The 144,179-nt window shown below is 41.2% G+C and overlaps 1 protein-coding gene across 2 annotated transcripts; it reads right to left on the minus strand.

Moving 5' to 3' along the window:
* Window positions 1-12,173: 12,173 nt before the first annotated feature.
* Window positions 12,174-92,141, minus strand: LOC124721533. Of its 2 annotated transcripts, XM_047246556.1 has the most exons (8): window positions 91,917-92,141; window positions 91,404-91,775; window positions 75,523-75,798; window positions 48,765-48,853; window positions 48,516-48,672; window positions 35,706-35,773; window positions 23,004-23,073; window positions 12,174-12,626 (listed from the first exon to the last, which is right to left on the minus strand). In XM_047246556.1, the coding sequence occupies exons 1-8, from the start codon at window positions 91,992-91,994 to the stop codon at window positions 12,558-12,560; spliced, it is 1,179 nt and encodes a 392-aa protein (XP_047102512.1). In that variant the 5' UTR covers window positions 91,995-92,141; the 3' UTR covers window positions 12,174-12,557. The 2 variants fall into 2 exon arrangements, with proteins under 2 accessions (XP_047102512.1, XP_047102513.1); XM_047246557.1 differs by lacking the exon at window positions 23,004-23,073.
* Between the last annotated feature and the right edge of the window lie 52,038 nt (window positions 92,142-144,179).

The raw sequence follows: 144,179 nt of genomic DNA on the forward strand, positions 1-144,179 counted from the left end.
GATTGGGGGGAAGAAATGAAAGAGGAAGCCGCCTTGTAGAATTTTGCACAGAGCATAACTTAATCATAGCTAACACTTGGTTCAAGAATCATGAAAGAAGGTTGTATACCTGGAAGAATCCTGGAGATACTAAAAGGTATCAGATAGATTATATAATGATAAGACAGAGATTTATGAACCAGGTTTTAAATTGCAAGAAATTTCCTGGGGCAGATGTGGATTCTGACCACAATCTATTGGTTATGAACTGCAGATTGAAACTGAAGAAACTGCAAAAAGGCGGGAATTTAAGGAGATGGGACCTGGATAAACTGAAAGAACCAGAGGTTGTAGAGAGTTTCAGGGAGAGCATAAGGGAACAATTGACAGGAATGGGGGAAAGAAATACAGTAGAAGAAGAATGGGTAGCTCTGAGGGATGAAGTAGTGAAGGGAGCAGAGGATCAAGTAGGTAAAAAGACGAGGGCTAGTAGAAATCCTTGGGTAACAGAAGAAATATTGAATTTAATTGATGAAAGGAGAAAATATAAAAATGCAGTAAATGAAGCAGGCAAAAAGGAATACAAACGTCTCAAAAATGAGATCGACAGGAAGTGCAAAATGGCTAAGCAGGGATGGCTAGAGGACAAATGTAAGGATGTAGAGGCTTATGTCGCTAGAGGTAAAATAGATACTGCCTACAGGAAAATTAAAGAGACATTTGGAGAAAAGAGAACCACTTGTATGAATATCAAGAGCTCAGATGGAAACCCAGTCCTAAGCAAAGAAGGGAAGGCAGAAAGGTGGAAGGAGTATATAGAGGGTTTATACAAGGGCGATATACTTGAGGACAATATTATGGAAATGGTAGAGGATGTAGATGAAGATGAAATGGGAGATAAGATACTGCGTGAAGAGTTTGACAGAGCACTGAAAGACCTGAGTCGAAACAAGGCCCTGGGAGTAGACAACATTCCATTAGAACTACTGATGGCCTTGGGAGAGCCAGTCCTGACAAAACTCTACCATTTGGTGAGCAAGATGTATGAGACAGGCGAAATACCCACAGACTTAAAGAAGAATATAATAATTCCAATCCCAAAGAAAGCAGGTGTTGACAGATGTGAAAATTACCGAACTATCAGTTTAATAAGTCACAGCTGCAAAATACTAACACAAATTCTTTACAGACGAATGGAAAAACTGGTAGAAGCGGACCTCGGGGAAGATAAGTTTGGATTCCGTAGAAATGTTGGAACATGTGAGGCAATACTAACCTTACGACTTATCTCAGAAGAAAGATTAAGAAAAGGCAAACCTACGTTTCTAGCATTTGTAGACTTAGAGAAAGCTTTTGACAACGTTAACTGGAATACTCTCTTTCAAATTCTGAAGGTGGCAGGGGTAAAATACAGGGAGCGAAAGGCTAATTACAATTTGTACAGAAACCAGATGGCGGTTATAAGAGTCGAGGGGCATGAAAGGGAAGCAGTGGTTGGGAAAGGAGTGAGACAGGGTTGCAGCCTGTCCCCGATGTTATTCAATCTGTATATTGAGCAAGCAGTAAAGGAAACAAACGAAAAATTCGGAGTAGGTATTAAAATTCATGGAGAAGAAGTAAAAACTTTGAGGTTCGCCGATGACATTGTAATTCTGTCAGAGACAGCAAAGGACTTGGAAGAGCAGTTGAACGGAATGGACAGTGTCTTGAAAGGAGGATATAAGATGAACATCAACAAAAGCAAAACGAGGATAATGGAATGTAGTCAAATTAAATCGGGTGATGCTGAGGGGATTAGATTAGGAAATGAGACACTTAAAGTAGTAAAGGAGTTTTGCCATTTAGGGAGTAAAATAACTGATGATGGTCGAAGTAGAGAGGATATAAAATGTAGACTGGCAACGGCAAGGAAATCGTTCCTGAAGAAGAGAAATTTGTTAACATCGAGTATAGATTTAAGTGTCAGGAAGTCGTTTCTGAAAGTATTTGTATGGAGTGTAGCCATGTATGGAAGTGAAACATGGACGATAACCAGTTTCGACAAGAAGAGAATAGAAGCTTTCGAAATGTGGTGCTACAGGAGAATGCTGAAGATAAGGTGGGTAGATCACTTAGCTAATGAGGAGGTATTGAATAGGATTGGGGAGAAGAGAAGTTTGTGGCACAACTTGACTAGAAGAAGGGATCGGTTGGTAGGACATGTTTTGAGGCATCAAGGGATCACAAATTTAGCATTGGAGGGCAGCGTGGAGGGTAAAAATCGTAGAGGGAGACCAAGAGATGAATACACTAAGCAGATTCAGAAGGATGTAGGTTGCAGTAGGTACTGGGAGATGAAGAAGCTTGCACAGGATAGAGTAGCATGGAGAGCTGCATCAAACCAGTCTCAGGACTGAAGACCACAACAACAACTCTGATGAATTGATATCAGGTTTGATTATAGTATTTCCTACATCTTCAACAGATTTAATAAAGAAATAATTGAGCTTTTGGGGACTTGTATTAATTTTTTTCCTTCTTACATCTTTAGCAACACCATTTATTAATTTCCATGCAGCTTTGCACTTATTTGTGGAATTATCAATGGTATTGAAATTATGTGCTTTTTTGGCTTGCACTATGGCTTTTTCATACTCATTCCTGCATTTTATATAGGCTAATCTGGTATGTTCTGTTTTCTGATTGCTACATATATTGTGCAACACCATAACTTGGTTTTTTATATTTAATAATTGTTTAGTGAACCATGAATTTTGTCTGTCTGTAGCCCTGTTTGTAAAGCCTTTGTCAGTTAATTTGCATTTCTTTATGGGGATAGTGTCATTAAATTGTGTCAGAAATGTTTTAAAAAATCTCTGAAATAATAGTTTCCCTGACGAATCAGCACTAAGACTATAACTTGTGTCACCATGACATTGGTTGAACCAGTCTCTCTCAGCGAGGGACTTACAGAGCTGAACAATTTTGTCATCTGTGACAGGTCTGGTGATTATAACTTTTGGGACAGGCTTAGGAATATTACTATTATCAATACAGAACCTACTTGTATAGTTTAAAGATACAGTCATGTTCTGAAAATGGAAACGCTGTAACATCACATGATTCTTCTGTAGTTTTAAAGTTGACAAAAATATTGTCAAGACATGCTTTATCTCTTGTGGTCCTGTTATTGATTGACTGCAAATCACACTGTCTTAGGTTTTTCAACTCAGTCACAGTATGTTTATGTGTTGTTATATCAAACTCTGCATTCAGATCTCCACCAATTACTATGTCATAATGCAACCATCTGGTCCCTCTTGGTACATCTAACAACATGTCCAATTTTTCTAGAAATACATTGATGATACCCTCAGGTGACCTGTAAAGGGATACTATTAAACTTAAGACTGTCCATAACTATACCAGTGGCTTCAAAGTTCTGTTCCTCACATAAATAATCTATGTCCAACTTAACAATGGAACAGCTGAATGACTGATTAATATATATTGCCACAGCACCTCTTATATGCAATTTTCTACAGTAACTATTTGCTACGTTATAGTTATCAAGTTTGACAACTGGACGTACACTCTCAGTAACCCAATGTTCACTCAGACAGAAAATATCAAATTTGTTATCTAGTCCAAAACTGTTTACAATAAATTCTTTATCTATTAGTCCTTGAACATTCAGATAGCAAATTTTAAGATCATAATTGTTTTTTTTATTTTAGATTGAACGTTTTGGTGAGGTGTTATGAAATTTGTTACACTACTTACCTCGTGGGCTTCTTCATCTTGCTGCCTTTCACTAAAAAATCATTTAGACGGACAGGTGGTGCTGTTTTCCGTCTACCCGTAACACTTGATGCTGCTTCTCCTGCTGCAATTCTCATTTCTCCTTTTAGAGGCACTGTAGTTACTGTTGCTGGTGAAACTGCTGCTACTAATAATGCCACTGGTGACTGTGACGCTTTACATGTTTGCACAGTTGTAATTTTTTCATCGTAGAGTGTATCTGCAGATGTTTCTTCCTCATATGCTGTTGGAGCACTTTTCTTTTCTGTTGTCATTGGCAGGAAACCTGTTGCAGGTAGTGCTATTTTTACATAGGCATCCACTCCTGCTGTCTTTATCACCTGGAGAATTTCTTTGGCCAGTTATCGACCCAAGATTCAAAACGTTACCATTTACGAATCCTATTCATTCAAAACATGCCGTTGCAAGCCTAATTGCAGAGTGCACAAACGTGGTAGAGACCGTACGATCTACTCATTCGGCTACTAACGACACTAACCACGAGTACCATCTCGTACAAAACGCCAGTAATTCCTTATGGGCCTCTTTCGATGAAGAGGTTTCCAATACAAATCTAATGAAAAGCTGTTGTGATAGCATAGACCTGGAAGTACAACGATATTTGAAAGAACCGTACCTACAACGAACGGATAATCCTTTACACTACTGGAAAAAAAGTGAAAACAGTTACCCAGGTCTAGCTGTCGTGGCAAAAAAATCTTGCAATATCTGCAACTTCTGTTCCCAGTGAAAGAATATTTTCGAAAACAGGACTACTTATAAACAAACAAACGAAGAAGCTGACTAAAAGGCCAATTGGTTAATAAAATCATATTTCTAAACAAAAATCGACGGCAGTGCAGCAATGGGATGTAAAAATGCCTTCTGCTGAACAACTTTTGTTGCTTTTCTTTCTTCAGTAAGTAAACGCATGTACGCAGTTTCTGTATATAAAAGGCTATAGCACTTTTACGTTTAAGCATGCATGCGTACATGCAGAATGTACAAGGTAATTTATTTTGTAAGAATAAAGCTTCTGTTTTATGCGAATTCTGTGCTTTTTTTTTTAATTCTATGATTTTTATCTTATGGGACATATGCTAATACTTCAGTACACATTAGTAACGGTAGTACAGTTGATATCAATCATAGAATTTCAAAGTTTTCCGTGCACGTACTACGACGAGTACGACCACTGCGGCTCAGTGCTTCGTGTACTGAAGGTTTGCGCAATTTCTCAGAGAGCGCAGCACTGTCAACTTCTCGAGCGTACCCGAGACATTCTCGAGAAATTGCCATCTCGAGCGCGATCATAGCCCATCCCTAATTCGAAATCCCGTAAAAATCGTTTTCCAACAGACCACTGACTTTTTAAGTTCATCTTCGTCCCATATGTCGCATTATACTCTCAAGTTTAGATCAAAATTTTGACTCCATATTTATATAGCATGATTAAATTCACATCTTTGGAGACTTGAAACCACCACAAAGCACATAGTAGCAAAATACACAGAGTTTCAAATAAGCAGGAAACGCAAAATTTTCGACCATTTTTCCTAAAATTTAGTGAGGGAAGAATCTGAGTTTAACAACTAAACTCTTCGTATCTATTAAAAAAAAAAATAAAATAAAATTCATCTTCTAATTTTAAATAAGAATTTGTGAATATTGCACCTATTTAATGTACTTGAAATTCAATTTCCTGTGTACTATAGAATTTTAACTAAGAGTAAATACACATTGACTGTCAATTTTATCAGTAAATTGTCAAAGTATTCATAAGGAAGTTCCCGAATTTACTGCCCTCCAGTAAATTTGTGATGCTCAAATTATTCTCAGAACTGAGAGCTGGCTTGGAGCCCTTTAACCTACTGAGTATACACTGGGGCATCTATGAATTCGTTGCAGTGGATATGCACAGGTCTTCTTGTGAAGTACTTTTGAACAAGTTTTCGAAAAACTTGTCTTGAGCAGCTAATTCAACATTCCACAAACAGTGGAAATGTTTCAGACCTTGTAACTACAAACAGGCTGGACCTTATCAATGGTGCCAGTATAGAGACAAGAATGAGTGATCATGATATCATAGCGACAATGGTTACTATGTTAATAAATTAATCAAGAAGACTAGGAAAGTAGTTTTGCTAGAAAGGGCAGATAAGCATGTTGCTAGCATCCCACTTAGACAATGAATGGCAAACATTTAGTTTCAATATGATTGAGTTAGAGGAATTGTGGACAAAGTTTAATCACATCGCAAATCGTGCTTGGGAGTAAGTGAATTAAGGATGTGAAATTCCTATAATGGTTTAATAACAAAATCTGGAAAGTGCTGAGAAAGCAAAGACTACTGCACCATCAGTTCAAAAGAGAATGAGCAAATTACTACAGCCAAAAGTTAGTAAAGATTCGTGCGTCTGTAAAAAGACTGATGCGCGAAGCATACAGCAACAACCACGATCGTACCTTAGCGAAGGATCTAACCAAAAACCAAAGAAAATTCTGGTCCTAAGTGAAATTGCTAAGAAAATCAAAGATTTCCATCCAGTCACTCATTGATCAATCTAGTGTGGCAATTGAAGATAGTAAAGTAATTGTTCACGCAGGAGGATCATACAAACTTATTGTCATTTGACCATCACACACACTCCCATATGCCGGCCGGTGTAGCCGTGCCGTCTGGGCGCTTCAGTCTGAAACCGCGTGACCGCTCCGGTCACAGGTTCGAATCCTGCCTCGGGCATGGATGTGTGTGATGTCCTTAGGTTAGTTAGGTTTAAGTAGTTCTAAGTTCTAGGGGACTGATGACCACAGAAGTTAAGTCCCATAGTGCTCAGAGCCAAGACTCCCATATGGAGGGTATGGTGGTAGGCATCTGAAACAGTTGAAAACAAATGAAGCACCAGTCACCAGGTCTCGATGGAATCCAAATTCAGTTTTACAAAGAGTATTGGCTCCTTAGCCTGCATTTATTGCAGATCCCTCACCCAGTGCAGTCCCAATGGACCGTGGGGAAAAAAAAGTGCAGGTGTCTCCAGCACATAAGAAGGGTGAAAGAATGGACCCGCAAAATTACAGACCAATATCCTTAACATCAGTTTACTGCAGAATTCTTGAACATATTCTCAGTTAAAAGATGAAGGGCAACAAGCAGATCCCTAGATTTTTGAAAAGCATTTGATATGGTGCCTCACTGCAGACTGTCGATGAAGATATGAGCGTACGGAATAGACTTCCAGATATGTGAATGGCTTGAAGAATTCTTAAGTAATCAGACCTACTACATTGTCCTCTCAATGTTGAGTGTTCATCAGAGACAAGGATATTGTCAGGAGCACCCCAGGGAAGTGTGATAGGCCCACTATTATTGTCTATATACATAAATGATCTGACAGACAGGGTGAGTAGCAACCTGCAGCTGTTTGCTGATGATCCTGTAGTGTACAGGATGGTGGTGTCCTTGAATGACTAGGATGATACAAGATAACTTACAAGAAGAGGCCATGATGTTCGGATCACAAATTTACTTCAAACTTTGTACACTTTCAGTAGTTCATTAGGAAAACGCGCGCGAGTAGTAAGGTGTAGTGCTTAGGCAACTTCTAGAAAATCACAAAAGAAGTTTTACACATAAGTGATGTATCGATGTGTTGTGGACCCTGAGCATGAGGTGGCGGCAATTGTGTGGTTAGGACATGTCCGAAAGAACAGGTACCATCTTCGTATCAATAAATAATGGTGTAAATAACTTTATTCAATAAGACAATGAGTTACAATATGCCAGAATATTAGGGCAATGTTCGATTGTCAGATGTGCTTTTGACATTAAAAGTCACAGGATGACTTGTTCATACATAATTGGAAAACAAATTAAAATGGCATCTACTACACCGAAGAATTCACTTTTGTTCAGTTTCTAAGGAAAAACAAAGCTTGTTGACATTTTGGAAAATTTCTCTTTCTTCCGAAAATTTGGATGCAAATCATGCATAACGCAATATTTTCGCAGATATCGGTGCCGCAAATTGGTGATGTATGACTGAACATTTTAGTAGCATCTTCACGAGAAACAATTTCTTGTTCGCTGTCAATCAAATAAGAACAAGTTTGAAGGACCTTGATAATATTTTGAATTTTACTGTCCAAATAAGTCACATAATATTTGTTATAATAATAAAAATTAGTGAACAATCTATTAACATTGGAAATTTAATTAAGTCCAGGCAAATACACACCTTTTCATCGTATCACTGCTCAGATGTAATATGTACAAAATTATACGAAAAGTTTTTTTTTAAAAAAAAGGGGGAAAAAAGAATACGAGTTGGACCCGATCCAACCATTCACCTATTACAGAGCTTTAACACTAACCATATTACCACTGCCATCTCTAGCTTAGGGTTGCAATGCGCCAGTATATCACTGACACGTAAAACGTCTCTTGCAATTTTCTCGAAATTCTCTAAGCAGTATGCCTTACTACTTGCACATTATGTTTTTCTAAGGAACTATTAAAAGTGTGCAAATTTTGAGGTAAATCCATTATCCAAACATCGTGGCCACACCTTGTTAAACAAAATTACTAGTTGGTGTGATGAATGGCAGCTAACTCTAAACAAAAACAAAAAAAAAAAAAAAACAAAAAAAATGCAGATGCGTACCAATAACAGTCCCATAATGTTTGAATACAGTTTTCGTATTGTGCAACTTGACCAAGTCAGGTTGATTAACCCTTGATCAGGCATGCCTATGTATAAATTGTGGAAAACTGTTTTCCACCATTCCATTGTTGTTTCACAACTGCGAGCCCATACCTATTCCTTCATTATTGCTTCCACTAACACAGCAATAAATTCTGTTGTCATACACCCAACTAAGCAGTAGTAATTGAAATAGACAGTGAGCTAGGTCAGAAAAAAATTATGATCCATACAAGAAAGTGACCCACATTATGAACTAGAAGCACAATCCCACAATGAGGCAGTTATCTACGAGATGAGTATTGAATATGGAGCTGGCTGGGGTCTGATGCTACTGCGCTGTTTGATGCTTTGAGTGGGTCATTACTATGGGGTAACATCTGTCTGTGGAAACAGAATAGTGTAATGAAAGTTTATTTCATTGTTGTTTTATTAAACAGGGCTTTAGCTCATTATGTAAGTTTATTTTATCATTGTTTCATTAAACTAAGATTAAACTATGATTTTGCTCTTACATGTTTATCTTGGTAACATAAAGACAGCTATTGTTTATACATGTACAAAGTATGCCATGCATCCACTTACGTTATGACAATCGGCGCACCTGCTCAAGGGTTAAATATCCAGGCGTAACACTACAAAGCAATCTGAAATGGAACAAGCATGTAAGGATTATAGAGTGGAAGACAAATGGTCTACTTTGGTTTATTGAGATAACTTTAGGGGTTGGGGTTGGGTTGTTTGGGGAAGACCAGACAGCGAGGTCATCGGTCTCATCGGATTGGGGAAGGACGGGGAAGGAAGTCGGCCGTGCCCTTTCAAAGGAACCATCCCGGCATTTGCCTGGAGCGTTTTAGGGAAATCACGGAAAACCTAAATCAGGATGGCCAGATGCGATAACTTTAGGAAAGTGCCCTTGCCGTGCTTCATTTCTGACTGTATCACTATTCAGCATAATAATACGAATACAAACATGACATGATATGTATATTCTTCCGCGTTTGCTGCTGTCTCACTCTAGTTTCGTAGTTTATAAGGCAGACAGGATTTAAATGTGATAATAGCAAACAGGAAAGAATACATGGCATAATGTTTACATTCGTATTATTCTTATGGTGAAGAAAATTATGAATCGTGAATCACATGCAGTATTAGCAAGCATCTCTTGCAACAGGTAGGAAAAAATTCAGAACATAGAGTTAGCCATATTGACATAAATCCCAAACAGTCTTGCCAGTCGGATTTTTGTAGCAGATTTTTAGTGATGAGTTCAAATGCTGAGTGTGTTGTTGTTGTCGTCGTCAGTCCGTAGACTGGTTTGATGCAGCTCTCCACGCTTTTCTATCCTGTGCAGATTGCAAGACTTATAAAATAAGAATGAAAATAACTTAGAAATTAAACGCTGAAATTTAAAACAAAATTTTATTAGATTTGTAATACATCTTATACGAAATGTTTAAAATGTCAGTCATGATTCTGAATCACAATCACTCTATTCTTTGTTGCTCATTTCTTCATATAGAGCGTACAATCTAGTGCATTGGATATTGAACATTTTTTAAATGCTTGTTGCACAGTCTGATTTGGAACACACTTCTATGCATCATAAATCCATTGTCACACTTGCGACAAATTTGCGCATTTTACATGTCCTGTTGGTGTCAGTTGTCTGTCGCTTTTCGAAAGCCAGTCTGTGTCCATGCGTTTAAGCTTGTCCTTAAATGGTTTTTTCAGACAAACTTAAAGTGGTTGCAGAATTGACGTCATCCCGCCTGGAATTACTGCCAAGTCCGTTATGCTTTCCTTTAATTTTCGTTTTACTGCAGGTGTTGTATGGTCTGCGTACGCATCTAAGACCAACAGACTGCGAAAAACCAAGCATTGCGTCAGGACGACGATTCCGCACACACCCAATCCATTCCAGCACCATGTCCTCCGAAAACCACCCAGTTTCGTTTGCTCGTACAATTACAATTTTTAGAAACACTTCCGATTTCGGTAAAGTCTTTTGCTTGAAAACTATGAATGTCGGTAATTTATGTCCATCTGCTGTGCAAGCAAGCATGATGGGCATCCGCTGTTTTTCACCCGCTGATGTAAGAACACTTATGTCTTTCTTTCCTTTGGTGTCAACCGCATAATTTGACGGCATGTCAAAATATACGGGAGTTTGGTCAGCATTTCCTATCTGACCAAGAAGATATTGCTTTTCTGTGCGCCGCCTAATTATGAAGCGCTGAAATTCCTCAAATTTTTCGGCAGCTTCTGTGCAACTTAAATTCGCCTCCAAAGTGAAAAACTCCAGCGCTTCACAAACAGATCAGCCCAGCTGCCACTAGCCTTAAAATTTTCGATTTTTTTTTATCTCTAGCAATTTCATGTGCCTTAATTTTTAAAATTTCGCCATTCACAGGCAGGAATTTCTGACGAGGTTCCTTAACAAATTCATTTAAAATCACTTCTAGTGCATGATATCGGCCACACTTTGGCCCACTAAATGCTTTCCTGCCATCGCCTGACGTTGCTCTCATCAATCCCGTATCGCAAACAAGACGAGCCTCTTCATATGACCACACAGTATACTATCATACTTTTGCCATACCTAATGAAAACTATGACTGGAGACATGTAACATTTAGTGACAAACCTGGACTGCTTGTGTATAGACCTTGGGAGAGTTCGTGAGCCATTTTACACACCAACCTTTGCAAGAGATGCCATTTCTGTCCCTGCAGGGGAGGTCGATAACATTCTGAAAGTATTTGCAATGCCTATCTGTGTTCTCATACAATCGAAGATGTAATGTTACCCAGTGTAGGATGCTCCCCTGTCCACATCAGTAATTGAGGCATACTCTGATTTTCTGAGCAGGCTGAAATCTAAACCCTTCTTCTGTCCGCAAACGCACATCTTCAACAATTCACTAGATACAAGTAGGCACACGTTAAGTCACAGAGGCTATATGGGACTGTGTATTTTGGGAGGTGTCAGTTGCTAACTTCAATGTCATCAGTGGTAAAACGCGTACAATTATTGTGGCTGGATCAAATAGTAGTCCATGGCCCAAGTCATCCTTCTTGATGGTTTATAATACTAACTAAAGCACAGCACAGCAGAACTGTTATTATATAAGATACACCAATAGAATGAAGCAATCTTTTTGATATGGTCTCAGCATCCTCTACTGCATTAAGAAAGGTAGGCAGGTGTGTGTGTGTGTGTGTGTGTGTGTGTGTGTGTGTGTGTGTGTGTTTGTTTGTAAGTAAATTGCAACAAATGGTATTTATCATTTATAATCAAAATGGCAAATGAGAGAGAAATCTAACAACAGTACTGATTATGTAATGTTTTAGTGAATGTGTGTGTTTGAGGGGGCAAAACAGTCATGTTGGGGATTTACAAGAAATTTTCTTTTCCCAATTTCTTTGCTTCTGGGCATTCCACATCCCTTAAACATTCAAATGTAGCTTCTGCATTTCTTTGAGAGTTTACTTATTTACACTGAGTGAATTCAGTTTAGCTGCAACTGACACTGAACATAGTTTACTAGAGAGCAAATGTGGAATACTTCCAAAATTGTGTACTACAGAATGAAAAATCTTTCATGGAACTTGAGCAATTCATAATTCGAGGTTTACAATACTAAAAACATCACACTGATCAATAATGACAGCAGATACAAGGAGAAAGGATTACACATTAAACTCAAAAAGCTTGCAAATGAGCCATATATTTTCACAAACTTAATATGAAATTTTGAACAAGACATCTATCTGTGCCATTAATAATGAAACAAAACTTTCATATTTTGTTTAATAAATAACTTTCACATGCCTCGTTCAACAGGCATTCAAATTATGATGGTGATAAATGCTTGGGCTTCATTCCATTTGAGAAGGACATGAAAGTGTGGCAAACATTTATAGAACCATAATCTGTAACAACACACAATGGAGCATGTAGAAACTGACAATTTATAATTTGTATCACAGCTAGCTCATATGTACACATTTGTCTAACAACTCATCACAAAATGCACAAAATGCTCGTGTCTTGAAGACTGCATGCGGCTGATTACTCATATGAAACTAGTTACGTTCAGCTGTTTGTTGCCAAGGGTGATGGATTCTGAATATTAGCAGGACAAGTGTCCTCATCTGGCATTACCTGGAAAATACAATGGGGAAATTTTTATATTTTTTCATGTTATACTTTAAATGTAACAAAGGCATGCTATATTCTGCACTGCAATACACTGGTACAGAACGTTACTGCAAAGGTATCACTGTCTTTAATATTTACAGTATAAAGAAAGAGTGAATTACAAAAAGTTGGCACATTTAACAAATAATTATGAAAATATTGTTAAAATTATTGTGAAATTTGTGCCAGAGTTAGTAAAGAGGTAGTGCAAGATTGGAGAAGTGGTGTGTAAATAATAAAGTGAGACACCAGTTTTAGTTCATCCAGGACCAAGTTTATAAATATTGGGTTGGTGCATAAGTTCATACAGTTTTTCCATAAGTTTAATAAACACAACAGAAACACATAACAGAGACTTTAGTCGTCAATGGTAGAGTAACTTCTTGATTCCGTGACTGTAGAAATTACATGGTTTTGAGGTGAGAAACTTCTCGAGTCATGTTTGGAGTCATTTTCATCTGGAAAGGAAGTTCCTTGAAGGTTGTTCGATAGAGCGTGCAAAAGGTGAAAACCTGACCATTCAGGTGAATAAGGTGGGTATGGAATGACTTCCCAACTAAATTCCTGTATAGTATTTTTTGAAAGTCTAGCAGAATGGGGGTGGGTGCAGTAACGTCACTTCATGCAGTCTTTCTGGTCATTGTTCTTGGATTGCATCTACATGCTGTCTCAGTTGTTGACCAATAAATATCAGCAGTGATTTTTAGATCTTGGGGAAGCAATTCATATTACACCACATCATTGCTGTTCCACCAGATGCATAACATTATCTTTTGTGGATGTGTGCAGGTCTTTGTACGAGGAGTTGCTGCTTTGATGGGGCTCAACAATTCCCTTCTTTTCCTTATGTTAGCATAAAGACACCATTTCTCATCACCAGTAATGATACAGGATAGGAATGTTCAGTGTTGTTCACAAGCCAATTAATGATTAGCAAGCAGAGATGCACATTTGGCTGCCTGCTGAGTTTTGTGATTTTGGTTTAGAGCATGCAGTACCCATACACCCAATTTTTGAACCTTCCCCACTGCACTCAAATGTTGCACAATGGTGGAACGATCACAGTTCAATTCGCTTGCCAGTTCTCGAGTACAGTGACATGGATCATTGTGGATTAATGCATTTAACCAATCTCCATCAAACCCTGAAGATCTTCCTGACCATGAAGAGTCACTAACAAAACTATCCTATCCTCCTTAAAATAAGAAAACCATTTTCTTGCCATGCTCTGTCCTATGGTGTTATCCTCATACACAACTCAAATGTCTCTGGTTGTCCCCGCTGCTGTCACCACTCTGTTGCACTCAGACAGAGGAATAACTCCTAAATGTTCAGATTTCTCCATGGCTCCCCTCACTATCTTCAAATGACAAAATCACAATTTGTGAACTCAAACAGCAACAGTGAACTACAAATAAAAATGACAATTGATAAATAAACCCACAGCACCCAGAACACTAACATTCAAAACAAAAATGGAACAAACTTATGCACCAACCTAATAATTTAACATTCTACAGCCCACTTACATGTTCATTTCACAGGTTTCTACATGTATAGAAATTCTAACATTTGCATTCCACTTCCTTGGAGACACATTTCAGCCTAAGGTAACTAAGATGATTTCATTTTTTTGTTTGCAAAATGGAAACAAATAATACTAAGATAAAAAAAGTAACAAACCAGAAATGTGCCTCATCCCCTCTCCCTCACCACTATTTCACTGAAGACTCACTCTATTTGCCTCCTCAAAGGTTTATGCCTGATAGTATTCTTACAAAAAAAAAAAAAAAGAAAGAAAAAAATTAGCTTCATGACATTTCCTGTTTCGTATGATATGAAGGGCTTTAAAAGCGGTTCATGTTAGATACTTAACCTAGTCTGTCAGTCCTTTCACAACTTTATCAATAAGGGAGAGAGAAACATAAGTGCCAGAGAAAGCTACAGAGGAGCTTACTGCATGTTTGACAGAGAATCTCAGTGACACACATGTGTGTCTCCTCTATATGGTGAGTAGCAATGTACCCTTTTCATAATATTGTTATTCCATCCTGGGCTTTCCATTGTTTGAACAACAGAACATACATCCAAGGAGGAAACAACAAACATTTGTAGCTGGGTAGTAAATAAGGCTAAAATGGATGTAAGTATTGACTGAATGGTGCCCAAGAAATAAAAAGTTGAACGCAGAATGACCTCAAACCAGGTGGTCAGACAGACATCTTAGGCAGGCTGTGGGATCACTATGGATCAGAGAAGCAAAATAAATGGAACTGGAGAAAAATGTATAAGTCCTTACAAGGTACATTTCTTATAGTTATTGTGTCACAGGTATCTTCTTTCAGTTAATTTAATTCAGACATGAATTACTGAGACGTATGACAGATTGCCAACAACGGAGACGGACGGAAGGAAGGAAGGAAGGAAGGAGACTCATATTCTTGTCTACTTAAATGTATAATAAAGTGATGAACTAGTTCATACATGTGACTGTTTAAACATTATTTGAGGTTAAGAACACAAATGAGATATGTACAGTATTACAAATTAAAATCCTGCTAGTCCAGAAACACAATGGAGAAAGAAGTTGTCATGTATGTGGCAGAGACCCATGTCACTATGTGTAGCAAACATGTAGAGAAAACCATTATTTAATTTTCTTATTTTGTATAATTTGTGGTGCTATACAATGCTACACCTTAATTACTCGCTATTCTGTTCAAAATATTTTACGTGGTATGGCATTCATATCTGTAGTGAAGAGAAGTTGGTGCACACTGCAATTTCCTCCACCAAAAACTAAGGAACGTTTCAAATGGCACAATTTGCATAAAAATTCATCCATCCATTCCAGTGCCCTACATAAAGCTATTGCCAGGCCAAGTCAGATATTATACTTCTTCAGTTCTGTGGAGAACCATTATTACAATGGTGTCACCACTCTCAAAGGCATTTTAAAAGCTACTGCTAACCTCCTATACAGTTGCTTGGCTCTACAATGTTCTGATTTAATTTGCCTATGAAATGCACATACTGATTAATCATTATTATAATTGTGACCAACATTTTCATTTTCCCTCTTTTGCCTTCAGCTGTTTCCTTCATGATGGACCTTATCATTTGAACTAAAATGTCTACCAAAATGTGAAGCATACAGAAGGGGAAATGAAAATTCATGTGTTGAGAGTCTATGTGATATTATTTCAGTGGTTACAACATCGAGTCAAATTTACTTGGCAGAATGAGCCCACTTATCAGTGAGGTATTACATCCCCTCTGTCCTGGATGCATGCACTGATTTGTTGTATGCTCTCCTGAAGTAAGCTGGTCCACAACTGCTGTAACTGGTCCTTGATATTCCAGATACTGGCATGGGGATAAAGTTGACACCCTGAGCGTGTTCCACACACACTTGATCAGGGACCAATTGGGCGTCCTACTGGCTACAGGATTAACTCACTATCACACTGACAGCTAATACACACACATGCCACGAGCATATGAGCATTGTCCTGTTGAAAAGTGCCATGAGGATAATGTCACACAAGAGGTAACACGTGAGGACACAAGTTGTACTGTTGTGCCATCAAAGTTCCCCCAATCACTACCACTCATGATGAAACTGTAGCTGACAGATCTTCACATCATGACGCCAGGAGTAATACCACTGTGATTCTCCAAAACACTGGAAGGATGGGACATGTGGTGTCACCGCCAGACACCACACTTGCTAGGTGGTAGCCTTTAAATCGGCCGCGGTCCGGTAGTATACGTCGGACCCACGTGTCGCCACTAACAGTGATTGCAGACCGAGCGCCGCCACATGGCAGGTCTAGAGAGACTTCCTAGCACTCGCCCCAGTTGTACAGCCGACTTTGCTAGCGATGGTTCACTGCCTACTTACGTTCTCATTTGCCGAGACGATAGTTTAGCATAGCCTTCAGCTACATCATTTGCTACGACCTAGCAAGGCACCATTATCAGTTACTATTGATATTGTGAATCCTGTACCATCAAGAACAACGTTCATCATTAATGGATTAAAGTTAAGTATTCCACCAGCTACGTCCGTTTTTCTAAATTCTAATTTCCTTGTTCTGTTCCAGACCTCACGCCAGCCTGCATGAGCTAAAACGTGTGCCTTTCGGCCTCCTCTAGTAACACGGTGTTGGCTCTCCTGCCAACCACAACAGGACCTATGCACAGGTCACCACCATACTCACCAACAATGGTCACCAGGGTAAATGCAGAACCGAGATTCATTGCCAAACAAAATGTACATCCATTCGTGAGCAGTCCATGCTTCCTGGTCAAAGTACCACTCCAAATGCAGCTATCTGTGGTGTTGTGTTAATGGCAACTTACGCACGAAATGGCAATTCCCTAGTTCAACAGCCACTTCTCTGACCAATGGAGCAGGATGACACACAATGTTGCAGGGAATCCATGAAATGTTCTCAAATGGCATGAACAGGTGTGAAGAGGTAACAATGTGCTTAGTGCACAATATGCTGATCCTCCCTTGTGGCGATGAGACGTGACCAATTGGAACCTTGACACCAATTACGCCTGCTCCAATTCCCATGCAGTCCAACATCATACCACTATCACATCTGAATGCCCCACAAATCTGGATATTGCAGGATCCGACCAGCTGGCCAAATGGAGACTCACAATGAGGCCTACTCCAGGCTGTATCAGGTGCTGATGATGGTCCCACACAAGTACACAGCACCTCCATGTCCTTCACTATGATCACTCACCATCAGACAGTGATCATGCCCTTTACACTCCCTACCAATACTGGTAATAACACTAAACATGAACAACCGCCGCACGGTTTGAGGTGCTAAGTCATGAATTGCGCGCCCCCTCCCTCCGGGAGTTCAAGTGCTCCCTCGGGCATGGCTGTGTGTGTTCTTAGCATAAATTAGTTTAAGTAGTGTGTAAGACAAGGGACCGATGACAGCAGTTTGGTCCCTTAGGAATTCACACACATCTGAACAACCCTAATGCACTCTGGTGACTGTTCTCTCTGTCAGAGAGAATGGTAATTCTAATTGTCTAGTTCAAATGGTATGGTTCATCATGAAGGAAACAAAGATACATTGACATCTGATCATGTCTTCTGGCTACTTCATTTTTTTTTAGGCAGTGTATGTTCCAATTTACTTATTTTGTCACACGCGTTGCGTCGCGGACGATCGACCGATATAGGCGAAGTAGGACGGTTCGATCCGCTCCCCACGACATACCACTGAGAACACGGAGGACATTTAGAGAACGGGTACAACGGGCAGCCAAATATGACATGTGGAGACCAGCTAAGTTTCCTGTCAAATGTAAGACCTAAAAATTTTATTGTCTCGACGAATGCGAGAGCAACGGGACCGAGCCGTAAGGACGGTGGGAGAAACTCTTTGTAGCATCAGAAGTTAATACAGACCGTCTTCTCGGCAGAAAAACGGAAGCCATTGGCGACACTCCAGGAGTAAAGACGGTCAAGAGAACGCTGAAGACAGCGCTCCAGGAAACATGTACGCTGCGCGCTGCAATAGATGGTAAAATCGTCCACGAAAAGGGAGCCTGATACATCAGCTGGGAGGCAATCCATTATTGGATTGATCGCTATGGCGAAGAGAGCGACGCTCAAAACTGAGCCCTGTGGCACCCCATTGTCCTGGCGAAAGGTGTCTGACAGGACAGAACCCACACGTACCCTGAACTGTTGATCCATTAAAAAGGAACGAATAAAAAGAGGGAGGCGACCGCGAAGGCCCCATGTATGCATGGCGCAGAGAATGGCCGCCCTCCAACAGGTGTCGTAAGCCTTCTCCAAATCAAAGAACACAGCCGCGGTCGGGGGCTTCCGCAAGAAGTTATTCATAATGAAGGTCGACAAGGTAACCAGATGGTCAACAGCAGAGCGGTGCCTACGAAATCCACATTGTACATTGGTAAGTAGGCGTCGAGACTCGAGCAGCCAAACAAAACGAGAGTTAACCATTCGCTCCATCACTTTACAGACACAGCTGGTAAGCGAGATGGGTCGATAACTGGAAGGCAAGTGCTTGTCCTTCCCCGGCTTAGGGATTGGGACAACAATAGACTCGCAACAGGCATGAGGGAACATGTCCCTCAATCCAGATGCGATTGTAAGTACGAAGAAGAAAACCTCTACCCGCAGGAGAAAGGTTCTTCAGCATCTGAATATGAATAGAATCAGGCCCTGGAGCGGAGGACCGTGACTGGCCAAGTGCGTTTTCGAGTTCCCGCATGGTGAATGGGGCATTATAACTTTCACGATTCGAGGAGCGGAAGTTAGGTGGCCTAGCCTCCTCTGCCTGTTTGCGGGGGAGGAAGGCAGGGTGGTAATGAGCGGAGCTCGAAACCTCTGCGAAAAAGCGGCCGAAGGCATTGGAGACATCCTCAGGGGCCACAAGGACGTCATTCGCGACCGTCAAGCCAGAAACTGGTGAGTGGACCTTAGTGCCAGATAGCCGGCGCAGGCTACCCCAGACAACAGAAGAAGGAGTAAAACTGTTGAAGGTGCTTGTGAAAGCAGCCCAGCTGGCTTTCTTGCTTTCTTTAATAATACGACGACACTGTGCACGTAATCGTTTATAATTGATACAATTCGCCACTGTAGGGTGGCGTTTAAAGGTGCGTAAAGCACGTCGACGAGCACGTAAAGCGTCTCTACATGCTGCGGTCCACCAGGGGACCGGTACGTGACGTGGAGAAGAAGTAGGGTGAGGGATGGAATATTCAGCAGCAGTGAGAATGACTTCCGTGAGGTATGTGACCTGACGATCGCAGCTTGTGAAGGTTTGATCCTGAAAGGTCGCCCTGGAAGAGAAGAGCCCCCAGTCTGCTTTGGAGATGGTCCAACTAGATGAGCACGGAGAGGGGGTAAGCTGCAGGAGATGGATAACACACGGGAAGTGGTCGCTCGAATATGTATCAGAAAGTGCATACCACTCAAACCGGCGTGCAAGTTGGGTAGTACATATAGAGAGGTCTAAATGGGAATAGGTGTGAGATGTGTCCGAAAGAAAAGTAGGGTCGCCAGTATTGAGGCAGACAAGACTGAGCTGGTTGAAAAGGTCTGCTAACAGGGAGCCCCTCGGGCAGGATGCTGGAGAGCCCCAAAGGGGATGGTGGGCATTGAAGTCTCCAGTTAACAAAAATGGTGCAGGTAGCTGAGCAATAATTTGCATCATGTCTGCCCTGGTAACGGCAGACGACGATGGAGTGTAAACGGTACAAATGGAAAATGTAAAAGTGGGGAGAGTAATTCGTATGGCAACTGCCTGCAGGCCGGTGTGCAATGTGATGGGATCGTAGTAAATATCATCCCGGACCAGCAACATAACCCCTCCATGAGCCGTGATACCTACCACAGAGGGTAGGTCAAAACGTACAAGGCAATTTGATCGCATGGGCGTAGCTTCGTTTCCTGGAGGGCTACGACGAGTGGACGGTGCAAGTGGAGCAGCAACTTCAAGTCCTCTCGGTTGGAGCGAATGCTGCGAATATTCCAGTGAATAAGTGCTATCGTAAGAAGAAAAGGAAGATGAAAGAAGGGGTCACCTCGAAGGCCGCTGAGGGCCTGGCTTCGAGCGAGCACTGCCGCCGCTATCAGTAGGTGGACAGTCATCGTCCATTGGTTCTATAGGTTCATCAGCCATCTTGGTAAGATGGCCGGGAGGGGGAGCTTCCTCCGCCGGTGAACGGCCAGATGTTCGGCTACCAGTGGTGCGGCCAGGCGAAACGGATGACAGCCTGGGGCGGCAACCGCTGGGTGGCGCAGAAGAAATGCGCCGTGGCGGAGAAGGAGAACTGTGCTTCCTATGAGCCTTCTTGGAAGGTCGTTTGGTGGAAGTACCGGTCGATGGCTGGGAGGTCGAGGTACGTAGGAAGTCTGCACGGGACGGTTCCTTCTTGAAGGCCCGTGCATCTGACTTCTGGGTCTTCGTCTTAGCAGAAGCTGATGAAGGGGCTGGTGTCTGTGGGGTGATGGGAGGAAGAAGAGACGTCGACCGCGCGATCTTAGCACTGGCCGAATGGACGACCGTGCTGCTGAAGGTCAGATCGCATGCCTGGGTTGCCACCTCCCTGGTAGTCCGAGGAGAGGCGAGGACAGTACTGTATTTCCCCGCTGGGAGCAATGTGGGCCTCCTACTAGCCAATAGCTTGCGAGCAGCCGAGGTGGACACTTTCTCTTTGACCCAAATTTTTTGGATACAGCGTTCTTCCTTATAGACGGGACAGTCGCAGGAGGATGCTGCATGGTCACCCTGACAGTTCACACAACGAGGAGACGGAGGTGGACAGTCACCCTCATGGGCATCCCTGCCACAAGTGACACTTTTAGCTGCATTGGAACAAGACTGTCGAGTGTGATTGAAACGCTGACACTGGTAGCAGTGCGTAGGTGTCGGGACATAGGGGCGAACAGAAATAACCTCGTAGCCCGCTTTGATGCGGCAGCTTAACACTATCAAAGGTCAAGAAAAGTGTCCGGGTCGGTACAAGGTCATTGTTGACCTTTTTCATGACCCTATGGATAGCCGTCACGCCCTGCTCAGCGAGGAAAGACTGAATCTCCTCATCAGTCAATCCGTCGAGGGATCTAGTATAGACCACACCACGAGACGAATTCAAAGTTCGGTGAGCCTCCACCCGGACAGGGAACGTGTACAGGAGTGTGGCTCGAAGCAGTTTCTGTGCCTGAAAGGCGCTCTCAGTTTCGAGTAACAAGGTACCATTACGCAACCTCGTACAAGACTTAACAGTACCGGCTATGGCATCTACGCCCTTCTGGATAACGAAAGGGTTGACAGAGGAAAAATCCTTTCCGTCCTCAGATCGAGAAATGACGAGGAACTGTGGGGTAGGCGGTAGTACTTTTGTCACTGGGGGCTGGTCATGTTTCCGTTTGTGGGCAGAAATCGAGAGAGAAGAAGAGAAATCCATTGCGGAGGAATCCCTCATGATTGCCAGTGTCTCCGATGGCGCGCTCCTTCCTTATGGGGACCCTCTCAGAGGGCACTCCCGCCTTACGTGAATGTTTACACCTCAGGTCACACCTCCCGAGAAACAGACGGAGGGACCAATCGGCATGGTCAGAAGGTATCAGCTCAGGCAATCACCACCTCCTGGGCCTGGCCTTTACCAGGGGGTACGTGCGTGCCTTACTTGTCTACCCAGGGCGGGGAATTACGCGTTACCCCGTCACCGGCTACGCATGCGAACGCGTGGGTCGACCTTCAGGCGCGCACAGGGAGGAAGGAAGGAGAGGAAAAGGAAGAGAGAGGGGACAGACTGACTCAAACACCGAAGCGGAGACCAGAGAAGGCAAGGGAAAGAAGGCAAGGGAAAGAAGGCAAGGGAAAGAAGGCAAGGGAAAGAAGGCAAGGGAAAGAAGGCAAGGGAAAGAAGGCAAGGGAAAGAAGGCAAGGGAAAGAAGGCAAGGGAAAGAAGGCAAGGGAAAGAAGGCAAGGGAAAGAAGGCAAGGGAAAGAAGGCAAGGGAAAGAAGGCAAGGGAAAGAAGGCAAGGGAAAGAAGGCAAGGGAAAGAAGGCAAGGGAAAGAAGGCAAGGGAAAGAAGGCAAGGGAAAGAAGGCAAGGGAAAGAAGGCAAGGGAAAGGGAAAGAGCAAGGAAGACAGTAAGATGGAGAAGAACAAAGAAAGGAACCAACCAAAGAAGGAAGAAATGAGAAGTAGAAAACCAAAAAGACCACAAATATAGGTCGTGGGACCGTCCGTCTCCGGATGCAGGCGCTAACTACCCCCTTGAGGGGGATGGACTCCTTTTAGTCGCCTCTTACGACAGGCAGGAAGACCTCGGGCCTATTCTAACCCCCGGACCCGCAGGGGGTGTTGATTTCATCTGAATGGATGAACAACAAGGTCATATGAGAAGCCTGACACTTGAGTGAGAGTGATCTGGTGATGATGCAGTTTACCAACACACACACACACACACACACACACACACACACACACACACACACACACAATCAATAAAGTAAGGTGTACTTTTATCCTGAAAAGAGTCCCATTTTTGTCAAGTTTACAATCAATTTGTTTAAGTTTTAGCCAACTAACAAAATGTATAATGATCAATTTGTTAAAACATTTCAAACTATATTCAGTGCCAGCTACATGAACACATTGTGAATAAATTTTTGTAGGAAACCTATGATCACTCTTTTTCATGCTATTCTAGTTTTCTCCTCTTCTATAACATGCTACACAATTTAATGTTGCTAGTTACCAGACGAGATAGTAATCACAAAAGTTGTTGATAAACAACACTAGACTACTTTGTACATACCTTATCAACAATATGTTTTATTACTCTTCCATCCTCACCAATACAATAAATGGAAAACCCATCATACCACCTAAAAAGGAATCATTAATTATTGAACTACCCATACTACAGTTGATTACAATTTTACAATCAAAAGAGTATCATGCTATGAGCATAACTACAGAATGGAAACTGGTAATATATTTCAAAACATTATCACTACTTATCTGCCATTAAAAGCTCATGCGACTGGAAATGGGAGAATAAAACACAGACTGAAACCCAACAGGAAATGTTAATTTCAACATACAACAGCATGAGAAGTTATACAGTCTGCCCCAGAAAAGCACTGGTTAACAACAGCTAAAAGTGTGTAAAATAGTTCATATCAAAATCTATAAAAATGACATGAGTAAATTTTGTTACAGTTTCTAACTGCTAAAACAATGACACACGCATTGTCATAAGAAGTTTGTGGAATGAATGTAGCAGTTGCTAGAATAGTAACTCATTGTTGTATATAGTGACATTTTTACATCTAGTTGTACAGCGTTCAAAAGTGGCAAAATAGGTTGTCCACCACTGTAGGCATCCTTTCTGTGATCATTCCTTACCTACACAGTTTTAGTGTTCCATGTGTAGAAGCTAAGTGGTAGGAAATCAAAATTTTTCTGAATAGTTGCATAACCATTTTGCCCGACAGTACAAAATACCAAGCTCAGATGTTCATTCTAACAGTTCTATACAATCATATCAACGATGCCTGTGAAGAAAATCATGTAGCCATAAGATACCTTCAAAAGAGATTGAATCACATCTAAAGAATGAATGCTCTGCCATCAAAGCAAAAGAGAACCATTACTTGTATCTTCCTTTTTAACAACTGACACAACTAAAACAGTCAAAACTCATTAACGTAGATTAAACTGTCCATGACAGGGCATGATGTCACTCGCATGACTACAGATATCATCACTGCATTATTACTTGGGGGCAAGAGATTTTTCATCAGTCCCTTACAACATGCACATTTTATCTGCTTTTAAGTGTAGCCTAACAAAATCCCTACAAAGATAAACTGAACTGCCCATCCAATTATGGACCCAATGCCAAAGGCCAGCAAATACACACTGTGTGGTCAGCTATTTCAGTACTCAAGAACAAATTAAATATATTTATTTTATGTTTCCAGGAACATCATGGAAATTAAACTGTCCTAATTAAGTGATGATGAGGTCACTGGAGATGGAGCACGAGCTTGGAAGGGGAAGTAATCAGCTACATCCTTTTGAAAAGGACCATCCTGGAACTTGTTTCAAGTGATTTAGGTGAACTACAGAAAAACAATTTGGAAATTGATTTTAAGCACTGTCCTGATTATGGGTCCAGTGTCTTACTCCTGTACTATTGGGCTTGATAAACACAGGAGATCGAAGCACATTGCCCAAACTGTGTAATGTTAATGAAACTAATATTATATTAGAGTTTCTAATTTTGATAAACACACAATCAGCACTTGCTCTAATACTACAACGAAGTTTTTCTATTCATTAAAATTATTCACACCTCTTAAATAATTTTTAAATTGAAAGGGAAGTGAGGACAATTTACCTTATTTGTCTTAAAAGGTTATGAGCACCTGGCACTATCAAGGGTAGAGTTTTAACGGAGATTATTAATACTCACAAATGTGTACCCAAACTCTAACATACCAACCTATTCTACAAATCCCACTAAAAACTGCAAAACAATGCTACTTTCTCCCACGATGACATTCTACAATATCTAGAACTTCACTGCACTTTAACAAATTTTGTATATTTTAAACTGACCTGATCCCCTATTTCTTCTGCAAGTTATTAACTTCTTTGTTGTTGGAGTTACGAATGCAATAAGACCATAACTGCAAGCAACTAAAAAGGGCCTTTCTGTCCCAACATTTCCATGGAGATTTTACAGAGGATAATCCATGTCTAGAAAGGATGGACTGAAAATGAGAGTGCATATCTCAGGATGTTCAAAACTTCTCTATGCATTTCTCTCTGTGAATACATGAGGTGCCACATAAGTGACTGCATTTTTGTTTTCAGCTCAAACTGATGCACCCAGGTTTCTTTAGCTGTTTCTTTAGCTCTGATAGAAATGCGTCTCCACCGGCCTCAAACTGCTCTAACATTTCAGATGAAATGTCTTTTCTTTGAATCTTGTGGTCTGCCGTAAGCATTTGTGGAACCCATCTTCAGTACACAGCCCAAGAGTCTCGATTACTGCACATGCAGGTGCAATGCTCACTGATAGCTGTAGAGCCAATTGTTGAGTTGCAATGTGCTTGTCTGCATAAATAATGGCACTCATACAATTCACCATGTCGGGAGCAGTGTCTGTAACAGGATGACACAAATTTGGCCAATCATGGAGCTCAATTTCTGCATGTACTGATGCTTTGACTCTCGTTACCCACTGCCCAACAACACTCCTATCAACTACATCAGTACCACATACTACACACAAACATTAATGGATGTTCACCACAGTTTCATTTTCCTCAACCAAGAATTCAATTACAGTGTTGCCTGTAACGGGAGCCTTATGTGGACAACTTTTACAGTTCATTACAGCTCTGGCAGCTGTCAGAATTGTTCGAAATTTTGGACACGTGGGCGAGAAACATAAAATTTTAGGCATCAGAAGAATGTTTTCCTATGTACATTAATGGCTGTAAAAAGCATTTGGGGCATTATTTATTGAATGGTCCTTGTAGGTTACCAGTGCAGGTACAACAAATAATGACAGTATTTTATTTTCTTCAGTTGAAGTTTTTTTTTTTGTTTTTTTATGTATGCAACCTTTTGCTTACATCACTTTAAATACGGTATAGTACTCACTAGACTGGTTTTCCTTGCAATATTCTTATCTAATTATTTCCTTATTTACCTACCTCTGCTATAACTTCATGTACATTAAATGACAAATGAATTTAAGAGACCAGTCCCTGTGTTAACAACAACACACACACTGCAGAATATATATTATGTAGTAGTAAAACCTCGTTTTTATGTTCCCGCATTTTATGTTTTCCCGCTTTTTACAGTCGTTTTTATCAGTCCCAACATAAGTCCTGTTCTCTCAATACAATACTTTCCTATCATTAACGATTCCACATTAAAACATTTCCCGCATCTTAAGTTCTCTTTAACATTAGCAAGACCTTTAACATTGATTTTCATACTGATTTCTGCAGAAAGTGCATCAGATTCCTAATCAAAGTAAACCTTGGAACAAAGCAAAAAAATGCAGACTTTACGCAATGTTATTGATCATGTAACACAGCGTTAGTGCTGTAAGCAAGGCTTTCATTGTTTGTATGTTGGTGCATGGCCACCTGTATTATAGGTTCGCTGTGTTTGAAAGGGTGGGAAAGTATGCTGAGTCACTGCCTTAATGTTAATCATTATCTAGCAACAGTGACTAGTAGCAACCTTCTTAGTGCTCATTGCACTGTATTAAAACAGTTTTAATTCAATTTCAGTGTCACTTATAGAAATAAACATCAATTTTGAAGACAGCCATTTCTACAATGGGCTTTAATGAATTATTGTTACTTCTGTGCGAAATACACAAATCTGTACTAGGCGTGCAGTTTTATGTTGGTCTGCCCTGACATCAGATGTAAACAGTCCTCTTCAAGATGCTATGTAACATGACGACAATATCCCAATTTCCTCTCTCTCTCTCTCTCTCTCTCTCTCTCTCTCTCTCTCTTTCTCTCTCACCCAGGATGTCCTTAAACAGAGCAACTTACTAGTTGTAAATAAACTGTAGATTTAATGCCTATTATTCTCATTTTCAAAGTTTGCCAACTTTAGTGTTTAAACCAATATTGTGCTACAACTTTTATTTACTATAATTTTACTGCGATTATCAATTATAAGTCTCACATTAGAACATGAATATCTTTCCAGTGTGGTTTCATGAAAGACTAAATCCACACACAAAAGAGAGAAATAAAGCCAATTCCTGTTAGAGAGAAACAAAAATAATTAATTATTTTACAAGGTGTACACCTTTGCTTCCACCATTTTCTCCCCAACATTTGAGACTTTAATGAATCATTCAACGTATTTTCCATAGCTGGCCACTACTTTCTCCCATCTTTCAGGCAGTTTACAAATCCCGCATCACAACAAATTTTTCACCTTTTGAAGCAATCCACAAATCGATCCAATTTGTAACTTCTTCATGAGATCGGAAGTGTTGGTCAGCCAGGCCATACGCCATTGATCTAAACAGGTGATAGTCAGATGAGCAATGTCTGGAGAATATGGTGGCTGGGGTAGGACTTCCCATTTTAACATTTCCAAGTACGTTTTTACCTCTTTTGCAAAGTGGGGTCAAGCGTTGTCATGCTGCAAAATCACTTTATCGTGCTTCTTGCTGTATTGCGGCTGTTTGTCTTTTAATGCTCTGCTCAAACGCATTAATTGCGTTCAATAGATAGATAGGGACCAGACTACAAAGGCCATCAGTCCCTTGTTCCACGATCATGAAAACCCACAAGGAATAAAAACAAGCAACGGAGGTAACAAGGGACGACACAGAACAAGAAAGACACAGACAAAGACCAGAAAACAAGGAATTAAAAGCACACACAGTTGTACAGTGGTTGGCCGACCATGGAAACAAAAAAAGGAAAAGCCAACCCCCAAGAGACACACTAAAAAACCCAATCTAAAACCATAGGCCACAGGCCAGACGCAACACACAAAAGGGACAAACCCTCAGATTGAGCCATAAAAGCCCCCTGCTTGAATAAAACTCAAAACTAAGCCTATCATTGCAGCGTCATCCTTTAAAAGTGCAGGGAGCATATCAGGAAGTGCAAACGTCTGCCTGAGTGCAGTTAAAAGCGGACAGTTCAACAAAATGTGGACCACTGTCAACACCGAACCACAGCGACAGATAGGTGGGTCCTCGCGGCGCAATAAATAATGTGCATCAGCCAGGTGTGGCCAATGCGTAGCTGGCAGAGTACAACGGAGTCCTTGCGAGAGGCCTGCAAGGAGGAGCGCCACACACTGGTAGTCTCCTTGATGACCCGAAGTTTGTTGTGTGAAGGCAGAGTGCGCCATTCATCACTCCAGGTACCAAGGACCTTCTGCCGCAAAGCTGACTGGAGATCACACTCTGAAAGACCAATCTCCAGGGCCAGTGCATCAACAATCTGTTTGGCCAGCATGTCAACCCATTCATTACTCGGGATGCCAACATGACCCGTGTCCACACAAAGACGATGGAGAGGCCGGAACGGTCAAGAGTATGGAGGGACTCCTGGATAGCCATGACCAGACGAGAGTGAGGAAAACACTGGTCGATAGCTCATAAGCCGCTCAGGGAGTCACTACAGATAACGAAGGACTCACCTGAGCAGGAGCGGATATACCCTAGGGCGTGAAGGATGGCGATGAGCTCTGCAGTGGGAACACTGCAGCCATCTGGCAATGAGCATTGTTCAGATTGTTCCCCAAGAGTAAAAGCATACCCAACTCTACCAGCAACCATCGAACCATTGGTATACTCTACAGCAGAGCCGGGAAACATGGCAAGGATGGAAAGAAAGCATCGGCGGAGGGACTGAGTCTTTCAGGCCTTGTGCCAAATCCAGCTGAAGGCAAGGGCGGGGCACACACCACGAGGGTAGGCATAGATAGTCCCAGCAAAGAGGTGGGAGAGGGGAAAACTCAAGCCCAGAGGGAAGAGCCCGGATGCGAACCGCAATTGTACACCCTAACTGGGGCGGTCGTTCTGGAAAATGGACGACTGAGTTGGGGAACGAGAGATGGTAATTTGGATGCCCGAGCAAGTTACAAACATGTCCAGCATAACTGGCTAGTGTTCGTTGACATCGGATCCGCAATGGAGCGACACCAAGCTCCACAAGGACGCTGTTTACAGGGCTTGTACGGAAAGCGCCGGTTGCGAGTCAGATCCCGCAGTGAAGTATGGGGTCAAGCAACTGCAATGCGGAAAGTGATGCCGAGCCGTAAGCCAGGCTCCCATAATTGAGACAGGACTGAATCAACGCCTGATAAAGTCGTAGGAGGGTAGACCGATCGGCACCCAGCTGGTGTGACCCAAGCAACGTAGAGCATTAAGATGCCACCAGCATGTTTGTTTAAGCTTCCAAATATGAGGGAGCCAAGTCAGCTGGGCATCAAAAAGCAATCCCAAAAACCAATGTGTCTCCACCACAGCAAAAGGTTCGCTGTCAAGATAAAGCCATGGCTCAGGGCGAACAGCGCGACACCAGCAGAACTGCACGACAAGTCTGGGTGGCCAGAAACTGGAAGCTGCATGATATCTGCCATTCAGCAACCACAATGCCAGTGGAACTATAGTACAGGTAAAAGTCACCAGCATACAAAGAAGCCAATACGGACATTCCCACAGCTGCAGCAAGCCCATTCATAGCAACTAAAAAGAGGCTGACACTCAAGACAGAGCCTTGCAGGACCCCATTCTCCTGGACTTGGGAGGAACTATGGGAGGGACCAACTTGCATGCGGAAGAATTGGAGCAACAGAAAATTTTGAATAAAAACTGTAAGCCAGCCCCTAAGACCCCACTCATGAAGTGTGGTGAGGATACAATGTTGCCATGTTGTATCATATGCCTTCCGCATGTCAAAAAAGATGGCAACCAGATGCTGACAGCAGGCAAGGGCCGTACGGATAGCAGACTCCAGGCACACCAGACTATCGGTGGCAGAGCGGCCCTTAAGGAACCCACCCTGGGACAGTGCCAGAAGGCCCCGAGACTCAAGTAGCCAACTCAGTCTCTGGCTCACCATGCATTCGAGCAACTTGCAGTGATCTCTGGTGACCACCAAGGCACAGTCCTCCGCCGAGGGGACCCACAAGAATGGGGAATTTCAGATTCCGCTGCAAAAATGATGCCAGTGGTGACTCTGTGAACCACCACATCAATGGTGGCATGAGAAAGAGGCTCAATAGTGACAATGGAGGTGAACGAGTCCCAATCAGCCTTATTCAAAGCCCATCTTGGGAGGCACCTAGAAGAGTGACACTGTGGCAGTGACAGAAAGATCGGAAAGTGGTCACTACCACACAAGTTGTCATGCACATGCCAGTGGACGAATGGTAGAATGCCAGGGCTGCAGACCAAAAGGTCGATGGCTGAGTGTGCCATGAGCCACACTGAAATGTGTGGAGGCACCGTTATTTAAGAGAGAAAGGTCGAGCTGTGCCAGCACTTGCTCAACGACAGTGCCTCGGCCTGTTGCCACCAGTCCACCCCACAAAGGATTATGGGCATTGAAGTCACCCAGTAACAGAAAAGGTGGCAGCAGTTGGGCTATCAGCACAGCCAATACATGCTGTGGGACATCCCATCTGGTGGAAGATAGAGACTGCAGGCAGTAACAGCCCAAGGCGTCCACACCCTAACAGTGACAGCCTCTAAAGGTGTTTGAAGAGGGACACACATGCTGTAAAAAGAGTTAAGGACGTAGATGCAGACTCCACCAGATACCCTCTCATAAGCTGCTTGATTCATATAACAACCCCGATATCCACGGAGGGCGGGGGTTCACATCGCCAGAAACCAAGTTTCCTGCAGAGCAATGCAGAAGAAAGGGTGAAGGCTGATAATTTGTCGGAGCACAGCAAGGTGGTGGAAAAAACTACCGCAATTCCACTGGAGAATAATAGGATCGTGAGGCTGTGAAAGCACTGAACATTCAATGAGGCAGTTTATGCCTCAGGGTCACCTGCTGCCACCGACTTATTGCCTGAGCAGTTTCTATCTATTGCGTCTGAGGGTCCAGAGAGATCTAGGTCCTCAGTGGACACCAGAATCTCCACCTCATCCTCAGAGACAGAGCTTGTAGGTAGCAGTGATGTGGGTGCCACCGCAGTGCCTCGGCTCTTGGGGGTCTTTTGAATTTTTTGTTTCTCTCACTGCCCCTTAGGTTTGTCCCGCTGAGAGGGCTTCACTGATTCAGTCTCAGGGACTGAGGAGGACTGTGAAGCCCTACTACCAGCTACCAGTGGTTGCTTCAGTCACTGGTGGGTGCCAGCTGTAACACTTGGAAGAACCTGGGAAGGGAGTGACCCAAGGGACCCCTTCCTAGCGAGAGGAGCCGAAGAAGAAGTACGCTTCTCCGGCTCAGAAGTGGGACAGACATCCCCGATTGTTGGTTGGGGGGTGGGGGGTGCTCCCGAAGTAGGTGGTGCAGGAACAACAGGGAGGGTAGTGCCCCCATGGTAAGAGGAAGTCATTCGCACAGGACGGAGTCATTCAAATTTCCTCTTAGCCTCAGTGTAGGTCAGTCGGTCCAGGGTCTTGTACTCCATGACTTTTCTTTCTTTTTGTAAAATCCTGCAGTCTGGCGAGCAAGGTGAATGATGCTCTCCGCAGGTGACACAGATGGGAGGCAGGGCACATGGAGTATTGGGATGTGATGGGTGTCTGCAATCTCAACATGTGAGGCTGGAAATACAGCGAGAAGACATATGGCCAAACTTAAAGCACTGCATTGGGAGAGGGATATAGGGCTTGATGTCGCAGCCTTGACCTTCTCAGGCAATGTATCACCCTCAGAGGCCAAGATGAAGGCACTGGTAGCAACCTGATTATCCCTCGGACCCCGATGAAGGCACCAGACGAAATGAACACCTCACCGCTCCAAATTGGCACGCAGCTCTTCATCAGACTGCAAAAGAAGGTCCCCCTGGACCATATTTAAGCTCTTATGTGGCGTGATGGTAACAGAAACATCCCCCAACCTGTCACAAGTGAGTAATGTCCGTGACTGGGAGGAGGATGCTGTTTTTATCAAAACTGCCCCAGGGCACATTTTGGACAAGACTTCCACCTCCCCAAACTTGTCCTCTAAATGCTTCACAAAGAACTGAGGCTTCATTGTCATGAAAGACTCCTCATCAGCTCTCGTATAAACCGGTGCCAGGGTGAGTAAGTCTCGCTGCCATCCTTAGCCTTTCGCTCATCCCATGGTGTGGCCAGGGAGGGGGACAATTTGGGGTTGTACTTCTGTGTGTTGAATTGAGCCCTGGAACACTTAGAGACTGCTGGTGGCTGGCCACCAGCAAGAGATGATGTGCCACGCTTCATTGCAGGTCATCCGCCCTGATGCCACCCACTTCGATCAAGAGCCCTCCCCACAGGTGCCACCCAGTCTCAGCAAGGGCCACGTAGCAGGATGGCCATTGCCAGGAATCCCGATGCCCCAGGGAGATAGGCCTCTATTTCTTGGCATATGTGGGGAGTACAACCAACAGGGTACATGGTGGCCTCACCACAACAGACTGGCTATCGTGCTGGATGTCAGGTGTAAAGGAGTCCAGGGTCGTCGTCGGTGCAGAAAGCAACACTGCACAGCGCATGGGGGGAAACTGCAGCCAGGAAGGTATCCCCACTCAAGAGATGGAGAATGAGCAGGGCTGCAATGCAACAATGAGAAAGGGCACTAAAGATCTCAACGCACTATAGACACTGTAAGGCACCCTTCCCCAATTGGCTCGCTCTTCAGAAAAATTTTGAAGAATGGAAGTCAAACCCTACAGGGGACCAACACAAAGGCCAAAACATGTGAGACTCCTTTTAGTCGCCTCTTACGACAGGCAGGAATACCGCAGGCCTATTCTAACCCGTGGACCCGCAGGGGGGACTTGTGATTGTTTCACTTGGTTTTAACACCTCATAGTATATGACGCCAAGCTGGTCCCACCAATTGCAGAGTATGAGCTTGGAGCCATGAATATTCGGTTTGGCCGTCGAAGTAGAAGCATGGCCAAGATATCCCCATGATTTTTTGCATTTAGGGTTATTGTAATGAACCCATTTTTCATCCCCGGTCACAATGCAATGCACAAATACCTTTAATTTTTGCCTCTGAACCAACTGTTCACATACACACAAATGCTGTTCAACATCTCTTGGTTTCAGCTCACACGGGATCCAAGTTCCTTCTTTCTGAATCATGCCCATAGCCTTGAGACGTTTCGAAATGGCTTGCTGTGTCACTCCCACTAATTGTGCCAATTCTTCTCAAGTTTGACAAGAGTCTTCACTTGGCAATGTCTCCAGTTCTGCAGCTTCGAAAACAGTCTCTCTTCCACCACTATGCCAGCTACGACGTTAAAATCACCATTCCTGAAGCGTTGAAACCACTCACGACACGTTCTTTCACTAATAGTGTCCTTACCATACATACTTGAGAGCATTCGATGAGAACCAGCTGCTGTTTCCTTCATATTGAAACAAAACAGTAACACCTCCTGCAAATAACAAGAATTAGGCTCATAAACCGACATTCTCAATCAAGAACAACTTTATGATGCAGACACAAATCGACTAATGTTTGAATGAGGTTATGTTGACCGAGGTCCAAGCTAACTGCCTGATGTCTGCGATCTGTTTCTTTCGACTGCTACTTACCACTGTCGCCACCTATTGGCAAACGGCGGAAGCAAAGTTGTACACGTTGTAGATTTTATTGAATAGGCAAAATTTTAATTATTTTAATTTCATATTTTGAACAATACAAAGAGAATGACAGTAAGTGTAATTTATTTATTTTTGCTTGTTGTGTTTCCTATGCTTTTCCGTATTTTACACTCTTCTGCATTTGACACTTTTTTGGGGTCAGTCTGCTGTGGAGAGTAGTTGGTATATACTGACGTGATGCAACCCATCTCCCTAGTGCATCCCAGCCATGCTCTATGGGATTCAAATTGGGAGAGTGAGCAAGCCGTGCCATATGTGCAATGCCTTCTGTTTCCAAGAAAATATCAGCCACCCGTGCTCTATGATGTCTAGCATTACTGTCCATCAGTACAAAGTCTGGGCCCACAGCACCTTGCAACAGCCGCACACAAGGTCCAAAGATCTGTTCATGATACCTGACAGTAGTTAAATCTTGGCAATCCACCCATACAATCTCATGAAGAGGTGTTCGAGTGTTCAATATAATCCCTGCCCACACCATTAGGGATCCTCCTAGATACTGGTCTCCTTCCCAAATGTTTGGGTCTCGAAATCTTGTTCCACATTCCCACCAGATATGAATCCGTTGAGAATCACTCTCCCAACCAAATCAGGACTTGTCTGTGAAAAGAACATTGGGCCATTGTTTGACCGGCTTGGTGACTGCATCTAGAAACTCAAAAAAGAGTTCTGCAGTTTGCCAATGGTTGTTTGGGGGTAAATTACTATGACAATATTAACACACCAAGATTTCTTCCAATGTCTTTAAATGAAGAGTACAACTTCAACATCTCAAGTTATTCTACAGCAGCCTTGCACTGTTCAAATACACTGTAATAATCCTAATGGACTGTGTAGAGCCCTTTCAATTCTTCCTAGACATTGAATTGACATCCTGTTACAGAAATCTGCCATTTCTTCCCCACTCACCACCACATTTATATTGCACAAGTGTACTTACTACCAACGGAAACAAAATTTGAATTCTGGGAATGCCATGAAGTACTTTTTGACAATGACTGTGTACATATGGACAATAACCATGGCCTACACACATTTAACTTCCCACTGATAATCATTTCAAATAACTGAGTAAACCTTAATAAGGGGTACACCCCTAGTATATTTGTAATACTCCATGATGGTCCAAGTTCACATTGTTCAAGAACCTTCAACATGTATGTCATCCCAACTGGTTTAGTTAATGGGATGTTCAGTTTACCAATGTTCAATGACATAACTTGCATTTTGTTTGTTTATTCCTTCACTACTACTCAACGATGCATTCTTTTACATGTACTATTTTCCTAAATAATGTTCGTCATGTTTGGTCTTACACTGGGATAAAAGCTGTTGTCCTGTGTTCACAGACACCTGGCCCACCAATTTTAAAAACCAAGTAATTTTAACATTTTCTCAATTTAAAGAAATTCATTGAAATGGAATGAACAAATGAAGTCAATTAGGATGCAATCGATGAATCTGAAATGAATAAATTGTGACAAATAATATTGACCAGCATAAGAGCTTTTGGGTTCAAACCCACGTCTTATACAAATTTTTGTGTTATGAAATATTCAAAATATTTCTCCATTCAAATGGGCAGGCTCCTCTAGCCCCATCAAACTGAGGTAAGTTTTCCTCTGTGGCTAAAAAAAAGGGCCAATCTTTGCATGAAATTCGAAAGTGAAATATAAAGATGATGTAAACAGTAGAGAAAATAAGTTAAAAATAAAGCAGTGTGCCTTGGCTGACAGTTGTCTTTGGGCTGATCATTGTCACCAAAGTAGTATTGTAAACATTACACAAGAAGTACTATTTCAACATGTTGTCATTATTCAAGACTCGCTGTATCTCATTTTGTTACTGATTTTCCCATTGATAGTTTCATCTTAATGTTTGTGTCTCACCCTTAGATAATTCATGGTATGAGCTAATTTCTAGGTGTGTATATATACTGATTTTGAGGAACAATATTCTTGCAAAACAAAAAGCTTCATTGTGCCCAAAAGACAAGAAATATGCCCAACTTTTCACTTGAGAATATGTGCAATGTGATATCACTGTTCTACATAACACGTGAAAGGCAGTTCATTTCCCAATGTTTCTTGTGTGTCTTATTTATTAATTTTTTTAAGTAAAATATTTTCTTTGCATTGTCCTGGAAGAAGTACATATAAAGTTATTGTTGTCACTTACGTTTCTTGGAACTCCTCCATAACACCATCCATATTCCATATTTTGTACTTCCAAAAATACAAAAACACCTGAAAAACAACATAAGCTCTTATTACTAGAAACAAAATATTTAAAAAATCCTGTAAAATATAATACAGGACAACGTAAGCGATGAAACAAATCTATCACATGCAATAAATACACGTTGTAGAATGTATGAACACTGCACAGGGAGGAAAGCAATGGCATACCATCATTTTACTTTTATTCATCTATCTTCATACAAGGACCATCTCACAATTATATAGGATTTGTCTAGGTAATACAATGCAAATAATAGATCAAAATATACAACACACAGCAAACATAACATGCTTTAGGAGAATAGGACAGGCAGTCTCACTATCAAAAAGGTAAGTTACATTATGCACAACTGTCACACAACTCTTCTCCATACCATCTAATCAATCCAAAACCAGTGTTCAAATACATCATCGTTTGGTCACCTCATAATAATTGCTACATTCACTGGATGTATATATTAGTTATGTTCTCCAGATGATATACTGATAATCCCACATAGCAAACAAATTAAGTTTCCTTTATCGGCCAGCACTCCGAAGCCACCGTGCAAATCCTGTCACATGATTCCTTGCATGATTTAGATTGAGCCAGGCCTGATGAAGGTAAATACAAAGGTGGTCCTTAGAAAATCAAAGGGGTGACATTCGTAGTATCAAAACAGTTTGCTGGTAGTAAACATCATCTGTCGCTAGAGGGCAGGAAAAGTTGCAGCTGTATCCATAACATGGTTTAATTGGTCCAGTTGATTGAAGCAACAAGCTTACGTTTATTTCATAGCACCAAAAACAGTGCGTTTTGAGTAGCAACTAAAAACATCTGTTTAAAAGGGGGGAAAGGGGGGGGGAGAGAGAGGGGGGGGGGAGAGAGAGGGGGGGGGAGAGAGAGAGAGAGAGAGAGAGAGAGAGAGAGAGAGAGAGAGAGAGAGAAAGGGGGGGGAGGATGGCACCACGAAGGAATTATGTCAATGGGACAGAAATCGCTAAATGTGATGTATGTGTACAAACAAATTATTACACTTTCAAAAAACAATTGGGTGATTTATTCAAGAGAAAGAACTTCACTAATTGAACAAGTCAGTAATTTGTTGATCCACCTCTGGCCCTTACGTAAGCAGTTATCAAACTTGGGATTGATAGGAATAGTTGTTGGGTGTCCTCCCAAGGGATAACATGCCAGTTTCTGTCCTACTTACATGTTAGATTGTCTAAATCCGCAGCTGGCTGGAGGGCCCTGCCCTTAATGCTCCAAATGTTCTCGGATGGGGAGAGATGGTTGGCTGGTTGATCAGTTGGTGGGAGAGGGACCACACAGTGAGGTCATTGGTCCTATGATCTAAGGTGGCAAAAACCAAGGGAGGAACACCACAAACAACAACACAGTCCGGAAGGGGGGGGGGGGGGGGAGCGAGAGCTGGGATGCCCCAGAGATGCTACATGTGTTGGGGCGCCTGCAATGCTGCCAATCACAAAACGATACGGTCAACACCAGGGGAAGGATGCGAAAAACTGCACAAAAGACCAGACAAAATGTACGGTAAAAGGGGAGGGAGAACCTGGCCAGTGTGGAGGCAAGCGCAAGGCCTCCATAACCAATGCCAACATTAACTAAAGGACTCCAATTCCAGAGGGAAATGCAAAGACTTAAGCCTGGGAGGACAAACGAAGAAAGCAGAGGACAGACGTAACCATGTGATGGTGCGCTAGCACCTGGGACAAGGAAGATGGGAGGGCGTATTTATTGGTATGGGACAAAAGATGGGGGCAGTCCATCAAAATATGGATCACCATGAAGGAGCCCCCACAACTGCAAAAAAAGGGGGTGGGGCAGCAGCTCAGTGTGGAGTAAAAACCATGAGTCAAAATAGTATGGCCGACACAAAGACAGACGAGGATAGTAGTCCTGCCAGGAGAGGCACAGGGAAGAACACCACCTGGTGAGAGTCTCCTTGATTGTGCAAAGTTCATTACATGTGGATAGCCTCATAAGAGTCAGCCCACGACTGAGCAGAAAGGGATTTTCCTTGACGCCACAAATCTACCCTTGGAGGGGTCATGGAGAATGGGATGAAGCTAGCGCCCCCCCCCCCCCCCCCCCCCACCACACACACACACACACACACAGAGCCAATCAGCATGTTCATTATCCGGGAACACAAAGGAAGTAAACCAAACAAGCAGCATCGTCAAGAGCAGCGAGGTCATCGATGGCCGACACTACGTGGGTTGTGGAAAAAACACCGAGCGATAGCCTGAAGGCCACTCTGAGTCCATACATAATAGAAGTTGGGTGAGGGAGGACCATTTAATAATAGCAGACAGCCTGACAAATGGTCATCAATTAAGCAGTAAACACCCCACACCCCCACAACTGGCAGGCAAGAGATTGTGTTCCATGCCAAAAGAAGACATGAAGGCGTACACCAAGTGATTGACGGATTTACAGTCTTTGGTACAAAAAACAATGGCGTCCTGAAACTCCTGTAAGAGTGTTCAGAACAAACAATGGAACACCACTGCATCAATGTGGGTTTTCGGACCCCGGAAGACATCCATCTGAATTCGGGCCAAGGAACTAACAAGGAGGGGGTGGTCAGGAGAGAACATGGGGCAGAGGACAAGGAGGAGAGATGGAAATCACCACGGAGAGAAGTGAGGTGAAACCCTACCAGAAAAACCACTCAAAGGCAGGAAGCGGGTTGGTGATGTTCTAAAGCCTTGAAAAGAATAGACTAAGAGGTGTGAGTAAGGAAAAAGCAGGTAATGATGGCGTAGCAAACCAGGAGCTGGGACCACCAAACCAAAGAGGTGGCATCCAGACACTTAACAGGGCCAGTGTGAAAGGCACCAATGGCTAAATGGATACCATGATAGTGAACCGGGTCCATGGGGAGCGGTGTAGAAGGGGCAGCTGATCCATAAACTTGACAAACATAGTCCAGATGAGACAGAACTAATGCCCAATAACTGTAGAGAAGGGTCGAGCAATCTATGCCCCAAGAGGTGGGAGCAATGAAGCGGAGGACATTGAGTTTATGAAAAAAGTCAACCTTCAGATGACGGAATGGGGCAACCAAGTAAGCTTGTCGTAAAAAAGAAGACCCACAAATGGAACTGGGGGAACTTGGTCAGGCATTGAGCATCAACGTAGAGCTCTGGATCAGTATAAACCACAGTAAGGCAACGGAAATGCACCACCCTCAATGCCATATGAGGGTGTCCACGCGGAAGCACGCAGGATGGCACCCTGGAGCTGTTGTTCTGCAGTGGCCACCGAGTGGGAGTAGCCCAAATACCGAAATCATCCACATGCAGAGCAAGAGCGACCAACAGCTTGACAGAGGCCATTAACAGTGATGAGACAAAGAAGGACAATTAATACAGAGACCTGTGGAATGCCACTCTCCTGTGTCTGCAGAGAGTTGAGAACAGTGCCAACACGAACTCTGAACGACCAGTGGAACAGGAACTGACTGATAAAAATCAGGAGGGGGCCTTGAAGACCCCACTTACAAGGCATAAGTAGGATGTGATGGCACCAAGCTGTGTCATAGGCCTTACCAAGATTGAAGAAAACTGCGAAAAGATAGCAACACTGAGATAAGACCAGCTTAACTGCAGTTTCCAATTGATGCAGATGATCTATCGGAGACCATCCATCCTGAAATCCACACTGGTATGAAGATAAAAGATCCTGAGAGTCGAGGACCCAACTATACCGACAAGCAACCATATGTTCAAGTAACTTGCAGGGGACTCTGGTCATGCTGACTAGCTGGTGACTATCAAGAGACTATAGACCCTTGCTGGCTTAAGAACAGGAACCACAATCCTGTCTCTCCATTCTCCATTGAAGGGGGAAAATGCTTTGGAGCCAAATATGGTTAAACAAGTGGAGGAGATACTGTCATTGTGGAGGACTGAGATTTTGAAGCAATTAGTTATGGATGGAATCAGGGCCATGGGCTGAATCATAGGAAGAAGAGAGGGTCAGCAGAAGCTCCCTTTCAATACAAGTTTCACTGTAGGAGTCTGCCTGATAAGAGGTAAAACAGAAATGGGAGGCTTCAGCCTGCTGTTTCTAAAGCAGGAAGGCAGCTGGATAGGACGCTGATGTCGACACCATCGCAAAATGAGTCATGAGGTATTCCACTAGAACTGATGGACCTGTACAGAGGCCATGTGGAAGGGCAAGGTCCAGAATGGAAGACTGGTGCTGACAACAATGGAAAGTGCGAAGCATAGCCCACACCCGTGATGAAGGGACAAAAGAACCAAGGGAGGAGACAAAGTATGTGACGAAGCAATCTGGGATATTTTTACTTCCCCTCGTTTTGCCATCTGCCTCCTTAAATTCATTTTTTCACTTTTAACTAACTACCATTAACATACGTGAACATAATTCCCATTTTCATTAAAGAGAAAGGTTAGGCCTCAGTTTTAAAGAACATGCCACCAGATCTAATTTTGTGCATAGTTTTATGTATGTAATTGATTTTCTAATTTATTTAGACTATTCCTAGTTAGTATCTTTTGTTATAGTGTGAAATCAATAATTGTTTCGTAACAAATTCTATTGTTGACTTATAAACAAATAAAAATTCTGTAATAACTGTAAACTTTTGGAAGACGAAATGCTAGTAATTTTAAAGTATCTAGTTGGCTCTCTTCGAAAACATGCTAGCAAAGCCAGCCTTTAATTAATTCCAAAGTAATTAACAGTTTTGTCAAAAGTATTGTTTACATAACTATATTTATTAATTTCATAGTTTTAACAAATTATTCGGCTTAACCCTTGTTGTAGAAGAAACTGTTAAAGAGAACAAATTTTTCAATGTATTTAGTTAAATTAATGAGTTAAGTTTTAATTGTAATTTCTGTACATTTAACTTCGAACAATGTGTAGTTTCAGCACTTATTATTGTGACAATATAAAAGGGCCCAATTTTTGGTTGCGAGATAGTCAGTCCACGGCAGAGTTTCAGACAAGGAAGCTGTGTTGATTAGAACAACAACAATGCTTCAACTTGACTGTGGAATAAGTGTTAAAACAATTAGGCCGTGTGTAAAAACCATGACAATGTCTGCTCCATATGTACCTGATTATTCTTCAAGAACTGTGAACTTTCAGGTTGGGTTTTACTGCTCGTAACAGAAAACTATTGTAGCAGTATGTGGAGGTTTGCCTGCAAGCTATTAATGAGGCTTATCGAAAGTTTAACAATAGCGCACTGGCCATATACAACTGTGTATTATTGGGGGGTTGTGAAAAGTGAAATTGACTGAGAAACACAACTGAGCATCTGTTGGCTGAATTACAAGTTTTTAAAACTCAAGACTGCTTTTTCAGATGGGAGAAAGTTAGGAGGAATGATAGAAAGAAGCAGGCAACATGTTAAATGCAAACAGATGTAACAGATGAAATGTTAATTTCATAGCTTATAGTAATGAGTTTCACAGGAATTACTCCAGAGAGACACTTGAGGACTAGCCACAAGTGTAAATATGTGTAATAGAAGGAAGGAAACAGCAGACGAACAAAATGAAAGAGAGAAAAAAAAATAAATAAAAGATGTACCACAAAAAGAAAGCTTCGCTCCTTTTGACGACAGACATTAGCTAGTCTTTCAAATAATGATATACGTACTTTCCTTCATAGGAGGCAAAATGTTAAATAATGCCAATACACATACATTCAGAACTATTTGTTGCTTCCTCAGGGAGGAAATATTAATTTTGAAAATTAGTATAGAGTGTGTCATTTTGTTTCGAGACTATTGGCAGCACTGAATTTTTACCTCATTGTGCTAAGCACTGACCTGCAATTCTGTCTCCGTGTTCTTATAATTTTCTCATGTATATTTTCCATTTGATATAATTTCATAAGTTTTTCAATCCTGAAACAGACTATGCATGAGAACAATTAGTTGCGGAATGTACTTTCGAGCATCAGCAGGTGAACTACAGTTCACACAGAGACCACATGTCAGTAGCTTCTCGTTTCATCTGTAGATAATCGCCTTTTCATTTCTTTTTTCAATTCAGTACAAAGGATGTAAGAAGTACTCCTTTTTAGCTTTTCTGAGGCCCAGTGGCCACACTTACTCTCATTAAAACTGTAGAGTCACCTCAAGTCACATGCAACCCTTCCCCTATTTTACACATCTCAATCTTAAGGTCTTGAGTTCATTCTTCACCTGGAGCACCACATGTAGCAGTTCACCTACTTTTATTTTCTTCGTTTGTTGTCCTCAGTGCCAATATACTGGCTGAAAAATGGGGTGTGGAAGTCAAATACTGTCTACTTTAAATGATGTAGCTGACAGATGCTCAGTTGCATCTCACAGTCTTTTAATTTCACTTTTCACCCCCCCCCCCCCCTCCTCCTCCTCACCCCACAATAATACACAGTTATATATAGCCAGGGCACTATTGTTAAACTTTGGATAAGCCTCATTAATAGCTTGCAGGCAAACCTCCACATACTGCTACAATAGTTTTCTGTTGAACATCTACGAGCAGTAAAACCTAACCACGAAGTTCACAGTTTTTGAAGAATAATCAGGTACATATGGAGCAGACACTGTCATTGTTTGTACACATGGCCTAATTGTTTAACACTTATTCCACGGTTAAGTTGAAGCATTATTGTTGTTCTAATCAACATAGGTTTCTCATCTGAAACTCTGCCATGTACTGACTGACTTGTGACCAAAAATCGGGCCCTTATATATCATCACAATAATAGGTGCTGAAACTACACATTGTTCGAAGTTAAATGTACAGAAATTACAATTAAAACTTAACTCATTAATTTAACTAAATACATCAAAACATTTGTTCTCTTTAACAGTTTCTTCTACAACAAGGGTTAAGCCGAATTATTTGTTTAAATCGTAAAATTAACAAATATAGTTACGAAAACAATAATATACAGAATTTATATTTGTTTATAAGACAACAATAGAATTTAAGTTATGAAACAATTACTGATTTCACACTATAACAAAAGATATTAAGTAGAAATAGTCTAGATAAATTAGAAAATCAATTACATACATAAAACTAAGCACAAAATTAGATCTGTTATGTTCTTTAAAACTGAAGGCCAACCTTTCTCTTTTATGAAAAAGCGAATTATGCTCATGTATGTTAATGGTGCTTAGTTAAAAGAGAAAAAATGAATTTAAGGAGGCAGATGGCAAAACAAGAGGAGAAGTAAAAATATCCCAGCTTGCTTCATCACAAATACACCTACTTGCTCTGTTTTACTAAGCAACGGGCTTTGGCATGAAGACGTTTCAATTGAAAGTAATAAGACCGGTGGAGGACGGGTGCCACCTTAGACATTGCAAGGTGCAACAATGATCACAGACATCCGTGACAATGACTGTGCTTCAGCACTGAACTGGCTGAAGGCAAACAGGGCCCTTCGAGTGGGGAATGGCAATGTCAGCAGCATGAATTATCTTATTGGACATATCATGAATGACTTCATCAATAAAACCTAATAAAGAAGGTGTAAACACAACCTGGCTGGTATATAGAGGCCAATCAGCATGACAGAAAGCCCAGAGGGGTTACCTGGCCATCGGGAGGCAGGAAGTGCATGAGAGGATCAATGGAAAGTGGTTACTATCACATGGGATATTGTGTGATGAACAGTGTAAGGAAGGTGGAAGGTGAGGGGGAGTGAGCGAAGTATCAATGGCACAGAAAGTGCCATATGCAGCACTAAAATGAGTAGGGGAACATTACTATGAAGGCACAGGTCATGGTCCACAAGAAATTGGTCAACTCCACTGGAAGCCCTCTAACCGCCAAACCAGTTCCAACAGAAGGCACTGAACCAACGAAGGTTAAATGAGATTCTTGGAGAAAGACACACCATTACTGTTCCATTGAATAAGCATGGAACAGGGATGCAAATGGGAGGTGAACGAGCTGGAGCCAATCACGCAACCGGGTCACCATTCGTCAACAACGAGGATGGGGTGACATCCATAAATAACAAGTGAGACTCAGGTTGTGAAAGCAGTGTAAGCACCTCTGCGGGCACCGGAGCGTCCTTGTGATGGGATTTATGTTTCTTCTTCTTGTCTTTCATAGGTCAAGGACAACAGGGCATGGAGGGAGAGCAGGCTTCTGCAAGATTCGGAACTGAAAGAGGTGCCTTGGGGCCCAAAGACTGTGTGTGTGTGTGTGTGTGTGTGTGTGTGTGTGTGTGTGTGTGTGTGTCTCGCAGACAAGTTGTGGTAAGGAGGAGGGGGGAAAAAACGTAACAGAGGCGAAGTTAGAAATCTTCGACACAGGGTGAAGTCGGTCATATTTCAAATGTGCCCCACGGTAGGATCAATGATTAAGGGACTTTTGAGTGTAAGTCCCTTGTATTTTCTTTTCCTTCTTATAAACTGGGCAATCTGGTGAGTGAGAGAGTGACGGTCATGACAATTAACACACACAGGCAGTGGCATACAGGCGCTCCCGTCATGGAGTGGGTGTCCACGTCACCCCACAGAGATTCCGCTGTACAGTGTCTGGCATGGAAGCACCAAACATCACATGGGTGGCGGGATGTACGGTTTTACATCACACCGATTACACATAACCTTGACCACCTCTGAGAGGGTATCTTTATCAAATGCCAGAATAAATGTGTCAGTATCGGTGTGATTGTACTTACGACATTTCTGAACACACCAAACAAAATGAACACCCTGGTGTTTCAGAATGGCCCAGAGTTCCTCTTCAGTTTGAAGGACGAGGTCCCGATGAAAAACGACTCCTTGAACCATATTCAAAGACTGGTATACAGGCATGTAGCCACGGTGGTCATAAACACAAAGGGCTGTGGACTGGATGGCAGAAATTTTGATCAACAGCGAACCCGACCGCATCTTATTGTGTGACACCACTTCACCAAATTTGTCTTTTTTATCTTCCACAAAAGATAATGACTTGATAGTGGGTAACATGTCCTCATCAGTCTGAGTGCAGACCAAGTAGTGGGAAAAGTGTATTAGCAGAAGCTGGTGAGCCTGGTTCTCCTTCCAGGGTGTAGCCAGGGAATGGATTGTCACAGGATCAAAAGCAGCAGCATTAAATTATTTATAGACATAGAACAGCCAGTTTTTTGCAGCTTGATACATTTCATACGCAAAGCATCTGCTCCGATATCACCCACTACAATCACAGCCTCTCCTGTGGGCATCACCCAGCCACAGCAATGGAAGTTTGGCACGGCAGTCGTTGCCAGAAGTCCCAATGCACCAGAAAGACAAGCAACCATTCCTTGATTCCTTGGCACACATGGGAGAGGGGACAGGGACGGGGGGGGGGGGGGGGGGGGGGGCAGCTCAGGTATTAGAAGTATGATCCCTGTGTTGTTGGGGCTCAGCCAGATGGGTACATAAAAGCCTAACCACACAGACTGGGTACATATGCTGGTGACCCAGCAGGGTGGAGTGGGGCTACAGTGGGAAAGGAAGACGGAAAGAGAGATACCCATGCCGTAGATGCTAGGGAGGGAGTTGTTACTCAAATAGCTCACACTATGAAGATAAAATTTAGAAGAGGTGGTCAGACACCAAAGGAGGACCAAAAGTGCCAAATAGGAAGGACGAAAACGGGAACAAAAACCGGAAGGAATACGAAAACTCAGGTGGATAGCCAGGTCGACATAAGTAAGAACACACAGGGGTGAAGGAACAAGAACAGGGAGGCAGGGGCACTGGAAACGAAATGCAGCCTGGGAAGGAAGATTGGGCCAAATTACCTCGAGGCACCAAGTGGGGGGGTGTCAAGTCAGGACAAATCTGGCAACCTTTCTGTCCACATAGGGTTTGGCAATCATTACAAGCTTTCTCTCTGTGCATGCAGGCATCATTATGTTGAAATGTAAGCCCAAGATGGCTTGCCATGAAGGACAAGAAAATGGGGCACAGAATATCGACAATGTTCCACTGTGCTGTAAGGGTGACATGGACGACAACCAAAGGAGTCATCTACTATGAAATGAAATGGTGTCCCTGGCAGCCGACAGTCAGGTTCCACCATTGTCTGAGGCATTTCCAGACATGTCTCCACTAGTCATTGAGGCTCATTTCGAAGCAGGAGTCATGACTGGAGACAGTTCTACTCCAGTCAATGATATTTCAAACTGACTGTGCCTGACGCCACTGCGAATGGGGTTCCTGGTGTACAGAGGTAAATGGTAGTCATACAAGGGGCACCGTGAGCTCAGCCCCCTTTGTGCGAGGTGCCTATTAATGGTTCTTGTGGTCACTGAAGCACCAGCTGCATATTGGACCAATGATAATGATAAATCTGAGGCTCCGAGTGCCTCTCTGATGATTGCTCAGTCCTAACCTGTTGTCTCTCTAGGTCAACCACTTCCTTCCTGATGCTGTTCCACGGTTCAGCCACTTCTGCCAACATAATCAGATAGTGACATTGCTCCCATTCAACTGCCAAGGAATTTGCCGATTACTCCAACCAGCTTCTTTGAGCCCAACTACATGTCATCTTTCAGATGCTGCCATTTGCATATATTGTTCAAGCTCCTGTCTGTGAGACATAGTTACTGTCCAACTGAGTACACGGAATGAAATTCACAAAGGTTTTATGCCCTGGTAGCGACATATCCCATGTTTACTAACCTTGTCAGCTACGTGTTGAAACTCTGCTGCAGCATCACACATTCATCTGTCGGCCATCACAAATTTACAATTTTGCATTTTCCATCAACACCTGTATAAATATCAATTTGGGACAAATCTGCCCTTTGTGGTGCATCCTTTTTTGTCTGAGTGTGAGTGAGGCTGCAGGCTTGTCACAAGGTACAGTGTTTTCAATTCTGCATGGAAAATTGGGTGTGGGTAAAAAATCAAAGCAATATGGGTGCTGAATTTGCTCTCAGTGAGAAATAGCAACCATGTGGTTGACACTCAGGCAATTTTGGCACTTTCTGCCAAAATCCTATTGGGTTTCTGAACAAATACATAAATGCGGATGAAACATGGATACACTGTTACACTCCAGAGACATGTGAACAACCAAAACAGTGTGTTTTTGAAGGCAAACAGGCTCCGAAGGAGGCAAAGGTGGTGAAATATGCCAGAAAGCTGATTGCCACTGGTTTTTGGAATGCATGCAGAATCATCTATGTTGATCACATGAAAAAGGGGCAAACAACAACTGGAGACTATTATGCATAGTCACTAAACCAGTTGATTGAAGAAATCAAGCAAAAATCTTCATATGAAGGTGCAAACCTGTGCAGTTTCAATGGCCAAAATTATGGAATTAAAGACGGAATTACTGCAACATCCGTCATATTCACTGGATTTGGCCCCCAGTGATTTTTATTCCAAACTTGAAAAAATTGTTCAACAAATGACGGTTCACACTGAATGAGTATGTCATCACCGAAACAAATGCCTACTTTGCATAACTTCTGAAATCCTAGTTTTTAGATAGCTCAAAAGAGTTAGAGCAACATTTGGAGAAGTCCACAGAGTTAACAGGGAATTATGTTTATTTTTTTTGGGCAGGGCATGGGGGGGGGGGGGCTGAAATAATTTGTTTTTCTAATGATTTACTGAATGATCCTCATTATAAGGTAACAAATTTCTTTTCAGATATGTATTTTTCTCAGAAAAGTACATCAAGCTACTATAGTATAAGAATGTGTGTTCTGTTTAAAATTTTCTGTATCTGAAGCACAAATGTTACAGACTTCTTCAAATCAAACAGAAACCACTGTGAAACAATCTTGTCATGTAAGACATCTGACACTTTTTACCTTGTGGGATGCTCACCATATGAAGATCACAGAACTCTTTGCAAATGAACACAACTTCCCCAAGGCAAACACACAAGCAAATGATCAGTTGCAGCTAAGTGACAAAGATGTGCCAGTGGCAGTACGAATGAAGCCATGTGAAACCTGCCAATAATAGGCACCTGTTTGGTAGTCCCTTCATATTATGATGACACCTTAACAACAGCTGTGGCAGAAATGATACTGTGGAAGCAGTGTGTGCTTAAAGCCAGGGACCAAGCCAGATTAACACAAAGGCTTCTCACTGGCAATTACAAATGAAGATTAATGCAAAAACTAAAACTAAACTCTGGCCGAACAGGCCATGAAGGCCCAACACTACCAACTGGCCGCCATGTCATCCTCAGCCCACAGGCATCACCAGATGCGGATATGGAGGGGCACTTGGTCAGCACACAGCTCTCTTGGCCGTATGGCAATTTCCGAGACCAGAGCCACTACTTCTCAATCAAGTAGCTCCCCAGTTTGCCTCACAAGGGCTGAGTGCACCCCACTTGCCAACAACGCTCGGCAGACCGGATGGTCACCCATCCAAGTGCTAGCCAGCCCGACAGTGCTTAACTTCGGTGATCTGACAGGAACTGGTGTTACCATTGTGGCAAGGCTGTTGGCCCAAGTTGAAGGCAAGGAGAACGGATTTTTCTCCTTCCAGCTGTCAGTCTCACTGCTCCTGAGAGCAGTGCCAGTCTGTGTATGAATACCTCTGCCAACTCTACAGAAGACTGTTAGATTTTTCTGATCACACGCCTTTCACTTGATGTTCTTAGACTTTGGTTTACCTCTAGCTATCACCTTCCCCTTCTATGGTCTTCAGAGGTGGAGGGGTGGGGAGGATATGGGTAGCTGGTAATATATGAAATTTCTAATTTGAGAACTACAATTTTTTTTATCAAATCTTGAGTCACTTACCTTCGACCCAGAAATTCCTCTAATCCTCCAGCGAACTTTTACCATTTTTTCTTTAACGTGGAGTGTTATCTTCAACACATCCATTTTAACGAATGCAAATTTGAGGTGCCCAACTACTCTTACAGCAGCTATCTGACAAACATATGGCACAATCCCTCTGAAAATTCATAAAGTTGTACTCATGATCTGACAAATAAAATAACTTAATAAAATACTTTTGGCCAATGTGAAATTTGAACAGTTACTCACTGAGTTATTGTTCCTCTTATGTTGTTTTCGAAGATTATCTCTGGATGGTAAATACTATAGTCCATTGGCTGAACAAACAGTTTTGGGAGCTGCAATTCAGGTAGAATTAACTTGTGCAGAAGCATATAAAAACAATGTAAATAAAAATTATTACACAAGCCTTTCATTGTTTAAAACACTATAGAAATACGACAACTATGACACTGAGACATGCAAGAAGAAAGAAAGCATAAAGCTCTATTACACGTACGTGTGTGTGTGTGTGTGTGTGTGTGTGTGTGTGTGTGTGCGCGCGCGCGCGCGCGCGCGCGCGCGCGCGCGGATAACACAACGACAATGGGTATTGGCGCCCTTACAAAAATTAGTAGAAATGAATGCAGCTAAAACATATGCCCTCATATGCAAGTCAGGTAAAGTAAAAATACAATAAGAATGATTAAAATATTCTCTCTCTCTCTCTCTCTCTCTCTCTCTCTCTCTCTCTCTCTCACACACACACACACACACACACACACACACACAAGCAGAAAATGTAAATGGTTTTACTAGAACTTGGGAGTAATTTGGAAAAAGCCTTCATAAAGTATTGCAGTAACAACCATTGGTCAGTAAGTGCAGTGTGGTGACACTTGGGTCAGTAATCATGCACGCAAAAGTATTTCATGACAAGCTACTAGCCATACTCGGTAGAAAACTGCACCATGTAGCAGTAATATCTGGAGTGAGCAGGATGGTGCCCCCCGCATCAGGGAAAGACTCTTGTAATGAGCTATGTGTTTGGATACAGGGTTTTAGAGTAGCAAGTGCACACCAGAGTCATACAAATAGTAGAGGATTTGGATCAATCCAAATGAAGTTGTCCAATAAAAGTTCAGTTGGTTGCTTCACCATTTTTAAATATTTTAATTTTTTTTACATGTGATTACCCTATAATTGAGAAGTTCAAATAGTTTTTTTTTAAAAATTTATCTTTCACCTTTATTGAATGGCGGCCATTTTCGTTTGTAAGTTCACGATGATGTTTCAGTTTAGAGACGTTAGCAAAAATTTGAATACCTCTGCACTGTGTTAAGTTAAAAAATTGCAATTGACATGATTGTTTTTAGAAAAGTGTCCTCTACAGCATTGTCTATTAGACAAAATATCTTGAATTAAATAACCAGTCAAAATGACCTCCAAAGATTGGTATCCAAATTTTCAAAACTCCACTTTTTAGGCCCAAAAATAACAAACAAGGAGTGATTTATCAGAGTATTTTTTTCCTATAGTTATTAAAAAAAATTGATAAGAAGAACCAAATGAATATAAGGAGGTGGCCATCAAAGCCCTACTGGTGGAGCTGTCCAAGAATATTGTGCCTCCAAGTAGTGTCATAAACCTGAGTGGTGGTGTTGTGGTCTTCAGTCCTGAGACTGGTTTGATGCAGCTCTCCATGCTACCCTATCATGTGCAAGTTTCTTCATCTCCCAGTACCTACTGCAGCCTACATCCTTCTGAATCTGCTTAGTGTATTCATCTCTTGGTCTCCCTCTACGATTTTTACCCTCCACGCTGCCGTCCAATACTAAATTGGTGATCCCTTGATGCCTCAGAACATGTCCTACCAACCGATCCCTTCTTCTAGTCAAGTTGTGCCACAAGCTCCTCTTCTCCCCAATTCTATTCAATACCTCCTCATTAGTTACGTGATCTACCCATCTAATCTTCAGCATTCTTCTGTAGCACCACATTTCGAAAGCTTCTATTCTCTTCTTGTCTAACTATTTATCGTCCACGTTTCACTTCCATACATGGCTACACTCCATACAAATACTTTCAGAAACGACTTCCTGACACTTAAATCTATACTCGATGTTAGCAAATTTCTCTTCTTCAGAAACGCTTTCCTTGCCATTGCCAGTCTATATATTATATCCTCTCTACTTCAACCATCATCAGTTATTTTGCTCCCCAAATAGCAAAACTCTTTTACTACTTGTAGTGACTCACTTCTTAATCTAATTCCCTCAGCATCACCCGACTTAATTTGGTTACATTCCATTATCCTCGTTTTGCTTTTGTTGATGTTCATCTTATACCCTCCTTTCAAGACACTGTCAATTCCATTCAACTGCTCTTCCAAGTCCTTTGCTGTCTCTGACAGAATTGAGTAATATATAAATCCCAATACAACGATGTTTACAGAGGAAAGCCTGTTGTATAGCTGTTTCTAGCTGGTTAAGAGTGTCAAAAGTGGATCAATATCTCCAGAGTCCAGACTGAGAGCAGCTACAGAACTGCCTAGTCTGAACACCCAGACCATTCGAGGGTTGACCATTCACTACAAGGTTCCCTCACATCTCGTTACGGTGACATTCCGGCCATTGCTGGGACGTGTTCAATCCCTTTCTGGTTTGAGGCGAGGTATCAAAACTGTTTGCTCCACGAGTTGGGAAATTGTACTGTTCACCATATTCAATTAACTCAATTAAAACAGTCTAAGAGGAATCCCTTTGAAACTGTTTGCAAGTTTCACAGTATGGTGTATCAGATTTGGTTGTGACCAGGCATAGTAGCTGCAGACAGTGCCCAATACAGGTCCCACATGGAGAAAGGGCAATTGTAAGACTCAGAATTGTTGGATCTGAAGCCCAACTTATCCCTCTTCATGGTCACACAATAACAGTGGAATGCTGGACCCTGGCTGTCAATGGCAGTAGTCATAGCAAAGTGATCTATCATTGAGTGATATCTCCAAGCATTGTTCGGAGGCACCCCTGCCTCCGCACTGTTAGGATAGGTAAATGACTGCTTTTTACCAGAAATCATCATGATGGCTTCCCTTCCTTACATAGAACAAGTGGCACAATTGATAAAGTTTGGGAATGAGTGTCACGACCTTTTCTCGCTCTCCTTGATTATGCGTCAAGCTCTGACTCACTACTTCATAGACGGTTTGGTTTGCTGCAGTTAGGCATTACTTAAACAGTCGCAGAGCCATACACCTGACTTGGATATGGTGAGTGGCATTTCCCAGTCTACTGAAAGTGTCTAAGATGACCTGAGGACTTCGGGATTGTTAAGTCAGTAGCATGTTCGGTCACCTATTCCTGAATGCTACCTCGGTGTTCAAACACCGTCAGCTGGCTGAAGAGCATCCTCTACACTGCTTCCCTTCCAGTACTGCTCCATCTGGTAGATTGATCCAGAGTGAGAAGTGGTTATTGGAATGAAGGTCACCAGTAACCTCCCACTGAGCAAAGTTTGTGAGGGCTGCAGAGCAGAAAAAGAGGTCTATGGCTGAGGATGACCCAGCAGTACTAGTGAAATGAGTGGGAGAGCCTGTGCTGAGGAATCGCAGCTCCTGCTACATCATCACTTTCTAAAACTCTACCACCGGGGCAAAAAGAGTGGGAGCCCCATAATACATTACAGGTACTGAAGTCTCCCAGTGGGAGAAATTATTGGGAAGTTGATCAATAAGATCTGAGAGAGCCCCAGAATCTATTGCATCTTGTGGAGGTGAATACAGTGAGCATATAGTGATCATCTGACTCACATGAACTCCAAATGCTTGCAGGTTGATAACTAAGTATAGAGCATGGCAGTTGCCTGTGTTAGGGACAAACACAACCCATCCACGTTCCCCCTCAGGTCATCCTTGCTGTGGAGGGTATAGCCCCAAAGCACAGGGGCATCAGTAAGTTTAAAATGTGTATCTTGTAAACAGAAGCACAGGAGATACTTGTGCATTAGGAGTTTCAGTTTCTTCACATTTTTCCTGAACCCACTGATGATCCACTGCAGTATGGGAGACATTTTTTAGGTGAGATTTTTCTTTCACTGTGTGTCTCCACTGGATGGAAATCCTGCATTGGATGGAGGCTTAGTCTGGGGGCTAGATGGTTGCCTCAGGCAGACATTGTAGTTCACTGTCTCCAAAGCAGAATAATTAGAATTGTCAGATAGAATGACATCTGGTATGACAGCTTATGACTTTTCTTCTGATACCGGCACTTCCCTTTAGGCTTGGCTGGCAGAGGAAAATATGGAGCAACAGTATTGTCAGTGGCAGCAACAGTGCCAGCCTGTTTACTAGAGTGTGCCTGTTGAACTGCTGGAAGCTCGGCAATGTAAGCTACTGTGGCTTTTCCTGAATTTCTGACACAGGGAGGGGTGGTGCCATAGGCTGCATACTAACACCACCATTGCAACTGCACTTGCAAACACAGGGATTAGTGCTAACACTATTAACCACCATTTGTGTAGAGGCACCAGCTTCTGAACAGGCTTTCTGAGAGTGGAAGCAAACGAAGTAGTGAAAGCTGGAGGTTGCATTGCTTTATACATCTTTTGCCTCACCGTATAAAATATGCCAATTTCTTTTGAGCTCCTGTACCGTCTTTATTTAAGGTAGACAGTGCAGTTTCTATTCCAGACAGAGTGATCCCAAAACATACTTTGGTGGGGAAGAAAAAATGACTCCTCGTAGGTGGCCTTACCACACTTGCTGCAAGTGGTTCTTACCTTACATGCTTGAGTGTTATTTCCAAAGCACTGGCCTTTAAAACAGCACATTGGGTTTGGTATATAAGCCTCACAATTAACTGAAGGAAAACTACCTTGATATGCTCTGGAGAGTTGTGCTACTGACTGTAAGGATAAAGCAGTTTGATTTAATCAGCTCGCCATCTACCCTTTTCACCTTTTCATCATATCTGGCACATCAGTCACACCTTCCTGAGCCCACTAATCTTTCAGCTGTTCTTTGCAAATTTCATCAATATTTCTGCATGAAAACATCTTTCTTATAATTCCAGGTAGTATGTGGCTCTATGGCATATTCCCCAACGCGTTTTGCTGTCTGGAGATTTGTTGCTTGGTGGGAACTGGATGTTTCAACCAAAAGTGCCCCATTCATTTATCTCTTTATAGATTTTAAGGTGCCAGGAATGCCCTCTAAAACCTTTCAAGCATAGAAAGGTGAAACTTTCTCAAAGCTGCCCTCTTCTGCTTAATTATTAAAAACACATTCTGCCCAGCAGTATCATGTGTTTTGTTACTATAACGTGAACTGTGGGGAATAATCCCTGTATCAGGAGGACTGGACACACAAGCCTTCATTTGGCTGGGATAATTATGGGTTTAAAGGGACTAAACTACTTCATTATCAGTCCCTCAATTAACATGAAAATGAGGTAAAAAGATATGAAAAGAGAAAAGGAGAGTTGTCAGCTCCAAGATCTGTGACGATGTTGTCATGATTGAAAATGTGCACGACTTTAATCAGATAGTTAAAAATGAGATAAACCTAGGCATCTATAAACTGTAGCAGGTTCACTGAAGGATACACTATAAAGGGTCATCATAGTACAGCTAAAATGAGCTGGAAAATGGAAATATGGTGAGAAAATGCAGCTTATACAGACTAGAGTTAATTAGCTTAAACAGATAAATAAAATACATACATAAAAGTTTAAAAAGGTACAACAGTGGAGGAGGAGGAGGGAGGGGAGGGAGTAACCTAAAGCCACTCTGGGCACATTCTGCAGCAAGGGGTAGTCTCTCCACAACCATAACAGACATTGAATGTGGAGGTGCATTACATTTTGTTATAAAATCTGCTTTCCCTCTGGAAACATCGGACTTTGGTAGCTGCTAACCCTCTGTCTGCAAGTATCTGAGGTAGTGAGATAGGTTGACTGCTTTATCTCAGAGCAGCCAGCACTGCATATACACTACGAGAATATGGATGATTGTGAGAGGACTATCAAAGCTGCACTGAGGGGAATCCTCTTGATGCAAAAGGAACTCACAGATAAGTCTGGTGTAGCCGATATGCAGTCAGCACAGTATGATGGCTTTTTTCTGAGAAGCATGGAGAGAAGAATAATTTTAATAATTTTAGAAGACCCAACATACCCACTGTACCCTGAAAATGGAGTAAACAAACAGCTATCTTATGAAACTCAGCTCGTTCTAATGTTCCAGAAGACTGAAACGTAGCAAGCTGGAATCTCATCCATCTGTTATGTTTTCTGCTCCCAAGAATAACTAATTTTTTTTCACTTTCTCATTCTATTTCCTATACATTTGCATATCTAACCAGCAAACCCGGCAATGCTTCGCAATTGCTAGTCACCACCTCTTCAAACAATATGGAAAGTAAAGCAATCCTCAGAGCACACTGACTAGGTGGCTTCTCCATTTCTCCATTTTTGGGCAAATGCTAATACAACACAGTATACCTAACGAACATAAATCTTGTTTAACACAACTCTCATTGCATGTTAACTGGTGGGCGTATGACAAGATTGGGGAGTACATCTATCAGGCCAACTGTCCTGGTCTAGGTGTCAGGCTGCAACCTACTTTTTCTCTCTTCATCCTACCAGCTTGGTGCACTACATAGGAGTGCAGCTGAAGCAATTGCAGCCACAGAGCAGCTGTTTTGCCAGGCTCATTATATAATTTTGAATTTATCTTACTAATTACTAGTAAATGTTCCACTTGTGTGTGTCAACTTGCTCCACAATGGTGTTAGCAGCTAACAATTTCTCATACCCTTCTGCACTACATACCTTCCAAACAACTAGGTTTGTATAAAACCTACATTAACAGTTCCTGTTTCACTTTTGGTCTGTTGATAATTTTAATGATAAATCGCAACACAACAAATCACTTTATACTCGACAAAGTATGAGCACGAAGAGGAACAGGTGAAGAGGTAGGCACAGCAGACGATTCCAATGCCGATGGATGTCCCGGACAGCTCTGATATGAGGTGTTCGGAGGCAAGCTGCCGGCCAAGACATCTGTTATGGAAACATGTCTGGATGGAACTGCTATTATTTAAATGTGAGGATGAGAAGCAAATAATGACTGTACATGTTGAGGAAACACATTAAATATCTTATGCAAAGATTAAAGAGCAGGTGGTCTCAAACATTGGAATGGTGTGTTTAATCATGCATGCCATTTACCAGTAAACCATGGGTATATACAGTAAAACTACTTAAATGTTAGGAAACTATTCTACAGACTGCTGCCACCTACTGTGTTGGCCACTTGTGTGGATTGCTGGGCTTAATAAACCTACCAATTTACTGCAGAGTTGGTGATAGCCTACGATTACGCACTGTGGCAACTGACTTGTGTTCAGGTTATGTCAAAAACTGCACTACAATTTGAGGTTAAATGCTTTGATGTGTTGGACAGAAATGAACTACGGGTCACTTCAAGTGGCCAGGGTGATGATACTAAAGACAACTTGGAAACACAATGGCCACATCATCTCTCATTAGAAGAGAGATGAGGGATATTCAGTGATTCTGATGCAGTGTTCCTAACTTCTGGAAATTAGGGGGAGAATATATACCTGGTGACTTACGACCTTTTCATCCTCATAGTTCAAATTCCTCGCTTTAATAATAATAATACAAACTTAAAAATGTTGGATGCGAGAAAGAAGACATGGCCAAAGTGAAAGGATGAGGAAGTTTTGGGAATATAAGAACAAGAAAGCCAGTACTAAGTAACAGTTTCATGTGCTCCTTACAGGGCAAAGCAAAATCTCTATATAATATTTGAAATGAAATATTGTAAGGAAGTGTTGAAGTTGAAATAGCTATCTATTACGAATACAACAAAATCTTTTATCAAAGATTCAGAGTTGTAATAAAACAGTCACTCAACATAACATTCTCTTATTTAGAGCTGGTGATACATATTTCAATGAAAGGATCAACAGTAAACAATTTTAATAACAGTCATCAATCACAACAGAATATTATGATGTGGTCAGTGACAAATTTCTCAAACAAATATACCCTACAGCTGATGGGCAATATGCAAACATTTTATGTCCACTTGGCCAGTACTGTGGAATACCAGTAACTAGACAACACAAGAAAATGAATGAGGTTCTGATGCAGAATGGTTAATGGTAGCACTCCCACATAGCATAAAGCTTGGCTATTAATCTGGTTCTGTAAACACCCTTGGCAATATCACTTTCCCTCCTGGTAGATGGCATTCATGGTGAAAACATACCAGACAAAATACTAGTCACCACCAGGAGACGTCTTGCTAATACCAGACAACACTACCTCTCATCTTAATAATAGCCTCAACTTGATTCATGGCATGATCATGGGCACATCCACATACAAGACTCCTTTCTCGCATCTGATCACGTCTCCAAGCCCACTCATATAACGGCACTGATCACCTACAAATGATTGGCACATACACATCACTACATTGCCATTGCCTGGCACCAGTTCTAATCCATCTACAGCACTCTAAAGAAACCAGTGTGATCTTTTAAGAGGGTAACTAAAATTTTGTCCAGAGGAGTTACTTGAACATTAAAGGTCATGCTGGTCCAGAAATCCTAAGCTTATAATTAGGGCTAGGATTTTTATGACTTAAAAATCGCCATAATAAGCACAAAGAAATATTCTGTTCAGACCATAAGACCAAAAATTTACAAAACATATGTACAACAACATAAAAATGACCTAACAATATTAAAACAAGGTAAAATTCCTAATGTAAAATAAATTTGTACGTCAATTTATGACAATGAACTATTTATTTAAGAATAAAATGCACCAAAGAAGAAAGCTTAACCACGCAATTTGACAATTTGTGCTCTTCAGAAGTACTGTCAGACCATCGTTAACCTATGGTTTTTTTTTTTATCCTCATTTTACTTCAATTTATGAGCTGTAAGTTGCAATACACAATGAATACCTTGTGCATATTTTCAAAGAAAAAAAAAATGATTTCCTACTGTAAGCCAACAAAGTCAAGTACTTTCGAACATTTCTTTCTACTTCAGCTGACATGGGAAGTATATATAAAACTGACAGTAACATTTAAATCTAAATCTAAATGATTAAGAGAGGACTTTTCACCCAACAAAACTACTGAAATGGAGCAAAGTGTATGATATACTTTGTTTTCTTCTAAAATTTTTTCCATTTTCTTTGACATTTGTTTGTCCAACAATGGAAAATCCAAAAATATGCCTATCTGCGATTCAGCATTTAGGCTATATGGTGAGTAGCAACTTTCCGTTTCGTAATATTGTTACACTTCTTTGTCCATTTAATCAAAAACAGCAATTGTTCTATCTGTTTCGCTAGTGGCACTTCTGATTGCTCCAAAGTATTTATGGCAGCAGAATAAATCAAAAATCTGATTTTATGTATCAAAGTTTTCCTGAAATTTCAGCATTAGACATTCATTCTTAGACCAAGACAACGTTGAAAGTTCTGGCATCAATCCTGAACTGCCATCTTGTCAAAATGGAAATTTTTTTATAGGGAAATTCTTGGAGCTAACAACTTAAATGCTGCAACACATGTAGGATTTTCAAAAACACCTTTTTGATACGCCCAATAAATCTGTCAATATAACTGAATTTACTACAAACCACTTCTGGAACTTTGTAAGGCATGAGCTAAAGGAGTCACATGTACTATTTTACTGTACAATTCTCTTAGTGAATCGGCAGATTTCACCATAGCAGGCACAGCATTTCTTGCAGAAACTACTACATTGTCATGGCAGCCACAGAAATGTCTAACAAGTTGCCAATAGTGGAATAATTTATTTTTTCTAAATGTTCATAGTTTCTAGTGAACATTTCACCTGGACTGTCTTCTTCGAAAGTTCTGACAATGGTACTTCTTTCTCTTTTAAAAGAAAAAAAAGCTCACGCTGACATTGTCCCTTCTTAACGTAGAAGAATCACGAAGAGATCTAGCCTACTTAAGGAATGTCAGCATGAAGGAAAGCAGTACAAAGTTCTTCACAGAATGGAGAGTTAATACGCAGGGTTCCCCTAGGAGCATTTGCTGTGGTGTCTTTCCATTTTCAATCTGTTGTACTCCATGTTCGTGTTTTTCTGTTGCCACATGCTGCTGACCATTAAATGACTTCTCAATTACTCTTACATCACACAGCTTCTTGCTGCTGTGGTCTTCAGTCCAGAGACTGGTTTGATGCAGCTCTCCATGCTACTCTATCCTCAGCAAGCCTCTTCATCTCCGAATAACTTTTGCAGCCTACACCCTTCTGAATCTGCTTAGTGTATCATCTCTTGGTCTCCCTCTATGATTTTTACCCTCCACACTTCCCTCCAATACTAAATTGGTGATCTCTTGATACCTCAGAACATGTCCTACCAACTGATCCCTTCTTCTAGTCAAGTTGTGCCATAAATTCCTCTTCTCCCCAATTCTATTCAGCACCTCCTCATTAGTTACATGATCTACCCATCTAATCTTCAGCATTCTTCTATAGCACCACATTTCAAAAGCTTCTATTCTCTTCTTGTCTAACTATTTATCGTCCACGTTTCACTTCCATACATGGCTACACTCCATACAAATACTTTCAGAAACGACTTCCTGACACTTAAATCTATACTCTATGTTAGCAAATTTCTCTTCTTCAGAAACGCTTTCCTTGCCATTGCCAGTCTATATATTATATCCTCTCTACTTCGACCATCATCAGTTATTTTGCTCCCTAAATAGCAAAACTTATTTACTATTTTAAGAGTCACATTTCCTAATCTAATTCCCTCAGCATTGCCTGATATGATTGGACTACATTTCATTATCCTCATTTTGCTTTTGTTGATGTTCATCTAATATCCTCCTTTCAAGACACTGTCCATTCTGTTCAGCTGCTCTTCCAGCTCCTTTGCTGTCTTTGATGGAATTAAAATGTTGTCATCAAACCTCAAAGGTTTTTATTTCTTCTCCGTGGATTTTAATTCCTACTCAAAATTTTTCTTTTGTTTCCTTTACTGCTTGCTCAATATACAGATTGAATAACATCAAGGATAGGCTACAACCCTGTCTCAGTTCCTTCTCAACCGCTGCTTCCCTTTCATGCCCCTCAACTCTTATAGCTGCCATCTGGTTTCTCTACAAATTGTTAATAGTCTTTCCTTCCCTGTATTTACACCTGCCACATTCACAATTTAAAAAAGAGTATTCCAGTCAACATTCAAAAGCTTTCTCAACATCTACAAATGCTCAAACGCAGTTTTGCCTTTCCTTAACTATCTTCTAAGATTAGTTGTAGGGTCATTATTGCCTCACGTGTTCCAACATTTCTATGGATTCCAACTGATCTTCCCCGAGGTCGGCTTCTACCAGTTTATCCATTTGTCTGTAAAGAATGTGTGTTAGTATTTTGCAATCGTGACTTATTAAACTGATAGTTCAGTAATTTTCAGACTTGTCAGCACCTGCTTTCTTTGGAATTGGAATAATTATATTATTCTGGAAGTCAGTATTTTTGCCTGTCTAATACATCTTGTTCAGCTGACAGAAGAGTTTTGTCATGGCTGGCTCTCCCAAGGCTACCAGTAGTTGTAATGGAATGTTGTCTACTCTAGGGGCCTTGTTTCGACTTAGGTCTTTCAGCATTCTGTCAAATTCTTCACGCAGTATCATATCTCCAATTTCATCTTCATCTACGTCCTCTTCCATTTCCATAACACTGTCATCAAGTACGTCGCCCTTGTACAGACCCTCTATATACTCCTTCCACCTTTCTGTTTTCCCTGCTTTGCTTAAGGCTAGTTTTCTATCTGAGTTCTTGATATTCATATCAAGGTGTGTCTAATTTTACTCCTACTGATGCATGCTTCTACATCCTTACATTTTTCCTCTAGCCATTCCTGCTTAGCCATTTTGCACTTCCTGTCGATCTCATTTTTGAGACATTCGTATTCCTTTTCACCTGCTTCATTTACTGCATTTTTATATTTTCTCCTTTCATCAATTAATTTCAATATCTCGTGTGACCCAAGAATTTCTACTAGCCCTTGTCTTTTTATCTACTTGATCCTCTGATGTCTTCAATATTTCATCTCTCAAAGCTACTCATTCTTCTTCTGCTGTATTTCTTTCCACTGTTCTTGTCAATCGTTCCCTAATGTTCCCTCTGAAACTCTCTACAACCTCTGCTTCTTTCAGTTTATCCTGGTTGGTTTGGGGTATAAAGGGACCAAACTACAGGATCATCAGTGCCTTTTCCTGACGCAAGCATGGCCCAAGGTACAAAACAGCCAAAGTACGTTTGAAAAAGTAAAAGGGGAAAAAGGAGTGGGGATCCACACCTAAAAAGAAAATGAATGGAATGAACAAAAATAGGGTAAACATACACCACAAGAAAAAGTAGAAGAAGGTATTAAAACCTTAGAGCAGATGGTCTGGGCTGGCTGATCACAACAATAAAAGAGGGTGAGCCAGCCACTCTGCAACACATTAAAATTTCCACCCCAAAAAGACAAGGCGAGATGAACACATGTAGGGAAAAGATGACCACCAATGCAAACAAATGCAAAGAAAGTGCAACAGAGTTAAAATGGAGGGAGGGTGGCAGCCTCAGAGAGAAAGCTAAATACCCACCTTTAGATGGTACAATAAAAAACTTTTCAGAAATATAATGTAAAATTAAATGTTGAGGCATTGTTGCCCAACACTGAAGGTAGGGTGCTGGGAAGGTTAAAAGTCCACCACAGAGGGGATAAAAGTGGACAATCCAGCAAGATGTGGATGACAGTCATATGTGAGCCACAGTGACACCGAGGTGGATCCTCACGACAGAGGAGGTAGTCCTGTGTTAGCCACGTATGGTCAATGCGGAGCCAGCAGAGAACCACAGAGTCTCTGCGAGAGGCCCACATGGAAGACTTCCACACATTCGTAGTCTCCTTAATGGCAGGCAGTTTGTTGTGCGTACTGAGATTATGCCATTCTGTCTTCCAAAGCTTAAAAACCTTGCGGTGTAATAATGATCGCAGGTCAGTTACGGATATGTCAATTTCCAGAAGTGGTTTCCATGCAGCCTGTCAGCAAGTTCATTTCCTGTGATTCCAACGTGGTCTGGGGTCCACACAAACACCTCAGGCCACAGATGGAACCAAAGGATGGCAGGGGTAGTACCGGTTGATAGCTTGTAAGCTGCTCAAGGAGTCATAGAAGAAACGACTTGCAAGGGCATGATCGGATGCGCTCATGAGCACAAGAAATGGCCACCAGCTCTGCAGTGAAAACACTGCAGCCATCTGGCAAGGAGTGCTGTTCAATATGTCCTCCATGTACATACGCGAAGCCAATGTGACCATCAGCCATCGAGCAGTAGGTGTAAACTATTCCATGGTACCGGTACACGTCAGGAATCTAGAGGAAGTGACAGTGGAGAGCTTTGGGGTTAACTGAGTCCTTAGCACCATATGAAAGGTCCAGGCAAAGCTTCGGCCTAGGTGTACACCATGGAGGTGTACATGAATGGACCTTGAGTATAGGTGGTAAAGGCAAGGACTCCACTTCAGACAGAAGAGATCGGACACAAACCGCAATCGTAAGCCCTGACCTGGTCCTCCGATGTGGGAGATTAACCACCGTGGGTGGGAAAAGGAGGCGGCAATTCGGATGCTCAGGAGAACTACGAATGTGGGTAACATAACTGGTGAGCAATTTTGCATGTCTAACCTTCAAGGGAGGGACTCCGGCCTCCACCAGAACACTGGTCACTGGACTCGTCCTGAAAGTTCCCATTGCCAGTCAAACGCTACAGTGGTGCATTGGGTCAAGTAAATGCAACGCCAAGGGTGCCGCCAAACCATAAACTGGACGCCCATAGTCAAGGCAGGACTGAACAGTGCTGCCAGCACTTCCGCTTCAGCTGATGAAGATGAGAAAGCCGCGTCAATCAAATGTCAAAAACCAGTCCTAAGAATCGATATGTCTCCACTACAGAAAGTGGATCATCATTAATGTAAAGTTCTGGTTCCAGATGAATGGTACGACACCGACAGAAGTGCATGACACACGACTTTGCAGTTGAAAATTGGAAGCCGTGGGCTAGTGCCCATGACTGCACCTTGTGGATGGCTCCCCGTAGGCACCACACAGCAACACCAGTACTGGAGGAGCAGTACAAAATGCAGAAGTCATCTGCATACAGAGAAGGTAAGATGGACGGCCTGACAGCTGCTGCTAGACTGTTAATGGCCACTAAAAATAGAGATACACTCAATACAGAGCCCTGCAGGACCCCATTTTCATGGATATGAGGGGGAACTATGGGAGGCACCAACTTGGACACAGAAAGTACGTAGTAACAGGAAATTTTTGATAAAAATCAGGAGCGTGTCCCGGAGACCCCAACCATATAATGTGGCAAGAATATGGTGTCGCCAGGTCATGTCGTAAGCTTTTCATAAGTCAAAGAAGATAGCAACCAGGTGTTGGTGCCTAGAAAAGGCTGTTCAGATGACAGACTCGAGGGACACAAGATTATCAGTGGTAGAGCAAACCTGGCGGAAGCCGCCCTGACATGGAGCCAGTAGGCCACATGACTCAGGAGCAAACACAACCCCCGACTTGCCATACGTTCTCACAGCTTACAAAGATCACTGGTGAGGCTGATGTGCCGATAACTATCCACATCAAGCAGGTACTTGCCGGGTTCAAGCACTGGAATGATGGTGCTCTCTCACCATTGTGATCAAAAGACGCCATCGCACCCAATTCGGTTGAAGATGATGATGAAATGTCGCTTCTAGTTGGACGAGAGATGTTTGATCATCTGACTGTGGATCCGATCTAGCCCAGGAGCTGTGTCGGGGCAATGTGCAAGGATGCTGAGGAGCTCCCACTCTAAATGGAGCATTATAGGGTTCACTGTGACATTCAGTGAACGGGAGGGCTTTCCTTCCCATCTGCCGTTTGAGGGTGCGAAATGCTGGGGGATAATTCTGCGACATGGAGGCTCGAACATATAGGTCAGCAAAGTGATTGGCAATTGTGTTTGCGTTGGTAGATAACACACCATTGACATTAATACCAGGGACACCTGTCTGGGTCTGGTACCCACAAACACATCTGATCTACGTGAAAACTTGGGAAGGTGATGTATGGCACCCAATGGTCAAGACGTACCTCTCCCAACATTCCTGTTTCTGTCTTTTTATAACCTGGTGAATGCGGGCACAGAGACATTTAAAAGCTATTAGGTGCTCTAGGGAATGGTGCCGCTTACGTTGCTGTAGAGCTCGACGATGCTCTTTAATGGCCTCAGCGATTTCCAGCGACCACCAATGTACTGACTTTCGCCGAGGGCACCCTAAAGAACAAGGGATAGTGTTTTCCGGCGCAGAAATGATCGTTCTAGTGATCCGCTCAACTACCACATTGATGGTACCATGTGGGGGGGATTCAACGGCGACAGCAGAGGCAAAAGCTTCCCAGTCTGCCTTGTTTAAATCCCATTTTGGTAGATGTTCAGGGGAATGGCACTGTGGGAGTGACAGGAAAATGGGAAAGTGGTCACTGTCACACAAGTCATCATGGGCTCTCCAGTGGACAGATGGGAAAGTCTTGGGCTGCAGAGGGATAAATCAATGACTGAGTAAGTGCCATGAGCCACACTGAAATGTGGGGGCCCCAGTATTTAACAGGCAGAGGTCGAGTTGAGACAGGAAAGTTTCGACATCTCTACCTCAGCCAGTAAGCACGGTGTCACCCCACAATGGGTTATTGATGTTAAAATCTCCTGAAAGTAGGAAAGGTTTAGGGAGTTGATGAATAAGTGCAGCCAATGCATTCAGGGGTACAGCACCGTCTGGAGGAAGATATACGTTGTGGACAGTTATTTCCTGCATCATCCTTATCCTGACAGCCACTGCTTCAAGAGGGGTTTGTAGGGGCACAGTTTCACTGCATACTGAGTTCAGGACATACACAAAAACTCCACCCGACACTATTATAGTTGTTACAGTTCTTGTAATATCCCCTATAGCCGCGGAGGGCAGTGGTCTGCATTGCCGGGAACCAGCTTTCCTGCAAGTCAATGGAGAAATCAGGTGTAAAGCTTAACAGTTGCCGTAGCTCAGCCAGGTGGTGGGAAAAACCGCAGCAATTCCACTGGAGGATGACGTTATTGTGAGGCTGGGAACATGAAGCATGCAAGGAGGCAGGTTATGCCTCAGGGTCACCTGCTGCCAATGATTGAGTATTTTTATCCATTCCTATTGTGGATGAGGCATCAGTGAGATCCATGTCCTCAGGGGACACTAAGATCTCCACCTCATCCGCAGTTGCAGAATTGGTAGGGAGTGGAGCTGTTGGGGCCACCTGAGGGTCCTTTTTCTTAACAGACTTCTTTGTTTGCCCTCTTGCTTCTCTTTAGGGGCTTGCTGGGAGGACTTCTCTGACATAATTTAACCATAAAGTAAAGCTGCATGTCCTTGTGAAAAATTACAGCTGTAGTTTCCTCTTGCTTCCAGCCATTCGCAGTACCAGCACAGCAAGGCCATTTTGGTTTATATTACAAGGCCACATCAGTCAATCATCCAGACTGTTGGCCCTGCAACTACTGAAAAGGCTGCTGTCCCTCTTCAGGAACCACACGTTCGTCTGGTCTCTCAACACATACCCCTCTGTTGTGGTTGCACCTACGGTATGGCTGTCTGTATTGCTGAGGCTTGCAAGCCTCCCCACCAACACCAAAGTCCACAGTTCATGGGGGCATCACACAGCTTGCAATACAATATTTTACTGTAAGTCGATAATACTTTCTCACCCTGCTGAGACATGAACTGTTATATGAGGGCAATTCAAATGAAAACCTTAAAAGAGCTACAGTACTTTTAATTGTAACAATGAACAAAAAACTTACATGTCATTTTTCGATGTCACCACCCCGATGCTCAGAGCAGGTTTCCACTGCTTCAGAAGTAAATAGGTACCTCGATGAAAGAATTCTTTTGGTTGTGTGTGTAGCCAGTCGTGCACTGCGGTTTTCATCTCATCACTTCTGAAATTTCTGCCTTCCATTGCTCCTTTGTGTGCACCTAACAGATGAAAATCACGAGGAGTGAGGTCTGGTGAATAAGGAGGCTGTACCAGCCATTCAAATTTAATTTCCTGAATAGTCCCAACAGTCTTACGGGCTGTACGCAGTTGGGCACTGACATGCTGTAGCAATACTCCTTAAATCAGAAGACTCATTTGCTCCTGACTGCAGAGTGAAGTTAATTTTTCTGCATTTCTGAATTAGAAGTACTGGTTACCGTCACTCCATTATCCATGTATTGCTCCAAAATTACTCCATTTGCATCCCAGAAAAGAATGAGCAGAACCTTTCCACCAGACAGTTGAGTGCATAATTCTTTTTTGTTTCAGTGATGAGCTGTGGTGTCATTCCTTGTATGACCTTTTTGTTTCTGGTTGGCAACAGTGAACCCACGTCTCATCGCCTGAAAGAATTTTTTCCAGAAATGCATCACCTTCGATGTGGAAATGATGCAAAAGTCCTTCATCGACATTGATGTCACAGTTTTTCAATTTGGCAGTCTTCGCAGACACCTTATTGAACTGCAGTATATTGTGTACAATACTGTACACTGAATCAATACTAATATTCAAACTTACAATTATTTCATTAAAAGTTACACGTCTGTTCTCCTTTACATCCTCCTCCACTAACACAATGTTCTTGTCTGTCATTACGCCCTGATCCTGCCCTGGTCTTAGGGCATCCTCCACATACAGTTATACCACTTTTAAACTTCCTACACCACTCGTACACTTGCTGAAATGACAAACAAATCACCATACTGCGCTGTCACTCTGAGACGAATTTCGATTGGTTCGACACCTTCACTACACACAAAACGCATCACAGATCCTCGCTCAATCGTGGTGCACATTAACAGCGGGGCAGACATCTTGTTGTGGATGCAGCTGCCTTCCTCTGCGTTATAGCATCACTCTGCCTGTCACTTCTTGAACCTCAAGGAACACTACTGCCACTTACCCACTCAATCACACACTTTTCGAAATTTTAGGGAACCTTTAAGGTTTTCATTTGAATCACTCTTTAAAATTTTACTTTAGGCCTTTTTACTGGACTCTACTACTCTTACTTTTGACTTCAACAAGATTGAATAACACATTGAGAGACTTGTCTGCAGTCCAGAGTCCAGAATGGCTTAAGCAACTACTTGCTCATAGACTACCTACTCCATATTGTTCAGTCAAACAAAATGTGGGAGGAAGGTAGATATTTGCCACTTTCCAGGAAACAAAGGGAGAAATGCAATTCTGCAAAATGTAACATGGAAGAAAGAAATTTCATAAGAAAAGTTCTTTAGTGAGCGCAAATATTACGAATATGACCACTTACTAAAATATGCTCTGTCAGCAAGAAATGGCCATATATACAGAAATATGGCTTAAAATATTACAGTAATCGATCTAGTTTCATTCATAACAAGCACTTTTAAGAATTTCAGGAATATGTCAGTCTTACAGAAGTAAGACACAATGTCCATGAGCATGTCACACTGCACAGTCTTCCTATCATGAATGTTATACTACTGATTGCATTGAAAAACCTGGTAAGTTGAACACTTCCTTTGACACATTTCTGTTCAAAACCATATAACAGTGAAACTTACCAGGTTGGAACCTGAAAAGTTGGCAAGCTGGAAATGGGTCAGTGTCTCTTGATGTGTGTTAGCACATCACCTGAACCACAGCCTACCTTCAGATGGACAGCAGCTGCCTGTTGAGTGGTGGAGAGCAATGTCACCAATAGGACAGGTGGCTATGAATTGTCATAGCATTTTTTCGTGTTTTTGTGACCTGTATGACTTAAGTGCTCCTTGATTATGTTGTACTAAAATCTTTAATACACTGAAATTAATATTAAACTCTGGCGTAAATCATTCTGCCACTGAAAGTGATGTGTGCCTGTTGCATGTGAGGCATCTCAACATTGGAGAACGAGTGGGTACATTACAAGTGGTGCACTGGTTGGGAAATTTGTTCGATTTAATAAATCACTTAGAGAAGGAGCTTGACACTCGTATAAAAATAAAAATGGACAGTGAGCAGAGTCAGCACTCAACCACTCTAGAAGACCCAGTATGATGGTGAACAGACTGGAAGACGCTGGTTGTTAAGAAGAAGATTTTGGAGGGGGGGGGGGGGGGGGGGACTGACAGCTATTCCACAGTGAGGTGCATTCACATCATGGTGACATTTTCTGGCAGACTGCTGGGAGGCCCCAAATTGAGCATTTCAGATCAGCAATTCAGCACCTGTGACAATGGGCAGTTTGCACACTGTTCACACACCCGCACCAGCAGGTAGCAGACCTGCAGCAGATGGCCATTGTGTACTGCACCAAAGGCAACTTGCTAGCTGAAGTGGAACAGTTGTTTTGGCTGCAGGTCAGACACCGCTGTCACTACAATGCAATGACATCATTATTCCACACCACACTGTGCAGTATCAATCGGCAAAGAAAGGTGTTTCTTCCTGCAGCTGCTTGGCATATCTGTAAGAAAATAGATGCCACATTGTGCAGCACCATCAGCCAAGCTAGGTATTTATTCCTGCAGCTGCTTGACACAGCTGCAAGGAAACAACTGGCAAGGGCAGATAAAGCAATCCAAGTAGGCCCAACCTCCAGCTGTTAAAGTGAACGAAGAGCAAGTTTCAGAATTATAGAAAAAATTTGTGAACTGAGGTACTGAATAAGATGGTCATACATAATCGACTAATATTGTTGGGGAGGAAATAACCTCAAAAAATTAGAAAGCATTGGTTCTGAAGACTGATCAAACTGTTACTGTAAACCACTAATGGGCTGTCGTATTCTGAACCTGAAGTGTCAGTGTCAGTATCTAGTTCACAGAGATAAATGTCTGATACATGCAGTGATATTATTGTTGTGAAAGAATAGGTAACTAAACAAGTATAAATTTTTGATACACTTTTGAGATCAAAAGTTGCCAGTCTCAACTCAAGATCTGATAGGAAATTAAATGCCTACCAGAAATGTGTGACTCTTAAGCAAGAAGTACAGGGAAAAGTAACAAAAGAGCTGGAAATTCATAACAGCTCCTTCCAAAATTGTTCCTCTGCTGCATATGCTCGGCTGTTACAGCACAAAGCTCCTGACTCAGACCAGCTTCTAAAGGCGCAGGATGTAATTATGTAGGAGCAAGGAGTTTTGACGAGTAATTAGCAAGAAATAAATTGTGTCACTGTGGGGGAGTGAGAAACCACCAAAAAATGTTTTAATGACAATATTAAAGAGTTCTCATCCTGTAGACAGTGCATAATACATCAGCAGAAGCTCCTTTCATCAGACGCAAAAAGTTTAATCAATTTGAAACTCTGGGGTACAGCTCATCCAGAGGCTCTCACATACAAGAATTTGCTGGTGTATTACTTGTAACTTGAAACCACAAGGAACAAATTTCATTTATTATAAGTCATTTAATAGGTGGTGCAGTCAGGTGGGTACTTTCACACTGCTGATTCTTGTAGCAGTGTTCAGGGTTTCCCATACAAATATCTTTGTGAATACAGATCAAAAGATATGTATAAAAGATACTTGTGATTCTGGAGTGGGTATAGGTATGAATCCAAGTGAGGCTCTCATGAGTTTTTGGGAGTACTGGTGGACTAAGTTAAATTACTTTGACACAATGCTGAAGTAACTGTAATGAGTCTGGTGGTCTGTTAGAAGGTAATAAACGGGACAACGATCTGAAAAGCAGTAATAGACATCAAGAAATCTTGCCTCAGCTAGGGATCAACTGATGACTAACCAATACAGTCCTACAGTTACCCAATCACAACTTTATTGATTTAACACCTGACAAACCCAAGGTAGGAGGCACTGTGTGTAATAACACCACAATGTGTAGGGTTGACGTAATAGCAAGTTTAGTCATCCAGTCATAGTAAGTGACCTGCTAGAAGACGATGAGGTGACTAGGAAAGACTGCTCACACCTTAATAGTTATTCAAACTGGCATCATAAAGGCACATGCTTTGGCAGATAATGCAGCCAAAACTTCAGCTACTGTACAAACATTTTTCAAATCACTACCAGAAGGAAGCAAAATAGTTAAAATCCCATTATGGGGACAAACCGTTTGGGCTAATAAACTATCAACAATAGTGATATCAAACATTGTTTACCTTAAGAACTGCAAAGACAGAATTTGAACATCACTTTCTTATTATGAACATGTTAATAAGTGTTGACTTTTTAATCAGGTATAAACATAGACTCAATTGTTACAGCCAATAGAGTTAAAGGAAATATTGGTGTTGTATAGCCAGTTTGGGGGCAATAATGGATCTGATTTACTGGATGTGGGAGTGTGACACGTGAATCTACAAGTATATGGACTTAGTGCAAAAATAAATCACAAAAATTTGTATTGTGCTAGCAAAGTTACTGCAGAGTGCATAAAGGTGCAGAATGAAATTCATCACACTGTAGCATCTCTAACTAAAGGGAAAAAAATAATAATGAATTTACTAGTGATTTTCTTTCTACATCTACATTTACACAGATACACCACAAGCCACCGTATGTTGCGTGGCAGAGGGTAACCTCTATTACTACTTGTCATTTCCCCTCCAGAACCAATCGCAAATAGAGTGAGGGAAAAATGACCTGTTCACTTCCATATGAGCCCTAATTTCTTGTACCTTACCTTCTTGGTCCTTACGCAAGATGTATGGTGGGGGCAGTAGAATCGTTTGGCAGTCAGCTTCAAATGCCAGTTCTCTAAATTTTCTCAATATTATTTCTCGAAAAGAATGTTGCCTTCTACCCAGGGATTCCCATTTGAGTTCCTGAAGCATCTCCATAACACTTAGGTGGTGTTTGAACCTACTGGTAACAAATCTAGCAGCCCATCTCTGAATTGCTTCAATGTCTTCCTCCAATCCGACCTGGTACAGGTCCCAAACACTTTAGCAGTACTCAAGAATAGATTGCAACTGCATCCTATATGCAATCTCCTTTACAGGTGAACCACTCTGTCTTAAAATTCTACCAATACACCAAAGTTGACCATTTGGCTTCCCTACCACAGTTCTCACATGCTCCTTCCACCTCATATCACTCTGCAACATTACACCCCAATATTTAAACGACTTGACTGTGTCAAGCTGGACACTAGTAATACTGTATCTGAACATTACAGCTGGTTCTTCCTAATCACCTGCATTAACTTACATTTTACACATTTAGGGCTAGCTGTCATTAATCACAACAACCGGAAATTTTGTCAAAGTCATCTTGTATCTTCCAGCAGTCAATCAACTTTGACACCTCACTGTGCACCACATCATGAGCAAACAACTGCAGACTGCTGCCCACCATGCCCGTCAAATCATTTATGTATACAGAGAACAACAGTGGTCTCCTCACACTTCTCGGGAGAGCTCCTGATGATACCCTTGTCTACTGATGAACACTTGCCATTGAGGACAACATATTGGGCTCTATTATTTAAGAAGTCTTCAACCCACTCACCTATTTGTGAACTTATTTCACATGCTTGTACCTCAGTTAATAGCCTGCAAAGGGGCACAGGGTCAAATGCTTTCCAGGACTCTAGAAATATGGAACCAGCCTGTTACCCTTCGTCCATAGTTCTCAGTATATCATGTGAGGAAAGGGCAAGCTCAGTTTTGCACGAACAATGATTTCTAAATCCATGCTGATTCATGGACAGAAGCTGCTTAGTCTCAAGAGAGTTTATTGTATTTGAACTGAGAATATGTTGAAGGATTCTGCAGCAATCAGAAGTTAGGGATATTGGTCTGTAATTTTACGGATCCTTTCTTTTATCTTTCTTATAAACTCGAGTCACCTGCATTTTTTTCCAGTTGTTTGGGACTTTATGCTGGGTGACAGATTCTCGACAAATGCAAGCTAGGTAAGGGGCCAATGCTGTAGATTACTCTTTGTGAAATCGAATTGGGATTCCATACAGACCTGGTGATTTATTTGTTTTCAAATCTTTCAGTTGTTTCTCTTTGCCAGGGATGCTTATTACGATGTCATCCACGCGGGAGTCTGTCCAGTGATCAAATGACAGTATGTTTTTACAGTTCTCCTGTGAGAACGATTTCTTGAACATGAAATTTAAAACTTTGGCTTTTGTTTTGCTATCTTCAACTGCCACACCCGACTGGTGAAGAAGGGACTGAATGGAAGCCTTACACCTGCTTAGCAATTTTACATATGACCAGAATTTTCTCAGGTTCTCAGCCAGATCTTTCGCTAAGGTGTGACAGTGGTAATAGTTGTATGCTTCGCGCATAGATCTTTTCACAGATGCACAGATCTCTATTAACCTTTGCTTGTCATCATTTATGCATCCCCTTTGGAACCTAGAACACAACAGCCTCTGCTTCCTCAGCATCCACCGAATTTTGTTATTAAACCATGGTGGTTCTTTTCCATCCTTTATCCCACTTACTGGGCACATAACTCTCCAGACCATGAGTGACAATCTGCTTCAACTTTGCCCATAATTCCTCTACATCCATGTTACTGGAACTAAGTGATGCCAATTCACTGTCTAAGTGAGATGCTAGTAACTGCTTATCTGCTCTATCTAGCAGAAACACTGTCCTAACCTTCTTGACTGATTTATTAACTTTCATAATCATAGTTGCTATAATGACATGATCGTTAAACCCTGTTTCTACACTGACACTGTTGATAAGGTCTGGCCTATCTGTAGCTACAAGGTATAAGATATTCCCATTGTGTGTGGGCTACTGAGCTAGCTGCTCAATACAATTTTCTGAAAGTGTGTTCAAAAGAATTTTGCATGACTGCCTGTACACCCCAGCAATGAATCCATAGACATCCAAGTCTATACTCGACAGGCTAAAATCGCCTCCAACTAGTAGTCTATGATCTTGGTATTTACGTGCTACTGATTGTAGACTTTCCTAGAATGACTCCACAGCTGTCACAGCAAATTGGGTGGCCAGTAAAAGTGTGTAAAAACAGCCAACAATTCACTTAGTTTCACCTACACCTGTTATACATGACCAGATGACTTCACTGTCACACTCAACTTCGACCTCAATACAGACAATATTTTTTTGTCAATCGCAATGAACACTCCTCCTATGGCCTCTGATCTGTCTTTCCAATATATGTTCCATGACTCGCTAAATATCTCAGAGCTTTCCACTTTGGGCTTCAGTCAGCTCTCAGTCCCAAGAATAATTTGAGCACAAAGAACTTCCCTGGAGGGCAGTAAATTCGGGAACTTTATTACAAATACTTTGACAGTTTACTGATAAAATTGTGACAAAATGTCTTTATTCTCAACACCATTTGACTTGACATGTGAATAATCGGGTCTACTGCCGGATATTTGTGTCGCTCTGGCACAATATTTCGGCCACGTAACTCGTTGCCTTCTTCACGTGCTACCCGAGACTGCCGTATTGGAGGATCTTGTCCAGATGCCGAGAGGGGGATGTAGTTCCTGTCTTCGCACTGGGCAAGATCCTCCAATACAGCAGTCTCAGGTAGCACCTGAAGAAGGCAACGAGTTACGTGGCCGAAATATTGTGCCAGAGCGACACTAACATCCGGCAGTAGACCCGATTATTCCACATGTCAAGATCTTGCCGGGAAAGCCTGAAGAGTTACACCATTTGACTTCCTTTGCTGTGAACCAACTGGTGAGTGTTCATTAGAGCACCTCGCCTAGCCTACGAAACCCTCGTGTGCACTGTACAAGTACTCTGCTACCTGAGTAGCTGCTTCCTTTGTGTAGTGCACCCCTGACCTATCAAGGGGAGTCCTACAAGCCCACACATGGTAACACAGGTCTAGAAATCTGCGGGCAAGACTGTCACACAGCCAATGAAGCATTTAGCTGAGACCCTCCATTTGGCTCTAAACCAAAGGACCCCGATCAACACTGGGAACGATGCAGCAAATTGTGATCTCTGCTTGAACCCCGTGTGTGACGCCAGCTGCCTGCACAAATTGAGGGCCACCCAGAACCCATGTGACAAGCATTGTTGGTGCTGAGATGAGCCACAACATGCAGACAACTGCCCTCTGCATGCTCAATAACCACAGACAAGGCCGCCTCCACATCTCGACGTGCCGAGTGCACATTTGCTTTCTTCCCAGCCCTGAACACTATCTGCCTAAGGTGCTCCATAATGCACCTGACACTGGATCTACCAATAACCAGTAAACCCCTCTCCCCATGTACCTGCTCAGAGCCTGTTGAAGGAGCAACCACCTGTGCATTCACAGGGTGAATGGGAGGCCAGGTGGTTAGTCTCCACATTGGCCCTCCACCTCAAGCGACGCGAATGCATTACCACTCACCACTCGCCCTGCTGCGAGGGGGGATCCACTGCACATGAGGCACCTCGGAAGCAGAGCCCATGGATAAAACAATTGACACCTCAGGTGTCCCTTGCGATGTGCCCGATTCTCTGCCCCTCCTACACCCTGAGGTAGCAGCCTGAAGGTGACAGACTGTAGCCAACAGCATGTTCAGCTGTTTGTGAACTGCAGACAGCTCCTCCTGCATCTGCACACAGCATGTGCACATCCTATCCAGCCTAGTAAGACTAACTGAAGAAGTTAACCATAAAAGGATACAATCCTAGATATGTGACTTGTTATCCTCCTGATGTGTCACCAAAGGACGGTGATGCATTAAAGAGCTATGTAGCTTGCTGTTCTGTGAGCAACAATTGCACTAACAACTGCATGAATTTACTTACAAAAATGCGAGATTAACACTCTTGGACAGAGAAACATGCATGAAATTTAATAAATATAATACGTGGAAAACACAGCAAAGGATAAACACTTAAATTGCTGCACTCCAGACGTACTCTCATCACAGCTGAAAGCTGGAGCCTGACTGACAGTCAGTACAGTACACTGGTACTTCAATTTGATGTTCTCTGATTTCAAGTTTTTGGCATTTCTATACAATAAATTCATAGCCCCATGAAGTAAAACTGCAGCACCTAAGTGTTCTTTTGAATTTACATGTTACATAGTATACAGGAATTCACTGAGACGACTTAATAGTTTTTAACGTCAATTGGTGAAGTAAATTCATTTTTTCACTTCCATTTCTATCATCACGAGAAGGAAACACATACCCAAGATGTTAGATTCAAACACCTTTCACCATACTTCAGAGTTTTCAATTTAACTCACAAAGTTTATCAATCTTTGCATTTTTCTGGGTGAGTACAAAGGAAATATCTCTCAAAAACATTTGATTTGTAATTTGTGATTGTAACAGGTCAGAAAATAGCTTGATTACCTTGTACCCAGGTACCAACTTCCATTTTTTGACGAGTTTTTTACTCGCTGTTACACATGCATGATTTTTTAAGAACTGATGAAATTCATAACCACTAATTATTGAATAAACATTGTATAGCACATTTAATTTTCTTCACTTACACAGATTTTTTACAGTGTACTGGAGAGGACTACGATTTTTAATTGTATATGCCAATTACATATGTTTGGGGGGGGGGGGGGGCTGAAAGCAGGACACATGGCTGGCTCCTTGGCTGCACTGTAGAAGATAGGAAGTGGAAGAAAAACTATGCACGAAACAGTCCAATAGAAAAGTGCTCCAGGATAATAGTAGTAGTACAGCAGTAGAATGGAGAAAGAAGGAACAATGGAAGAATAGTTTACGCACAGGTAGATAATATGATTCAGAAATTCATGCAAGAGCCACTAACCACCTGCGAAATTTTTGTATACCTGCTGTAGGCAGGGAGATTGCAATGAAATATGGAAAAAGTCAATACTCACAATGTTAAACCAGCACACAAAAATAATACTTCAGTATGATGAAATAAATGTCTTACATAGTTACACTAGTGCTTACTGTATTTTTCAGTGTCTCATAAACATGCTGCTGCTGCTCTTTTGTAGGTTTCTCTTCTGTTGGCTTTTCTGAGTCTGTGGTACATTGGTCAACAGATCTTAGAATGCTTTCAAGAATTAAGGTAGCATGTGCATAATTCTCATTTTGTAACATTACTAATTCATTTTCAAGTTTTTCACCATTATTTTTGTATGAAAAATTCCCACTTTCTTCATTAGGTGTTTGTGGCTCAACCACACTCAATACTGGTGAACAAGTAACTTCTGTTGCTAGCGGCTGAAAAAGATCATAAATGGGTAACAAGGCAGTATGTAACATCAAATTTTAATGAAATTTACAGTTTATGGAGTTTTATATTATCTGAATCTTCGAGTCATCATGAAAACAAAATAAATAAATAAATGCAATAATCACCAAACTAAAATAAATAATGTTTCTAAATATTAAGCTAGCAGCAAGCAAATACTGCTCATCTATTAATATCAAATACATAAGAAATAATCTATATTTGATTATTCCATTTCAGCCTTTGACTAGAATGAGTTGGGCAATTCATGTGGAGGAAAAACACACAATTGCTGAACCAGGTAAAAACTGGAGTCCTCATTACGAAACAATAACACCTAAATTCTACTCACCATAGTAGCAATCACAGTTAAATACATATTTGGTACACCTTCTGAAAATATGAGTTTAACAGCAGAGAAGCTTTAACTTCAGGTTAAAAGCATGCAGTTTATCAACTAAGAACCATTTATTCTTGCAGACATGTGGAAAACAAAGTATAACATCAAAGAATGAAAGTATATTCAGTTAACCAGATTAATTATCACTTTGGCCGACTGTTCTGATCATAAACGTCCCCCCTCGCCCCCTTTTTTCATTTCTGCTGGTGGTCATGAATATGCGCCTCTGAAGGGATCTACCAATGTATCTTCAGAACGATAAAATGGCATTTTTAATCGTGTCTGTTCAGGAGCTTACATTATATTGAAAGTAGTTGTTTAATGTAATTTAATTTAAAACAATTTGTAAGGAAAGCCCTCACAAAATTTACATGAAATAGGTTATGTAATATGGACAATTAACATGATTTCTGCTTCGTAATAGGAAAGGGAGTCAGAAGGAGGGGGGTTTATATCTCACTGGCTGATGTAACAGAAGGTAACATACTTCAAATTTATATAACAGCCACTTAGAGCAATTCATAAAATGTTCACTATGCTGTAAAAATTCTTGAGAGTAATACAAGGAGTTTCAATAAGTAATGCAACACATTTTTTCTCAGCCAATTTCGGTTGAAAAAATGTGGAATTTGTTGTGGGACACTGGAAAATTTCCACTTCAGTCCCTATAGTTTCATGAAGTTCTGATGAAAGTGGTTCCAAGCAGATATTCATCAGTGCTTGCAGAATGTCTACAGAGACCTGGCAGTGAACAAAAGCATGGTGTGCCATTGAGCAAGGTATGGATCATCATTGCAACCAGCTCACACAAACCCGTCTGATCTCCCACATGCCAGACGGCTGCACACAATTGTGACCTCAGCAATGTTGGAACATGTGGACACACACATTTGAGGTGAATCAAACACCTCAATGCACAACTGGAAGTCTCTGCTGGTAATGCTGACACATTCGTCTGCCATTTGGGGTACTCAAAGGTGTGCACCCGCTGGGTTCCTTGCCACCTAACAGACCATAAAGAGTAACAAAGGACCATCAACATGGAATTGCTTGATCGTTACAAGGCTGACAATTTTTTTGTTGAACATCATTACAGGCAATGAAACGTGGGTTCATCACTTCGCACCTGAAACAAAACTGCGATTCACGGGGTGGTGCCCCGCCACACCACCTCCCTTCCGAAGAAAAAGTTCAAAGCCATACTCTTAGCCAGTAAGGTCATGGCAACAGTCTTCCAGGACTCTGAAGGGGTTATTCTGTTTGATGTCCTCCCTCATGGTGCAATAACCAACTCTGGAGTTTATAGTGCTAAAGTCAGGAAATTGAAGAAACTAATTCAACATGTTCATCACCAGAAAAATGCAATCTTCTCCTTCACCATGACACTGCAAGGCCTCACTCAAGTCTGCACAATGAAGAGCTGTTCACAAAATTTCATTGGACTAGTCTTCCTCATGAACCCTACAGCCTGGATCTCGCACTTTCTGACTTCCATCTGTCTGGCCCAATGGAGGAAGCACTGCATGGGAAGCAATACTTGATAGGGAGGTTATTGATGCAGCAAGACGATGGCTCAGACACATCAGGCAGTAGAGTGGTACCATACGGCACAAAGGCCCTATCAGTATGGTGGTGCAAGTCCGTTGCACTGAATGAAAATAACATAAAAATTTTGTAACCAGAAGAATGGGGAATAATATGATGCATTGGAATTCTGAATGAAACTAACTTTCTTTTAGGAAAAAAAGTATTGAATTACTTACTGAATGTCCCCCTTAAAGTCACCATAACGATGCAATCAATATTCTCAAAAATTACTATGTATCATGTCACAGTCTTCAACACTTAAGAATAATTCACTGATATCATTTCTGCCCATTAATTACCACTGCACACGTACAGATGACATTTCTGCCCTGGACAAGGTCCCATCGGGGACTTTTCCTCCATAAAAAGTCCAGAACCTTTTGTTGATGACACCCAGAAAAAGCTGCAGTTCATGTGAAGTACAACTGTCTAGAACATTTTAGAAGTGAGCAGCTGTGGCAATCACTGGTCCAAGTATCGCAAACAGCACCCTTACAAGCCTCTTAACAATAAAAGTCTATATTTCATTCAATGGAGTAATGAATACTTCTACAGCTTTCCTTTTGCTGGCAAAATAAGGATTATAGATAAAGACTGCTACTAAAATAAATGTCAATTATCAGTGGCCTTGTTAAAATAATCAGAGGCACAGGCAGCTACAAGTTCTAAAACTTAAGACTTCGAAGACAGAATTAACTTGGATAATTTTCTCTCACCCATTTACATTCTACCCTACTTTTTAATTCAACCAAAAAATTAATGTCAACTGAATATTCTGTTGCTTCTTGGTAGAACAATATCAAAATACACTAACAGTACTAGTTTGCTTTTGTTCTGCAGTACTTGTTTATTGTGTTAATCGGTTTTCGGCTTACAAGGCCTTCATCTCACATAGCACTTTTCATTCATCAAAAATTTAAATTAGTTTATCAGTCTCTTTTTAAAACATAAAATAAAACAAAGTTAGTCTAAAATAATAGATCGAGATGGTCAGTGAGTAATGCAGCCTGTCACAAATACTTTTAAAATGCTTTTACTTCAGAACCATAACCAGTTTCAGGCATTCATATCCATCTTCAGTTGACGAACATTACCAGTTACATTAATGTTAGCCATCCGAAGATGGGCATGAATGCCCAAAACCAGTTATGGCTCAGAAATAGAAGCAATTTAAAAGTATTTGTGGTTGGCTGTATTATTCAATAACAATCACTGATGGCTGCAGAGTTTCCAAGATCCAGCAGGGATGAAATAACATAGATCAAGATACTATAGCTGGCAGACCACTCATCAAATGAACCAGACACCAAAGAACATTCATTAAAATATATTTCCTTAATCAGAAGAGAGTTAAAACAATAAATAATAGTGTAAAATGTACACACTCACTCAAGGAATAGAGAACAGACCAGGTGGTAATCTGGCAGCTGCCCCTGTCAAATGATAAAATAAGTCAACTAAAATGTGCAACAAAAGGAATCCATTTATCAGCACACACCATTTTATTTTAGACCAGGCGGAGTCACTTCAAGCCACTGCAGTGGCTGGAAGGACGTACCTGTAGGAGGGAGGGGAGGGGGGGGGGGGGCACACGTGTGCACAAGAAAACATAGGGAGCACAGTCCAGGGAGGGGAGATAAAGGTCTCAGCAGAGGGAAAAAAGGGATATTCCAACTGGATGTCCCACCCGAGGGTGGGAATCAGGATGATGACACCCCTCACATGTAAAGAGAATAGGATACATGAGATGGTAAGGAAATTTTTGAATGGCAATTGCATAGGAGACCAAGAGCTGGTACTGTCGAATCTGGAGAGGGAAGATACCCACTTCAGCAAGGAGACTGTCTACTACAAGACTAGTCCGAAAGGCACCGGAGGGCCAGACATGCCATGATAGTTGACTGGGTCTAACTGTTTTAAAACTGAAGGAGCTGCCAAGCCATATATCTGGCAATCATAGTCCAGATGAAACAAAACCACACCCCAGTAAATATGGATAAGAGTAGCACAATCTGCACCAAAGATGTGTTAGCAAGGTAGCAGAGAGCATTAAGTTTCTGCATGCAGGTAGTCTTTGGATGGCAAATATGGGACAGCCAGGTCAGCTTTTAATCAAAAAGGGGCCCAAAAATGTGACTGTTCTACAATCTACAGGTGCTGTGTACCTAAGTGTAATTCTGGGTCTGGATGGACTGTGGTATGACAGCAGAAATGCATGACCCACATGTCTGTAAGAGAGAACTCGAAACCATGAGAAAGAGTCAATGTAAAGGCCCACCAGATATCACCTGGGAGCTAGAATTAAGCTGAGGCAACCGAGTGGATGCTGCAGAAAATAAAAAAATCATCAACATACAATGCGGGTGTGACCAGTAGGCCAACAAAGATCACTAGCTCATTGATGGTTATGAGGAAGAGTGTGACACAATACAGAGCCCTGTGGGATGCCATTCTCTTGGTTGAGTGGGGAGGTGAATGAAGTGCCGACTAACCCAGAACAATTGGTCGGATAAAAACTGGTGAATAAAAATCAGTACAACAAGGCTTCAAAAACCCCAGTCATGGATGGTGATTAGCATATGATCACGCCAAGTGGTAGCATTTAGAAAAAGCCTGTCAGGCTGCTGTTTCCAACTTTTGCAGGTGGTCAGCTGTGGACCTTCCCTCCCGAAACCACACTGACAGCGGGGAAAAAATGGTCCAGGATTCAAGAACCCAGTATAATCAACGGGCAACCATCCTTTCCTGCAGCTTACAGGGTAGATTGGTCAGGCTAATTGGTTGGTCACTATCAAGGAACGTCGGGTTCTTGTCTGGCATAAGGATTGGGACAATTACACTATCTCACCACTGCGAGGGGAAGGCACCTTGGAGCAAAAGATGATTGAAGACTAAGGATATGTTGCATTTGGGGAACATTCAGTTGGTTCATTTGACTGTGAATTGAATCAGGGCCTGGAGCTGTGTCATGGGACAGGACAAGAGCCTCAAGTAGTTCCCAGTCAGTGGAAAGTTCATTACAGGATTCAGATTGGAGGGGGGGGGGGAGGAGTGAAACATAAGCGAATGTCTTCTACCTGTCATCTCTGCAGCAGAAAGGGAGCCGCGGAGGAAGAGGATGCAGATGCTGTTTCAAAATGGGTCACATAGTGTTCTGCAAGAACTGATGAATCACTACCAAGACCATTCTATAAGACAAGACCTTGAACAGCTGTTGAATGTTGGCAGCTCATAAGACCATGGAGCTTTGCACACATCTGAGATGTAGAGACATACATCCCCAGGGAGGAGATAGTGTTTTCACCATTCCTTGTTAACAGCATTTGATTAGATGGTGAGCATTAGCATGACGTCACTTAAAAGTGATAAATGTCATTTGAATCACTGCAGGGATCATCAGTGATCCTGAATAGCTACTGAAATGTGTTTGGCCTGCCATGGCACCAATCGAGCGGGGGGGGGGGGGGGGGGGGGGGGGGGGGGGGGGGGGCGGGGGAGCTGTAAAAAGGGGAAAAGTAGTTCCAGAGGCATGGATGATCATGTTTGGGACTCACTGCACAACCTCATCAAAAGAATCGGACAGCAGTGGCAAGTGTTACAGCAGAAGCATATAAAAGCCAATTGGCTCTGTGATGTGCTCAACGTGCTGGTGGTGGCAAGGAAATGACAGGATCACTGGGTACAGGTGTCTGGCACAAAATGTAGCAAAGCCACTAGATTAGGGAAAGAGATTGTTAGATTGATACCTGGAAAGGTAGCATGGGAGGCACTGGAGCGAGTGATTCTGTGCACATGAGACTGGAGTGATCATTGTGTTAAGAGTGGTAGGGGAAGAGGCATTGCGTTGTAGTGGAAACAGACAAATCTCAGTCTGGAAAAAGGAAGTTTGGTAGAGGTGGTTCTCATGTAGGTCTGTGGGTGTGAGTGGCTACTGTGTTGGCGGGCGGGGCAGCGGGAGGAGGGGTCAGATGATGTTTTTGGGTGATTGAGAATAGAACTAATTGGTTATTAATGGGTTTGACTGAGGAGTATGAATATTTAGTTGTAAATCACTCCCATCTTGCAGTCTCATCTAGACGAGTACTGCTAGCAGAAGGTAACACCCTGGATAATTTTTGTGTATTTTGTTGTTTTCTGAGGACAGCAGGGCAAATGTATAGGTCAAAGATTGTCAGTTGAACAGGTTGTGGGGGGGAGTTGCTCGTGTGGTTAGTGGAGGATGGGGTAGGTTTTGGGTGGGGCTGGTTGGTTGTGGAGGGTTTGGGAGATATGGGTGGTTTTGAGGATATTTATTTGATTTGATTTTTTAGGTGTGTGTGTGTGTGTGGGGGGGGGGGGGGGGCTAGTTTTAGATGGTGCTGGTTTAAGTTGGTGTATTTTTCTTGTTTATTCATTTTTTATCGCAGTATGTACTGTACATGTGTTTACATTTATAGTTGTTTGTGCATATTGTAATTGGTCATGGTGCAAGTTTTATACGTTATCTTGGTAGCAGGGAGACCCAGTTCCTAAGGCCGGTATTACACTATCAAATTTCTTTGTCAAATATCTTTGTCCAAAATCTTTGTCAAAGATATTTGATGGTGTAATAGGAACTTTGTCAAATGTCGTCCAATATTTGATCAAATCTAGGGCCTCGCTGTAGATTTGATCAAAGAAATCGCTTGTCTTCTGTTCACTGCAATGTGACACGTTACCACATGGAGCGCTAGCATCGCTGCAGCGTTCTGTCATCTGTAGTGTTTTTATAAACATGCCGGTAAATACAATTGGTGTGTGCTGACAACTACAAAATTAATAGAGATGTATGAAACTGATGAGGCGCTTTACAATGTGAGGCACCCTGAATACAAAAATAGATTAAGGAGATTGGAGACGAGACCTGACCTAACCTAACCTAACCCTCTCCTGCAGCAAGGAATCTGAGTGTTAACAGTGAGCCTGTCTTCTGAAGATGTAGCAGTTCTTAAGTGAATATTGTGCTTTGTGATATGAGGCTACACTTCACTGAGCACATACAGAAATGTATGCTCATCCATTCTTAAGTAATTGATGTACGACTTGACGTCTTCCACTGTAAGCTCATGTAACAAGTTTTGTTGAATGCTTTTATCGTGTAGTCGTAAAACCCACGGCTTCACCCAGATTAGATTAGTTTTTCGTTCCATAGATCCGTGCTGAGGAGATCCTCATGGATGTGGAACATGTCAATTATTTTAAGCTGAAATAACAATACTAATAGTATGAATAAATACAATACATCATTTGTTTCTATTAAAAATTTCGTCAATGGAGTAAAAGGAGTTGGCCACTAGTAAGTCTTTCAGGCTCCGTTTAAACTGATCTTTATTTGTAACTAAATTTTTTATGTTTGCTGGCAAATTATTGAAGATGAGTGTTCCTGAGTAGTGGACCCCTTTTTGAACTAAAGTAAGTGCGTTTAAGTCCTTGTGCAGATCATTTTTGTTCCTGGTATTGTATGTATGAACTGAGTTGTTTGTTGGAAAAAGAAATATATTATTTACAACAAATTTCATTAAGGAGTAAATACACTGAGAGGCAGTAGTTAGTATACCCAGGTCTTTGAAGAGGTTTCAGCAGGACGTCCGTGAATTTACTCCACAAATAATACGTATTACACGCTTTTGGACTCTGAAAACTTTTGTTTGACTTGAAGATTTACCCCAAAATATTATACCATATAACACTATGGAATGAAAGTATGCAAGCCTTTTCATTATTATGTTGCCTATGTCTGCTAACACTTGAATTGCACATACAGATCTGTTAAGGCGTTTCTGCAGTTCTGTGGTGTGCTCCTCCCAACTGGATTTATTATCAAGTTGTAATCCCAGGAATTTAAGACTGTCAACCTCGTATGTATGGTTCCAGTTTTTCCCCCCACTTCTTTTCTGCATGTGCACACAATGCAATTGGGGTACGTGCAACTGCTGCAGTTAATAACAAGTTGTTGTCAGCCATCTTGAACTTTGACGAAAAATTTGATGACAGTGTAATACCCCTTCTAGCGCTACGTCAAAGATCTTTGTCAAATATATTTGATGGAATATTTGATCACATCTTTGATCAAATCTTTGACAAAGAAATTTGATAGTGTAATACCGGCCTAAGCGCCACAGGGGCCCCACCCCACCAGAAATTATGCGATATAATTTGATTTGGTGTCTTTACCTAGTGTTATAAAACAGCCCGCGAGTACATCATGACTTTGATGTAGTATGAGTGACAGACCAGAGGTAATCAGGACCAGTTTCCACTGCTCCGTTACAGAGACATGACATAATCCTGAGCCGTCGCTAGCCGGGCCATTCGACCAGTGCCAGGGGCCCATACTCCCTCTACACCCTCAACTCATAGAACTACAGTCACACTGATGTGACCATGCAGTTCCCCTTTCTCTACTTTGTCCTCCCGTAGCATAGTGTAGGCCATCTTGGGTGAGGTTGCTGGACAGACCAGCTCACACATACCCCCTTTCCTACAGTAAAGTAGATTGTTTGCTAAAAATGCTCTTTAATTTATTCGATATTGAAGAGAAGCTAGAAATGAAGCAATTAGGCACACATCAACCACCTATAATATTACACACACACACACACACACACACACACACACACACACACACACACACACACAAAAAAGTTCACTTCTGTATATACTTTATTACTATCCACAGTATTTTTTGGATTAGGCCTATATTTATAACTGTATAATTAGAATATTTACTTTTTTTCTAGTGGTTTTTAAGCAGTCTGACATAAATTAAGGTTATATAACAACCACTGTGCCAATGTGTCTTAGTGATTAAAGCACCTGCATAATAAGCAAGAGGCCTGGGTTCAATTCTCGGCATTGGTACAAATTTTCATACGCTGTTTCAGTCTGTATACATAAAACCATATCAGTGTCAGACCAGTAAAATCACTGAAATGGTGTAGTTAAATTGTAATTCAGAGCAATTTTGCTATAAAGTTTACTGACTCTTCTAAGCCCTACAAATGAAAATGAGCAATAGTCACAACTGCTTGGTAGTGTTTTCTGGTATTCATTTCTGAATGCATAGTAAATATCGGTACAGCCTCATTGAGATCAAGTCACATTTAGGTACGAGGTTATTGAGTTGGGTGTGGGGTTTTTTGGTTGGCCTCATTTGAGCTATACAGGTCAAGTGAAATATATGATTCCCATGGTTTTTGTCTTTGTAACGTTGAGGATTTTTTGTGCTTTATTTTGTGGATTACAATTGTTTTCACATGGTCCCATTACTTGTACTGTCTTACACTTAGCACTCCCCCACACACCAAACCCTCTACTTCCCGTGGGGTCCCCTTAGTTTCATTTTAATCCTGGAGTTAAATATTTAATATATTTTTATCTTTAACACATATAAATTTATTCAGATTATTATTGACATATTGTATATGCTTGGAATAGTAGTGTTCGCCTTCTAGCGATGTCATGGGTCACAGCGGAAGGGTGGAATCAGAACTTCTGGTACCGACAATTGTAAGTGATTCAACCACCCTTATTTAATTCGGTGTAGCAAGTGGATAGCTATTTGTTGGCATATTTCCAATGAATCTGTGGTTTTGTAGTGACTTGTCTGAAAGGACACTGTAGCTATATGGCTCATTCCATGTCAGATCAACCTGGAGCTCCAGGTCATAGTCTCAGATTGGAATGAAATTCAGTACACTAATTCTATCATGTGTGGAACACTTGTGTACAAAGTATTAGTTTCCCCTGCCAATTCGTTCCAGAATTATGACTTGTGAAAGAAGGTGGTGTGACCCATAAATTGCTACCCGCATCTGGCAATCTATCTTCAGAGCCAACTTCAGGTCTTAATAACTTTGGAATTATTCCACACAGTCTAGTGAAATTTTTACAACCCAGTAACATCCATTTAGAGAACACACTCCATGAATCAAAACACCAACAACATATTTCTGTGGGAAAATAAAAAATTCAAAAATGTGATTAAAAAATGTAATATGTTAAAAGGGACATATTGTAGGTGCCCTCTATGCCAAATATAACTCACTCAAAAAGGGTAAAAAAATTTTGTGGTAAGCTTAATGTGGCCTAAACACACACAGAACTCATCATGCCCATATCAGTCTCAAAAACTGAGTTACATGCACACGAAAATACAAAAATTTGAAAAATTTCTGGAAAAAACATGGATTTTCTAAGTGTGGTAGCACAAAAGGGACAAGTCGTATGCATGCCAAATTTCACACACTGCATAAGTAGACCACAATGATATATATATCTCAAAATTCCAGCATGTTATTGAAACACATTTGTGTATAATGGAAGCTGACAGGTGTATTTGGTGATGTGGCCATTGTTCCACAACACAATTTTGTAAAAACATATCGTAAAGTGTTCTGCCTCTTCTTATTCTCTCCCACAACTGTTTACTCACTAAGCAACAACAAATGGCTCTGAGCACTATTGGACTTAACATCTATGGTCATCAGTCCCCTAGAACTTGGAACTACTTAAACCTAACTAACCTAAGGACATCACACACATCCATGCCCGAGACAGGATTCGAACCTGCGACCGTAGCAGTCGCGCGGTTCCGGACTGAGCGCCTAGAACCGCTAGACCACTGTGGCTGGCAAGCAACAACATATAGACAGATTAAAACAACCTATCATTAATGTTTACTGCACCTTAACTGCTAAAAACCAGTCGATTGTGCTTCAAACAGAAGTTCTCCCACACTTTAGCTACTGTACTTTGCACATTGAGTGGCAAATTGTACTGTCTTCCTGACACTGTGGTAGGAACTGGAACCGTCATAAGAAGATGTTCAAAAGGAATCCAACACCTGGTCTGCCAAACTTGGTCAATGAAATGATCTTGCTGGTCCTGCTGGTGCCATGAAGTTCACAAATGCATCACCTTCTGTTTCACAGCACTCTGCAACACATCCTAAGTACCATTTGTCATCATAAACAGCAATAACACAGTAAACTGTCTGTATATTGCTGCTTTTGCTTCTGAATCCTGAGTCAGACACACTGAAGACACATGTTGTGCATGAACCTATAGTTATAACCGGACAGTCTGCTCATCTGCACACTGTCAAAGTCCACTGGAGAGAAGTGATGATGGCTCCTTGTGCCTACAACAGTTTTAACGTGTTCTAGTCTGATTTTTTAGCAACTCTTCGACTGATTTCACCTCATCTTTCGAAACATAGAATGATTGTATGCCAGAGATATTTTTCTGTACGCAGGTAAATAATTGAAGAGGTGTTAGAATGTGACCTTCTGTAGGGTGCTGCAGACTAGCTCGTGATGCCATGCGCTTAATGGTAGCACCAATACCGTCACATACATTTCTAACATGACTTCTTGTGAAAAAATTCCATTCTGCATGAATCTGAAAATCATGGTAATGCATGCATAAATTTTTGAGATTTTTATAGTTTTTGTACTGACTAGCTGCCCCGTCACTGAAGTATTTTGCAAAATGTATGTGAGGCAGCTTGTTTTTCACATATGCCATGACAGTGCGAATGTGGGCATGAACTGCAATGGCATCATGAATTAGAAACAGTCACTAAAAATGCGCAGGTACATGACAGACACATCACCTGATTCACCTCTATAGTAAATCACAAATGGCTGGAGAGTTGCTTGGCTGTTGTCCCAATGATATCCTTGGATGGCATCTTGAACTAAAAATGCATAATTTTCAGAAAAGTCTAGTATTACTATAATTTCATCTTGTTTCAACTCATCCTCACAAAACTGGAGATAAGCCAATTGTGCTGTTGCTGTAAAGCTGTGTGTGGTCAGTTTGTCCATTTTTTGACAACACATTTCAACAAAATCTTCCACTGTACTTTGCTTTGTTTCAAGACTTACGTGATCCATGTGTGTGCATTGTTTATAACAAACAAGTTTATCGTCATCTATAAGGAGTTCACCATACAGTTTGTTATTCATGTGTTCTGCAAGATTTGCCTTACCGGGACACTTTTCACGCCTGTGTATCATGCACTGGTAGGAACTGATGTCACACACTAGCAGTTTCCATTGCACCTTTGTAATCCAGACCAGAATCCTTTATAGCAGCAAACATCAGCTTAGCATTTTGATGGGTCTCACATACACAAACATTGTGTGTGCCCCTTGTACATACAGGCACAATGCATTTTGGCCAAAGATTGAAAGAAGGTGATAAACCTACTTTGGTATTGGGATACTTTTCCTTGAATTCTACACACAGTTCTGATACGTTGCATAGCAACAGTCTGTTTTGCATCTGTACACGTACATTTCCCATTTTCACCGTTACATAGTCTTTTTTTCCAGGCATTATTCAGCTCTAGTCATTATTTTCATAAAACTCCGACACTAGTACCTTTATTTCTGAACTCAATTGCTTACCCTGAGCCTGCTGAAGTTGCAGAAGCACTCCTTGGGCTGCTTCTATTTTCCTAGCTTGCTTTACCATACATGAAGAAACACTTAATTCCTTTGCAGTGTAGTCAATAGACCAGCTGGAAGGTGCAAGGGTAAGAATAGCTACTTTTTTCTGGCGTGTGAATATGGCACATTTTTCTTTCAAATCATGCACAATTTTGTCCAAATCGGAGCATTTCTAGCATGATTTCTGTTCCTTTGGACCAGATAGTTCTTCCTCTTCCACCATTAGTGTGTCAGCTATTTTGTGTTTTAATTCCATTAGAGCTTCTTGTAGTTTTCTTCTACCATAGCTGGGCCTGTCTTTTCCCAACTTTGTGTGTCTTCATGGGAGACAAGAGCAGTCACTGATGTATTTTAATTGCTCATTCGCTGTGGTTGTAGGTGGCTGATACTCTTCGTCACTGTCATGTAAATTATCAGAATATTCTTCATTTTTTTAACAGTGTAACACACCTGGAACATAACTTTTGTCCTGGTTTCATGATAAGTCCCACGCACTGATTCACTTTCAATACTGATTTTATATCAGTTTCTCTGAGGCTACACTTCACTGTCTTCTTATGAATCCGAAATGGATCAAAACAACTTCTTTGTAAGAAAGAATAATTATCCAGAAACACTTGCATATGATGATAAACACTAAAGTTTCCTGGAACTGCACTTCTTGTGTATCCCGGATCTCCATAGCAACAAATCTTGGTCCAATTCATCCAGATCATACAGCACAAAGTGAATGCCACATTTTGTTCCGTATGTTGTTTTATGACATTCAGATGCTAGTGCTCTACCAATACTGCAATTTGTTTGAACAAAAGCACCACTAGTACACTCTTCTGCCTCCATACTGACTTTCCACAACAGTACTGACCAGTCTGAACTAGAATCTTAAAAACATGAGTAACGTGTAATGGTTGCTTGTTTCCTTTGTTGTTCCTACCTAACAATGACTCATTCTGTCCCTGATAACTACCATTGTTTAACTTTCTCTTGCCTAATGGTTCTCAACAATTGCTGCAGCTTTATCTGAAACAAGCTGTCTGCATCATCACTATTCCTTGCTAAATCGTGTTAAAAGAAACTTAACCAAACACATCTCTGTCAACTTTTATTGTACACAAATGCCTTGCAATAACAAGTTGAAAGTTTGCCACATATTATATTATGGTCTACTTATGCAGTGTTTGAAATTTGGCTTGGATATCACTTCTCCCTTTTGTGCTACCACACTCCGAAAATCCACGTTTTTCAGGTAATTTTTCAAATTTCTGTATTTTTGTGTGACTGATATGGGCAAGATGCATTCTGTGTGTGTTTAGGCCACATTAAGCTTACCACAAAAAAATTATACCCTTTTTGAGTGAATTATATTTGGCATAGAGGGCACCTACAATATGTACCTTTTAACGTATCACACTTTTTTAATCACATTTTGGAATTTTTTATTTTCCCTCAGAAATATGTTGGTGTTTTGATTCATAGAGTGTGTTCTCTAAGTGGATGTTACTGGGTTGTAAAAATTTCACAGGACTGTGCGAAATAGTTCTGAAGTTATTAAGACCTGAAGTTGGATCTGAAGATAGATTGCCAGATGCGGGTAGCAATTTATGGGTCACACCACCTTCTTTCACAAGTCATAATTCTGGAACGAATTGGCAGGGGAACTTAAAATTTTGTACATGAATGTTCCACAATTGGTAGCATTGGTGTGTTAATTTCAGCCAAACCTAAGACTATCAGCTGGAACATTTTCTCAAATTGGTTGAATTGACATGGAATGACCAATATAAATCTTTTAAACACACAAAAATTTGCTCTCAATTGTATAAACTGTACAGCAATACATATGTTTTTAGTACACAAACTTAGCAAGGAACAAACCCTTCTTCACACTGGGGGAAAATAAAAGAGTTTCAAAGTCAAGCACAACCTTTAAACACAGGTTAATTCTCACAAAAAGTATACAGTGAGGATTTAATCTTTCTTTTCAAAAACAGGCAGTAGTAGTAATATGTCTGTAATAAACACCAATATCACTAGTGGTTTTTTTACTGTATTTTTGCTCTGACACATTTTCACCAAGTCAGATTTTGACAAAATATAAATACTTAAACCAAGCAGATTTTTGACATTTTCTGCACTATTTGTTACTTGGAGTTTATTAAAAACTGTCAAATTATCAATACGTTTTACTGGGCCATGCAACATCATTTGATGAGTGATGTGTTGACGCATTCTAACAAACATTACAGCTCATTAGTGGCCATACATACACAGCACAAAATGTTTATAGCAAATGTATGTAAAATATATGTTCACATTAAAAGTAGCCTACTCTGAAGTAGTTGTAAAACCTTTGACCTTTTCAGTAGCATAAAGCATCACTCTGAAAAACCTATTTTAGGATAGGAGCAGATAACAACACTGAGTGTAACCTGCCACGGACGATCTTGAACTGAATTGTTTTTCTTATGTATTTTAATCGTTTGTAGGTATTGTTTGAAAGTTCCCAATTCTGTCAATAGAAAAGTCATTTAATACAAATATAATCAAAATATTTAACAGCACCTATATACAAATGGTATCCCGTGTAGCTAAAATGATACTGATCATCATAACTTTCCAAATTAGCTATTCAAATCATGAAACATAAGGAGTATCCTGCTCTATCCTTAACTAATGCTATCCTACCTTGTATAAGTTTTCTCTCTATGTAGCCTATATATTATTACTGTAAATATGTCTGGCATGTCCTATACTGTTCTACTGAATGACCTAAATATGAATAAACTTTGTAACTACATTCTCAAAATAGTATATTATATTAATCTACGTTCTTGTGCACATTTCCATATCTTTATGCAGAGAATACTTTAGGCATTAGGGCCTACATGATTTTTCGTGAGAATAAAATTTACAGTTTGCGAAAACTGGATTTACTACAACAATACTAAATAGTAACAGAAAAATCAAACTGGACACAGTAATACTGCACTGGTGTTAGATATTTACGTAAGGTATGATGCAGTGTATGACTGCTACGAACATATTTGCTTCTAGTTTGATAAAAAATAGTGACAATTCTGAAATGTCCATAACACCTTGACACACAAATCTAAGAATATAATTCTATACTCACAGCTCGTGCCACAGCACTACTCATACTGCGTTTCAAAATCATAATCCCTAGGCCATCACTGGAAAATAACTCAAGTTTCTTCGTAAAATTTCTAACACTCCTGGCAATTTTAAATTCATAGTTGGCAGTACACCCTGGGACATCGTTACGATTTCTCGTCTTGTCATTTTCTTCTAAATGCGATCTGACCCATGGAGATCTGTGGGTAATACTAGTCTCGCAAAGCAAGCAGTAATTTTTCTCAAATTGTGGTACAACACGTTCCTTTAACTGCAACGCTCTCTTAACATGTCTAACAAAATCAGAGACGGGCTCATACACGACTACTTGACCACTAGCAAGAGCGCTTGTACTGCACCGGGTCCACATCACCTGTAACAGACGGCAAAATTGTTTACCAACACAACTATCACCTACAGAACAACGTTTTTATATGCTATGACGATTTAATAAAGCATAAGTTACAAACAGAGACTCCACTGTACCAGCTTCATTCACAAATTTCAAACGAACCTCTCCAAATCGTGATCCCGACAAGAGCGTCATTAGCCTTTTCGCAAATGCCGCAGAAGTGATTTGCTTCTGCGACATTGTTATTGCATACCCTACAACAAGGGCTCTTTACAAAGAACAGTCACACTCATAAAATCTACGTACATCACGTTAACCCACAGCAAACAAACTCAATCGTCCATTCCCACCGCCTCAAGCAGACTACTGCTCAGATCGCTTCTACAATCAAAGATCTCCACTTGAAAGACAAGTTGGTTTACTACTTGTTTGGGCGTGGGTACACCCACGAAGACTATTATTTGAAGAGAACATTCTATGAAATCAAAAATTTGTTAAGAATTAGTTAATTAAAGTATTGCGTTATATAAATATAAAATGCATAATCTCAGGAATACTAAGATTTCTATTAAAATTGTTACTAAATTTGGAACATAATGTCAGAATTTAGAGGTAAATATTTAAAGTATAAAAAATGAAATTTGTGCGTGGTGAGCATCTTATATTGTAAAACTCTATTATGTAGGAGATGTAACTGACGCTGCGCTGGAGACATGTGTCAAATATATAATTTGCAGTCTCACAGGGCTGTTATGGTGGAGAAAAAAACCCATTGAAATAGGCAGAAACTCTAGAATAAGTTTTGACAGACTGGAAGGTGTTCAGAGTAGACAAAGGTATCTCTGAAAGAATGCAGAGATTCATATCTATTATTATTATTATTAACTGGTTTTCCGCCTCTTCGTCATATAACCCAAATCCATGTACATTTTTATAGAAAACATGCCCTGACAATAACAGTATTACTTATGCTGTTTAACATGCCATGTAATAACAGTGGGGGTCCAGATTAAAACATAACGATAGAAAAGAATTATTATTGGCAACATGTCATGTTACACCATATGCAGAGCTAAGAGGTTTACAGTGTCAAATTTCTGGGATTACAACTCGATAATACATTCAGTTGGACAGGGCATACCACAGAATTTCTGAAGCTCCTAAACAAGTCTGTATTTGCCGTGAGAATGATGTCAGATGTAGATAACATAAATATAAAAAAGCTTGCATACTTTGCTTACTTCCATTCTATTACGTCATATTGCATCATATTCTGGGGAAACTCATCAAACCGAGAAAAAGTTTTTAGTATGCAAAAGCGCGTAACAAGAATCATTTGTGGTGTAAATTCAAGAACATCACATAGAAACCTGTTCAAGGAATTATGAATTCTAACCACTGCTTTTCAGTGTATTTATTCCTTAATGAAATTTGTTGTAAGTAATACATCTCTATTTCCAACCAATAGCTCAATACATATTATCACTACTAGGAATAAGAACAATCTACGTAAAGATCTAAAATTACTTACCTTGGTCCAAAAAGGAGTCCAATATTCAGGAACACACGTTTTCAATAAATTGCCAGCAACCATTAAATACTTGGTTTTGAATAAAGCACAGTTTATCAGAGGCTGAAAGACTTTTTGATAGGCAACTCTTTTTACTCTATAGATGAATATATTAACATGGACTGTCAGACCAGCTTAAGTAAAAATGTCTGTTATATTTCAGTTTTGACAGCAATTTGTCACAACAGTCAAGATTAGGTGTGTTGTGTATGATAAATTTATTAAAAGTGTATAACAGTGTTTCATTCTGACAGCATATTAATTCTGTAAGTGTAGTGTTACAAGCCCTTTGGTGTTCCTTATCTATATAAACGATTTGGGAGACAATCTGAGAAGCCATCTTAGGTTGTTTCCAGATGACGCTGTCATTTATCGTCTATTACAGTCGGCAGAAGACCAAAACAAACTGCAAAACGACTTAGAAAAGATATATGTATGGTGCAAAAATTAGCAATTGACCCTAAATAATGAAAAGTGTGAGGTCATTCACATGAGTGTTAAAAGGAATCCATTAAACTTTGGTTACACAGTAAATCAGTCGAATCTAAAAGCTGTAAATTCAACTACCTAGGAATTACAATTATGAACAACTTAAATTGGAAAGAACACATAGTGAATGTTGTGCGTAAGGCTAACCAAAGACTGCGTTTTATTGGCAGGACACTTAGAAAATGTAATAGATCTACTAAGGAGACTGCCTACACTATGCTTGTCCATCCTCATTTAGAATACTGCTGTGGAGTGTGGGATCATTACCAGATAGGATTGAGGAAGTACGTCGAAAAAGTTCAAAGGAGGACAGCACGTTTTGTATTATCGCGAAATAGGGGAGAGTGTCACTGAAATGATGCAGGATTTGGGATGTACATCATTAAAACAAAGGCGTTTTTTGTTGTAGAGGAATCTTGTCACGAAATTCCAATCATCAGCTTTCTCCTCCGAATGTGAAAATATTTTATTGGTGCCGACCTAAAAAAATGGTTCAAATGGCTCTAAGCACTATGGGACTTAACATCTGAGGTCATCAGTCCCCTAGACTTAGAACTACTTAAACCTAACTAACCTAAGGACATTACACACATCCATGCCCGAGGCAGGATTCGAACCTGCGACCGTAGCAGCCACGCGGTTCTGGACAGTAGTGCCTAGAACCATTCGGCCACAGCGGCCAGTGATGCCGATCTACATAGGGAGAAACGATCACCATGATAAAATAAGGGAAATCAGAGCTTGTACAGAAAGATGTAGGTGTTAATTCTTTCCGTGGGATATATGAGATTGGGATAATGAGAATTGTGAAGGTGGTTCAGTAAGCCCTCTGCCAGGTACTTAAATGTAATTTGCAGAGTATCCATGTAGGTGTAGAGGTAAATGTTAGCAGTTATAAAACTTCCTGGCAGATTAAAACGGTGTGCCGGACTGAGACTCGAACTCGGGACCTTTGCCTTTCACGGGCTGTTCCAAGTTCGAGTCTTGGTCCGGCACACAGTTTTAATCTGCCAGGAAGTTTCATATCAGCGCACACCCTGCTGCAGAGTGAAGATCTCATTCTGTTAGCGGTTATAGTTTACTGTAACATATTCACCTATTCTGTCAATCTCCTGATAAATGCTCAGGAATAAGTACTGTATTCAAATGTTTTATGTTTTTTATGTTATTCTTTCTGCCATGTTCCACACCCACGAGAATCATCTCATTTTTGGGTCTATGGAGCGAAAACTGAATCTAATCTAATCATATAGACTACAACCTAATTTTCGATTAATTGAATTTACACTGTATTCTTTGTATGTATAAAGGTGCTGATCTTTTTTCAAATGTGAACTAAATATGAAAAACGTTTTTAGACATTTCATTACAATGTCATGAATGACATCTACTCCCGATCCCAAGAGCGTTTTACTGGACAAAAGGAGAGGCACACCAGTCTACATTATCAAAAGGTATCTCTAATTTTAGAAATGCTATAAATGTCGACTTTCCTTCCTTCAACCCATCTTCTAGGTGAGTCGCAGGGTCAGTATTGCGTCATGTGTTTCTATATTTTTCCAGAAGACTAACTGATTTTCCCTGATGTCAATTTCTACCAGTTTTTCCATTCCTCTCTAAATAGTTCATGTCAGTATTTTGCAACCATAGCTTATTAAACAGATAGTTTGGTAACATTCACACCTGTCCTCCCCTGCCTTGATTGGAATTGGAATCATTAAATTCTTTTTGTGTCTAGGATTATTACAGTTACATCATATAGTTGCATACCATCTGGAATTTCATGGCTGGCTCGTGTAAATATCAATAATTCTAGGAGAATGTTATCTACTCCATGGGCTTTTTCTCGACTTTGGTCTTTCATAGCTTTGACACATTCTTCTAGCAGTATCATATCTCTCATCTCATCTTCATTTACATCCTCTTCCCTTTCTCCAATATTGTCTTCAACTTCATTTCCTTTATATAGCTATTATATGTTTTCCTTCTGCCTTTCAGCTTTCCATTTTTGATTAGTGCTGGTACTGGTTTTTTCTCCAATATTCTCTCTAATGTTGCTATGGGTGTATTTTCCCTAGTTATACATGCTTATACAGCCTTGTATTTGTCCTCTAGCCATTCCTCTTCAGCCATTTTGCACTTTCATCAATCTCGTTTTATAGACATCTGTGTTGCGTTTCACCTGATTCATTCACTGCATTTTTATAGTTTCCTCTTTTGTCAACTAAATTAGATATCCTCAGTGTTATCCAAGAACTTCTAACATTCCTAATCCTTTCATCTATTTGGGCCTCTGCTGCCTTCCCAATATAATCTCTCAAAGCTACCTATTTGTCTTCTGTTATATTCCTTTCCCCTTTCCAGTCATTCATTGTCTAATGCTCCCCCTGAAAGTGCCGACAATCTCTCGTTCTTTCTATTTAATCATGTTCCATTTCCTAAGTTGCATACCCCTTTGCAATTTCTTGAAGTTTAATCTGCAGTTCATAATCAATAAATTATAGTCAGAGTTCACATCTGACCTTGGAAATGTCCTACAGTTTAAAACGTGGTTTCGAAATCTTTGTCTTACCGTTAAAACATTCTAATGTCTCTAGATCATCCACATATACAACCATCTTACACAGTTCTTTAACCAAATACTAGCAATGATTAAATTAATCTCAGTGCAGAATTCTGCTAAGCAGCTTTGTCTTTCATTCCTTTCCTCCAGTCCATTTTCTCACTACTACTTTCCCTTCTCTTTCATTTGTTACTATCGAATTCTGGTCGACAATCACATTTTCGTCTTCCTTAACAATATGAAATATTTCTTTTATTTCATCATACATTATTCCAATCTCTTCATCTTCTGCAGAGCTAGTAGGCTTATAAACTTGTACTACTGACGTCTGTCTGTCTTGGCTATAATGATACTTTCACCATGCTATTAATAGTAGGTTACTGGCACTTCTATTTTATCAGTCATTATTAGATCTATCTCTGCATATCCCTATTCGATTTTTTATTTATGACCCTATAATCACCAGATCTTAAGCTGTTCTTTCTGCCACCATGCTTCACCAACTGTCCGTATTTCTAACTTCACACTAAACATTTCCCATTTTAAATTCTCAATCCTAACTTTCCATTTAAAGGATCTAAAATTTCATGCTCCAACCTGTAATAAGAATAATAATAATAACAAATCGTAATACACAGATCTCCTCTTCATATAAATAAATCCACAAAAAGTACACTTCTATAACATTTATATATGTTAATAAAAACATTTGCTTCCTGAGATAAATTATTCGAACGATAATTATATATGTAAATAGAGTAAGTCTAAAACATCTTTCATATAATGGTAATCAAATATTAGTAATAACTGAAGGAAAAAAACTATCTTTGGTCGGAAGCTAAAGATGTTGGAGGAATGTAATATCAAGCTATTTTGAAAAATATAGATGTGAATGGTGTGTGTATATGTTTGTGTGTGTGTGTAAACAAATAGAGTCAACTAATAACAACGATTAAAGAGAATAAACCATGTAGCTAAGATATTGGAATTAGGCAATTTTGAGATCATGTTAAGCAAAAATATTGTAAAAGATAAGAAATTTCAATAGAACCATTACAGTGCTATCTGAAAACATGAATAAATTGAATCTAATTGCATTAATTTCCTAATCATAATATAAATAAAAATGATAATAACAACAAATTTAATAAATAATGTAATATTTTTAAAATACCATCGAATAATATAAATGTAGTCATACAATGATTATTGATTGAAAGAGTAATACATATAGCTTACACACTGGAATTAGATACTTTTAGATAATGCTAGAGATAAACGCCATATATATAAGTAATCTAAGATCACATTAAACAAAAATATTGCAAAGGATACGGAATTTCAATAAAACCATTTCAGTGCCATCTGTAGAGGACAAGAGGTTATTTTTAGGAAATATGGTGCGATATTGTGATTTAGTGTGTTTCAGTGCGCAATGTGCCAGCCTCACAGCAGATGGCGGACGAAGGCTGGCCGGCGCGTTATGTAGGTGACACAGTTTTGCAACGAGCGTCGGTATGTGTGTACGTGCGCGGCAGCCATCAACAGCCAGACCGCTGCATTAGCAGAATTACGCAGGCGCGGGCCGCGTGTGGCGCGGTTGCGTTAGCCAACTCATCGAGACCATTCTAATAAACACGGCGCCGCGTAACCGGCGGATTCAGCAGCAGTCTGCACTATTTAAGGGCATCAGAGGTAGGCGTCGGCATCGGTTCGACCGATTGGGCTTTCGGTCGCTGTTACATCGTCGTCATCAGTGATGCTGTCCCGAGGACTGTCCCGAGCGCTGCCACTGACCGAACATGGCGTCGCGTTCCCCGGGCTGCGCACATCAGCACGTCTACATCACGACACGAGCGGTGGGGCTGAGCTACCGGAAAATGTATTGGAAAAACCAACAATAAAGAGGAAGATTGCTATAAACAGCCACCTTCTTCTACCCAGCCACGCCCTACAACCTAGACCATGTCATCCACTCCGGTCATCCTATTACACATCTAAAAATATGAATAAAATGAATCTAATTTTATTAACTTCCTGATCATAATGTAAATAATAATAATAATAAAAGTAATAAATAATGAAATATACATTACCGGCCATTAAAATTGCTACACCAAGAATAAATGCAGATGGTAAACGGGTATTCATTGGACAAATATATTATACTAGAACTGACATGGATTACACTTTCACGCAAATTGGGTGCATAGATCCTGAGAAATCAGTACCCAGAACAACCACCTCTGGTCATAATAACAGCCTTGATATGCGTGGGCATTGAATCAAACAGAGCTTGGATGGCGTGCACAGGTACAGCTGCCCATGCAGCTTCAACATGATACCACAGCTCATCAAGAGTAGTGACTGGCGTATTGTGATGAGCCAGTTGCTCGGCCAGCATTGACCAGATGTTTCCAATTGGTGAGAGATCTGGAGAATGTGCTGGCCGGGGCAGCAGTCGAATATTTTCAGTATCCAGAAAGGCCCGTACAGGACCTGCGACATGCGGTCGTGCTTATCCTGCTGAAATGTAGGGTTTCGCAGGGATCGAATGAAGGGTAGAACCACGGGTCATAACACATCTGAAATGTAACGTCCACTGTTCAAAGTGCCGTCAATGCGAACAAGAGGTGACCGAGACGTGTAACCAATGGCATCCCATACCATTACGCTGGGTGATACGCCAGTATGGTGATGACGAATACACACTTCCAATGTGCGTTCACTGCGATGTCGCCAAACACGGATGCAAGCATCATGATACTGTAAACAGAACCTGGATTCATCCGAAAAAATGACGTTGTGCCACTCGTGCACCCAGGTTCGTCGTTGAGTACACCAACACAGGCGCTCCTGTCTGTGGTGCAGTGTCAAGGGTAACCGCAGCCGTGGTCTCCAAGCTGATAGTCCATGCTACTGCAAACGTCGTCGAACTGTTCGTGCAGATGGTTGTTGTCTTGGAAACGTCCCCATCTCTTGACTCAGGGATCGAGACATGGCTGCACGATCTGTTACTGTCATGCAGATAAGGTGCCTGTCATCTCAACTGCAAGTGATACGAGGACATTGCAATCCAGCACGGGGTTCCGTATTACCCTCCTGAACCCACCAATTCCATATTCTGCTAACATTCATTGGATCTCGACCAATGCGAGCAGCAGTGTCGCGATACGATAAACCGCAATCGCGATAGGCTACAATCCGACCTTTATCAAAGTCGGAAACGTGATGGTACGCATTTCTTCTCCTTACACGAGGCATCACAACAACGTCTCACCAGGCAACGTCTGTCAACTGCTTTTTGTGTATGAGAAATCGGTCGGAAACTTTCCTCATGTCAGCACGTTGAAGGTGTCGCCACCGGCGCCAACCTTGTGTGAATGCTCTGAAAAGCTAATCATTTGCATATCACAGCATTTTATTCCTGCCAGTTAAATTTCGCGTCTGTAGCTCGTCATCTTCATGGTGTAGCAGTTTTAATGGCCAGTAGTGTACAAATCTCGCTCTTCAACTATGGGTTCCAGTACTGTTATGTCTATAAAAAAATTACTATATATGGTAATAAATGCATTCTACTCCTAAGGTGCATTACCTGAATAACAATTATTTAAGTAAATGGAGACATTCATAGGTGTTCAAATGGCTCTGAGCACTATGCGACTTAACTTCTGAGGTCATCAGTCACCTAGAGCTTAGAACTAATTAAACCTAACTAACGTAAGGATATCACACACATCCATGCCCGAGGCAGGATTCGAACCTGCAACCTTAGCGGTCGCTCGGCTCCAGACTGCAGCGCCTAGAACCGCACGGCCACTGCGTTCGGCCCATTCATAGGTGTCATCAACAACAAGCCTACATACAATGAAACGGGTGTTGGTGCTATTTGGTGAGAAAAATAATCCGTGGTTTTATGCTAGTCGATTTGCTGATATTTTAGCATATTTTCGTCCTAGGAATGCACTTAATGATCATGATAAATAAAAATATTGTAAGAAGTATGAAAACTTCAACACCGCCATTTTAGTGCTACATCCTCGCACAACATTAACCAATAACCCTTGTTTTGTAATTAATTCGAATATGCCTTTTACAGAAGATTGTCAAGACTGGGATTATAAAATTATGTTACTATCAATTCGTAAAGATGGTAAATGTGAAAATAAACTAAAGTATGAACCAATTATAGGTGACTTGTATGATAAGACAGAAAGCACGAAATATACTAACAATACTGTAGGGGTTATCATTAATGAACTAGAAAAAATAATTAAAGGTATGCGGCACCATCAATACATTACTCAGATAAATATCAGGAGTTCATTTTGATAAAGGAAAGTCATTTGTGGGGAAACCTCGACGATATCAGATGTCAGAAATGCTCAGTGAATAAATGAGCGTCAATAAGCTTACCCTATAATGGAAATACTTCTCACACTTTACTATGAAGCGATATTTGCCGCAGCATTATCATGGAGGCTTCGAAGCGATGCCCTCGCGGCACCAGACCGTCAGCAAAGTGTTTTCTCTCGTCTGTCCACACTAGTGCAAAGTCTGCTACCGTGGCATGATGTAGTTCTCTGCAGCCAGCCAAAGAAATGGTGTTTGATGAAGAAGAGGAACTTCTGTTACTAGCTATCATAGAAAATGTGCGAAAATTGGGTAAACATTCATTTAGAAACTAGATACATTAGGTTGTCAAAAACAGTAAGTCTTGCTTATTACTGTTGAAACTATTCCAAATCAGAAACAGTAAGTCTTGCTTGTTACCGTTGAAACTCTTCCAGGAAACTGAAATGGGTGTATAATATCAATTTGGAAAGATACAAGTGTGATAAATATCACATGCGGATGCCACAGCTCTGTCTAGACAAGGAAAGGTATATCAGGTACTTTAGAATGACCAGTGAATGTTTCAATTAGATTCCAGATCTCATTAAAGATCCTGTAGGAAAACAGGACACAACTTTTCATGGACCAAGTGCCCCTGAGGAACCGTTGGTCATCACTTTATGGTAAGTAGTACTACAACCAGATATGCTTAGAAACACGTTTTTATTTATACAGTTACAAATGAACTATACAGAAAACAAAAATAACAAACTGATTTTTTAAATGACAGAGATGTATTGTGGAATGTTATTACTTAGGAATGACTGTACATACTTTGCAGCAGACATTGCGCTACTCAACTGTATGGTTTCACACCCCTGATGGGAAATGTTGAGAGCATATCCTTTGCATCATTATTTGAAGTTGACTGTGTGGCGACATTACTAATATGTACTGTCATTTCCTTGGTTTCCTCCTGATGTAAGAACTCTTGTTCAGCTGTTAGCTGTGGCATTTTTATTTTTTCAGTCTTGTTTCGTTCACTGTTTTGGCATATGCCGAAAAAATAAGACACCTTTTATAAAAGCAGACGATTCTGTTGACACTCTCAAACTCCTTTTCTTAGTGATATGTGGCATGCAATCTTTGCCAGTTGTTTCTTATAGTGGTGATTCTCTTGACACTGCTCATGCAGGTACAGCAGACGTTTCACTTCTTCTGTTTTCTGTGTCACAGACTGTTAACTCGCATTGTGGGGAAGAAAGTCAGCTTTCTAATCCCTTTGTTATTTCTTTTACATATCTAAGGTGCCGGTGCAGGTATACAGCCTTTCCAGTCTGCAGTAACTGAAGGTGTTTCGATTTGAGGGGCCATATATTATGAAACATTACTGCTTCACAGATGCTGTTAATTCTATTGCTATTCTGTATATCAGTAATATACATCACTAATATTCCTTTCTATTATTGCTTTGTTCTGGGGGTATCTCACTACAGGTGATACGTTTTATACCATAGATTACCATTTTAAAGTGGGATTCTCAACTGTGGATGCAATTGTTGCGCAAGTCTGTAAGAAAATTGTCAAAAAAAAAAAAAAAAAAAAAAACGAAGCCCATACATTTGAGAGAACCCAATGTTGAAATCTGGAAAACTGTTGAAAGATTTGGATATTTTAGGGGAATTCCAAATTGTATCAGTAGTATTTGCTGGACACATGTTAGTATCACACATCTGTGAAAAAGTGGTCAAATTATTGATGCTACTTAAACAAATTTGCTTTGTGCTCTTTGAAGTTTTTAGACAAGATTACAAATTTATTTGTGTCAGCATAGGTGGTTACGAAACAGAAAGTGATAGCGGTATTTAGGAGACATCTAACATGGGTCATAGATTCTAAGAGAATTCTATTAATGTTCCAGCTCCTGAAAATCTTCCCAGGGAGAAAACCATTACCCTTTCGTACTTATTGGTGACAAAGGCTTCACTCTTAAGCCATACCTTATGTACCCATTTCACAGTTGTTGTTGTTGTTGTGGTCTTCAGTCCTGAGACTGGTTTGACGCAGATCTCCATGCTACTCTATCCTGTGCAAGCTTCTTCATCTCCGAGTACTTACTGCAACCTACATCCTTCTGAATCTGCTTAGTGTGTTCATCTCTTGGTCTCCTTTTACGATTTTTACCCTCCACGCTGCCCTCCAATGCTAAATCTGTGATCCCTTGATGCCTCAGAACATGCCCTACCAACCGGTCCCTTCTTCTTGTCAAGTTGTGCCACAAACTCCTCTTCTCCCCTATTCTATTCAATACCCCCTCATTAGTTACGTGAACTACACATCTAATTTTCAGCGTTCTTCTATAGCACCACATTTCGAAAGCTTCTATTCTCTTCTTGTCCAAACTATTTATCGTCCATGTTTCACTTCCATACATGGCTGCACTCAATACAAATACTTTCAGAAACGACTTCCTGACACTTAAATCTATACTCGATGTTAACAAATTTCTCTTCTTCAGAAACGCTTTCCTTGCCATTGCCAGTCTATATCTTATATCCTCTCTACTTCGACCATCATCAGTTATTTTGCTCACCAAATCGCAAAACTCCTTTAATTTAAGTGTCTCAGATCCTAATCTAATTCCCTCAGCATCACCCGACTTAATTTGGCTACATTCCATTATCCTCGTATTGCTTTTGTTGATGTTCATCTTATATCCTCCTTTCAAGACACTATCCATTACATTCAACTGCTCTTCCAAGTTCTTTGCTGTCTCTGACAGAATTACAATGTCATCGGCGAACCTCCAAGTTTTTATTTCTTCTCCATGGATTTTAATACCTACTCCGAATTTTTCTTTCGTTTGCTTTACTGCTTGCTCAATATACAGATTGAATAACATTGGGGATAGGTTACAACCCTGTCTCACCACCTTCCCAACCACTGCTTCCCTTTCATGCCTCTCATCTCTCATAACTGCCATCTGGTTTCTGTACAAATTGTAAATAGCCTTTCACTCTCTGTATTTTACCCCTGCCACCTTAAGAATTTGAAAGAAAGTATTCCAGTCAACATTGTCAAAAGCTTTCTCTAAGTCTACAAATGCTAGAAACGTGGGTTTGCCTTTCCTTAATCTTTCTTCTAAAATAATGCGTAAGGTCAGTATTGCCTCACGTGTTCCAATATTTCTACGGAATCCAAACTGAGCTTCCCCGAGGTCGACTTCTACCAGTTTCTCTATTCGTCTGTAAAGAATTCGCGTTAGTATTTTGCAGTTGTGACTTATTAAACTGATATTTCGGTAATTTTCACATCTGTGAACACCTGCTTTCTTTGGGATTGGACTTATGATATTATTCTTGAAGTCTGAGGGTATTTCGCCTGTCTCATACATGTTGCTCACCAGATGGTAGAGTTTGGTCATGACTGGCTCTCGCAAGGCCGTCTGTAGTTCTAATGGAATGTTGTCTACTCCCGGGGCCTTGTTTTGACTCAGGTCTTTCAGTGCTCTGTCAAACTCTTCACGCAGTATAGTATCTCCCATTTCATCTCCATCTACATCCTCTTCCATTTCCATAATATTGTCCTCGAGTACATCACCCTTGTATAAACCCTCTATATACTCCTTCCACCTTTCTGCTTTCCCTTCTTTGCTTAGAATTGAGTTTCTATCTGAGGTCTTGATATTCATACAAGTGGTTCTCTTTTCTCCAAAGGTCTCTTTAATTTTCCTGTAGGCAGTATCTATGTTACCCCTAATGAGATAAGCCTCTACATCCTTACATTTGTCCTCTAGCCATCCCTGCTTAGCAGTTTTGCACTTCCTGTCAATCTCATTTTTGAGACGTTTGTATTCCTTTTTGCCTGCTTCATTTACTGCATTTTTATATTTTCTCCTTTCACAATTAAATTCGATATTTCTTCTTTTACCCAAGGATTTCTACCAGCCCTCGTCTTTTTACCTACTTGATGGTATGCTGCCTTCACTATTTCATCGCTGAAAGCTACCCATTCTTCTTCTACTGTATTTATTTCCCCCATTCCAGTCAATTTTTCTCTTATACTCTCCCTGAAACGCTGTACAACCTCTGGTTTAGTCAGTTTATCCAGGTCCCATCTCCTTAAATACCCACCTTTTTGCAGTTTCTTCAGTTTTAATCTACAGTTCATAACCAATAGATTGTGGTCAGAGTCTACATCAGCCCCTGGAAATGTCTTACAATTTAAAACCTGGTTCCTAAATCTCTGTCTTACCATTATATAATCTATCTGATACCTTTTAGTATCTCCAAGGTTCTTCCATGTATACAACCTTTTTTCATGATTCTTGAACCAAGTTTTAGCTGTGATTAATTTATGCTCTGTGCAAAATTCTACCAGACGGCTTCCTCTTTCATTTCTTACTCCCAATCTGTATTCAGCTACTATGTTTCCTTCTCTCCCTTTTCCTACTCTCGAATTCCAGTCACCCATGACTATTAAATTTTCGTCTCCCTTCACTACCTAAATAATTTCTTTTATCTCATCATACATTTCACCAATTTCTTCATCATCTGCAGAGCTAGTTGGCATATAAAGTTGTAGTACTGTAGTAGGCGTGGGCTTCGTGTCTATCTTGGCTACAATAATGCATTCACTATGGTGTTTGTAGTAGCTTACCCTCACTCCTATTTTTTTATTCGTTCTTAAACCTACTCCTGCATTACCCCTATTTGATTTTGTATTTATAACCCTGTATTCACCTGACCAAAAGTCTTGTTCCTCTTGCCACCGAACTTCACTAATTCCCACTATATCTAACTTTAACCTATCCATTTCCCTTTTTAAATTTTCTAATCTACCTGCTCGATTAAGGGATCTGACATTCCACACTCCGTTATGTAGAGTGCCAGTTTTCTTTCTCCTGATAACGACTTCCTCCTGAGTAGTCCCCGCCCGGAGATCCGAATGGGGGACTTCTAAAAATGATCCTTGAAAAGGAAAGTACAATACAAGACTGGGTATTGTTAGAAGGATATTTGAAAATGCCTTCGGTGCACTAGTTCATAAGTATGGAAAATTCTGTCGACCAGTAGAAACAGCAGTGTCTATCACAATTCAGCTTATAAAGATGGTTCATTTTTTGGATTTTAGACTCTCCAAATCCAGAACAAGAAGCCTTTGGAAATTTAGAATGGGCTACCACAGTACCAGTTGCTAGTAGAGAAAAGTTTGTGAATTATTTCATTCTTTAAGAACTTGCTGTTGACAATATTTACGTGTTAAAAATTATATAGACTTTATTTTTCACATATTTCTGTATTATCATATCCTATTACTATTATTTTTCTACAATATATGTGCCACCATTAAAATCACTGATTTTCAAGACTGAAATCGGTTTTTGATCTCAGTTAGTTGGTTAATTCCACATAACATGAATAGTTTGTGCTACCTGTATCAAAATTATGTGGAGTGAGGCAGTTTACAGGCATGGGATACATGGTTGTATGTTTATAATGAAAGTGAAAACATTGATAGTCGATACTACTGTGCTGTTATTAATGCAGAAGTTAACATCTTACTCTATTCATGTTACACATGCTAATTATATAATATTTTAAAATTTAGCGCCAGAAGTATTACAAATGCCACTAGTTTTAAAGTAAAAATTTGTGTACATGACAGGACTTCTAGAGAAGAAATGATTAGCCTATTATTTGGCAATAAAATTTGATTTGGTGGCTGACAGATATTTCAAGTTATTTTTCGGTCTCATGGCTTTAGGCCACATCATCAGGTGAACAACGTAAAAAGATCATAGGCATACCCATCGCTCCTAGTCAAAAGTTACTATTCAGAGAATGTCGTCAGTGTTATGGGGAGCAAAAGGTAAAGAAGAAGTGCCTCAATCTTTAAAATTTGTCTGCATCGATATGACAACAGGGCAGCTCAGTACAGGGCAAGGCAAAAGTGACCCGCACGAATGACAAAGAGCGTGTGGGCTGTTATTACCTTGCCTCAGTAATAGAAGCAGAGAAAGAGAGTGAATGATTATAAATAGAGTATTGCATGCTCCTACATCTGTCATTCAAGTTCGTACAAATTTAACGTATTATGCCAGCCGAAGTGGCTGACCGCTTCTAGGCGCTACAGTCTGGAACCGCACGACCGCTACAGTCGCAGGTTCGAATCCTGCCTCGGGCATGGATGTGTGTGATGTCCGTAGGTTAGTTAGGTTTAAGTAGTTCTAAGTTCTAGGGGAGTGATGACCTCATAAGTTAAGTCTCACAAGTGGAAAATATAAGACATTTGGCCCAAGCCCAGCAGGTGACCAGTACTGCACTGGGAATGCAAAAGTTGATTTCAGAGATGATGATCTTATTGTAAATAGTAAAAGATAAATAGCATAAATGGTTTATTGACATCATTAGCAAAGAAGAGTGAGGTGAATTACTTAGTATATATATATATAGCCAATGAGCCCAAAAATTATGAGCAAATAGTTAAGAATACAAATTTTATTTATAAAAATTATGAGTCTGATACCAACTGTGTGAGATACAGTTCATGTACACAATGAATGTACATTATAAAACCAATTTGCAAAGAGAGTATAGAAGACAAAGGGTTCAGAGTTAACAGATTTATTAAAAAGTGCAGTGATAAACCTGTTGAATTGTTTGGTTAAATAATGAATGACAATTAATTTACAGGTTAATAGTATATCATGGTGAGGAAATGGCAGGTAACAATAATTTTCACATTGAGAAGGTTTTGTATGATATATATGCAAACAAGTGAACTAAATGAATTTAAATTAAATGACTTTTTGATCAAGAATCCTAAAAGACACACTTTATTTAATTAAATTTCTAAATAATTTACCATTTACATTTTGGAGGAATGGAAAATATGGAAAAGTAATTGCACAAACCTTAATTAAGAAATTAGCAGTTTAAATGCATTGACTTTGACATTCCTACTGTATCCCTGGTACCAAGTTAGAGGAAAGATTAGCACAAGGAGTTCAATGTATCAGTCCATTGGCTGAAGTATGTAAAAGGCATGATATTTCAGACAGATGTCATAAGAACATAGGCATTAAGGAGATAAAGGCCTTCTAAAAGTGACGAAGAATGAATGCACGGTAACAATACAACTTTTGGTGAAAAATTAGCTGCAACATTAGTTAGAGATGTAATTATCAGACAGAGAAAACTTGGTTTGGGTGATGATGTTGATGACAATGGGTAGACATTATAGTACTTTCCATGTGTATAAAAGAATAAATTTAGCATTGATTACAGTGTGTTGCTTTGTGGTAACCCTAAAACTAGAGCGATGGAACTTAAACTCAATAAGGAGGAATTACATAGTACTGTTGAATATTTAACTGATGCTCTGAAGAGAAACAGAGGTAAGAGTAAAGGTGTCAGTTTACTCAATTCATTACACATACCTGTTGTGAAAAAGATTATTGAATATCTCATGAAAAAGAAAGAAGGCAGTAGACTAACCCACTAAAATAGCATGAAGGTGGATTTTGACACTGCTCTTTGCTGCATTAAGTGCATGGGGTTCATAAGGTGCTGCGGCTGTTTTAATTTCAAGTGCAGTCCATAAGAAACAAAGATAAAATGCAGAGTTAGAAGCTCAAAAGAGCTATTATATAGCATTGGAAAAGAAGGACAAAGAAGTAAAAAAAAATAATTGCAAAAATTAACCGATATGTACTGTAATGCATTAAGTAATTTCGATATAGAAAAGGTTACTAAGAAATTAATAATTTAACACTTTCATTTTGTTTACATAATTGATGAATTACCTTTTAATCTTCGAGAATATGAATGTGTTGTTCTTAATTTAGGAACTTCAAATCATAATGGCACACATTAAATTTGTTACTATAAAATACTTAACACAAAAATTGTACTTGACTCTTAAAAAGAAATTATTGCATGTTTTTAGAAAAACTGAACACACAATCATTCTAACACTGCTCAATAACTATGTAAACAAAACAAAATTAAATAAAGAGATAGAAAATAATGTAAAATTAAATGATAAAATAGAATTTGAGTTCTCTGGTGATAAATATGGTAACTGTAAACAGCTATTTCTATTTGGTATTAACATTAAGAGAATTCTTCAAATGTATATATTGATAGTGATTTACCATAACATCTAAATGATTTTGGAAAACGTACATTTTCTATGGCAGAGTTTCTACTCATCACTAAACTTCCTCATTTGATACCTAATTCTGGGAGATTTTGTGTCACTATAATGGATAAGAAATATAATTAATTTAGAAATAAATTTTATATGTTTGCTGACATGATTTACTAACCATTTTTTAATCTATATAAATTAATAGTCATATCTGGTGTATAAAATGCAAAAAAATGTAATGAATCATATAATCAATACTGAATAACAATTAATTAGGTCAAAGTAGAGATTAGGATTTATGTGCAATATGTAAATATAAGAAAAGCAAATTTTTATAAAGAGATACTTTTGGGGTTTACTAGCAGAGAAAATATTAGAAATGAAGTATATAAGCATGTGAGATGAACATAGAATAGAAAAAGGTTGTAACATATGGGACTGTTGATTTACGGAAAGTTCATTTAGTTGGAATGGAATCAAACTGCTTAAAAAGTATATCAGAAATTAACAAAGGTTACAAATATATATTAAGTGTTGTAGATGTACATTCTAAATATTTATGAACTTCGTCAGTTAAAGATAAATGAACTGATAACATAGCAAATGCATTTAAAAGCATGGTATACAGAGGCAACTTCATGTATGCTATTAATGCTATATTTTCTGACAAAAGTGAACCAAATGCAATGCACCACTTGGTTTATAGTAGAAACAAAAATTATTTTACCAAATTTTCTTATTGATACACATAAACAATATAATATAATGGTACCAATAATTTATGCTAAGGCTAACCCTTTGTGTAACTGTGGAGAACTTTCTGTTTTGCCTCTACTTAACAGTATTACAGTATTTTGTTTATAACAATTCCTCCTTTGTGTAATACTATGTCACAAAGGCTCACTCTATAGTTGTCCTCGTTCTGTTTTATATGGGATTTCATTTGTGAATCAAAAGTAGGTACATCATGAATATTTTTATTATTAATATGGTATCACATGGTTGTAAAAATTTTACAAGGAATCGTCGTTTTATTGTGATATATATAGTGTAATTAGAATTGCTGTAGCTAGTGTGGAACCATTTTTACTGATTTGTGAATACTTTAAGTACTCAGATATCAGTATAGAGATTCTCTCAGCATTACTTTGTTTCTGGCACCTTGCTACATCAGCCAGCAACACAATACAGATTCAGTGTCCCTTCCAATTATATATATATATATATATATATATATATATATATATATATATATATATATATATATATATATATGCCTTACTACTTGTAATATCTCAGAGAGACAACTGAATAATAGTAAGACAGATAATGGAGAGGAATTTTATAATAAAGGCTTTGACTGTCTAATGAAAATACATATCATTAATTAATACTCAACATTTACTGAGTTAAAAACATCTGCTATGGAAAGAATTTATACAAAATTAAAAGAGAAGACGATGAAACAATTTGATATTCAAGGAAATTACAGATTGATTGATGTATTACCAAAGCCAGTGAGTGAGAACAACAAAACAAATCATGGTATAGTAAAAATGAATGTTAATGAGCAAAGCTACAAACCTAGTGCAAGAGTTATGTATCCAAATGAAGCTAAGCATTCTGTTGGTGACAAAGTGAGAATAAGCAAATTGAAAGGAATATATAAGAACGAATACACTGTTAATTGGCCTAATTAACTGTTAAAACTTGAGGATGCTGTATATTCATATCCAATTAGATATAAATTGAAAAATAGAAACGAAATTTTTTTATGAATATGAGCTACGGGTAACAAAATATCCAGATGTGTATCTTGTTGGAAAGTTGTTAAGAAAGAAGGGAGATAAAGTATGTGTAAAGTGGTCAGGCTTTGATAATTCACATAATAATTGGATTAATAACAAATATTATTAAATAATGTGTTCAGTAATAGTGCTGATATAATGTAAAACTGGTTATTATTAAGACAGAAATAATTCTTAGAAATGTTAAACACTCTATTAAAGTATTGTTCTCAAATTGTAAATGCTTGACTTTTTATCTTATTTTCACCATATCTTCTGATTGATTGTAACATGTGTTTGACCCATTTCTTGAATTCTACTGAAAATTTAGTTTTATGATAGGAAGAATTCTGCTCTCAGCTGGTAAAATTGTTGTTTGTTAAAAGATGGGCAGTTTCATTGCTTTAAGCTGCATCATCAGGTGAACAATTTTATAAGATCACAGGCATAGCCAATGCTCCTAGTTAAAAGTTACTATTCAGAGAACATCATCAATGTAATGGTGAGCAAAAAGTAAAGAAGAAGTGCCCTATTCCTTAAACTTTGCCTGCGTAGTACCACATACTATAGCCATAGTAACCCAACCATTATCATGGTGTGTGGCATCATTGTTTGTAAGTGTAAAATTCAGTACACATCCACAAAACATTGAAGTGCCATGCAAAATCACTTGTCTACCTACACCATTGTTCATATTAATCACAAGATTATCGATAGCTTTACACACTGTCAGGCATGAATGTTTTCTTCTCCTATAATAATGCCACATGATCTCTGTGTGTGTCTATGCTGCTGCACGTGGTGCTGCTCGACGACTAACGCCATCTTAAGAGAAACCTTACTCATATATCACCTCTTCTAAGTCCCACTCAAGGTCACACAGAGAACACCATATGGACACAGATGTATAGAGGTGCCTCACACAGAGAGCATCCCAGAGTGCCCCAGGGAGCTACAATACCAAGTGAATAGCTTCTCAGCTTTTTTGCAAGATCAGTGTGTAGTTTTTTATTTAACATAGATAAGGATAAAGGACAGGTAAGAGGAATGGAACTATGTCGTTCTTGTGGGCAGCTTTTGCCTTGCCCTGCACTTATCTGCACTTCTGTCATACTGATGTGGGCAAATTTTAAAGAATGGGACACTTCTTCTTTACTTTTCATTCGCCATAACATTAATGACATTCTTTGAATAGTAACTTTTGACTAGGAGCAATGGGTATACCTATCATATAACATTGTTCACCTGATGATGCAGCTTAAAGCCATGAAACTGGTCGTGTTTTAATAAACAACAACTTCACAAGCTGTGAGCAGAATTCTTCCTAACATCATAAAGTGAAATTGGCTGTAGGATTTAAGAAATGGGTCAAATACATGTTACAATCAATCAGAAGATATGGTGAAAATAATATCAAAAATTAAGCATTTATAATTTGAGAACAATACTTTAAAACAGAGCTTAACATTTCTAAGAATTATTTCTGTCTTAATAATCACCAGTTTCAACATGATATCAGCATTGTCACAGACCACATTATTTAATAATATTTAATATTTATTTAATAATGTTTAAAATATTTAAGGAATGGCCAAAATGAATTAGTTCCACAAGATATGTGGGATATAGAGCCGCTGATTAGTTGTCTGAAAGCTTTCGTGGTTTTAAATGAGCTACACAGCTGAAAGATGTTGATGTAAGCGCATAAACCTTTATACCAAATTATCCTATTGGTGACATAAACATGACATGTAGAAAAAAATATAATGGCAATGCAAAAAGCAACAATGAAGCTATGTACCAACTTACCTGTATAATTATGTATGGAAAATCAATCTCACATATGATGCACAGCGTAGAGACTCAGCAAAAATTTTTGACCCTATATAAGTAATGAAGGAGATACAACGACACTGAGTGAGATATTGCAGTGGTTAGCGCACTGGACTCGCATTTGGGAGGATGATGGTTCAAACCTGTGTCCAGCCATCCCAGTTTAGGTTTTCTGTGATTTCCCTAAATTGCTTCAGGCAAATGCGGGGATGGTTCCTTTGAAAGGGCACAGCCGTCTTCCTTCCCCATCCTTTCCTAATCCGATGGGACTGATGAACTCACTGTTTGGTCCCCTCCCCCAAATCAATCAAGAGAATACGAAAACTGTTTGGTGTACTTATTGCATGCTTTGACATATTCAGAAGAAAAGACAGTGTTCTTTATGGATTAGTTTAATGTGTGATGCATTCAGAATAGCTTGTGCAACCTCCTCATACGTAACTGAGTTCCCATGCATTCAGCAAACTAGTTTTGTGTTTTCGAATTGTGTCGAGAGGATTCACGTCCAAATACAGTTACAATAAAGTAGGGGCTTAAACATACAGGGTGTAACAAAAAAGTATGTCGAAACATTTAGGAAACATTACTCACACGTAGAGGAAGAAAATATGTTATATGGTCATTGGTCTGGAGGCTCTCTATTTCCATGTTAAAGCTCATTTTCTTCTTCTCTTCCTAATGAGATTAATCATGGAAAACGAACAGAAACAGAGTTTACCAGCATTACATGAAATGTTGTCGTACATAAAAGTTCAAATTACCTTCTTGGTTATGTTTGGTTAGGATGTACAGTAAGTTGTAATTCTTAGGTTCATTGTTTCAGCTGAACAACGGTAACGTTCACATGTGATTCATTTAATTGCTTGTGTTGACTTGCAACAACACATGTACTTCAGACACAACGGAACTCCTCCTCATTTCCTCTTCATTTCGTAGTCTTCTAAATAACAGATTCTGTGACAGATGGGTAGGAAGATGTGGAGCAGTTCCTCAGTTTTCACGTTCTCTGGACATATTAGACTTCGATTTGTGGGTACATTTGAAAGCCATTGGGCGCAGAAGTAAAAGATGTACCGACTTTTTGTGCCCATGTTGTGTAGGCTATGAAACGATAAAGAATTCTCAAGGGATACATAAGCACATCAGGGGTTCAATGTGACAACAGGTGAGGTAATCACTGCACCATCCGGTACACAGCATTGACGCAACTGCACGGATTATCTCGGCACGCCTCACGGCCGATCCACACTCCAATCGAGCGCCACTTATCCCCCAGTCCCTGCCTAGTAAACGGGAGATCTCGGCTTCGAATCGCAGTCTGGTACACATTATCGCTCTTCTCCGCTTATTCCTCTTAATGACCCGTTGAAGCTAACTGCAGTCACCCTCCCGTAATTTACATATAACGTATTACCTTCCTCTAGGTATGAGGAATGTTTTCTGAAAGTTTGGCCATACCTTTTTGTTACACCCTGTATACATATGGTCACCTTCACTAGTTTTGTACAAGTTTATTAAATGGTGTGGCAATACTTATATCTACACTCCTGGAAATTGAAATAAGAACACCGTGAATTCATTGTCCCAGGAAGGGGAAACTTTATTGACACATTCCTGGGGTCAGATACATCACATGATCACACTGACAGAACCACAGGCACATAGACACAGGCAACAGAGCATGCACAATGTCGGCACTAGTACAGTGTATATCCACCTTTCGCAGCAATGCAGGCTGCTATTCTCCCATGGAGACGATCGTACAGATGCTGGATGTAGTCCTGTGGAACGGCTTGCCATGCCATTTCCACCTGGCGCCTCAGTTGGACCAGCGTTCGTGCTGGACGTGCAGACCGCGTGAGACGACGCTTCATCCAGTCCCAAACATGCTCAATGGGGGACAGATCCGGAGATCTTGCTGGCCAGGGTAGTTGACTTACACCTTCTAGAGCACGTTGGGTGGCACGGGATACATGCGGACGTGCATTGTCCTGTTGGAACAGCAAGTTCCCTTGCCGGTCTAGGAATGGTAGAACGATGGGTTCGATGACGGTTTGGATGTACCGTGCACTATTCAGTGTCCCCTCGACGATCACCAGTGGTGTACGGCCAGTGTAGGAGATCGCTCCCCACACCATGATGCCGGGTGTTGGCCCTGTGTGCCTCGGTCGTATGCAGTCCTGATTGTGGCGCTCACCTGCACGGCGCCAAACACGCATACGACCATCATTGGCACCAAGGCAGAAGCGACTCTCATCGCTGAGGACGACACGTCTCCATTCGTCCCTCCACTCACGCCTGTCGCGACACCACTGGAGGCGGGCTGCACGATGTTGGGGCGTGAGCGGAAGACGGCCTAACGGTGTGCGGGACCGTAGCCCAGCTTCATGGAGACGGTTGCGAATGGTCCTCGCCGATACCCCAGGAGCAACAGTGTCCCTAATTTGCTGGGAAGTGGCGGTGCGGTCCCCTACGGCACTGCGTAGGATCCTACGGTCTTGGCGTGCATCCGTGCGTCGCTGCGGTCCGGTCCCAGGTCGACGGGCACGTGCACCTTCCGCCGACCACTGGCGACAACATCGATGTACTGTGGAGACCTCACGCCCCACGTGTTGAGCAATTCAGCGGTACGTCCACCCGGCCTCCCGCATGTCCACTATACGCCCTCGCTCAAAGTCCGTCAACTGCACATACGGTTCACGTCCACGCTGTCGCGGCATGCTACCAGTGTTAAAGACTGCGATGGAGCTCCGTATGCCACGGCAAACTGGCTGACACTGACGGCGGCGGTGCACAAATGCTGCGCAGCTAGCGCCATTCGACGGCCAACACCGCGGTTCCTGGTGTGTCCGCTGTGCCGTGCGTGTGATCATTGCTTGTACAGCCCTCTCGCAGCGTCCGGAGCAAGTATGGTGGGTCTGACACACCGGTGTCAATGTGTTCTTTTTTCCATTTCCAGGAGTGTATAAGTTTGGTTGTCATGTGAGCCTGGATTACAAGGACAGCAGTAAATACATCGATTGCTATCACAACACTACTGTCCACAATTCTGACAACATTCAGACGCATTACATTCCAGAAGGTCATATAAATCTACATCATTTAATTTATAACATTTCATTAACATTTTGCCAAACTAATGTGACGCACAGGGACATAGATCCTGTTCCATCGAGATCTCTCACACATGTGACCAGCAGGCGACTGTACTGTGCAGTAGCAAGACGTGTGTGGCAACTCAGCCACCAGCGACATCATCAATAACTCGGCCACAGCTGAGTCAGCCTATCAGTGCATATGAGAAATGCAGTAATTCTTCATTTTGCTTATCTACTACACTGAAGCGCAAAAGAAACTGATATAGGCATGCGTATTCAAATACAGAGATATGTAAATAGGCAGAATACGGCGTGGCGGTCGGCAACTCCTGTCAAGATTTAAGTGAGTTTGAACGTGGTGTTATAGTCTGCACACGAGCGATGGGACACAGCATATCCGAGGTAGCGATGAAGTGGGCATTTTTCCGTACGACGATTTCACTAGTGTACCGTGAATATCAGGAATCCGGTAAAACATCAAATCTCTGACATCGCTGCTGCCAGAAAAAGATCCTGCAAGAACGGTACCGACTACCACTGACGAGAATTGTTCAACGTGACAGAAGTGCAACCCCTGCGCAAATTGCTGCAGATTTAAATGCTAGGCCATCAACAAGTGTCAGCGTGCGAACCATTCAACGAAACGTCATCGATATGGGCTTTCGGAGCCGAAGGCCCACTCTACTCATGTACGCTTGCTGACTGCACGACACAAAACCTTACGCCTCGCCTGGGACCATCGCCACTGGCGTTGGTCTGTTGATGACTGGAAACACGTTGCTTGGTCGGACGAGTTTCGTTTCAAATTGTATCGAGAGGATAGACGTGTACGGACACATGGACACAACCTCATGAATCCATGGACCCTGCATGTCAGCAGGGGACTGTTAAAACTGGTGGAGGCTCCGTAATGATGTGTAGCGTGTGCAGTTCGAGTGGTATGGGACCCCTGATACGTCTAGATACGAATCTGACAGGTGACATGCACGTAAACATCCTGTCTGATCACTTGCATTGTGCATTTCGACGGTCTTGGGCAATTCCAGTAGGACAGTGCGACACCCCACATGTTCAGAACTGCTACAGAATGGCTCCAGGAACACTCTTATGAGTTTAAACATTTCCACTGGCCACCAAACTCCCCACACATGAACATTATTGAGCATATCTGGGATGATTTGCAACGTGCAGTTCTGAAGAGATATCCGCCCCTCGTACTCTTGCGGATTTATGGACAGCACTGCAGGATTCGTGGTGTCAGTTCCATCCAGCACTACTTCAGACATTAGTCGAGTCCATGCCACGTCGTGTTGCGGCACTTCTACGTGCTCCTGGGGGCCCTACACGACATTAGGCAAGTGTGCCAGTTTCTTTGGTTCTTCTTTGGTTCTTCAGTGTACATTGACTGACTGTTGAAGCAGTGCTAGAGAGCTAACTAGCACAATGTCATTTAGCTGTGGAGCTATGAAACATGAATTGTCTGTGCCACCTAGATGAGGAACTATGAAACGCTGAACTGACTGTGCCACCTAACTGAAGAGTTATGGAAGACTGAACTGGCTGTGCCATCTAACTGAGGAGCTGTACCATCTGAAATATGAATGTACCATTAAAAAATATGGAGCAGTTAACACTATCATTTAAGCAACTAAAAAAGTGTTATAGTTTCACCATAAAGTGATTTAAAGTTTTAAAGTAAGATATTTAACCTCTAATTGATCAGGTTGCATTGGTCTGGAGCTGAGAGAAGGGTCTCAAGTAGAGGCTCTGTCGATTCTGTGACGGTCTTGGCTGCAAATTTCTAGGCCTTGCGTTATGGGGTGGTAAATTGCAGGATTCCCCTTGATGGGTCAGTGGTGCACTACACAGAGGAAGCAGCCTCTCGGGTAGCCGAGTACTTGTACCGAGCACATAGCTTTATTTTTAGGCTAGGTGATCAGATGAACGCTCGCCAATCGACATGCACTGAATGAAATCAGATCGCATACAAAGCAAAGACGCTTAGAACGTCAAAATTTTAACAGTAAATTGCAGAACCTCTCATAACAGAGACCCTGATTGTAGCGCTCTCCAGAAAAACTGTTGCACTCAAATTATACTCGGAATTGAGAGCTGTAGGAAAAATCAAGTACATAGCTCTGAAATATTTAACGAGGTATGGGACATATTTCGAAAAGATAGATTAGACGACATAGGAGGGGGAGTGTTAATTGCAACTGCAAAAAATATTGTATCTATTGGCGTCCAAATTGAATCTGACTGCAGAGTTAACTGGACATGACCAACAAAGCGTAGGTGAACTGAAATTAATCATATAATGTTTTTACCAGCCACACTATTCTACCATAACAGCTGCAGAATCATCGAAGAAAATCTATGCTCAGTAGTGTGGAAGGACTGTGATCATGCAATATTAGTTGAAAGCAACTCTAATCTACCGTGTATAGACTGGGACATTTACAGATTCCCTGCAGGTCGTACGGCTGACATTCTTGTGTGTACACTGCACAACACAGTAGTAGTTGGGTAAATTTCGTCCAGGGACACAGTACATTGTTCCCAAATTTATTCAAGATGGCGATTCTACACCACCTCCTTACCATGGGGGGCCGATGTGACATTACATGATATCATCACCCCCAAATCCTCCCCATCCCCACATCCTCTCCCCTCCCCCACTATTCTGCTCCCCCCACTTCCCCTCATCTCACCCACTACCCCTCCCCTCCCCCATATGTCAATTGGCGGGAAAAAGACTCCGTCTGTGCTGAGCTGCTGAAGAGAATGCACATAAGGTAGTGTCTTTATTTTTGAGGGTGTTACCCTGCTGCTGGATTGTCCTACAGCTGCCTCCAAACTCCACTGCCCCTCGCCACCACTTTTTCTAGTCACTCTTGTCTATCTATGTTCAAGTCGAAGTTTGAAGACAGTCTGCTCTAGTCCACAATACCGCCACCAGAGGGTGCTTGAAACTGTCCTACAGCCACTGGCACCTGCCCCCACTTCCCGCCACCCCCTGCCCCCACTTTTCAGCTGGCAGGAAAAAGGCTGGTTTTGTGTCTACGAATCCTGCATACTCAGTTCGCTAGACACACAAGCAAACAACTCGTATTAATGAGTTTTATTACAACAAGACAGGTACAACTACTTAACTTTGATTTGAGAATTCTTCTAATCCTTTATACATGATCATCCACATGTGCAATTACAAAGATGTGTCGCAAGAAAAGGGTGACATATAATATAATCAGTCTTCTTCAGAATAGACAAACACAAGTAACACTTCTGGTCCTAGCGACCGCTACTAACTAAAGTCTGTCAACTGAACATCAGTGACTGCTTGCTAATGAAGAGACTGTGATGTGTTGGCTAACAAAGTGGATAACGTTGAAGCTGCTATCGAAGTGGCTACCACCAGTAAGGCGAGGCGCTTATGTCGTCTTCACGTAGGTGCCGCTGCTACCGCGTTGTCCTCCTGGAGCCACCGGGGTGGCCGAGCGGTTCTAGGCGCTACAGTCTGGAACTGCGCGACAGCTACGGTCGCAGGTTCGAATCCTGCGTTGGGCATGCATGTGTGTGATGTCCTTAGGTTAGTTAGGTTTAAGTAGTTCTAAGTTCTAGGGGACTGATGACCTCAGAAGTTAAGTCCCATAGTACTCAGAGCCATTTGAACCATTTGTCCTCTGGGAAGGAGGTCAGTCAGCGTGTGATTGGCTGACCTCTTGTCACAGCCTTCTCTGCTCTATCGTTCCCGACTGGCGTACCGGTGCTGACTTTACGCCGTAACAGCTGGAGTGGAAGGTACTGTCTTTATTTTTAACGAAAATTAGTGGGGAACTTTCCTACTGCTGCTGTTGGAAGAACTGCCTCCTACCGATCTAGAAGTGTATAACTGTTGAGGAATTTGTACAAGTTGTATACAGATATATAGTAAGAAGGGATAGGAAAGCAAAACATCACTGAAGTATGGGAAGAGTAGCCTCCTACCGATATACAAGTGTAATAGCTGCTTAAGAACTTGCACATATACATACACATGTGGCAAGAAGGGATAGGGCAGCAAACTAGTGTTGAAATGTAGGAAAGGCAATACACCCTACCACAACTGACGGAAAATGCCTCACTGCTCTAATTACACATCGAAATTGTCGTGAAAAAAAAATAACACCACTCGTAAACAATGGATCATAATGCAACACATGCGCTGGGAACTGAGATACATTATTGTGGTAACACAACTACCGCAAAAACCGAGCCTAAAAGACCTCGCCAGGAGAGAGTGGTGGCAGCAGCAAATATGTTCACCTCGATGAGCTTCTAGTCTGTTCTAGTCTGTCGCTGATGGGGCTCAAAGAGATCCATCTGCTGACAGTGATATACTGTTTCCAGTCTGCAGAAATCAGAAACAGATGGACAAAAGACTCTGAAAGCCGTTAAACGTATTTCTCGGGAAGACTGTCCCCCCCTGGAACAATAGCGAAATACCTGACTGTCAGTCACGGATGAAGAACTGATTGGTCAATAGCAGTGTGCTTTCAGATGTTCAGCAGTCTGAAAGTGGTTCTTGGCTAAGTTAAATCAGTCTCATATTGCACCTTCATACACGCTGTAATGTCCAGAAAAGACCGTATTTTTATCGTGTATGAGTGTGTGTGTGTGTGTGTGTGTGTGTGTGTGTGTGTGTGTGTGTGCGCGCGCGCGTGTTTCTATATTTACAGTAAATATCAACATAAATTTCTGATGAGACTTTTTAACCCACTGGAAGTTACGAAATAACACATGTATTCCAACCACATTTTCGTTTACATATGTACCGTGTATTTGTAACAATTTTTCATGGGGTCTTGCCGCTGTAGGTGCTGATTTTAGCCTTTGACTACGCCTATTTAGGCAAGCTGTTTTATATTTGTTCTGAAGAAGGCGTGGTTACCCACGCTGAAACCTAGGTAAACACCAGCTAGTTTGTGCAGTCGAGGCGGATTTTTCATAATTATTTCGATACTTACGATTGCTGACGCGCTGCAATGCTGAAAGTTCTATATTAAGATGATTTCCGTTAGTCGCGACCACGCGGTCCCTAGATCCAAATCGTAGCCCAAGCCTCAACAATTTCGGCTTGCCATATTATTTTATTTGTGGTGGACTTTTAAATTACAGTAAAATTGTATCGAGCGTACATTTGGCAAAGAGTGAATCGATCTGATTCGAAGCGCATCAAGCAAAGGTATGCAGCCACCCAAAATCCTGCTCGATGCAAACCACGAGGTACATACAGCACTTCTTACAGAAATGCTATCAACATTTTGTTCGGCATGTGGATTTGGTGCACGTTAGTGTTTGTGTTTCGAAACTGAGCAGTGATCACGTGCTCTCCAGATTTCCCCACCCCACAGGGCTCGCCAGATTAAGGCCAACGTGAAGCCATAGGTTCGTTTATATAAATGTATCAAGAATGTTTTGTCTAGCTATTAAATACAAAAGACTACTGTTATCATGCGAAATCTTAGACAAAATAAATATTTCAGCATTTGCAGCTATTTCCGTGCTCGTTTAATTTATCCCTTATCAATACATCTGAAAATAGAGTCACATTTGTTTCATTGATGATTGTGCTACTAAAATATGTAGTTCTTGGCACAAGTGTCGCTAATGGGACGTAGTTTTCTCTGACTGCCCCAATAATAATTCATTGCGTTGTCCATTGCGATTTTTATAAACTTAATCTGTGAAGGGATTGTTCCCTAAAATTTAGATGGGCTTAAACCTATTTTCAAACAACGGGAACAGGTATTCACAGAACCTTACGTTACGTTACAACATATTAATTAAATATGAGAAGAGGGGAATATTGTCGAGTCAGCTTGGAAGGTTTATGTATGCCGCAATTTCACGAAATGGCAGCGTGTTATGTGACAGGAATTCTGGAGTAGGTTTACAACCACCCAAGGATGTGCTGGATTTCCACAAACTGGATGCTGTGGAATAAAGCTATTGTTGCTGGCTCTAAACAAATCTTGTTCTGTAAGGTCTGCAGGTGCAGAGTTCTCCTGGTATCTTTGTTCTACCCATGAGCAGTTTCGGTGGACTGGAAACGCTGTATCACTCTAAACCACCCTCCACATCAGAACAAAGCCATCGCCTCTTTGTTACCCCTAGCAACAAGTAACAACAGGCAAGGAGACCGGGGAAATCAGCGTGAGAGTTAGGGGTCAGGAGCGAGGAAGGAGGGTGGAAGGTTATTTCTCGCAGTGCACTCTACCGCTAGACTTTTTTACTTACTTTGTTGGTCTCTGACACCTAGGTGAAAACTTGCAGCTGCCTGAACTCTTCTGGCTGGAGGTTTTCATTATAGTGATTTTTTCCGACGTTTTTATGGGTTTCAAGTATTAGAACTGCGTATAATGACCTGAAAGTAGGGGGATGGGGAGCGTGTTTCATGACGATTTCGAGGGCAGGTGATAGTTTCTCACGACAGTTCAGAGTGGTGGTTGCTTTAGAAGATCTTCTTGATACATATTCCGTCAGTTGTGGCACCATGATCCGTGTGTCTCTAGCACAAAGGTTGTTTTGCAGTTCAGTTATAAGATCTGTAATTTTAGAGATTTTCCTAGTGGATGGAATTTTCGAAGGCTGTATTGTGAACTAACTCTCCGCGAGACCTCTGGGAGTGGAGTAAGACGATGTCGTCAGAGAGACTCGTTTAGACAATCAGGGCAGTAGAGTGTTTGGTAGAATTGTAGGACTGTATTGTCGAAGCTTTTTATCGTAAGAATTGCGGTACGAAGACGAGGTTTTTGATAGCAGGTATTGGGGCTCGTGAACCGTACGTGCCTGTGCTGTTTGTCGGCCAGCTTCAGGTGCCACTCACTCGCCCGCCACCGCCGCGGACTTGGTCCCGACAGCTCCACAAGTGTTCGCTGTACAGTCTTTGCGCACGATCTGTAAGCGTGTTTTGGGAAAGCTTTTTGAGTGACCTCTGTTGTCAGATTCATGTGGACTAGGTAGTATAGCAATGCAGCATTCCTGTCAATTTGATGGAAAGCGGTCTGTCACGTGATACTAAATCCATCGATCGAGAGACCATAAAAGCTTCCGGCGGGTATAGGTATGAAGGTACCAGCAGTGAGAAGCGCCAAAGTGTAGCTTTGACCAGTCTAACACCATAGCTGATGGGGTGTTGCGGTTCAGAGAAATTGTTCTGGAAAACTTTAACACGAAATAACACTCGTTTAACGCCTAGGACTAAATCTGACGAGCGGGAATATGCACAGGAGACCATACTTAAGTGCTAAAATTTTCCGCCACGTATAGGTATGAGGGAGGAATGGAGGTAGCAGCAGTGAGAATCATAATCATCAAAGAGTAACTTTGACCAGCCTGATGTTTTTCCTACATTAGACTGATTTAGCTTAGCCAAGGACCACTTTCAGATTGTGCAGAACATTTGAAAGCACACCGCTGTTGACCATTCAGTTCTTCATCCGTGACTGATAGTTACGTATTTCGCTATTGTTCCAAGGGGCCAGTCTTTCCAAGAAATACTTTTAATGGCATGCAGGAAGCGTCCTGTTCTTGAGTCTTTTGTCCATCTGCGACTGTTTTCTGTAGAGTGGGAACAGTATACCACTCGCAGCAGCTGGATCACTCTGTGTTCCATCAGCGACAGACTAGAACAGGTCTGGAAAACTGGAGGAGAGGGAGATAGGAGGGAACATAACTCTGGTTCTAAGCTTGTTAGTCTGTACGAGGTCTGTTCAAAAAAAATCCTGAACTTTGTCCACAAAATTATTCTGAGCTTACCTTTTACTTATTGTGCATGGTCTCCTTCGAAATACTCTCCTCCAAAATTGATACACCGCTCTCCAGGTCGTTTTCACTTACGGAAGCAGTCTTGGTATGCCCCTTGCTGGGTCGCGCGATATTCCGTCTGCCGATTTTCTTTTATCTCATCCATCGTTGCAAATCTTCGTCCTTTCGATGGAGAAAGTCCGCAGGGGCCCTATGATCCTCTTAAGGAACATCTCGCTCTCATTTGCGCTACCCAAAAGCTCTTCACAGATTGTTAGGTGGATGCCTTTCTTGTCTTGCCTCATGAGCTGTGGGATGAGCATGGCGGCAACGCGATATATTCCAAGATGCTGTGTCAGGATTTCCTGACACGACCCAAATGAAATTTTACATTGTTTTGCAGTCTCTCAGACAGTCAGTCTTCGATTGACACGCACAATTTCGTTGACGTTCCTGACACGAGCATCGTCTGTAGACGTCGAAGGGCGTCTTGAACGAGGGTCGTCTGTAACTTTCGTCCGGCCATTTTTAAACCATGTGAGCGAGTACGGCCTAACCACTGCATCATTTGGTGTGTGTCTGTAAGGATTTTCTTGAATTTCACGCAAAATTTAATGCAGACGCGTTGCTCCTCTAACTCTACCATTTCGAAATTCGCAAACTGTGCAACACAATGTTCTACTCAACCCGCTCCAACACACCATTGGCGCGAAATTGCGAATGTTCCTGAATTTCTTGAACAGACGTCATATTCACACTTCGAGGTGAAAACTCATGCAGCTGTCGTCACTCTCTCCTGGAGACATCTTTTGGGGTGGATTTTTGCGGTAGTTGTGTAATTAGAATGATTTTTCTTTATTCCCAATGCGTGCACTGCATTATGAACCATTATATACAAGTGGTATTTTTTTCGCGACAGTTTCGATGTGTAATTAGAGCAGTGAAGCATTTTCCGTCAGCTGTGGTAGCGTGTATTGGCTTTCCTACACTCAGTGATAGTTTGCTGACCTGCCCCTTCTTACCATATATGTATGTGTGCGTGCAAGTTCCTCAGCAGTTATACACTTGTAGATCGATAGGAGACAAATCTTCCTACACTTCCGTGATAGTTTGCTTTCCTATCCCTTCTTATCATGTATGTATGTGTGTGTAGAACTCCCTCAGCAGCTATTTCACTTGCAGATCGGTAGGAGGCTACTCTTCCTACACTTCAACGTGTCTTCCACTCCAGCCTTTTCCCCAGCAATTTATAAGTGGAGGCAGGGGGTGGGGGAAGTGGGGGCAGGTGGGAGTGGCTGTGGGACGGTTTCGAGCACCATGTAGTGGCTATTGTGGACTAGAGCAGTCGATCTTCTAACTTCATTGCAAACGTACAAACATGTGGTTGGAAAAAATGGAGATATGGGGCAGTAGAGTTTGGAGGCAGCTGTAGGACAATCCAGCAGCAGTATAACACTGGCGAAAGTAAATAAAGACACTGCCTTACGTCCTTTCTCTCGAGCAGCTCAACACAGACTGCGTCTTTTTCCCACCAATTCACAGGTGGGGGAGGGGAGAGAAGTGGGGGAGGAGAAGGGCAGTGAGGGGAGCCAACAAGTGGGGGCTGGGAGAGGAAGTGGGGATGGGAATAAGGGGGAGTGGTGACATTGTGCAACATTGCCGCCGGCCTGTGTGGCCGAGCGGTTCTAGGCGCTTCAGTCTAGAACCACGCGACCGCTATGGTTGTAGGTTCGAATCCTGCCTGGGGCATGGATGTTCTTAGGTTAGTTAGGTTTAAGTAATTCTAAGTTCTAGGGCACTGATGACTTCAGATGTTAAGTCCCATAGTGTTCAGAGCCATTTGAACCATTTTTGCAACATTGTCACATCTATTCCCCAGGGAGAGAAGATGGGAGGGCTCCCATCCTGAATAAATTTGACAGCAATACACCGTGTGCCAGGACGAAGTTTTCCCCACGTCTCACAATTAAAGGGTGAAACTCCGTAATTGTCCCCCACTGAAGTTTGAAATCTGGCACAAAGGTTCCTACGACCTTCCTCTGTAATGGTGCAAAGGCGCAGCGCCCGGCGACGCACTCTCGGGCCAGGCGACGCTTCAGACAGCCAAGTGTCCACACATGCGAAATACAGGCCAGAGTTCAGAATTTAATGCGCAGTATAATGTGGGTTAATGATGTCACATTGATACCAAATTTCACCAAAATTCTGTCCAACAAAGCCACCGTGGAGGTATCACACTATGGGAAGGTCGTCACAACCCCTCTTACACACATTTTACCCGTTCTTTTGACGCCTTTGCGATGGAGGTCAGAACCGCGACACCCAGCGTTACAATCACGCGGTTTTCGTATGTGTGGACGAGGAAAATATTACAGACACACCGCCGCTCAGAACTGACACAAAAACGCCTCAGGGGTGGCATAAAGGGAGCGAATGAAACCTCTTGGCCCCTTGAGGCGTTGGTTCCCACGACAGTTCGCAATGCGCGAGCAACAGGACGACGTTCTTGACAACCTTTGACACTGCTGACACCCAATGGACGAATCAACCCTTCTGTAAGGACAGCGTGGGCCTGCAACCCCACCCAATGTGATCTGACCCCCTCGGAGCGACTACAGTATTTGCCCTGGTGTAGAGGATGCAAGCATTAGAGTCTATTTAAAACTATTTGACGATATCTCAACGTGAGGGTGTTAATGCGGCTTTTTCATCCCTCTTGTATCGGATCCCCTGCGGCATGATCATGGGAAGGGGGGGGGGGGAGGGAGAGGGAGGTTGCGATTGTGACACATATGTGAGTAAAATGGAAAAGTATCCTTCTAAGACAACACAGTTCAGCAAAACACACACCCTCGGTGCTCTCCGCGCAACTTCGTTGGGCACTAAAAAAGTGTTCCTGTACAGAGACAGCCATTCACTGATTCTTAGGCACCGGAGTGCCAGCAGGCTCTGATTTCAGCGACATGGCACCACTCTACTGAGGTGTATCGAAATGGTTGTCTACCACACTGGCGCCTAGGAATCAGTCAATGTGAGTAAAATGGAAAAGTATCCTTCTAAGACAACACAGTTCAGCAAAACACCCTCGGTGCTCTCCGCGCAACTTCGTTGGGCACTAAAAAAGTGTTCCTGTACAGAGACAGTCATTCTCTATGAAGGAATATTTTTAAATTGCCCGATAGAGGTGTGCGGGTGGTGCTGAGGGTGTTGAAATCTGCCGTTTTATTCACACATGTGTCACTGTCTGACCCACAGAAGAGCGAGAAACAGTAGGGCTGAAAAAGCATAAACACCCTTTGCTGGTTCGGATCACGTGCAGACTTCGTCGAACGATTGTGAAATGCCCCTAGTGGTTCCATCTTCATGCCAGAGTAAAACCAGCGGTCACGCTACACCCCAACCAATGTCAAAGACGAAATTAGAATCATATTAATACCGTCAGCTGCCGACGGGCGTTGATATGTATCAACGGGGACACGTGAAAATGTGTGCCCTGACCGGGACTCGAACCCGGGATCTCCTGCTTACATCGCAGACGCTCTATCCATCTGAGCCACCGAGAGCACAGAGGATGGCGCTACTGCAGGGACTATCTCGCGCACGCTTCCCGCGAGACCCACATTCTCACCTTGTATGTCCACACACTACATACGTAGTGTCCCCCCCCCCCCCCCCCCCCCCCCAACACACTCATTATTCGTGGAAGACATTCTTTCCAAGTCCCGTAAGAGTTCGGGGAATATGTGTGCATCCGCACAGAAGGAGGTCATGGCCGTTATTGCCAGAACTATATACTTACATAAAAATGGTGTCTGTTCTTTCCGACATGTCCAAAAGAACAGACACCATATCAATATAAATATAATGTCAAAGACTGTCAAGAAAGTCCTGCTGTTGTACGTCGCACTGCAAACTGTCGTTTTAAACCGCGAAATGTAAGTAAATGAATGCCCCAAAAGAAGGGGTGGTATCATTAACGCCCTTTATGCCACCTCCTGAGGCCTTTTCGTGTCGTTTCTGAGTTGCAGTGTGTCTGAAATGTTTTCCTGAGTCACTCATACGAAAACAGCGCGTTATCAATGCTGAGCGTCACAGTTTTACATCCATCGCAGAGGCGTCAAAAGAAGGGGCGTGCCCACACGTATCCAAGGCTGATTCGACTACACCGCAGAAGTTTCGCTGGGAAAACCTTACACATCTTCTACACAGTCCCAATCCCTCCCGATGCTATATCCATTTTGTTGGTCCCCTGAAGAAATTCATTCGCGACCGTCGGTCTGCTGGGTAAAATCATGGTATCATAGTCTAACCTCACTTCGTTCACTTGTCGTAACAAAACTTTAGATATGAAAACAATATCGTGTCTTGTCGTCTATCCTTAAGTATCTACATGTGTACAAAGTAAAGAAGGAGTAGCTATATTAATTGCACTTAACTTGTTGAAGTAGAAATGTTGACGATAATCTCCCACGTTGTTTCTTCTTTTGCAAGCTTCTAAAAATAGGTTCTCGCAGCAGGTTTATATTTCACTTTTCTCTTTAATATGTAGTCTTATCCATGATGTCATTTGAACAGACGATTTAATCTCCAATTTCGATACACTTTCACATTCACAGTTGACATAAATTCTCACATCCAGTTACGACGTGTAATAGTAAACAGAGTTGGTTTAAAGCACGTCTGCTTCGGAGCATACATGACAGTGAACCGAATCTACTTCGAGCAGCCAAAGGTCTTGCAAAATCTTTCCCTTCAGCCTGGAGTTATTATTCAAGCATTTGTTTACCCATATTTGAAACAGCTTAATACCATTATAAAAAAATACTACAATACAAAATACATAGGTTGCGAATAAAGCTTATAGTCGTTGTTGGTACTCATTTATGAGTATATGAATTTCTGTGTTGTGTTGACAATGGTATCCTTAGTTTTACTAAGGCTGTGTTTTTCAGTCTGTTTGTCAAACTAGTGCTTTATAGTTCTGTATGTTCCAAGAATAAGTTGCATACATTTTGTGTTCAATATCAGGAATAACAAATTACTAAGGAATTTTGATGTGAATAGTTTCGTGAATTAAATATGTCTCTGAATCCAAAATTATGACGAATTTTCCCTATTTCAGATTGGGATATCGTCTATTTGAAACTGATTTGGTGAAAACTAGAAAGTGTTTCATTGTCTATGTCTCGCAAGCTTTTTGATCTGATGTAAAGTTCCAAATGGTAGTTTTGTTTATACTATGATATAATTGCATAATTTGTAACTTTCGTCTTTTGGTTTGTTGTTGGAAGTAAAATGGCTTTTTCTGTGTTCTTAACAGTCAAACATGTAACATTATTTGGCATGTTTCATAATTTATGTTTTCTGGATAGCTGAGTATTTGCAAATTTCCTTGTAAGTATGCACTGATGACAGTCTTCGACAACCGCTGAAATCTTTTTTAACTGGTATTATATTTCTTGAATGTAGCTATTGTGAAGTGCCTACCAATGTTATCTACGAAAATATCAAATGAATGGTTGAAGTGGCAAGATCTATAGCCATTTGAAATAGTGAAGTTGGATTATAAATCTTTGATGAATCTGTTGTTACAGAAGGAAATTGCTAATATTTTTTCACGAAGGCATTGACCACTTTCTCTCACAGTAGGATAAATATATTAACAGTTATGTTTATTAGGTTTGAAATAATAAACAGTTTACTTACTTTTTTCCCCCTGTCTCGTTTTTATTTGACAGCCACTTATAGACTGCATATATTGCGAATCTCTTACCCAGGGAAAAGTCTCAGGTGAGTAGAAAAAAGCACAAGTCTCCTGTATGTAAAAGGGGTGAAAGAACAGACCAACATAATCACAGATCAATATCCTTAAGTATTTTCCTAAACGTCCTTGGTTCTTGGTTCGATCCCCAGCACTGCTTAAATTTTGCATAAAAATCATCAGTAACGCGGCCGAAAACTTTCGGCTTAAGAAGTCACCCTCATTCTGTCAAAGGCCTTGTCAACGAGGGCAGGTGAGCGGACAGAGGTTCAGGGCACTCTCCTGCCCTTGGGGTGGGGAACTGCCCCTAAAGGCGGAAGAATCAGCAACGATCAACGGTATGAGGATGCAGAAGGCAACGGAAACCACTGCATTAAAGACACATAATGTGGCCTGGAATTTAAAAAAGTGTTATCATGACCTCTCCATTACCAACAGATTCCGAAGAAGTCCCCCATTCGGATGTCTGGGAGGGGACTGCCAAGAAGAAGGTGACTACATGAGAAAAAGATGGAAGCAAGAAAGGGATAACGTTCCACGAGTCGGAGCGTGGAATGTCAGAAGTCTGCACGTGATAAGAAAGTTTGAAAATCTGAAAAGGGAAATGCAGAGGTTCAATCTAGGTATAGTGGTAGTCTGTGAAGTGAACTGGAAAGAAGACAAGCATTTCTGGCCAGATGAATGTAGAATAGTATCAATATTAGCGGAAAATGTTGTAACAGGAATAGGATTCATTATGAATAGGAAGGTAGGGCAGAGAGTGAGTTACTGTGAATAGTTCAGTGAAGGGTTCTTCTCGTCAAAATCGACAGCCAACCAACACCAACAACAATAGTTCAGATATACATGCAGATGTGACAACCAGAATATGAAGATACAGAGAATGTATATGAAGATATTGAATGGGTAATTCAGTATGTAAAGGGAGATGGAAATTTAATAGTCATGCGGGACTGTAATGCAATTGTATGGGAAGGAGTAGAAGAAAAGGTTACTGGAGAATATGGGCTTGATGGTAGGAATGAGAAAGGAGAAAAACTAATTGAGTTCTGCAATAAATTTGAGCTGTTAATAGCAAATACTCTGTACAAGAAGCAAAAGAGGAATAGGTATACTTGGAAATGGCAGGGAGGTACAGGAAGGTATTAATTAGATTATGTCATGATTAGGTAGAGATTTCCAAATGAGATACTGGATTGTAAGACATACCCAGGAGCAGATATAGGCTCAGATCATAATTCAACAGTGATGAAGAGTAATCTTAAGTTTAAGAGACTAGTCAGCAAAAGAGGAATAGGTATACTTGGAAATGGCAGGGAGGTACAGGAAGGTATTAATTAGATTATGTCATGATTAGGTAGAGATTTCCAAATGAGATACTGGATTGTAAGACATACCCAGGAGCAGATATAGGCTCAGATCATAATTCAACAGTGATGAAGAGTAATCTTAAGTTTAAGAGACTAGTCAGGAGGAATCAATGTGGAAAGAAGTAGGATACGGAAATACTAAGGAATGAAGAGATATACTTGAAGTTCTCTGAGGCTACGGATACCGTGATAATGCATTTCTCAGTAGTCAGTTCAGTTGAGATGGAATGGACATCTATAAAAAGGGCAATCGCAGAAGTTGGAAAGAAAAACACAGGTAGAAGGAAGGTACGAAACCGTGGGTAATGTAGAAAAACTTCAGTTGATCGATGAAAGAAGGAAGTACAAAATGATTAGGGAAATTCAGGAATACAGAAATACAAGTAACTTAGGAACGAAATAAATAAGAAGTGTAGGGAAGCTAAGGAGAAATGGTTGCAAGGAAAATGTGAAGAAATCCAAAAAGAAATGGTTGTCGAAAGTACTGACTCAGCATGTAGAAAAGTCGAAACAACCTTCGGTGAAATTAAAAGCAAGTAGGGCAACATTTAGAGTGCAACGGGAATTTCGCTGTTAAATGCAGATGTGAGAGCAGATTGGTGGAAAGAGTACATTGGAGGCCTCTATGAGGGGGGACTTGTCTGATGATGTGACAGAAGGAGAAACAGGAATCGATAGGGAAGAGGGAGAGGATCCAGTATTAGAATCAGAATTTAAAAGAGCTTTGGAAGACTTAAAATCAAGAAAGGCAGAAGCGATAAATATCATTCTATAGGAATTCCTAAAACAATTGGGGGAAGTAGCAACAAATGACTATTTACGTTGGTGTGTACAATGTATGAGGCTCGCGACATACCATCAGACATCATGCACACAATTCTGAAGATTGCAAGATCCAACAAGTGAGAGAATTATCGAACAATCAGCTTAACAGATCATGCATCCAAGTTGCTGACAAGAATTATGTACAGAAGAATGGGAAAGAAAATTGAGGATCGGTTTGGCTTAAGGGAAGGTAAAGGCACCAGAGAGGCAGTTCTGACTTTGCAGTTAATAATGGCAGCAAGACTGAAGAATAATCAAGACAAATTCCGAGAAAAATATGGAACAATAAGAGTGGAAGACCAAAGACGAAGTGCTAAGACTAAAAAGGGTGTAAGACAGGGATGTTGTCTTTCGCCCCTACTGTTCAGTCTACAGGTATATTAAAATAATTGAAAAGCCGCGATCGCTTCAATCTTTTATTAGATGACCGGTTTCAGCACTCTGAAGGTGCCATCATCAGATCTGAAACGTGGGTTAACATTTATAAAACCATATGGACATCATGGCGTATGAGGCAGACGATCTGATGCCATGATGTCCATATGGTTTTATAAATGTTAATCCACGTTTCAGATCTGATGATGGCACCTTCAGAGTGCTGAAACCGGTCATCTAATAAACGACTGAAGCGATCGTGGCTTTTCAATTATTTTAAAAACAGAGTGATTGGCCCAAGACACACCATGTGTTCACTGCAAAACTACAGGTATATATCGAAGATACTATGATGGATATAAAAGAAAGGTTCAAGAGAGGGACTAAAATTCAGGGTGAAGGGGTAATAAATGATAAGATTCGCTGATGACATTGCTATCGTCAGTGGAAGCGAGGAAGAATTATAGGATCTGTTAAACTGAATGAAGTCTAATGACTACAGAATATGGATTGAGAGTATGTCGAAGAAAGACAACAGTAATGAAAAGTAGCAGACATGAGAAACTAAATATCAAAATTGGCGATCAGAAAGTAGATGCAGTTAAGGGATTCTGCTACCTAGTCAGGAAAATAACACATGACAGACAGAGCAAGGAGGACATAAAAAGCGGACTAGCACTGGCAAAAAGGGAATTCCCAGCCAAGAGAAGTCTACTGGTATCAAATATAGGCCTTAATTTGAGGAAAAAATTTCTGAGAATGCATGTCTGGAGCTCAGCATTATATGGTAGTGAATTGTGGACTGTGGGAAAACCAGAAAAGAGGAGACTCGAAGCATTTGGGATGTGGTGCTACAGAAGAATGTTGAAAATTAAGTGGAATGATAAGGTAAGAAACGAGGAGGTTCTACATAGAATCGGTGAGAAAAGGAATATGTAGATAACACTGACAAGAAGAAAGGATGGGAAGACAGGACATCTGTTAAGACGTCAGGAAATAACTTCCATGGCTCTAGAGAGAGCTGTAGAAGGTAAAAACTGTAGAGGAAGATAGAGATTGGAATACATACAGAAAATAATTGAGGATGTAAGTTGCAAGTGCTACTCTGAGACGAAAAGGAGGAGAGTAATTGGTAATTCCTTAATTCCGGTTTACTGCAGAATTCGTGAGCATATTCTGAGTTGGAATATAATAAATTTCCTTTAGACAGAAAGCTGTTCACAAGTCAGGATGTATTTAGACAGCATTGCTCATGGAAAACTTAGCTTACCTTTTTCTCGCATGATACTGTGTGAACCATGGATGAAGGGCAACAGGCATATTTCATATTCCTCGATTTATGGAAAGCGTTTGACACAGTGTCCCACTGCAGGCTGTTAACTAAGGTCCAATCATACGGAATAGGTTCCCAAATATGTGGGTGGCTTGAAAAATTTTTAGTACGAGAAGGGTGTGCTGAAAAGCAAAGCCTCAGAATTTTTTTATGTAAAGATTGTTAAAGGTTTTGAAGTAAAAGAAACTTTAGTAACATTCTATATCTTTACTCTTCATTCAGACTGCTCCCTTAGCTGAGTGCTCAGTGTTTTTGACTACTATGCAACAGGCCCAGGTTTGATTCCCGGCCATGTTGGAGATTTTCTCCACTTTGGGACTGGGTGTTGTGTTGTCATCAACTTCATTTCATCACACAAACCACCCAATGAGACATCAACTGAAAAGACTTCCAAAGCGAGGGCCAAACTTCCCCAGGTGGGGTCTCCCGGCGATCAGTGCCATATGACCATTTCATTTTACTCTTCATTCTTATTTCTCAACCTAGTCATCTTCGTGATGAACGTATGTCGCCCAACGAGTTTGTTGACACTGTGTCTGTAGAATGTTTGACTTTGTTGACGGAGCCACAACCTCACCTCTGTGTGCACCACTTCATCACTATCAAAGTGAAGTCGTCAAAGGTGTTCTCTAAGTTTTGGAAACAGATGAATATCGGATGGGACCAAGTTGAGGTTAGCACCACCATTTCCTTCATTACGAGCACTAGCAACCCAATGTCACACGTTACTGATGTCGATACAGTCATCGTCACACTCAGCATTGCTTCTTCTAGGGATTTCAGTTGCAGGCACGTTTCCTGCAGATATAATTGAGACTGCAGCACACTGTTTCTCACCCAGCAACATAGTTATTTTACACACCACCATGTTACACATTAGAGTTCAGAGACGTCTGGGTGTAGTTGGTTGCAACTTGTGTCAATGGGGAAGTTGACCAAGTAATATGCGTGACATGCAATACCTATGTCGATATGGAGAACAGGATAAAAAATTCGGAGGCATTGCTTTTCAGTACGTCCACGTAAGTTAATGCAGGTGAGTAAGAAAAACAATTCTGTAATGTTCGAATACAGTATAAGTGGTCTTCTGTTTGACACTGTCACGTTGATCAAATACCTAGGGCTAACGGTGCAAAACAATATGAAATGGAATGAGCATGTAAGGTCAGTTTACTGGGAAAAATGTGGGAAACTGTAAGTCAAATACAGGGTGAGTCAAACTGAATGGGACAAAAGGAAACTACTCCTGTGACTGGAGTAATGACTTAATTTCAGAAATACACATATAAACTGAAAAGTTAACTCTCACAGTTTAGGTTGGCAACAATGAAACAATAGAAAGTCACCATTGTGGTTCATCGCTGGCATTAGTACTGCATCCACGATAGAAAATGCTTATTGTGTCAGAGAATACTCGAAAACATCATTAATAATCGTTGTTAAAAGGCATTTTGGGAGCAATTTTGGTGAAGTGGTACCACGCTGTCACAACACTACTAGGTGCAAAAAGCAGTTCGAGCAGACAGGACACATATGAAAGAAGAAAACCACAGAACAGCCATCCATCGAGAATGAGGTGTTGAAAAACGTTGGTACTATTGCGCGACCCCCATTCTCTGATTGAACTTCTCCTGTCTGATCTGACCAGTATAATTCCAGTAGCAGGTCTCTCCTCAGGATCCAGTGGCATTTAATGACGTTACACAACTGATTTTTTACTAATGCGTCACGTGTAAGAGGCCCTAAGCACTGTATCCTGTGTGAGGTATATTTGAATCTTCTGGAGCTCTTCCTACGTCTTGAGATTTATTAGCTATGAAAGTGAAGTCACAGAATACAATATTCAGAATTTATTTCATAAACAACGTTGAAGCTTGAAAAGGATTGGAAATTCATTATTTTACAATCTCATTTCCTATAATCTATTACAGTTCACATTAACGATTATCATAATTTGTTGGGAAGATCCGGAGGTGACTATGGATATCAGTCAGTAGTAGGGCAAGGAGAACACCACCCCACATTTCATTGTTGCCAAGTTTACTTAAGATGACGGATCCAAGATGGTGGCGATAGATGTGGCAACGTACCAAAACGGTCATTGTGTGAAGACAGGTCACTTGGGCTACCTCCACTAACCTAAGTCATCCAACCACCACCTCTTCTTTGGAATTGGCGGGAAAAGGACTCAGCCTGTGCTGGGCTGCTGGACAGGATGGACATAAGCCTTTATTTTGCATGTATTGTTTATTTAAACAATTTGAGTTTTCATAGGCAGTGGCTCCATCTGGGGTGTTCACTATGAGGCCCAGAGTCCAAATGACCTATTACAAAGTACCATCACCACAGGACGCTGTCGTCCCTCACATGACGTAATCCAAGATGCCGGTCTGGGGAAAAATGAAGGGAAAAAGACTCAGTCTGTGTCCAACTGCTGGAAAGGAAGGAGTGTGCTATACTTATTTTCAGTGGGTAGCTGGAACAGTTTATTTAGGGATGGATATCACATAGTTTATTTATTATGCTGATACCAAACACTCGCCATGACATGCTTGTGGTCACAATAAATAGCCTACAGACCTGCAAACTACTCGTAAATTACCGGAATAACGCAGTACACTGACGTACAGCCACCCAAACAACTTGTAAATTGTCAAAATAATGCATATAAAATACTCTGCAAACACGCTCACTAATTGTAAACCGCCAAAATAATGCACTGCACAAGCCTACATCTCCTTGATTACTCTGCTACTCACAATAAAGTGCCTGGCAGACGGTTCAACGAAGCACTATCAAGCTGTGTCTCCACTGTTCCACTCTCGACTGGCGTGCGAGAAAACGAGCACTTGAATTTTTCTGTGGTGGCCATGATTTCTCTTATTTTATCGTCACGATCATTTCTCCACGTGTAGGTTGGAGTCAACAGAATGTTTTCGCAATCGGAGGAGAAAACTAGTTATTGAAATTTCATGAGAAGATCCCGTCACAACGAAACACGCATTTATTTTAATGATTGCCACTCCAATTCACGCATCATATCTGTGGCACTATCTCCCATATTTCGCGATGATACAAAACGAGCTGCCCTTCTTTGAACTTTTTCGATGTCATGCGTCAGCGTGGTGTAAGCAGTCTCTCTAGTAGACCTGTTGTAACTTCTAAGCGTTCTGCCAATGAATAGCAGTCTTTGGTTTCCTCTACCCACAACATTATCTATGTGATCGTTCCAGTTTAGGTTATTTGTATTTGTAATCCCTAAGTATTTAGTTGAATTTACAGCCTTCAGATTTACGTGACTTATCGCGTATTTGAAATTTAGCGGAATTCTTTTAGTACTCATGTGAATAACTTCACTTTTCTTTAATCAGGGTCAATTGCCACTTTTCGCTTCATACAGATATCTTATCTAAATCATTTTGCAATTTGTTTTGGTCATAGGATGACTTTACAAGACGGTAAATGGCAGCATCGTTCGGCCGGGGTGGCCGAGCGGTTCTAGGCGCTACAGTCTGGAACCACGCGACCGCTACGGTCGCAGGTTCGAATCCTGCCTCGGGCATGGATGTGTGTGATGTCCTTAGGTTAGTTAGGTTTAAGTAGTTCTAAGTTCTAGGGGACTGATGACCTCAGAAGTTAAGTCCCATAGTGCTCAGAGCCACTTTTGGCAGCATTTGCAGACAATCAGGAACAATAGTGGGCCTATAACACTTCCTTGGGGAACGACGGATATTGCTTCTGTTTTACTTGATGACTTTCCGTCTATTACTACGAACTGTGACCTTTCTGACAGGAAATCACGAATCCAGTCGCACAACTGAGGCGATATTCCATGGGCACGCAGTTTGGTTAGAAGACGCTTGTGAGGAACCGTGTCGAAGCCTTCTGGAAATCTAAAAATATCGAATCAATTTGACATCCCCTGTCGCTAGTACTCATTACTTCTTGAGTATAAAGAGCTAGTAGTGTTTCACAAGAACGATATTTTCTGAATCCGTGCTAACTATGTGTCAATAAATCGTTTTCTTCGAGGTACTTCATAATGTTCGAACACAGTATCTGTTCCAAAACCCTACGGCAAATCGACGTTAGTGATATGAGCCTGTAATTCAGCGGATTACTTCTACTTCCCTTTTTGGGTATTGGTGTGACTCGAGCAATTTTCCAGACTTCAGGTACTGTGAACGAGCGGTTGTATGTTGTTGTGTTGTTGTGGTCTTCAGTCCTGAGACTGATTTGATGCAGCTCTCCATGCTACTCTATCCTGTGCAAGCTTTTTCATCTCCCGGTACCTACTGCAACCTACATCCTTCTGAATCTGCTTAGTGTATTCATCTCTTGGTCTCCCCCTACGATTTTTACCCTCCACGCTGCCCTCCAATACTAAATTGGTGATCCCTTGATGCCTCAGAACATGTCCTACCAACCGATCCCTTCTTCTGGTCAAGTTGTGCCACAAACTTCTCTTCTCCCCAATCCTATTCAATACCTCCTCATTAGTTATGTGATCTACCCATCTAATCTTCAGCATTCTTCTGTAGCACCACATTTCGAAAGCTTCTATTCTCTTCTTGTCCAAACTATTTATCGTCCATGTTTCACTTCCATACATGGCTACACTCCATACAAATACTTTCAGAAATGACTTCCTGACACTTAAATCAATACTGGATGTTAGCAAATTTCTCTTCTTCAGAAACGCTTTCCTTGCCATTGCCAGCCTACATTTTATATCCTCTCTACTTCGACCATCATCAGTTATTTTGCTCCCCAAATAGCAAAACTCCTTTACTACTTTAAGTGCCTCATTTCCTAATCTAATTCCCTCAGCATCACCCGTCTTAATTAGGCTACATTCCATTATCCTTGTTTTGCTTTTGTTGATGTTCATCTTATATCCTCCTTTCAAGACACTGTCCATTCCATTCAACTGCTCTTCCAAGTTCTTTGCTGTCTCGGACAGAATTACAATGTCATCGGCGAACCTCAAAGTTTTTATTTCTTCTCCATGAATTTTAATACCTACTCCGAATTTTTCTTTTGTTTCCTTTACTGCTTGCTCAATATACAGATTGAACAACATCGGGGAGAGGCTACAACCCTGTCTTACTCCCTTCCCAACCACTGCTTCCCTTTCATGTCCCTCGACTCTTATAACTGCCATCTGGTTTCTGTACAAATTGTAAATAGCCTTTCGCTCCCTGTATTTTACCCCTGCCACCTTTAGAATTTGAAAGAGAGTATTCCAGTCAACATTGTCAAAAGCTTTCTCTAAGTCTACAAATGCTAGAAACGTAGGTTTGCCTTTCCTTAATCTTTCTTCTAAGATAAGTCGTAAGGTCAGTATTGCCTCACGTGTTCCAGTGTTTCTACGGAATCCAAACTGATCTTCCCCGAGGTTGGCTTCTACTAGTTTTTCCATTCGTCTGTAAAGAATTCGTGTTAGTATTTTGCAGCTGTGACTTATTAAGCTGATAGTTCGGTAATTTTCACATCTGTCAACACCTGCTTTCTTTGGGATTGGAATTATTATATTCTTCTTGAAGTCTGAGGGTATTTCACCTGTCTCATACATCTTCCTCACCAGATGGTAGAGTTTTGTCAGGACTGGCTCTCCCACGGCCGTCAGTAGTTCCAATGGAATATTGTCTACTCCGGGGGCTTTGTTTCGACTCAGGTCTTTCAGTGCTCTGTCAAACTCTTCACGCAGTATCATATCTCCCATTTCATCTTCATCTACATCCTCTTCCATTTCCATAATATTGTCCTCAAGTACATCGCCCTTGTATAGACCCTCTATATAATCCTTCCACCTTTCTGCTTTCGCTTCTTTGCTTAGAACTGGGTTTCCATCTGAGCTGTTGATATTCATACAAGTCGTTCTCTTATCTCCAAAGGTCTCTTTAATTTTCCTGTAGGCGGTATCTATCTTACCCCTAGTGAGATAGGCCTCTGCATCCTTACATTTGTCCTCTAGCCATCCCTGCTTAGCCATTTTGCACTTCCTGTCGATCTCATTTTTGAGACGTTTGTATTCCTTTTTGCCTGTTTCACTTACTGCATTTTTATATTTTCTCCTTTCATCAATTAAATTCAATATTTCTTCTGTTACCCAAGGATTTCTACTAGCCCTCGTCTTTTTACCTACTTGATCCTCTGCTGCCTTCACTACTTCATCCCTCAAAGCTACCCATTCTTCTTCTACTGTATTTATTTCCCCCATTCCTGTCAATTGCTCCCTTATGCTCTCCCTGAATCTCTGTACAACCTCTGTTTCTTTCAGTTTACCCAGGTCCCATCTCCTTAAATTCCCACCTTTTTGCAGTTTCTTCAGTTTTAATCTACAGGTCATAACCAATAGATTGTGGTCAGAGTCCACATCTGCCCCTGGAAATGTCTTACAATTTAAAACCTGGTTCCTAAATCTCTGTCTTACCATTATATAATCTATCTGATACCTTTTAGTATCTCCAGGGTTCTTCCATGTATACAACCTTCTTTCATGATTCTTAAACCAAGTGTTAGTTATGATTATGTTGTGCTCTGTGCAAAATTCTACCAGGCGGCTTCCTCTTTCATTTCTGTCCCCCAATCCATATTCACCTACTATGTTTCCTTCTCTCCCTTTTCCTACACTCGAATTCCAGTCACCCATGACTATTAAATTTTCGTCTCCCTTCACAATCTGAATAATTTCTTTTATTTCATCATACATTTCTTCAATTTCTTCGTCATCTGCAGAGCTAGTTGGCATATAAACTTGTACTACTGTAGTAGGTGTGGGCTTCGTATCTATCTTGGCCACAATAATGCGTTCACTATGCTGTTTGTAGTAGCTTACCCGCATTCCTATTTTCCTATTCATTATTAAACCTACTCCTGCATTACCCCTATTTGATTTTGTGTTTATAACCCTGTAGTCACCTGACCAGAAGTCTTGTTTCTCCTGCCACCGAACTTCACTAATTCCCACAATATCTAACTTCAACCTATCCATTTCCCTTTTTAAATTTTCTAACCTACCTGCCCGATTAAGGGATCTGACATTCCACGCTCCGATCCGTAGAACGCCAGTTTTCTTTCTCCTGATAACGACATCCTCTTGAGTAGTCCCCGCCCGGAGATCCGAATGGGGGACTATTTTACCTCCGGAATATTTTACCCAAGAGGACGCCATCATCATGTAATCATACAGTAAAGCTGCATGCCCTCGGGAAAAATTACGGCTGTAGTTTCCCCTTGCTTTCAGCCGTTCGCAGTACCGGCACGGCAAGGCCGTTTCGGTTATTGTTACAAGGCCAGATCAGTCAATCATCCAGACTGTTGCCCTTGCAACTACTGAAAAGGCTGCTGCCCCTCTTCAGGAACCACACGTTTGTCTGGCCTCTCAACAGATACCCCTCCGTTGTGGTTGCACCTACGGTACGGCTATCTGTATCGCTGAGGCACGCAAGCCTCCCCACCAACGGCAAGGTCCATGGTTCATGGGGGGGGTAGCGGTTGTATATAGTTGCTAAATATAGAACTATTGTATCAGCATTCTCTGAAAGGAACTTGACTGGTATACAATCTGGACCAGAGTGAATTAAGCTTAAGTGTATTAAGCTGCTTTGCTACACCGAGGATATCTACTTCTATGTTTCTCATCTTGGCAGTTGTTCTTGAATGGAATTCAAGACTATTTACTTCGTCTTTTTTGGTGAAGGAGTTTCTGAAAACCTTGTTTAATAACTCTGCTTTAGTGGCACTGTCATCAGTGACTTCACCATTGTTATCGCACAGTGAAGGTATTGATTGCGTCTTGCCACTGCTGTGCTCTATGTATGACCAGAATCACGTTGGGTTTTCTGCCAGATTCCGAGACAGAGTTTCGTTGTGGAAATTATTAAAAGCATCTCGCATTGAAATACGCGCTATATTACGAACGTCTGCAAAACTTTGCCAATGTTGGGGATTTTGAGTTCTTTTAAATTTGGCATGCTTTTTCCGATGCTTCTGCAACAGCGATGTGACCCGTATTGTGTATATGGGGTATCAGTACCATCACTTATTAATTTATGTGGTGTATATCTCTCAACATTTTAAAGAACATAGTTCTTATATAGGAAAACAGCGATCTGTAATTATTATAAAGTATAAATGAACTGGAAGCAGTCTTGATCGCATAACTTTTTTAATACGGTGACCGGTTTACATCTTTTTATAAGATCATCTTCAGACCTAAAATAAACAGGAATTGATATGAACATATAAAGTACGAAATAATATATTCGTAAAGCAGTAAATAACACTGATATACCATGAATGACTGTCGGAGGCGGTGGCGCATGGCAACCCTCTTTCTTGTGGCTGGTGGTGTACTGCAACGTGAACACCAGCCGCTAATTAAATACATGAAGCCCCGTACACCGTCTCCGGCATAACGTCATGGATAGCGAATCACGTAAGTTGCATTTCTGCCCTAGTAAGACGAGTAGGCAGCCATGGTTACTACAGTGGCGTCCTCGCCATCATCTTCGCTTTGGTCGATAACAGTACATGATAGAGGGCCACACTGTTCAGGTCGCAGTAATTACCTTTTTACACTATATTTTATAAGCTATAGTATTTTGACGTGTTTTATAAGTCCTATAGATGTTAATAATGACTTACAGTAACTACCACGTTACTTTCTTAAGCGGCAGAAATGCAACTTACGTGATTGGTTATCCATGACTAATTAGCGGCTGGTGTTCTTCACGTTGCAGTACACCACCAGCCACAAGCAAGAGGGTTGCCATGCGCCACCGCCTCCGGCAGACATTCATCGTATATCAGCGTTATTTACTGCTTTATGAATATATGATTTCGTAATTTATATGTTTATATCAATTCCTGTTTATTGTAGGTCTGAAGATGATCTCATAAAAATATCGAAACCGATCACCATATAAAAAAGGTTATGCGATCAAGACTGCTTCCTGTATTTTTAAATATATCTCTCTCAATTGTCGTCGCTACTATCTCTCTGAAATCATTCCACATCTTTTCTACGTTTACATGATCAGATTGGTAGGTGTGAATACTGTCTCTTAAAAAGGCGTTAAGAGCATTTTTATCAGCTTTTTATTTATGATGTACTTTGCGTTTCTTTTTTATGATTGTGGGTGTTACGGTATTCCGCTTAACAGCAACTGCCTTGTGGTCGCTATCCTTGTATCCGTCACGATACTCCCCATTTGTCCAGGATTATTTGTTGCTAACAGGTCAAGTATGCTTTCGCAACCATTTACGCGTCGAGTGCGCTCTTGAACTTATTGTTCAAAATAATTTTCGAGCCGGCCGCGGTGGTCTAGCGGTTTTAGGCGCTCGGTCCGGAACCGCGCGACTGCTACGGTCGCAGGTTCGAATCCTGCCTCGGGCATGGATGTGTGTGATGTCCTTAGGTTAGTTAGGTTTAAGTAGTTCTAAGTTCTAGGGGACTGATGACCACAGATGTTAAGTCCCATAGTGCTCAGAGCCATTTGAACCATTTTTTGAATAATTTTCGAGGAAGCATTCAGTACAATTTCGGATGACGTTTCATGTCTGCCGACGGCTTTACATGTATAATTTTTCCACCATATCGAGGGTAGATTGAAGTCACCAACGACTATGATCGTATGAGTGGAGTACCAATTTGAAATGAGACTCAAGTTTTCTTTGGACTGTTCAGTAACGGTATGTTCTGATTCTGGGCGTCGGTAAAACGATCCAATTAATGGTTTACTCCGATTGTCAAGTATAACCTCTACCCATACTATTTCGCAGGAACTATCTACTTTAATTTCACTACAAGGTAAACTGCCTCTGATAGCAATAAATACTCCACCACCAACTGTATTTAACCTATCCTTTCTGAACACTGTTAGATCGTTTTAAAAATTTCCGCTGAACGTATTTCCGACTTTAGTCAGGTTTCTGTACCCATAACTATTTGAACTTCAGTGCTTTCTATTAGGACTTGGAGCTCTGGTTCTTTCTCAACACAGCTACGACAATTTACAACTGCAATATCGATCGTTTCTACAACTACCTTACTGTGTTTCACTTGTCACCTATTAGACGGACTATTTGGCACAGATCGACATATCGCGTTGACAGTTAAACCTTGAAAAAGTTGTCTACAGATCATGAAATATGGAAACATATTTTCTCAGTTACACTACTCTGCTATTGTCGAGGAAAGCTTGAATAGTTCAACGTGAGACCGATCTCAAACCCGGTTATATCACCACATACCATATAGATGTAGTAAACACACATTCGTATCATGCACCACACAAAATCACCACTTCAGCGTCCTGCATATAGCTATCGACCACCAGACACTAGTACACATACGACGAAGACACATAGCATAAGCATTAGATATTTCCCGCGAGTTCTGGCTGTCATCCACCGCAGCCGACGATCACAAGTCATCTGCCCCCCCCCCCCCCCCCCACACACACACGCTTATTGGCCCGACGCGTCACCAGAGCACCCTCAACGGACCGAGGTCACTCTCCAAACTGTTGTACAAAGGCTGGATCGGTTCCCATCGGCACAAAGGCATTACTGTTTCTGACCCCGACTTGCTTGCTTGCTTTTTACACCCATCTCCCGACTCTGGAATTACAAGAGCATATGTATTTTCACATGGTTTACCAGAATATCGTACCATTTACGCAATACTTCTCGATATCAAGCACATTGCAATATCTCTTGCATAGCGATATCGCTTGCACAGTATATATCTGAAAATATAGACTGGAAATTACTTATCTATAAACCGGAAACTTTAGCGAGGTGGATCGTGCTGTAAACCACGGAGAGCAAGAAACTTATCTCGTCTGCTAAGACCTTTACGAGAACACTCGAAAAAAATGGAGGAAACTGATAATTCTTCTCGCGAATACCGATGTCGGTGATATAAAGGATTCCAAATCATCCATATAATTTACAAAGTCAACTGAGGTGTTTCTCATACCTAGAGAACCAGCAAACGTGTCTTCCACCCGTCATTCACCTGGTAGATGCACACAACACACTCAACAATCGATGTTCCGTCAAACAAATAAAGATGAGAAATGTGCAGAAGCAGTCAACTGGACAATTTACATTGGAGGGAATAATGCTCCAGC

Source organism: Schistocerca piceifrons, chromosome X (genome assembly GCF_021461385.2).
Source record: "Schistocerca piceifrons isolate TAMUIC-IGC-003096 chromosome X, iqSchPice1.1, whole genome shotgun sequence".
Taxonomy (NCBI): domain Eukaryota; kingdom Metazoa; phylum Arthropoda; class Insecta; order Orthoptera; family Acrididae; genus Schistocerca; species Schistocerca piceifrons.

What these genes read in the sequence shown, in the direction of transcription:
- LOC124721533 (XM_047246556.1), bottom strand. Translation starts at nt 91,994, where the DNA reads ATGTCGCAGAAGCAAATCACTTCTGCGGCATTTGCGAAAAGGCTAATG. An exon ending in CGGGATCACGATTTGGAGAG is followed by an intron (nt 91,776 to 91,916) that starts GTTCGTTTGAAA and finishes CGTCTGTTACAG; the next exon opens with GTGATGTGGACCCGGTGCAG. An exon ending in ATAAGAGGAACAATAACTCA is followed by an intron (nt 48,673 to 48,764) that starts GTGAGTAACTGT and finishes ATGAATTTTCAG; the next exon opens with AGGGATTGTGCCATATGTTT.